Consider the following 144,179-nt stretch of genomic DNA (forward strand, 5'->3'; position numbering starts at 1 on the left):
ACCACAACATCTGTCTCACCATCACCTGCCTCCACTCAGTACAATTGCCTTGGACACACTGTGCATTCCTCTCTTCTTCCTCTTTCTCTGTCAGTTGAATTCAGTTATGCCATATTTGCATGAATGAGTGGCAGCCATTATTGCAAGAGCAACAATTAAACACTCAATAGAGGACAGACCTTTGCCAAGACCTATTCTCCCGGTTAGCTTTTGCTTTCACAGTCAATATCGCAGTGATGAGGAGGGAATAACAACAGTAAAACAATTAGTTGATTAATCAACAGATAATGACTGATAATGACAAAGCAGCTATGATTGTTTTTAGTTCTCTTATCACATGTCTTCTTGTATGTGAGGGGTCACTCATAGTGACAAACCCACAGAGATATTTTACCTAACTCTTCAGTTCGCCTCAGTTCTGTAGAGCCTCTTAGCAACTTTAAGCTATAGCGTCATTTTCAGGTACAGTAGTCAATTGACACTGTACACTACCTGCTTGGTAACAAAGAGCACGCAGACAACATTAGCTAATGGGGCATTTAGCAGCTAAAAAGCCACATAGTTCTCTCTAGAGTTAGTAGCAACCAAAAACAGTGTTAAAAAGAGAATCAGTGTTGGACTTACATTCACGAGATGGACAGAGATACCACTCCAAATGAATGCTAATTTTGCTTCGTCTTAGCGAGAGGTATCAACTTAAAAGGAGATAATATGTCAGTGTTTAAGTCATCTATCATGAAAGATCAACATTTGCTTGTTCCAGCTTGTGACGTTTTGCCACTTTTCTCTGTTTTGTTTCATTTGTCTTATAACTTTAATTTTTGGTCTGATAAAACAAGGTATGTGCTATTTTACCATGGGCTATGGAACAATATGGCATTTTACCAACTGAAAATTTAATCAGTTAACTGAAAAATAACCAACAGATTAACCAACATTAATTAAAAAATAAAAAAAAATCAGTATTTGCAGCTTTAATAACACTTTATAAGACAAACTGTGATCTAACACTGGTGTTTAACAACATTTCCCTGGACGTTTTACCTGATGGTGGTGCTAGGAGAAAGCTGACAGCATCACCAGGTGTTGGGAGCATGACTGTCTGCAGTAAATATTATGAAATTATGATTAACTAGTCTGGATATTTGACTATTTTAGGGTTGGTACCACTAGACAGAAGGTCATAAAGTCACTGAAATAAATAGGTTTCTCTCTGAAATCTGCTCAACAAATTTCATGCCAGTTTCTGAGTCAGTTTCAAGGTATGTTAGTCACAAACAGATGGAGGGAGGTGATAACAAACAGCCTTCAGCATTTTGTGGAGATAATTAAATGATATATTGTAACAATAACAGCATTACAATGAAAAATGAGAAGACAGACAAATCTGAAAATGACTGAGTGAAAAATAAATAAGAAGAACAAAACAGTCTGTTTGAAAGTCCTCACCTTTCATCCCCGTACAGTACAAATAATCCTGTCTCTCTTCCCCTCTCTCATCCATATGTGTCACAGCAAGTCCAGAATTAGATTAGGTTTCTGGATCACTCCTGTTCTTGTGTGTGTGTGTGTCTATGGATGTGTGTGAGTGTGTGTGAGGCATGTACTGTATGCACAGAAGAGGTCTGGGTCAGTTCCAGTAACAGCCTCAGCCCCTCACTCCCCCACCCCTCCTCAATTAGTCATCCTCACACCAGGCTAAGTCAGGGTCACTCTCACCCTCTTCAGATTGGATCACCCAGAGGTGCTTTGCCACCAGGTCCAGGCCCAGGTCAGATGCTCCGGCGGCCACACAATGCTCCGAGGCTCGTTTCAGACACGAGTTCTGGGTGTGGGATGTAACAGCAGATGATGTTTGGCAGTACATTCATGCGCTCTACTCCAAGCTATATTTGGGGATATTTTTAAAGTTAAAAACATTTAATATAGCCAAAACAAGTAATCCTCACACCCTGTCACTGACACGTACTGAGCAGTCACACCAGGCTTGTAAACATTTACCCCACCCGGAGGACGATCCGGCAGAATCCAGCAGAATCCGTCTCCTTGGCCCTCGTACCCTCAGTACCCCCTCCTCCCCTCCCCTCTCCCATCATCATCAGCTGGGCATAGAGACAGCAGGCCTGTAGGTGGTTCAGCTATGTGTCATACATTACATGCCAGTGCAGGGGAGGAGGACTGACACAGAGCATGTGTTACACTTGCTCAGTTTGATGTGCTCTGCCCTCGCACAGGCACCACTGTGGGTGGCATAGCTATGTGTCATAATCACCATCATCCTTTGCTTTGTAGGATTTCTCTTCATATGTGCGTGCCTCTATGTGTGTGTGCGTGTGTGTGTGATTGTTTTTTGCATCGCTATACTGTAGGTCCCTTTGTGGAGGTGCCGCGCAGTGGGCTCATTCATAGTGTGGGAGCTGCTGTTATACAGTAGCACTGATTCATTTTTTTTTGACCTGTGTGTGCCATTGTGTATTGTGGTGGTTTGACAGCTCATGTTTTACATCATGCAAGTTGTCAAATTAATTATCTGTGCTTTGCCTACTGATGGGATTTTTCAGTATTGTGTGCACGGTGTATGTGCAATGCAGCTCCTTTAGGACTCGGTACAATAGAATAAGACACATTTAAGAGGAGAAGATGCCACAAAACACTGTCAAAACGTGTAAAAGAAAAATGTTAACTCAAGATCACCTCACTAGATTTTTCCAGCACTTTTAACTGCATCTTATTGTATTTTTCAGTGGACTAGATAACTGCATTTGCTGGAGAAGAAAATGATGAGCCAAAACATTTTGATCAGCATGGCCACTCAGATCAGTCTGTGGCAATGCTGTAATGCACTGTGTGTTGTTACGCATTCCTCCCATAACCATCATTACAACTTTCTTTTAGGGATAGCACTATCAGACCACTTCTATGGTCCAAGTATCTCAGTGACTAGAGGATGGATTGCAATGAAATCTGGTTCTGATATCCATGATTTCAGGGTGATTCATTTAAAAAAACAGAAACACTGGTGATCCCCTGAAGTCTCTGCAGCACAATCAGCATACTATGTTTAATATTTTGGTTTATGACCTACAAAACTACTAACATTGCTGTGTGTATTACCGATTAGCAAATGTTTGCAAACAGGCTGAACTAAGTTAGTGAACATCCATTCATCCATTATCAATACCACGTATCCTTAAGGGTTGCGTGGGGGCTGGAGCCATTCCCAGCTGACACTGGGCGAGAGGTGGGGTACAAATTGCTGCACTATCACAGGGCCGACATATAGAGACAAACAACCATTCACACTCACATTCACACCTAGGAACACAGTAAATATTGTATCTGCTAAACATCATTGTCATTGTCAATGACAATGATGTTGGTATTGTGCTTAAGAGCAGAGAAGGAAATGATCTCACTTCCTGGTTCAGCTGTCTAATGAACATTTTCAAAGCTTTATTGAAAGTGATCTCTCAGAGCTGCTATAATCAACACCAGACAGGTGGAAACAAAAAGATCATCGTTAACTCACACCTAGATTAGCCTGCAGCTGGTGTTGTACATGCCGTTGGTAATTGAATACATTTTCAGGAATATTCCTGTTGTGTTTGTTTTTGTTCATGTGAACTTCATCTAATAGAAAATTTGTACATTTCTAGCATGATAACGTCCTGTAACAGTAATACTCAGGTATACACAATACTTAACTGGTTCATTGTTGAATGTGAAAGTTCGCACTTAACTCAAGTACACAAGGTTTTTTTTGTGGTCTCAGCAGGGTTCTTTTGTTTGTTTTAATGTTGACTCTGGATACCAATTTGTTGTCAGATCAACCTGATAATTAATAATAATTAGTCAAGGTGTTTAAAAACCAGTAAAGTCTTCATCTGTGAGGCTGTGGAGGAACTGCAGAGAGAGGAGGTGTGATTGTTATTGGAGGGTTTCTCTTCTGGGCAGTGGGAGCTCTGGGTGATGTGTCATTCAGGGGGCGGACGGCTTCCCTGCTGTGCCCAGTGTTTGTGTGCGTTCGTGTGAGCGTGTTTTTGAGTGACGTTCATTTCCCATAAAACAGTTGTGATGAAGGAATGGAGGAGGCACTTGTACTAAATGACTGTTACATCCTTATCTCTCCCATAGCGCTCTGATGTTAATTTCCGTGGAGTGTCGGCATCCTGCCTGCATTCAGGCTTTTGGCATTTTATTGACAAGGTGAAGGCAGAGGGAATGACATAGAAGATAAGAGCCGCTGGAACATACAACATATCTACAGTCTCACAGTGGTGTATTTATATGAAACTGATTACCCCTTTGTTCTAGATTTACCCTGAAGCACTAAATTGTAAACACTTCACTGGAATTGAATAGATGACAGGAAGTCAAGGAAAGCAGCAAAAAACAGAACAAGAAGAATAAAACCAGAGTTAATCAGACTTAAAGCTTTAGGAAGCAATGCCTCCTTTAAGCATTTGTTTCATTTTCCTTCATGTATTAAACCACACACTCCTTGAACTGACTATATAACTATAATACCACTGGCAGGACAAGGCCAAATCTACCTTCAGTCTACTCAAAGAAAACTGTTGGATGAATGGAAGAAATTTCATTCATGTGTTTTTAAAAAGATTTCTGCAGAAGTATTAAGAGATTTCTGGAGAAACAATGATCATCTGTAGTTATCTCAAAAATAAGGAAATCAAAAGTCAAGAGACTAAAAACAATAACATTATCCTAAAATCAACAGACATGTTTATTTATTTGTGCTACACACTAAAACTGCAAAATGTGGGGCATAAAAAAGCTTCTTGTGTGCTTGAGTGCATTCTTTTTTTTGACTACAAGGATTTTTAAAGAGCAACATAAGGCCGGGCTGTGTTTCACTGTTGGAGGTTTCAAACCCATTTCACCTCTGATCAAACTCAGCAGTCCTGGAGTACACATGTACGTCACAGTGGCCATGGTGTCATTAGAGGGGAGAGCATTAACCACTTTCAGGGGGAATTAAGTTTCTCTTTAAGTCTATCACTCTCACTGAGTTCATTTTTACTTCATGAAGATTAGATCCTGCTTTACTATTATGCATTTATTTCCACACTTCCACACTGATTTTTGTTTGATTGTCAATCAAAGAAAACAATTGAAAGACATTGCCTTGAGGTATGGGACATCATCATAGTAATTTTTCCATATTATCTGATATTCAAAAGATGCAGATCATCACAAGTTTAAGAAAATAATCTTCAGCAATAAATATTTCTGTACTTTTATGGACAATCCCTATAAAGAGCAGGTAGTTTTACTTGTTGACATGACAGATGTATTTCAAAAATATGAGAATTATCACCTGAATTATTTGCAAATCTTTTACCAGCATGAAGATTATTTGGCAAAAATGCAAAAAATCTTCCTTTTTTATTTATTTATTTTAAATTTTTTTACAGCTGATGATTGATGTTTAACACATGCACAACAGTTTTAGTAAAATACAGCAATACTGTCTCCATGAGTGGTTCTGTGAGAGGGCAGGAGGTCGACAGGTGAGGCAACAGGAGCTTACACAACAAAACATACACACCGCTGCTCAGGGGAGGGAAACCAGATCTGTCTAGTGGCACTTCACCGCTGGCACTGTCTCTCACTGGCACCAAACGCACACACGCAAAAACACAAACACACACACGTACACACCCTGGCAGCGTTCCTGGTTAAACTGACAGCTGGCATTCTGTCTTCTCGTACCACTGACACAGTGAGGCCTTATTCGTAGCCAGTTCCACCTTTACTGGGATTCTTCCAAACACAGGCCTGTTGCTGCTGTGTTAACTGACTCCTCATCTAACCAGATATGTCGCTCTCCAGTTACCCGCCTCATGCCTCCGTCTGCCTTTACAGTCACGGAGAGTAACTTTGTGATGTCAGACATTTAGTGCTCTAACAATGGCACGCAGAAAGTTATGATGCTCCTTGGTGCCACTGCAAATAATTAGCTCCCTCCCATAACAACTATCTAGAGATAGAATGACATTTTGACTCACTGCTGTTACATAGCAACAACATTTTATCTACGGAAAGTGTCAATGATTATCTAATTTTGGAGTAAAAAATAAATAAGATCTATTTGGAGAGCATGATGCATCTTATTCATAAGAAACTACTGACATGAATTAAAGTACTATTGAGTAAACCATTAAGGAAAAACTTCACCTAAGTTCCCATACTGATACACTACAATAATGCCAGCTGTCAATATAGTTTTAAGCAGATATAAATCTTTATTAATGTACTTCTCAACAAATAGAACTCCCCCTCCTGTCGACAGCCATTAATGAAGGCTGGTGTATAAACTGACAATGAATAACAATATAGTAAAACACAGTTGTGATATTATAAAATAGGTCCTCATAGGAGAAGAAAGAATTGTAGACTTATTTCCAAGGTCATTAATGAACCTTGGAGTTCGACCAGAGGAGAGTTCATGAATAAAAACGTATATTGTTTTTAAACTTGATGTTTTTAAAATCAAACATAAAATCTGAAAAAACATAAGCAAGGCAGTCTTTTGAGTCTATTAAAAGGCCTTAATTCAGATGGCTATTTCATGATGAAATTCATAAAATGGACACATACAAGCTGAGTGACAACCCATGGGTGTGACACTCTGAAGAAGGCCGCTGTTTTGTCAGAAGAGCGCCTTGGATTCTTTTTCTTTTTTGAACTTTTGTGTTCCCCACCAAAGAGCACCTTTATCATACTCCGTCTGAACACCTGAGCACTCTGGACCCTCTTTTTCCTTTACTTTCTGATGTGCCGTGGGGATAAGATTGAGGGTGGATTTGGGCTCATGACCTTGGTACTTCTAAAATCCTGACTACGGCCCTGCTCAGATCTTCTCTCTCCTTCAGTACTTAGTAAAAGTAAAAATACAAGTGTAAAAACACTCAATTAACAGCAAATGTTCTGCAGTCATAGGTTAAAGTACTCCAGCGGTGTTAACAGCTAAAAGTAAAACTACTCATTATACAGACCTCTGGCCCCATGAGTGTAATATTATTCTATATTATACTAATGGATTATTAATACTGATGCATTAATATTTCATTTTTATTTTACTGTAGCAGTGAGTTGATTTAGGGCTAACTTTAATTACTTTATATACTCAATCAGTCATGTAAATGTAGAGTAAAAAGAATAATGTTTTCCTCTGAAATGCAATAGAAGTGTAAAGTATCATTAAAAGGAAACACTCAAGTATAGTACAAGTAATGTATCTGAGTACAATACTCAGGTAAAAGTACTTGATTACATTTCATCATTGAGAATAAAAAGTATCATGAATGACATGAAAAACTTGAATCAAAGTCAGTTTGGATTTTACAGCTATCAGCATTAATTATTTCCAAGATGGCTTCAGTTTAGAAAAGAATAAATATTATATATCAGTGTGACAACACAGCAACACAGATCTACCCGAGTCACCCTGGTGATAGGATCACATGCTCACCGCCGCCGTCTGTGACTCAACTTGGAGGTGGGTGTCTGAAAGCTGTCACACTTACACACTCCAGCATCCTACCTAATCATCCACCTACTGTGCCACACAGCAGGGGAGAGCAGGAGAGAGGAAGAGGGAGACAGACTGAAGGAGAGTCAGTTAACAAGAGAGGGAGAGTTATGAGCCGGGAGAGGAGGAGGATGAGGAGGATGAGGAGTAGGAGGAGGAGAAGAGGAGGAATGTGGAGGAACACAGCAAAAGAGCCAGACAAGGAGACAACACACAGTAGCCTACACTTCTGGATGAGGAAAGGCGACGGGAGAAGGCCAAATGTGATGTGATGCTGTTCGTTAATTAGCAGATGTCCTCTGACTCAGCTGAGAGAAAATAAATGGAGGGAGAGATGAGGAGGATCTGACCCCCTCTCCCCTACGAGTCCCCTCCCTCCTGGGTGATAAGTTATCTCCACGGTATGAGGACACAGGATGAGACTGCCCTGACAAACATGAGTGCCTCTCACTCAAAGTGTGTCAGTCACTCTCAGAATCAGACATCAGACCCAGTAAAACAAGAAGCAGTACTGGGTTCACTTTATCCAGGACACAGAAGCAGAAAATTCACAGGTACTAAAGGTAACCCAGTATTGCATTTTTGACTACAAACTGGGTCAGTTTTCACGCTGTGGCTTTTATTTTACAGCTGCTTATCGCTGGTTATCTCAAGCACTTTCATCACAGCTTTTCATACCTGGATGTTGAACTGAGTATGGAGGACCAAATGTGCCATGTAAATAGTTATGAACACTTCATTAATTGATCGATTGATTAACTTGACTAAAAAGGCAAGGATTAATACCAAATTTTAGAAATAAATTCATTAATCCCTAAAAGACTTGATAAAATTACAATTACAATTTGAAAAGAAGATTTATTTAAAAAAAAAAAAAACATAAAATAAAAATGGAAATGGAAACAGGAGTTGCCCTTTCAATTAAAAAAAAATCTTTTAAAACTGCATTTTCTAATATATTTTTAAATTCCATCATTTATTTAGATATCTATTTTTACATTTATTGACTTTTTAAAAATAAATCCCTTTTATCAAATTGGCTGATTGAGGGTTTAGTATATTTATATGTAAATTATTTTAATTCTTCTTCTTTTCATGGCCATTTAAATGTCAATTATTGTTTAATATCTTATTAATTCCTGTTTTTATTGACCAATCAAAAATCACATGATGAATTATTTTGGTGGTCCTCCATACATGAGGGGGGTCAAAGAGCAACAGGAGGATCAGCAGAGAGCAGAGGTTTGATGTGGCCTCTGTTACGAAACATATTAAGTGTTACAGCACCCTCCTCTGGTTGAAAAGCAGCATGACAAGCTGAGGTACACTTCCTGTTTCAGAGATGAGATTTCAGCAAACCAAATGAAACCTGTGGTTCAACATGAAAACGTGTAAATATATACAGAACGGAGCTTGGCAGAAAAAGACTTAAGAAACAAGACAAAAGGCAGGGAGGAGCAGGGAGGAGGAGGAGGAGGAGGGGGTCCATCTGTACAGTTTTTGTCTCCTGTTTTATTTGGATGAATGAAACACTTTCAGTTACAAAAATGACTTAAAATGAACAACACTGTACAATGAACAAGCAGAGTTATTTTACTTTTTTTCTTTTTTTTGGTTTTCGAGATAAATACACTAAAAGGCTAACTTGCTACCACAAGGGAGAAGAAGGTGGGAGACAGAAAGGGAAGGGGCAGGAGGGGAGGGGAGAGAGGGAGCTGCTCAAAGGATGGGAGACACAAAGGGGGGAGTCATGGCAATACAATCATACCTGCACGCACACACACTCACACACACACACATATTGAGGAAACAAGGTGACTGTTGTGACGGGGAATTAAAGCTACATGTACTAGGAAGTTGGCAAACAGTACGTTACAGTTGACAGCGCAGGTCATGTGTCTTGGGGGCTTGTCGTTGTCCAAAGAACAAGGAATCTTTTTGTCTGTTTTTTGCAAATTGCTGCAGCGAACCACACCCTTCACATTTCCCAGCAACCCCCCCTCCACCCCTCCCCCACCCTGTCACACACACACACACACACACACACACACTACAGCACACACTTGCTCGCTCACAGGTGGGCATGCAATTGACTGAAGCCCTCCCCTCTTTAACAGAAACCACTTCCAGAGAAAATCTCAAACTTCCCCTTGTCAGTGTTTGCCAGTACCACTCTATCTCTCACACACAGAAAGGCATAGACAAACATTCGGGGGGGGGGGTCAGACAGTTAGACATTAGGACCAGACATCGGGGGTAAACCAAATGAACGGGGGGGAGGAGTGGGTGGAGGGGGGTGGGGGGGGGGTGGATGGGAGTTAAGCAGTACTCTGGCAGCACGAGCAGAAAGGACAAGAACTTAAGAAGGATCAGAACAGCTACAAAGATACCAAGAGAAACTTCATTACCATCATCATCATCATCATCATCATCATCTTCGTTGTTGTCATCGTCATCATCGTCATCATGATCATCATAATTATGAGAAGCTTTAAGATTATTTTTCCAATGGCAAATACTTAAAAATATACATTTCATCATCATCATCATCTTAATTATCATCATTATTATCATTATTATTATTTCCCTTTGGATAGCTGAGGTTAATGCTTTAAAGACTGGCTCGCTAGGTGACAGAGGAATTAAAGGAGAGCAGACAAGAAGAGTGGGAGAGGGAGAGGGAGAGAGAGAGAGAGAGGTGAAGGATGCAGTGGAGGCTTTGTGTTGAAGAGAAGGTCAAGTTAGAGCTCTTTGGTTTTATTCTTTAACATCTGACTCGCTTTGCTGTGTTGCTGGAGAACCTTTGGACTAAAGCTGTATTGTAGAGGAGAGAGAGAGAAAGAAAAGGGATGAGAAGAGAGAGGAAGAGTGTGTATGTGTGGATGAGAGTGGGTGGAGGAAGAAGTAGCAGCTTGTTGTTTTCTTTGCTCTGCTCGCTGTGACTCGTTCTCCAACGACAGTTACATCTCTCATGGCGTCAGTGTTCAGAGATATATGCTTATTCTCACATGATTTAAATCAAGTTCGGTTCCTGATTCTTGCATTTGAACATTTTCCTGCCAAAACTTAATTGAGAAGATTGATACAATTCTTGTATGAGGAAGCTACAGCAAGGAGTTGGTTACTTTAGCTTAACACAAAGGCTGGAAAAAAGCTAAACTTGCTCTGTCTATATGAGGTGGAAATTATGAATCACTTTGCTGATTCAAATCATTTTTTGTTCAGTTCAGAAATGTGTAGTCACTGACTGTGCAGTTTGCACTCGCATCGCTGCTCAAACACACTTCAGCGTGAGCAGCAGGAAGCGAACTCATTCCCATTCATACTGCTGCGATGCTCAGTGATAAGTTCAAGTCTGGTACTGGCTGCTCATACGCTTCCCAGCCACTTGCAACAGAATTATCACACCATAATTATCTTTCAATCAGCTTTTAACCAGGTGATAACAGAGTGTGTTTTAAGGCTGAGCTCATAGTGGTGCTTTCAGTCACCAGTGAGTGGAGCTCCAGGGTAAAAAGCTACTGACAATAATGATTCATTACAGTAGGTTGAACCTGAAGATTCATTCATTCATGTACTGAACACTACTCATGTCCAGAGCTAAAAAAAAATTAGCTTACCAACACCTCTAAAGCTCAGTGATTAAAATCTTACATCTTATTTGTTTAATTTGTACAAAAGACAAAGTGTTAAAATAACAATTTGTGGTTTTATGTTTAGTTAAAATGCGCTTGGCCAGCTGCAGTGATCTCTTGGAGTCAGGCTAGCTGTTTCCCTCTGATTCCAGTGTTTGTGCTAAGCTAAGCTAACTGGCTGCGAGCATAAGCTTCACATTTACCAAACAGATATGAGAATGGTATTTCCCATAAAGTTGAATGATTCCTTTAAAGCTACCTTTATGGTTTCTGTTGTAAAGATGTAATTGTGTGGAGAAAGACACACTCATGTATTTGCAGGCAGATCATCTGAACGGAGGAAGGTGGAGTTTCTGAACACTCAGGTGGATGTCAGGGTTCTAGGGAGTGTGTGCATTGCACTGGATCCCGAGGCAGGGCATTGACTTTGGTATCATTCACTAAGGGGGGTATCCCCACCACAGAGACCTGCGCTTGCCACCTGGTCCCTAAAAACCCTGAGGCTCCAATAAAAGTGCAACTCTGCTTCCTCCATTTTCCTCGGTTCAGTGCTGTGCACATCTCTCCCTCCGACTTCCACTCTCTCAACAAACACAGAGCAGTGAGAAGTTGTCTGGAGTCGTCACCTAGCAACCTCGGTCTCAGCCGTTCCCCCGTCACCTGCCCCTGCGGCGCTCCCTGATACACATGGAGATCGAGTGGTCAATATGGCCCCCCTCATCAGGCAATAAAGACCTCAAGGCGAGAGAGGGGCTTGGCGACCTCTGTGATAAAAGTTGCTCTGAGGCACAAAACTAAAAGCTTTTTTTTTTTTAAGCTGAAAATGGATCCAGATTTGATCCTAGATCTGTGGCAAAGAGCAGCTTTAAGCCCGCTGTCCATGTTTGACAGGGAGGAGGCAGCGAGGGTCAGATATGAGGAGAGGACTGTGTTCAAAGCTCAACACAGACAGCGGGGTGTGTTTTCCAGGGGGACAAGGTGTGAATGTGTATCTGTGTGTGTGTGTATGTGTGTGACCGGAGCATGAACTAGTGTGGCCTTTTTGACCTCAAATGACACCTTCTGAATCCAATGGAGAAAAGCTGCAGTCTATTCAATGATCTCTTAACTCCCAGATCAATCCCAACCCCTCTATGTTTACCTCCATTAGGACAATGACCTTTGACCTGGCCTCACTGTGTCTTGCTCGCGGGAGCCACACAAACACACACACACACACACACACCGTCCACATGTACCATCCCGGTGCCCTGATCCCCACTTGAACCCCACATTTTTAAAGCATTCATCTATTTGGTTTATCATCAAAGAATATGAGGTATATGATGAACTATCTCTCTTTTTACACACTACAGTGGATGAAGGGAAAAAAAGTTGAAACAAAACTTACAGAAAAGTGGAAACAAAAAGAGATACAGAAACATAAAAAAGAGACAAAGACAAAGTGAGAAGCTAGAGGGCGATTTACGGCTGGGAATCCAAAATCACCCTCTTTCTCTTTTGCCTCCTCCTTTCCTCTCTATCATGTAAAAAACTTAAGCCTCTGCCCCAGTTGATCTTCTTCTTTTGTGTTTTTTTTTTGGTTGTGTAGCTGTAAAGCTTTCAGTGTGTTCTCCCTGTGGAGAAAATATAGAGAACAGAAGCAGCACTGTGCATCAGAGAGCACCACACGCTGTTTTTTTCCCCACACATAAATCACGTTTATGCCTTGAAACAGGATTCCAACTCGCTTTTTTTTGTTTTGTCTCATTATCAGGAGATGCAAATTCATACGAAATTCATTTTTCCCCCTTCATTAAATCGCGAGGTGTCCATCTACACGGTGCTGCCTCTCACTACCACGAGCTTCCCCTCCCCTTTAAGAGGAGAGTCGTCTCAGTGAGGAAGAGAATATCTTCACACCATATTCTCTCATTAAGTCCCTACAGGACCCGTGGTTGCATTTCTGGTATTATTTGGTTTAAAGAGGTAAGAAAGAACTTCAGCAGGGGGCTAGAAAAAAAAATCCATCACAAATGCATCTCAGAATATGGAAAAAAGCACCTCTAGAAATAAATTAACAAATAAATAGCAAGATAAAAGAAGATAACAAGCAAATAAATCAACCCTACCCGAATAAATAGTACAATCAAAAGTCTAAATCATTGTTTATAAGGAGAAATAAAAAGTCCAAAGAGAGATAGTTAAAATTTTTGGTCTAAAATCAAGTTATTATCATCAATGTTTTTTTTAGGATCTTTTTTTTTCTCAAAGTCTTTTTTGTAAGTTTTTTCTTTTTAATACATTAGCGATAAGTAAGCAGTAGAACATAGATCTTTTTTCTACAAAATCTATAGAAGCACTAACAGATACATTCCGTCTAAGAGTCAATGTGGAGAAAAGGTTTCACCTTTAAGGTGCAAACCCCACATCTAAAGTTTGGTTCATGAAACGATTCTCGTGTGTCGACTGTGTTGGTTTTTTTTTTTTTTTTTTTTTTACTGGTGTGTGGACCAAACCAAATATTCTTTGGATACGTTTACGTCCAACTCTCAAACCATCAACTTGACTGAGGCTGTTTTTTCTTTGTGTATTATTCTGTATCTCAAAGCGTCATCACTGTGGTACCTGTTCATTTTCTTTTTTTTTTAACCATCCCATCAGCACTTTTATACAGAAAAACACACAGTTCCACCTCAGACAAACTGACACTAACCCCTTTCTTTGCCCTCATGCAGAGAGGGCAGTTCCTGTTCCTCTTCACTGTGTTTGGTTTAGATCAGTATTTGGTTTGGTATTTTTAAGGTTTGCTATTCAACTCTTTGTTTTTGGCTTTTTGTGTTGTCTTTTGTTTTTCTGCCGAGACAGTCTGTTTCTTTATCTAATAAAAATCTGGAAGCTAAATTTTCACAGTATTTTTTCCAACCACCTGATAAAAATCTCTAGCACGACTACGAAAAAAATAAGGAGCTCTTGTAGTAAGTAAGCGAGTACGTTATTCCAAATGAGTAATAAGCACTAAAGTACAGTACATAAAACGGCATCAAGAGACACAGCAGAGATTAAAACAATCAGAACCAACCAACAGAAAAATAAAAACAGATTTTTTTTTAGAAGATTTCAGTTCAGTGAGGTCATTTGCGTTTAGCTCCATCCAGGACCAGAGAGCTGAGCTGGAGAGAGGCAGAGGAGGGGAGGAATTGTCAGTCCTTCTTCTTCTATCTTCCTGTCTATCTGCCTGTCTTATTCATCTGTCTATCCATGCTACACAGTTTCAGAGTGGGGCGAGTGCTGCAGCCCTAAAGCTAACAGACAGACAGACAGAGAGATACGACGGCTTCGCTTCTTTTTAAACACCTGCACTTTGTCCTCCTCCCCTCCTCCCTCCAGCCACATTTGGTTAGGGTTCTTTTTGGTTTAGTTCTGTCATTCCTTGGGTTGTGTGTTTGGGTTTTTTTTTGGTTTGGTTTGGGTTTATTTTTGGTATCCTCTTACAAAAAAAGTGTGAAGCCTGCTCCCCTCACTACAGTGTGTCCCTCCTTTGCCTGTCCCAGCGTACCCCTCTTTCTGAGTAAGGGGGGGGGGGGTCAGTGTAAAGGATCAGTTCCCTAAATAAAGCTTCCCCCATGGGTTTTTTTTCCAACGGGCCAGGTGGAGGGGATTACACCAGAGGAGGGGTGGGGTGAGGGGGGGGGTGGGGCTTCCAGAGGTAACGTCCTGTTCTCAGACCCCACACCACCACCACCACCACCCCACCCATTGGTGTCTTTATTGTGTTCATATGTCTGAGGCTGAGGCTCTTTCTAACACAAGCCCAGCCTTGAAAATGCTTTGGTTTCCATTTTGAGAATTAATGGCAGTCTGAGGTGGAAAATGACAGTGAAATGTGATTGATGGAGTGATGATGGAAACAGACAAATATCAGTAAACATGTCTAGACAGACAGGTGTCGGGGGGGCTATGCTGATTGATGAGGCAGGAATGAGAGCCAGCTGTGACTAAACTTGGCTTTATTGACTTATTTAGCCTTCAGTCTCAACGGTTATTACTTCAAATCTCCAATCACAGCCCTATTTCATACTTTCAAAATGGTCGCCACTCTTAACAAACACCATTTTCTGTGTGTGAAGTTTCCAGGGCATGTTCATTTAGCCACGGAGTCACTGATAATGGGTTATCTTTAAGAGTGAGGAGAAGAGTGGTCTGATTAAGAGCACAAAATGTCACATGTTTTAGGTCTTAATAAATTCATTCACACCCTTGAAATCAACTCGCAGCGTGCCAACTCTTATTTTTGATCTATTGGCACTTGGTGAGGACTGAGACAAGCATCTTTTTTTTTACCTATGTCATTTCCAGAAAAGTCACGTTAAAAAACAAAATGCATGTCGATGACACAAAACATGATGAATACAAAGATGATGACAGTGATGATGATTCAAACCCCAAAAGCTAAAAAAAAAAAAAAGAGGCTGCAACAATAAATAGGAGCTGGATTGTAAAATAACACTAATAAATAATAAAAACAAAAATCCCAACTGTACTTCTTAAAGTGTAAAAAATAGATACTGAATAACAAGACTGTGTCAGGGAAATGTGAAATAAAAAAGTAGAGAAGAAAGCTTTTCTATGCTCTCAGAACCAGAGGTAGGTAAAGAGACTAAACGCGTGAAAAAACAGCAGTTACTGGCAATTATTCATATATGAGCTTTGGACTCAATAACAGCTTTTACAAAAAATATCCAAAATATCTAGCATGAAAACCTATAAGAGACACATGAGCTCATAAGCTAACACAGACAGGATGAATTGATGGCGGGATGGATTGGCTCTTGATGTGTGTGTGTTTGTGTGTGTGTGTAAGTAGCAGTAGCAGTAGAGTCCTGGTCCTGGATAGCTTCAGTATTTACACGTCCTTTGAATAAAGCTTTTCTCTCCGTATTTTTGGTATTTGGGATTTTGGTATGGTTGACGTTTTTTTTTTTCTTTTTCTTTTTTTTTGTCATTGTGTATTCCTCCTCCGCCTCCTCCTCAGGTAAATTTTTGGTTTAAACTTATCCTCCCTACTCCTCTTCCTTTAGACCCGCAGCTTTTTCGAAATAATAACCAAAAAAAAAAAGGAAAATGTAAGCGCTGTCCGCCATTTTTTTTGTCCTTGCCGCCATTCCTTTGTCATATAGTAAAGTTATCGTTTGTCATTTTTGGTTTATGCACTTCGACATGCGACTCTGCCGTCTCCTCCGTCTCTTTGTTAAAGCGTCATTGGTGTGTTTTCCCTCAGAGAGAAAGAGTGGAGAGGTGCCATGTCGATATCATGTTATTGACAAAAAGGTCCCACGTTGCCTCTTCTCCATCTGTTTGGATAGATAAAGATTTTTGGTTTCAATCTTTCCCCCCCTTCTCCCCTCTTTCATTTCTTTCCCTCCCTCTCTCTCTCATCTTTCATTCTGTGTATTTTTGGCATCGAAAGACTGGGAGAGAGAGAGGGAGAGAACCATTGCAAAAAAAAAAAATAAAATAAAATAACGGAAGAAGAGCGCAAAAGAGAGAGAAAGAGATAGCTTTGGTGTGAAAGGCGAGGTTCCTGTTTCCTCCTTCCTCCTCCTCTCTGATTGGCCCTTGGCGTGGTCACTCAATCTTGGCCCCGCCCAGGGAGGGCGGGCTGTGTGCCATTTCGCTGGAGGAGCAGGAAGAGGCGGGGCTGGAGCAAGGGGAGGGTGAGCAGGGGGTGGGGCTGATGCTGCTGGCCGAGGGGAAGGGGGAGGGCTGGGAGGCTTTGGCTACGGCGGCGCTGACCAGTCCAGCGCCGGGGTTCTGGCCCATGTGGAGGAGGGCCGGGTGGTTGAGGAAGAGGGAAGACGGGAGGCCCCCAGCCTGGCCCCCGGAGGCCCCCAGCATCACCTTACTACCCCCCTCAAGACTGGAAAGAGGCAGCTGGCCACCACTGGCTGCTAGGGCTGATGGAAAGAGAGAGGAGAAAATGATTAAAGGAATATTCCACCTTTTACTGTATCACAGAATCATTCTTATCCCTTATTTTATTTTTAGCTTTTGCCATGATTTTTTGAGCCTTGTGCATTCTTCTGCTGCCTCTTTCTCAGGTAAATTTTAGTTTTACTCAATCTCTTTAGACTCTTTAAAACTCTTTAGAAAGGGGGAGTGTGAGGACACTATTAATAGTTAATGTACAGCGATCTCAAGATCTTGTGTACAAAGTGTTTTAATTAAGTATTTTGCTGGCAACTTTCTGTCAACCATCCTCATAAATCTATTATTTCCTACAGCACAGAGCTGAGTGGTGCCCAAACCTGTTGTTTTCAGTAGAGGTAGGTGGAGAATAACTGTCACTGCTTACATGGAAAGCACAGGGAGTGGCCACAACTTGTGATTCTGTAAAAAAAAAGTTCTGCATGTACCTGTCTGTTTTTCTAGGAGAGAATCACTTGAGTGACACCTGTGAAACATCTGACCTTTCCCAAAAACATAAAAGTTGACATCCGACATACACAGTGCCAGAAGAGATAAAAGATTGTTGTAATGATTTAATGTTCCAATCTTGTGGAATCAGATACACAGCAAAAAGGTAAGCTGACATGAGTGGACTGTTGTTATGGAAACAAGGTTGATGACTGGCTGTTTTTCCACTTTATAAACACGCTCCATGCAGAGCTTCTTTCAGTATCAAAATGGTATGTGTGAATGCAGCTTGATAATCTTTGTGACTGCATAGCAACCGCAAAACAGTTTTTTTTTTTTCAGCAGAGAAAAAGCACTAGGCACCCATACTATTCAAAGTGCAAAACGTCTGGTGGGTGCATTATAGTCTGTTGAGGCTACTTTTGGTGGAGAAACTGTTATTTCTGCCTCCTCAGATCGATTTCTTGGTGTATGACTGCTGAGCAGCAAAGTGGTGTGAAATGGTGAGACCAAAATGCAGCTCTTGCTCTGTGATTCTGAAGGTCTGACACTAAAACCTGACATTTACTGTTAAAGGTTTGAAGGTTTCATGATATTAAATCCATTTTAGCTGCACATAATTACAGAAAACGTAAGATAACAGCTCAATGAACCACAAAGAACTTCTGCCAAAGCAGGTGTACAAATCTTTTAGTGACTTGTCCCTTTTTTGATAAACAACATATTTGACTAATGATGAAGAAATGAAAAGATGAGTGAGACAGCACAGACACAAAAACACAGCCCACACAACAACGTAACCGCTGTCACACGCACACACACACACACACACACACACACACACACACACACACACACACACACACTCACAGACACTTGATGGGATGGATTCATGGACGTCAATGGCGACATATATGAAATAAATCTATGGCCCCTCCGTCTCAGCTGCTTCATACTGTGGATGAGCAAACACGCTCAGCTGCCTATTCATCTGTGTCTCCAGTCAGCAAGTCTACCAGCGCGATTTGATTCACCTACCATGCGTAACTGTATTACTCACCATCACACTTCTCTTTTTAATACGTCTCTCTCCCCCCATCTCATCCTCACAGCACAAAGAATGGTCAAAAATGAGCTCTGCTGACGGTGGTCGGGACTGTTTGGTTGGTCACCTCTGAGGGACTGTACGCATTTTTTTTTTTTTTACTTGTGATATTCTTGTGCAGTTGTCAAGTGTAGGAAGGTGTGTGAGAGGGGATGTGTCATGTACAGTATATGTCTGAGTTTACGTATTTATATACATGTAGGAGTGTATGAGAGGCAAATGTCTGTGTAGGCGCATGAGAGGAGGAAAATGTTATTACCTGCCTGTACAACACAAAAACTCAGCTCTGGGTGTTTTTAATTCATCCTGTGACCCTACGTTTTTTTTCCTCACCCTTGACCTCTACATCACTGTGTATTCAGTTTGTCAGTGGTGCTGTTAAACCCATTTGCCTTTCAGTGTCTTTCTCTCTCACACACACCTTGGATAGTGGCCAGGGGATTGTTACCGAGGAGGGCTTGGTTCATCCCTGTGTTAACGCCCATCACAGTGTTCCTGTTGTGTCACACACACACACACACACACACACACACACACATATATACGCAGCACCATACATGTGCAAGCATATATACGAACACAGACAGGCAGAGGAGAAAAGGTGAGAAGAAAAAAGCAGCAGCAAAGACAAACAGAGGGCAAGTTCAGCCCTGCATAGATAAGGAGCAGTTTGCTGTACAGATGTAAACAATGTAATAAACAAAGAGGTTAGACATGCGGAAAGAAACAGATCATATTGAAAACCGTTATAAAACTCTCATCAAGTATGCATTCATAACACAAGATAGAAATGATTTAATACTGTTTATCTGAACGTGTGTGTCTCTGTCGTATTCACCTCAAGTTTGCAGCGAAATCGGTGATGTAGTTAGACACGTCACCGTTCTTTTTACCCATACGCCATAAGCTGTGAACAAAAGAACCACACACATACACAAACACACACAGGAGGGGGGGGGGTTAGAATACACTGCTGCACAGGGGAAGCAGTGACACCCAATGACATTGCTGGGATATCAGTGTGTGTGTGTATGTGCACAAATAATCTCTGTGTGTGTGTGTGCATATGTGTACAGTGACAACCATTTAACTACAAACTGCAGGTGAACCGAGCATGGCACAGCGCAGTATTCACGGTGAGCATGGTTATGGAAATGTGTGGTTGTGTATAGTGGAGTGTGTGTAATGTGTGTTTAGATGTTTTGCCTAAATTTATTCAATTGCGGTGGCTGCCAAGGATGAAGGAACTGAGATTGTTTTAAAATCAAAATATTGTAACTCAGACAAAACACAAACATAGTCCTAATACTTAAAAGGCCAGTTCACCCAAATTACAAAAAAACTACTTTTTCACATGTAGCGATACTGTTTGTTCAGGTTTTCCAGCATCTGTCTCTCGGTAACCATCAATCTGAGATTTGCTGCTAACTCAATACACTGGGGAAGAATGGTGGTGCCCACAACATTGAAACAGAAACTGTCTATGAGTTACTAATTTCTAGAACACAATGTTAAGTTTTAACATCAGTAGAAAGTAGTAGCACAGTAGTAAGTGAGTGGTAACACCTTCACTGTATTGAGGCAGAGAGCTCAGGGCCAGGTTATGCTTGATGCAGACAATTAGTTTGTATGGCATGTTGTCCGACTACATTGAAAGACTTGTGTGTGTTTAGTTGTTTCCATAAGGCCACACTTGAAAACAGTGTGAAAAGTCGGCCCTCAGAGGGAAGGGCAACAACGCTACATGTTTTCAGGCGTCCTCCCCTGGAGGGCGTTCGTACTGTTGTAGTTGTGTAAAGAATGGAGAAATAGGGCTTAAGGGAAAATTCAAAACCAGACATTTTTCTCACCTCCACACACCTGGCCATTAGCTGCACGAAGTGGGCGTGAGTGTCATACTGTTGTTTTTCGGAAAGTTACAGAAATTCAGCCACACCATTTCTGACGTCAGAAAAGTGCATATGGAGGGGGTTTCAGAAGCTGTCTGGCCATCTGACAAGCACTTCTGCTGAAGCTTATCGGCCCCTTCAGAGACATATATCTTAAACCCAGGCCACATAAACCCCCAGATATCAGAATGACTAGATATATCCAAAGGTGGTTTAATAATCTGGGTGAACCAGCGCTTTAAAAGCCTAAATTCGCCCTCACCGTCACAGCTGTGAAGTAACTGACTGAGGATTCCCAGGTGTCGTGTCGAGAATGTCTTACCCTGTGTTAAGATTGAGTGTGCTGTGGCTGGGAGTGGCTGGGCTGGCCGTGCTGCGGGGAGGAGGAGGAGGAGGGGTCACCGGGGAGGGTGCGGAGCTGAGAGAGGGGTGGGTTGAGCTGAGGGAGGGGTGGGTGGAGGTGAGGCTGGAAGTCAGGGGGCAGACGGAGGACATGGTAGACACTGTTGTGCTGCTGAGACTGGTCACGGCCTGCGACAGCTGGCTGGACATCTGGCAGAGAGACAGAGAGACCGAGAGACAGGTTTCTGAGAACTACACATGGCTGAAAACCACCACCGTTTTTATTCCCAGTGATTCATTAAAACACACACACAGAAGAGGCGATGTGGGGTGTGTAAGTGTATCATAAGGTTGGATATTCACCATGTGAGGGCTGTAGCAGGGCGGTTTGTGCGTTGGTGGGGCAGTGGGGGGCTGGTTGGGCAGGGGAGGGGTGGCACTGGTGGGATTGATGCGCTTCTCTTTCTGCCGGCGGTTGCAGAACCAGACCCGGATCACCTCCTTCTCCATGTTGAGCTGCTCGGCGATCAACAGGATCTCCTCTGAGGTAGGCTTCTGGTTCTGCAGGAGGAGAGGGAGACGGGAACTTAAGTTATGTCAGCAGTTTTATATTTCAGCTGCATGAGTCATTCATTCAATCATTTTTATTAACACAATGTGACATTTAAATTGTTTGCAGACAAATAATAATTCAACAAATTACTGTCAGGTATAATGAAACCTCAAGCATTTCCTGTTACTGAATAACTATAATGTTGGCAACTCAGTCATGTACAGTGCTGATAAGAATACACACACACTGGGTTTTATTTACATATAGTGACTCCATGAAAACTCTATCGCGCAGGTTCAGGGTCAGTTATTAAATGAATTCGCAAATAAGTTTTGTTCTTGGGGCCGGGTAAAAATCAATCAACTGAAGAAAGGAGGGATTACCCTTTCCAAAAAAAAAAAAAAACCCCAAACAATTTCTTAATTTTTAAAATCAAATTATAAGGTTAATTATTTTACCGTCATGAATGAGCGCTCCAGGGCCACGCGTACATTCGTCTCAATGCTGGTTCTCTTCTTTCTGCGGCGACCAGGGACCCCGTCGAAGCCCAGAGAGGGAGAGGACAAGGAGCTGGGGCTAGGCAGGGTACTGTCTATAGACATGGTCTCTGAAGGAGGAAAACAATGACAGACTAATTATAATTTTCATACTCCTTATTTAGGGACTTTAAACGCATACAATACTAGTCTAAATCTAGAGTGCTGTTGTTCTAATGAGAGCTCACCTGCATCATTGAGCCACTTCTCCAGCAGTGGCTTCAGCTTGCACATGTTCTTAAAGCTCAAATTGAGGGCCTCAAAGCGGGAGATGGTTGTCTGGCTGAAGTCATTGCCGTACAGCTTCCCCATGGCCAAGCCTACATCTCCCTGGTAGAGTGATAAGAGAATGAATGATTTAGACAAGACAAGTCAAAACCCATCAGTGACTAGGAAATCACCGATGCTGCAACCTGCGAGTGTCTCTCCGTACCTGTGTGAAGCCCAGTTTGATGCGTCTCTGTTTGAAAGTGCGGGCGAATTGCTCCAGCTCCTCCAGGTCACTGGGCTCCTCGGAGTGAGAGGTCACTGAGGGCATCGTGGTCACACCTCCGCCACCGCTCACCTCCACACTCTTGTCTCGCTGCAGCACGTAACAATGTTAGAGGAATGAAAGTGAGAATGAGAGTGGGAGAGGGAGGGAGAGAGAAAAGGGGCAGGAGAGAAGGAGGTGTTTTCTTATTACTAGTGTGGGGACGGGGTTGTCCTTTTCCACTGACTAAAGCTTGAAAGTTTCCTGATACCTGTGCTTGAAGTCCCATTCTGGTTGGAGCAGACAGCAGGCTCCCTTGGTTTTGCTGAGGTAGCGGAATAAGATTTGGTGTCGATAGGAGTCCTGAGCAAAAAAAAAAAAGAAAGGAAAAAAAAAGCACATTATAAATACATTTATGACATTTATGTTAATCTCTATGATTGACTTCTGCCAAAAACATAAAAAAATTACTCATGAATGAAGCGTCCCCACCTTGCTGGGACTGCTGCGCCTGTGGGAGAAGGAACTGGGCAGGAGATGGGAGCGGGTGGCCAGGCACCAACACCAACTGTTGAAGCTGCAGCAACTGCTGGATGTCCTGTGCAGTCAAGAGAGAATGTATGTGTTCATAACTCCAAATGAACTCTCAAGGACAGATAAAGTCACAAGTCACAAAAAAATGTGAAATGTCAGTATGTTATCTACCTCCACCTGAGGAGAGGAGCAGAAAATATAGTAGTAAGAGGAAAAACTATGTTATTGAACAACGTTGAAGAAGAAGAAGAAGAAGGGGAAAATGTGTTTCTTCATGCAAGGTGGAAACTGTGAATCATGACATGTATGACACATATGCAAGATGAATTGTTCCGTGGCTTGATACTGTTTCCTAAATCAACCCGCTCATCAGGAAGTGGCTTTGATTGGCAGTCAGTACCTGGGCGGTGAGCTGGATTGGCTGGGACAGGGTGAGCTGGGGCGGAGGAGGTGGGACAGGGACACTTTGGCCTGTCTGTTCCTGTGTGCTCTGTCCCTGGGACTGCGACTGAGCCTGCTGACCCGTTTGTCCCACCTGCTGCTGCTGCTGCTGCTGCTGCTGCTGCTGGGCTTGCTGATTTGCTGCTGCGGCTGCCTGAGCTTGCTGATTGGCTTGAGCAGCTGCGTGGGCAGCGTGAGCGGCGTGGGCTGCATTGGACTGCTGCACGGCCGCAGCAAGGAGCTGCGCCTGAGCCTGCTGCAGCAACAACTGCTGCTGTGCTGGCAACAGAGCTGTCAACTGGCGAGGAGAAAGAGAAAGAGGAAGAGGAAGAGGAGAGGAGAGGAGAGGTAACATAGGAGAAAAGAGAATAGACAGGAGGAAAACAAAGAAGGAGACAAAGTGTTCAGAAAGAGGCACAAAGAGAAGCAAGCAAGGTAAAAGCAAAGCAAAGTGTGTGTGTCTGTGCGCATACATCATAAATCTGTCTTACCCCTGCTAGTTGGGAGCCGGTCAGCATGAGCTGTGTATGTTGCAGGGCTGTCTGTGAGGGGGTCGGGCCATGAGAGGGAGGAAGGGCCGGGGACATCTCACCACACTCCTCCATCTTATTCTGTGAGGAAGACAGGAAAGAGAGGGGAAAATGTAGAAGATTATTAATTAAAAAAACCAAAACACCAACATGTATCCAAAACATAAATCCTAAATCAAACTTGACATGACTGCATTAAAAAGACAAATATCAGTAACATAAAACTTAAACCCATCCTTCCCAGAACTTAGAAGAGGTTAAAAGGGCCAGTTAGAGACATACAACTACACTGGCTTACCTGGCTGTTTAAGGCCATGATAGGCAGTGTTAGCTATTTAAATTATATGTGTAATTTCGAGTAATTCTCATAAGCTGATCAGACACATGTCTTGGGACGAGAGCCCTCTTGCCTCTCCTTCCCTTGCACAAAGGGATGATCTTTATTCCCAGGATCAGGCATGTTTGAACTGGCAGTGGGGGGTGGGGGCAGAGAGGGGACTCCTCCAGCTTACTGATTTGCCTATCTCCTGTGGTATGCAAATGAGGAGGATTTCACCTTTTGGTGAGTTGTAGCATTATAGATTTATTTCAACTCTGAATGTTCTTTGTGAAGGGGAGAGTGCCATCATATTCTCTGCTCTTAGTGAACGTGTTTACATTTGAGACTGGGTAGAGAGTCGACACATTATGAACCTCAACGTCGAACACGACAAAAGAGCAATTCAGTGCATAGAAATGAGCACAAAGCCTAGGCAGCTATACTGTCAATAAACCTACTGTGTGACGTTAAGACACAAAAGATGCACAAACATAGGCCCAGCCACACACACACACACACACACACACACACACACACACACACACACACACACACACACGCACACATACACACTCACCTTGCTGCTGCTCAGCGTTGGTGACAGGGGAAAGGGATTAACTTTCATTGACTGAGCCTGGGGGAGAAGAAACAGACATGACTTCACATCAGAAATTACTGCCAAACATGACTTTAAAGGCATTATCTTTTATTTGCTAATAAAAATAGATGATTTATCAACAAAAAATACTATAAAATAAAACTAAAAAAATATAACAATAAATACAACTATAAAATAATTTTGATAGTTTTGATCAATTACTTTACAGATTTTTTTAAAATAGAAAATGCTAAAAATTCACTGTCTCCAGCAGTTCAAATGTGAGGATTTACTGCTTTTCTCTGTTTGATCTCACTGCTAACTGCTAACTGAATTATCTTTGAGTTTTTGACAGTTTATTGGACAAAACAAGCTATCTGATGACGTTCCCTTGGTCTCTGGAAAATTGAGATTTTCATTTTCTCACGAATTTCTGAAATCGTTCAGACTGCAGCATTACTTCCAAAATAATTGACATCTGATTGTTATCAGATTGTTATGTAGGTGAAAGAGGTGGGAGATCAGCATAATAATCACAGGACTCAGATGTACCTGGTGATTTGATTCAGGTCCATTCCGCTCAGAATCTGCGTGGGAGGGAAAGGAAAAAATTAGAAATTGATCACGTGTCAGAGCACAAATGCACACACTATGACACATACAGCATCAGGCAAGGACATTTTTATATTACCCACGTGTGGATATGTTCATTTGCACCTTACCTGTGCCCTCCAACGGTGAGTCAGCCCCTACTTTCTCGACCTCTACTGGCTTTGACATCCTGATATCTGTAACAGGAAGACGCACAGATAAACAACAGTCAGATAGATTCTTAAATCTGTGTCAGACAAAGAAAAGAGCAGACCTAAACAGAATATTCAACATTTACCCAAGCAGGTGATCAGAATCTGAATGACGGGAGAGGAAAGAGGATGCCCAGGGTGTTGATCTTAGATAGGTTAAGTGTTTTCAGGTCACAGAGCCAGCCTACACACTGTACACCAAACAATGTGGCTGAATCATTCAGAGTTTGAATGCAGCCCACAGTCATTCACTCTTTCCAATTAGTGGTTTGACATAGAGTAGGTTGACCCAAGGTGTTTGCTTGTTCTAAATTTATCTCAAGGTGTTTACGTGGGAGTTCTGCACTAAAAATGTCTTGTATTGTGGCTCATGCTGTGTGTCATTCACTACAAAGACCACATCACTTCCTGGTTGATACTGTTTTGGGACAGTCCCTATGGCAACGGCAGTGAATGGAGGCAAGCAAGAAATTTAAGTCTTTAATTCTGTTTAACAATAAAGGTCTATTGTTTTGGCAGAGGAGAGTGTAGGAACGATGGGAATAAGAGTGATTTGAGAAGAGTTTTGCGAAACTGTGTGTATGTGTGTGTGGGTTGTGTATGTCTATATATTTGTGTGTGTGTAGTAGTTTTGTTTTTGTTAAGCACACACCAGTATTATCTCACTATATAAGCCTTTTTATTTGTCTGAAACCACAAACTGTAAGACAACTTTTTGTTGTGTCCATTTGAAACTTTTTTTCTCTCTTGTTCTCTCTCTCCCTGACAAACACACACGCACACACACACAGCTACTTCCCTTTTGTGAAAACATGCAAATCTCCCCAACGACCAACTAATTATATCTGCCACCTGCATAATAAACTCTCAGTCTCCCTCCTCCTTTTCCTCTCTCTCCCCTTTCACCCCCTCCTCTCCTCTTTGCTTGTCCTCTCTTCATCCTGTTGTTTCTCATGTTGCAGATGAGAGAGCGCTGTCAGCTGCTAATGTTTCCCATCACTTTATTGCTGCGCTTTTATCAATGTGACAAACTAAATATAGAAAATAAAATACTCTCGCCTGACTCTCAAATGCAAATGGTCAGACATGGTTTTCGCCATTGGGGGGCAGCAGTGATACATGGAGAAGACGACAAACCTGGTCCACTGACCGCCACTGACCTGATGCCAGTTTTAAATAACCAAACCATCAGTCCAGTGCGGCCTCTATAAAGACAGGAGTATATAGATAAAGTGAGCCACTCCCTGATGAGAGGCACATTCAGAGGCAGAGACACGTTTGTTTCAGCGAAACAGATGTGAGAACAATTCACTTTGGTACATACTGTGTCTTTAGGGGGAAGTGGCGATCAGCTCAAAAAGCTCCACTCTGTGTGTGTCTGTGTGTGTGTGTGTGCCCCAGCCCGGGGTTATAACACCCTGAGCTGGAGGAACACACACACTCACACTGACCGCAGGATTTCCCTCAAATAAATGGACTTCTGCAAAAAGCTAATTCGGTCACCCAACATGTGGATGCAAACATCTGGTCACATCTATTATTAGCTTCAATTTGTGGTTATTCCAACATAACTTACAGCTCCTGTGTTTTTTTTTAGTACCATATGAAATGTCTGTTAGTGAAACCTAAAAATTGTCCCATGTTGCTCAATTTCTGGTGAGAAACCACTGAGTCTGCACATGCATACATTAAGAACTTTAGTAGAAAACTGACACCTCATAACGCACCACACATTTAATAATATACTGGAAATGTCAGTTGTTTTTACTCTGGACTATCCTGTGCTCTGTACACGCACAGTACAACACTAAAGCCAAGTCCTCCATATAAAATGATTGTCCAGCTCATAAAACAAGCTGTAATGTAAAATTTGCTTGCACTGTACTGGCAGTTCATGAGAGAAGGTGTGATTTGATTCATGATTCAAAATGGCCTACAGACAGTAGCATGGTGGATAATGTGGTCAGTAATACAGTGGTGGGACAGTATATCAAGATGCTGCGTCTTTTTCTCACTTCCCCTCCCGACTTCCCCTTGTACCGGGTTGAACGCGGAGTGCTAAACCCAACACTTACTGTCAGTGAGGCTATTAATATTAGCTTGCTCTCTCTCTCTCTTTCTCTCACTCTCTTTCACTCTATCTTTTTTAAAACCTCCCTCTCTTTTACAACACATTGCTGCACACACACAAACACACAGCTAATTTTACTTGACACAGAGCAGAGTTACATTTCTAAATGTAAGAGCAAGAGAATAAGAGGCTCTATCTTCAACAGTAGCTCCTTGTTTTATCTTTTTACATGGTGTACAAACTACATTTACTATAGTGTTAGGAAACTTTTTTAAACAAGAAACAAAGTTTAATTACTACGTCTCTTTCATCCATCATTAAGCTGTTACAGCGTATGCTAATCTTACAGCAAAGCTCAGGGTTTATCTTTCACCCACTGAGAATAGTGAGTTACACCACTCTCACTGTATCTTAAACAGAGCAAATTTAATGCTGTATAATCCTGTGTCATGAATAAATGATGCAATAGAAAGGAACAAGGAACAACAGTGTCTGTGCTCAGTCTGGACTGTTTCTGTTATTCTCCTCTGGGTATTTCGGCTGAGATGAAACTCCAATGCAACCAACCCGAACCCCCCCACCCCACCACCCCCTCACCCCACTTCCTGATTCAGGACACAACCCCAGCGCCAAGGGGGGTGTCTGGGAACTGGAGTCATCGCAACCAACTAACTACAGGATTTCAAAAACCAAGCAGCACTGAGATGTGCCGATTTTTGATTGCAAAGAGATATTTTCCATTTAAAAACTGAGGCATCAAAGAGTCGACTGCACATCTCCATGAGGACAGAGTAATAAGCTGAAGTCAGAATTTGAGAATAAAGTAAAAAGCTGAACAAATGAAGCAAATCAAAAAATGAGAAGATGAAGGCAGGATTTCAGAACAATTCAGAGAACTGAAAGGGAAAATCTAACAATAAAGTGAGAAGCTAAAGGAAAATCTGAGATGTCACAGCAGCGGCAGGCTGACCATCAAGGCTGTGACATTTTATTACAGTCTGTGCCACTGATGTTGTTTTATTGAATATAAATTTTTGGCTCTCAGTTTTACCTACCACACACAAAAATGACTCATGACTTAAAATGCTAAATATTCATAAATATTTTCATACAACACATTATGAATAAAAGCAAATGTCGCTGACCACAAAGCAATTTAAAAGAATACATCACATGATTAGATTATGTGCTAATATACTAATCCCTCAAATATAAGTCTCTGCCAGTGAGAACCTCTCTAACAGTTTCAGCTATGTGCAGAAATATGTTAATTTTTCACTTATCGTTTTCACTTATTGCACTTGATGCACTTTGAGCAGATGAATACAATTGTTAGGATATGAGACCATTTTGATCATACCATTAATTAAAATTATGGAAATGCCACTCTGTAGACATAGCCAGCTCTTTATATTGTTCATTTAGTCTCTTTTAATTCTGGCATAAATTAATGAAACAGCTGAACTTTAAGACAGCTCAGACAGCAGCATGTAAAATTAAATGTTTCTACAAAGCAAAATTCATATTTTTAGTTTTCCTATTTTTGCATTAACAGCCTAAACTATTATGCTTTTAACTGCATTGTTATGCAATGTGGTGTGTTCTCCTTCGCTGCAGTTTATGATCAGATGTGTCACCCTGGTCAGAGTAACTCACAGAAGGTCACAGCGGTGACCACATCAAGTTAAGAAGTGACTCGCTGATTTTTGAGCCATGAATCACTCGTTGATAAACAACATATACTGTAACAGAGACTTGTAATTTTTTAGAAATCATATTAGACACAAATGCTGAGAGATGTGAGCTAACTGACATTTAAATTTTGAATTCTGGTAATTGGTGAGTCAGCTAACAGTGCTGTGCTTTTCTCTGAGACTTGTCGCCCATCACCTGAGACTGTGTCTGCCACTTCTCACAGCCTGAGCTGAGCTGACCATCAAAACAAGGCCGTGGGGCTTCTGCTGTGTTTTCATTTCGTTTTTTAAATTGTGAGAGTGACAATTATGTTTAGGCATTTCCCCTTTTAATCATCTGTCTTTTTCAAAAAAAAAGAGGCAATTGTCTGTATCTGATTGCTTTAAAATGTGTTTTAAATTCACTGACAGAAATTGAAATTTAAAAAACAGTACAACACCCACACCTCACACACGTACACACACACAGACGCAGAGATAGAGAGAGAGAGAGAGAGAGAGAGAGAGAGAGAGAAAGAGAGAGACACACACACAAACAGAAAGTTTACACAAGTTTCAAAGTTGCACCAGAAGAAACCTTATCAGCTTAATATCTATAAACTGAACACTAATGTGTCAGTGCGGCAGTGCTTGGCAATAAAAAGAAGGGGTGTTTTGTGATCTCAGAAAAATAATCACAGCACAGAAAAACACTGGTGAGACACACCAGCTGCAACACTGATTTCTCTTTACCGGTTTGTTTCAAAAAGACATTTCAAAAAACTTTTTCTTTCACTGTATTCCCTCAAGCTTTTTTTAGCATTCAGTATTCAGTATAAACACACACACACACACACACACACACACACACACACACACACACACACACACAGAGGCATGCGATGGGCTGGCGAGGTGTCTGACCTTTCCCTCTGCCTGCAACAGACGTCCACCCATCTATCCATCATCCCTCCATCCATCCCCATCTTTCTCTTCGCGCCACCTCTCGCTCTTTGATGTTCTCTAATTAGCTGAGCTTGTTAGACCCAGTGGCATTAATCAACAGCGTAGACACAGTTCTCTTCCTCTCTCACACACTCACACTCACACACACTCACACACACTCACACACAGTTCCCTCTGCCTCACGCAAAGCTTAATTGGTCTTGGTAAATGAAGGCCAGCAGAGAGAGAGGGCTGCACAGACAGTCACTCACCTGGCAACCACATACTGGAGAAGTCCTTTGATGCTATTGCTGCTGTCTTGGTCATATCTGTGTCTGTGTGTGAGAGTGTGTGTGCGCGCTACGTAAAGAAAAACTCTCACTCTCCCTCACTCTGACTGTCTAACCAAAAAGGAGGAGTGTATTAAATCATATGGTTGAGAGAATCACTCTCTCCCTCTCTCTCTCTCTCTCTCTCTCTCACATACATGACAGTCCACGCCCCTTGGCCCCACCCCCCCCCCCCTCCTCACCCCCCGCCACATCCTGCAACACAACAGGAAGTAAGCCTCAAAAGAGTAGGAACTCGGCACACAGGAGAGAGAAATAAAACACAAAAGAAAAAAAAAGAGAAAGAAAGAAAGGGGGACACGCATGAGGTTAAGAGAGTGGGAGAGAGTGAGTGAGCGAGGAGATCGAAGAGATACACGAGGTGAAAAAAGAGGGGGATGATGGGTACCGATGGAAAGTGATGGCGCGGCTGGAAACAGCCACTCACACACACGCTCACTCACTCACTCACGCAAGAGAAAAACAGCAGGCTTGACATTCTGACCGAAGAGCGTGTGATACACTTGTATGATATATGACCCAGTGTGCCTTCAAAACCTCTCCAAAGCACAACTGATCAGAGTTTTTCCTCAGTGCTAAGCTATTTTAACAGGTGCTTGTAGCCTTGTTTTAGTCTGTCATGAGTCATGGCCATCTCTCCTCGGTCATATCTGTGTATGTGGGGTAGCTACTAGAGAGTACATGAGTGGGCTTGTGGTGGTCTGTTGAGGAAGGAACGGCGCCAACAGGAGAAGATGTGACATCCTCAGCTACGTCTACCAGCCACAGCTCTGGTCTACCCCAAGCGGAAGGAAAAACTCTGTCACAATACTCACTGTACCACTGACCATCCCACACTGTGGGCTGCACACAGTGATAACACTGCAGAAACCCACATGAATCTCTACATGTGACGGATAAATGTGGCACGAAAGTGGAACATTGCAGATAAACTAGATATGACCCACTATCAGCACCACCCACCAGGATTAACAGACTAAGAAGCTGCAAATAAGTGAAAATCTAAAGTCGGCCAAATGACATCGAGGAAGCAAAACAGCATGTTTCAGCAGAAATAATGCCTGTATTTTCAAATCTTAACGTGTCGACGTTCTGCTGCGACAGTACGTTGAGATGACCACAAGGTGGCACTCTTGATTCTCTAATCTCTGGCTCTGTCCCTGGAAGAGAAGAGGACACAAGGCTGAACACCCCTCCCTCCCCCTTTCCTTCTCCCTTGGTCCGAGTTCACTAATTCAAAAGCTAACGGCAGCAGAGTTCCCAAGTTTAACCTTATAAATACTTTATGTGGTGATTTACAACAGCCCAATGTACTGCTGGATAGACGCTCACGAAGAAGTACATACGGCACTGTACTGGAGGTTCTCTCTATTATACAGAGACATCTTTTTTTTTTTTAAATCTGTCCTCAAACACACACAAATACTGATGTACTGACTCATACTAATAAATATTTACCATGAGGACAATATCAGGATAGAAACTTTCAGCTTAGAGCTTTCTCACAAACTAACATGTATAATGTATAAGGTTATTTTTTTTAATAAACAGCTGGATTTAGAGCTGAAACGATGACGTTGATTTATTGGTTAGTCAATCAAAAGAAAATTAATCAGCAACTATTTCAATAATCAATTAATCATTTCAGTAATTTTTCAAGCAAAAAGACCAGATGTCAGGATTTACTGCGTCTCTTGGTCATATATCATTGTAAACTAAATGTCTCTGGTTTTCAAACTAAAGAATTTGAGGATGCCACTGTAGACTCTGGAAATTCTGACGGGTGTTTTGCACTATTTCTGGACAAACTATAAAGACGAACTATTAACTGAGAAAATAATTGACAGATGAATCATTAAGGAAAATAATTATTGCAGCTGTAGCTGAATTTACTTCTCCAGTTCTTTCTTCATGATGCCAATCAAACAAGTAACTAATATCGCAGCTCCTTAAGCTGCAGGCTGCACACCAAACAGAGACAAATCTTCAGTTTTGTCAGTCTATATTTCCACATTATTTATGCAATGATGTCTTGGCCTTCATCGGGGTGTGAACAGACAGACTTGTTTGTTACCTGTTTAGTACTCAGTGGCAAATGAGAGAGCGTTCGTGGATGTGTGTAGGAGTGAACCGACCGGGCCAGGCCTGTCCAAGGACAGTGACAGACTGCGTGTTGGAGAGGGGGTGTTTCTCTGGGTCAGAGGTCGTATGGGCAGCCTGGCTTTGGCCATGACCTTTATTCAAACCCACGTAACTACCAAAGTGTGTATCTTTGTATGAGTGTGTGTGTTGCTACATGTGCATTTGTTTGGGAAGCTTCGATAGTTGGCTGGTGAATCTAAGCGTGCTCTGGATATGTGTGTGTGTTGTACAGTTCATGGCAATGGGGGGCCTTCCTGCCCCAAGGAGGTCTGAGCCTTGGTTACCATAGAGACCAGACCTAGCAACACTCCAGCCTCACCACTTAGATGATACTGGGCCAACGGCAAATGGTTTCAGCTGAAGTTGACATATTAATACGTACTACATTACAAACTCTGATATCATTAACTTGAAAAAAAAAATTTAATAATCATTTATCATTTATTATTATTTTTAGCATTTTTATTAGGGAATATCAGCTATGCTAGTGCAGAGTGTGTTTTGGCCACTGCTAGAAGTTACGTTCGTAAGATAATAAACACGCACACACACACACACACACACACACACACACATATATATATATATATATACACATACACACACACACACACACACACATACACAATCTGATAGTGGGACCCCAGGGAGGAGGATGGGGGGAGGCTGAGGCCTCTAGAGCGCCATCAATCACTCCACTGTCAGAGAGGGAGGGAGAGGCAGGGAGGGAGGATTGGGTGGGTTACTAAGAGAGAGAGAGAGAACGAAGAATAGCGAAGAAAAAAAAGGGAAGGGAGAAAGGAGAGAGTGATGGGGATGAAGGTGAGTGATAGAGAGACAAGAATAAAAAGACTGGAGAGAGGATGTTAGCTGGGGGTGAGGACGGCGGGAGGAAGACGGAGAGATGGAGAAAGTGTGTATAATGGGTCATTGCAGGGACAATTCGGAGGTCTCCAAACCTGCTCAGTATCCCTCCACAGCCCGGCCCTCCTATATCTAGTGCAGCCTCGGGCCCGGAGCACACTCTGGCTCTAATTCATATAATCCATCATATTCCTCTCTCATAGAGGGGACAGAGCACGGCTCAGTGATGGACCCACCAAGGCCTCTACACAGTCCACCAGCAAGAGTCTATTCTACAAGGTGAGAGATTTAAAATCCAGTCTAGTATATAGGTGTGTGTGTGTGTGTGTGAGTGTGTGCAGGTGTAGCCCCATGAGGAGTTGCAGGATTATAAACAGTAGGTCTAGCAGTGTGGAGACTACAGAGGTTGAGGTTTTGTATGAGAAGCAGCAGGGGCTAAAACACACTCACACTGTTGGCTACCATGGGACCTACGCCATCTCACACATACACACATACATTCCGCCTACACCTTTACAACACCTATTCCTCTCTCTGTCCTAACACCTCTCAATCGCTCCCTTCTCCTCTGGCCCCTCCGCCTGCCCCTCCATTCCTCTCTCACACCATTCCCCTCCTCTTCTATATCATCTCTGCGGCCCATAGGGAGCCAGGCTTGTCTAGACAGACACCGCTCTCTCCCACGGCGCTACCAAGGTTGAAGCTCAAATCTTTTTCTTCGCTGCTCTCACCCCCTCTTCTTCTTCCTCTTCTTCTCTTGGAGCGAGAGTGAAGGGTCTGCAGGGAGGGGTCTGGTGGCCTTCAACGCAAGCTCAAAGGGCACTGAACTGTTCACTTACACTGGCAAAGCAGGCTGTTGTGTTGAATTAGCCTTCCTATTCTCCATATCAATATACAGACAAGTGGGAGCACTGGAGTTATGGCAACCATCGTCTTTCTGCGCTCTTTCTGCCCATACCTTCCGCTGTTTCACCTTGGCCTGCTCTTCACCTGCTGTGCCTCTTTTCTTTCAAACCCTCTCATCATCATCCCAGTCTTTTTTTTTTTTTGCGACCTTCCCCCTTTTCTTTCTCCAGAGCAAACTTTCTCCTCTCCTCCTCCGTCTCTCTCTTTCTCTGTCTTCTCAGACCTGCTGGTCAGCAGTAGCTGTGACATCACTGGCCACTGTTCTCCACTCAGATTGGACATTCGGCCACGTTGCCAGGCAACAGCAGTGAAAGGTCTCAGTGTGAGCGTGTGTGCAGCGTGCGCATGTATGTGTGTGTTTATGTCTGTTTATAGCTACGTGAGTGAAAGGTGTGTGAGCGATTTTCCTCGCCTTGCCCTTTATCTGTGCATGAAGAATGATCAGAACAGATCTACTTCTATGCTTTATCTCAGATCAAAGCATGTAGATGATTAGGCTGCCTTACCACTCTCCTCCACCACAGAAGAAGAGGAATGTGTGTGCATTGCGTTAATGAAAAAGAAAGATGGTAAGAGTGTGCGTGCGTGTCAGTGTCTGCACTTGCGCCGAACTAAATAAATGTGTATCTTCATGTCGAATAAGGGTATGTGTTTGTATGTTGTGTGTGTGTCTAAGTGTGTGTGTGTGTGTGTGTGTGTGTGTGTGTGTGTGTGTGTGTATGTGTGTGTGTAAGCCCCCGGGAGTGGGTGGTTATTGTATCTGACACAGCGGCTCTTTCTCGCGCCTCATATTTCTGGGCCGATCGATTCCTCTGACTCCCGACAAGACAATAATCGCACCTCCCTCTCTCACTCCATCACTACCATTATTACTGACCTCCCCAGGGAACGGACAGGGTGGAGGGAGGGAGAGAGGGATGAGGAAGGAAGGAAGGATGAAAGGGAGGGAGGGTAGGGAGAGGAGGGTGAGGAATGAGAGGGGGACATGGAGTTGACAAAATGAGCCTATGATGATGAAAAAGCAAAGAGGGACAATGTTGAAAATGAGACAGGAAGAGCCCAGCCTGGAAAGACGACATCAGCGGGGTAGAGAGGAAAAGAGACAGATAGAGAGAGGAGAGAGGGCGAAAGCAAGGAAGTTGAGATAAGATGATGGAGGGATGAGGTCTGAGGGAGAAAAGAGAGCAGGAAAGATAGGGATGTGAGGTGATAGAGTGAAAGAAAGAATGAGAGAGAGAGCTAAAGCGTAACAGGAAAGGACAGGAAGGAGGCCGGGGCATGGGTTTAAGAAAGAAAAAAAAATAAAAGAAAAAGCGAGCAATATAGATCATGGCAAGAAAAGAAAAGAGGACACAAGTGAAGGAGTGCAGAGAAACGGAGGGCTGAACGGAGGGACAATAACGTAGAGAATTAGAGGAGGAGAGATGAAGGATTCTTCTTCTAATAAAGGAGAGAATGAGAGACAGGGACCGGGGGAGGGAAATGGAGAGGGAGGGAGGGGTGGGGGTTAGACTGAGGTGAAAGAGGGAGAGACAGAGAAATATATAGGAACACACTCACAGACAAAAACAGACATGCTCATGCTCACTCACTCACACACACACACACACACACACAGAAGCACTGTGGAGGTCAGCGCTCAGAAATATTATTAAATTGACAAGAGTACAATAGTTGATTGGCAGGCTGACTCCTGCACTGCCATTCAGTGGAGAAGAATGGACACACACACACACACACATACACACACACACACAGACACACACACGTAATACATGTACATCTGCAGTTTCACAGAACAATCAACACAGCATGTAGAGATGTACAGACGCACGCACTTGCTGTCTTTTGTCTGTTTTTGCGCAGGCATATGTGTGTGTGTGTGTGTGTGTGTGTGTGTGTGTGTGCGGTTGCCTGCATGAGCCCGTCACTGCTGTGTCTCTATGTTTCGATCCAGATTACAATTACAGTAACTGGCTCTCAATTCAAGGGATTTCTGTTTGACCTGCTCACCTCCTTCTTTCTCTCTTTTCACTCCCTATCGCTCGCTCCTTCACCCCACCTCCTCCTCCTCCTCATCAATATTCCTCCGCCTCCCCTCTACCTGTATCGCTACATCCATCTTTCTCTGGGTGCAGGGTTCTCTTATCCCTATTCTCCACCCCCACCCCTCCACACACACACTCAACACACTTTATCCCCAGCTATAACAATCTTTCCTTCCTGTTTTCCATCCATCCTACTCCCTGGCTGCTTTACTTTCTTTTCCTCCTCACACCACCATTTTTGCCACTTTTACTCCCTCAAACCCCCCCAACACCCCTCCTTTCTACTCTCAGATAGTTGGAGAATCTATTGTATACTTTATTCATGCTGTATTTATTATGGAGAGATAGCTGTTCAGTGATACAGTCGGGGGGATATATTGTGCATTTGGGGAAAGAGGTGAAAGAGCGATAGATAAAAAGAAGGAGGTAAGGAAAAGGGGTGATAGAGGTGGTGGTGATGGTGATGGTGTGATGGGGAGGTGGTGGTGAAGCAAGTGAGGAGGAGGGGTGGGGGGTTAGGAAATTGGTCTGGCTAGCGGAACAGCTTTTCACCTCTCTCTCTCTCTTTCTCTCTCTCTCTCTCTCTCTCTTTCTCTCTCCCTCTCTCTATTCTGCTTTGTATTCTGCAGAGATGACAGGGGGAAAGCTTTATTGCTCCGAGTTTGTATCGATCGGGGCCCCTCTGAGGGGGGAGGCCGGAGGACGCGCTGAGCAGGCCCTTTCTCAACGACTGTGGCTCCAACAACCACCAACCCCCCTCCCCTCTTCACCCCACCCCCCATCCTCTACCTCCTCCTCCTCCCTCCAAGCCCTCCTCTTGCTCGCTAGCTCGCTCTGAAATTCAAATTCAATGCTCTTATTCTCAAAGGTTAGGAGAGGGAGAGCACGGGAAAGCAAGAGAGAGAGAGAGAGAGATTGAATGAAAGAGAAACGAAGGCGTCTGGCTTCTTCCCCCGACTGAAGCCCTGAATGGAGCTGGGATCTGATAAGCAGAGGCCACAAACACAAACAAGGGAAGAAATAGAGAAATAAAGGAGCAAAAAAAAGCCAAGAGGAATATATCAGCTCCCATCCTCTTCGTTTTCTTCCTCATCTTTCCATCTCTTTTCTCTCTCTCACTAACTGTCCCCCCTGCCCTCCCCCCGTCCCCCCGCCCCCCTCCCTACTGTATCTCCATTTTTTTCCGAGGTGAGAATGATTTTGTTGACAGGTGAAGAATGAGCCGGGGTCCGAGCGTGCATAAGCCTCCCTGCTTCTGTCCTTGTTAGAGGGACACAAGGAGAGCTGAAATCCACGAGAGACAGAGAGGATCCCATGTGGAACACACTCTAGCTAAATCTTAACTATTTAAAGTTGTGCAAAATAAAAATATAAAAAGAAATCAGCCACTGCTTCAGGATTCTTTTTTTCTGCCTATTCTGTTTGACAAGAATTAAATAAAAAGGGGGCAAGGCCTGATGTCAAAGCCACAGCCAACTGACCAAATACTTGACTCATGCATGGAAGTGTCCATGTGCACACATCACACACACACACACACACACACACACACACACACACACACACAACCTATTTATCCGTTAATGGCATGCACAGCGCTGCAGTGAGGCTGGGGACAAGAACAGATTGTCCATCAGGGGGTTACAGGGTTCAAGTCCATGACCAGAGGGCTAGAGGAAGGTTAGGGGGTTGTAGGTTCAACTCCCAGGGGGGTGAGGAGGATCCCTGCTGTCCCCCCCTCCCCTCTCACAACCTCCTCCAGGACAATATGCCCCTCCCTTCACCCTTCTTTTCTCTTCTACATCCCACTGCTGGCCCTTTTAAGCCCTGCTTAGTCTGATCACACACGTGTAAACCTGAGCCTTTGCCTGCCGACTCTCTCTGTTTGTCTCAGATGTGTGCACGTATGCGCGCATGCTGAGCCGCTCATAAACAAACACACATCCACGTGCAATCATACAGATAACTCACCGACACACAAACATATTCATAAAACTCCGATACACTCTTACAATTCAAATACAAATGATATGCTCTTGCTATCTTCTGTTTTCCCATATTACAGCAAATCATTTCATTCTGACCTACATCATGATTGAAACTGTTTCTGGCTTTTCCAAATCCATCTCATTTACTCCTCTCGTGGAAAAGACCAAACAGAAACGCGGCATTGCCTTGGCTATCAGTCAGCAGCAGATGTGAGTGGATATGAGATATTTGTGTAAACATTGGACACATATACTGTATATATATTGTCACTGATATTGCTTGTGTGGTTTACGTGCAGCTCCAGATTGACTTCAGCGATAGAGTATACATCAGAGACTGGTGCTGGATGCTACACGTCTGATTCATAGAGGAATACACACACACAGTGGCATGCATGTGCACACACACACATGCACGCACACACACATAATGTACAATAACCTGCAGGCCTACAACCTGCCTTGTTGGCTGGATGGGTGGATGCATTATTAAACACACAGGATTTCATATGTAGAGACAGAATATGAATGCTGCACTGGGTTCTGCTGTGGATATTCGCTTGTTCACTCTGGTCTTAGCTCTTTTACATTTTCCTTGAAACTCTTTAACTTATTACTCTTTATATTTACCTAATACACTAGGTACATTATTTACTTAATATTGTCACCGTTTCTCTGTATTGTAATTCTAATACTGCGACCTTTGTTTACTCTGAATATACAACACGTATTGCGTGTCTGGCATCCTGGAAGAGGGATTCCTCCTCCATTGCTCCTCCTGGGGTTTCTCTCTTTTATGCTTTACCTGAATTCAGTGTCTGACGATAGAAGTTGTTGAATGCTATACAGATTTTAAAGCACATTAAGGAGCCTCATAAATAAACCCAACTCTATTTTCCTTGAGCTGCTTTGTTAAGGGCCACAACTCTTTGCGATATGTGTACAATTTTAATTGTAGAAAATTGATTTTGGCCTTCTACCGATCATGGATGTCTGTCCAAGTGAGAGTGATGAAACACCATATTTTGGTCATAACAGGCCACAGGTGAGATGGTGTCCATATGACGCACCCTCCTGGCAGTCATATGCTGGAGTCATCACAGAAAACCTGCCATAACAGGGGCGAAAACCCACTCCCACTGATTAACCAAAAGGCCCTCACACGAGGTGCGGTCGAACAACAACTAAACTACAACACGAGCGCTGTGTGTGTTTACATCTGTAGGGCGGGCGGGCCGGGCCCCGACTCTCACGGTAATCGATGAACGAGGGAGGAAAGGGAGGTAGTGGGCGAGGCAGGGATGTGTGTGTGTGTGTGGGGTGGGGGGTGGGAGAAAATCGGTAAAGAAAGCAGGTTATCTCCCGTCATTAGGGGAGGGGGAATCCCCGTCTGGAGGGGGTAAGGCGGGGCGGGTGAGGAGGGGTGAGGGAAGACCGGGGGTTCATTGATAAAAAGGGAGAGAGGGGAGAGGGGGAGACTATGTTTGGCATCGAGAGAGAGCAGACAATTATCTGTATTGATTAGAGCGGCCCAGTACTGTGAAGACTGAGAAAACTATGACTGGATCAATAGAGAGAGAGAGGGAGTGAGGGAGGGAGACAGAGAGAGAGAGAGAGTTAGAGGATAGACAGACCAATAGAGAGAAACAAACGACAGAGATAAAAGATACATATAATGACAAACATAAAGCGATAGAAACATCATTTATGGTGCAAAGCAAAGTCAAAGACCCGAGGTGGCATACACAGCAAAAGGGGAGTTTGGGGGGGGAGGGGGCAGGAGAGTCAATGAAAGCACAAGGAGAAACATTACATTGTTGATGTCATTACTCTTTATCATTGATTTGTCAGCACAACCACAGAGTTCATTCAACAAGCCCACCAGTGCCCTCCCATCACCACAACACACAGCTGAGAGAGAGAGAGACTGAAGAAGACATTAACTAAACACACACTGAGTGACCGCAACCGTTAGACTGGTGGACATGGATGAACCTGGCAACCCAGAGAAAACCGACTGTCAGTTCTGTCAGCAACAAAAGGTACAGACCACAGATTTATTAAGAGAAGTGAGTGCCTAGTTTCAAGCTGGTGCCCTGTTTATTCCAAATTAATTTATGGCAAAAGTTTCTTCAGACATAGCCGCAAGAACACGCACATTACATACTTCCTCTGGCTGAGTTTGGCTGACTTCCTGTTGGTTCCCTGAATGCATGAATGGCATGAAAATATTGTGTTTGTGTGTATCCAGTTGTGAATTTAAAAATGTATTTTTGGGGCCTACAACAGCAACTGTGGTCTCTTCACCAAAATCACCTCATAGTCCTTTGGGCTTTTATAGAGACATCATTACCCACTGCAGCCTGTATATCGACCTTTTTTTTCAAAGTAAAACTTCAATGTCAAATTCCGGGGAAAAGTTATATCTCATATGTATTCTTTTATCTATTTTTAATGGTTTCTTTGTGGTGATTTTTTTCTTTCTTTCATTATATACAATGTAGTATTATAATAGTATGGTTGTATGTATCAGTTTTCCAACGCCTTAAACCTTAGACAAAATACTATTTAACTCTATCCAGGCCAATAAAGCAATTTTGAATTAGAATTTAAGAGAAAGAGAGAGGTGAAAAGAGGAAGGATTTGAGGGGGGAGAGAGTGTGTTGTAGGAGCTTTGAAAAATATCAGGAGGGAGGCGGTGTTCAGGTAGGGGGCCTTGCTGTGGGGCCTCTTTTTGTGCGGGACAAAAACCAAAATGGTGGAATAGGGGGTGGAACAAAAGGCACACGGGGGGAAACAGGAGAGTGACAACCTGTGCTGAGTAAAAACATCCTGCTGGCACATGCACACACACCAGCACATGCACACGCATTAATCCCTAATCAGAACCTAGTGACACTACACTTCTGGTTGCAACTTATGTTTCTTGGAATCCTTAGCCCCATTACCCAGGCAACCCAGGCCCACACAACACACACACACACACACACACACACACACACACCAACACAGGGGACCACATCTGTCATTCCTTAGTTTATTGAACATTACAAGATGATAGAATTCAGCCTCCTACTCTCTTTATGTATTTTGACACAGAAGAGGAACGTATTGTCAGAAAAGGTTTATACAAAACCAAACAAATAGATGAAAAAACATAAACTCTGAATGGGGGAGCCAGGGCTGGATATTGAGGAAACCTTTGGTAAGGGCAGAAAATGTCAGGTTTGACAAATGACCTTTTAAACATGGAGCAGATGTAGAGAGTCATGTACACTGTGGACAGAGGGCTGCTCAACTGTCTGTCTCTTAACAGCTAGTGAAAAGATAAGCGTCACTATTCCATACTGTCGAAAATAAAACACTCACATTACCACGAGTTTAAATCAAAAATATGGAACAAACCAAAGTGATTCCTAAATCAAAAGTGAATTTTATTCTGGCGAGGAGAAAAGCAGTTTCAGGTGTGTAATAAAGCCACAGAGAGAGGAACAAAAAGAGATGAGGGAAGGGGTGTGTACAGAAGCATTTCAGATGGAGTGAAATAGGTGGAAGAAAAGACTAGTAAAGAAAAAAATGGAATCAGAGAAAAGGAAGAAAAATGTGACAAAGACAGAGAGGAGAGAAGGACATGAATTACAGGTGTAAAGTTATGCATGCATGACATCACTGGACCCCTCCTCCAGCCCTTGGGACTGGGCACCTTGGAAACGGTCGCTAAGGGAACAGAGTACAGACAGAGAGAGAGAGAGAGAGAGAGAGAGAAAGAGAAAGAGAGGAACAGAGAGGGGGGGGGGGTGGACAAGATGGTTGAAAAAAAAAGAGGTAGAAGATAGGCAGGTAATGAAACATTGAATTCAACTAAAGTCATGTGATCGGGGAAAAAATGTTCATCCTCTAACAAACCAGCGTTTTACTTTCCTCATGTCCCATTCAGCAAATGGGCCACCTCTGCTCATAAAGGGTGAAAAAGCAAGCTCCATCACAGCTAAAGCCTGCATTGTCCTCCTCCCCCATATACTGTGACCTCTCATCCACTCCAGTCATTTAGAGGAGGGAGATTTAGTGCAGCGCCGATGCAGCGTGATGGTAAAAAACCAGCACATGATAGAGAGGCAGAGATGGCCTCGGGTCTCCAGTTTAACACATGGAGAAATATTGATGGAAAAACATGTTGATGGACAAAGAGAAGCCTGCTATAGTGAAATGTTGGCTGTTAATGTATATGGGTGCTTGGAGGTCATTTCAACCAAGAAGCTAGAAGCTCAGTAAGTGGATTGAGAAATTGAAGTTAGCGCACAACACCTCTTTTGAAGGTGCCACAGTAACGAACACACACGCCCACGCCCACAGGAAAAGAACCACTGTGCCGCTCTGACCTCGGCAAACTCTCCTCATCCCTGCAGACAGCGCAATGTCCACACTCACGCGTGCGCGCAGCAGCTGAATGGATGCACTTTGACTGCCTCTCTCTTCTCCTTTGACCAGTAAACAAGTCATTCTCAGCTCCCAACTTCAACGTCTGATCAGAATTACCGTATACCATCACCAAAACAAATAACTGCAAAAAATAAAAATATATTTTGCATCATCAAAGTGTTGCAGAGTTTATGCACATAACAAACACCTACATTCTGCATGCAGCATATTTGCAAAGCAGCATCATATACATATCAAAGGATCAGATTTGGTATGCAATATAGATTTGGTATGCAATGTAGATTTGGTATGTATGCATAATATGTGATCAATATCTGTTGCTGAATAAAACATGCTGCTGGCTTTTGACAGGCTGATTTGAAATGGAGATGCTATGCTAATACAAAAGGCTTTGGCGAGATTGGCCGTGAACCCTCCACATACCAGCAGTTCACATTTAGACGCTCTCACCTGCACTCTCCATAATGCATGAGCTGCCTGAATATATATCACCCCCTGCACAGCTCACTCACACACACACAAATCCACATGCACGACAATGCAGGAACACACCAGTGCATGCACGTTGACTTGGGCACATATGCACAAGACTGCCATGCACACCTGCATGCTGGCACATATGCACACACACACACGCTCATGCGGTCCACCACTGCTGAACACAAAACAACCTGAAGACACAGACTTCATGGTGAGAGTCTGATATCATACATGTAGAAAAGAAAGAAGCACAGCAAGGAGAAGAAAAAGAACCTTTTTTCTGAGAAAAAAAGGGAAAAAAAACAGGAAAAACAAAACTATGCTGTAATTTAGAAGTGTTTGGTAACCCTAAATGGTCCATTTTCTATTTACTGACAGAATTTTTTTGTTGGCAGAAAAACAACATAACTGTTTTAAAAGCTTTGATTACTATAAAACATGTAGGGGCCACATACAGTAAAAACTAAGAAAACAACATACTGTTTTTCTTCTTTGATCAAGTAGTGTGAGACACACAGGCAGTGCTTAATCAAAACACTGGTAAGCCATCCTGAACTTCTAGGCTTTCAGCAGCAGGAAACAGGGTCAGGGTTGCTGAACAACTCAGTGTGAACTGGTCTGGAGATTGTGTGTGCTTGTGTGTGATGGCTTTTGTGTGTGTGTGTGTGTGTGTGTGTGTGTGTTTGTGAGTATGGGTCGGCTGTTTGTGAGAGGCCATGTCGGTGGTGTTTGTGGGCTGCCAATTAACAAATACACACAAACATACACACACACACACACACACAGTTTTTGAAAGGTAGAGTCAGCTGAGGCGAGGAATGAGGAATGGAAAGTCAGAAAAGTAAAGACAGTTGAACAGTGGATATTACTGCAGGGAGCATTAAAGCTGGGCAGATTAAGATTTACATTACATTACACTCTTATGATAGCCAATAGTAAATATGCATTTATAGGGTAGTATGTCTGTTTTAGAAGACAACTGAATTTACTTGGTGCTTCTGTCTCTCTCTGCCTCTCTGCCCCTGCTGGTCTTTAACCTTGGCCTCTGGTGCTTCTGTCTATCGCAATAAAGTCCCCCCTCCTCCTCTTTACCTCTCTCCTTCTCTCTTCTCTTCCTCCTCCTCCTCCTCCTCCTCTCTGTCTCTCTCTGTCCCCCCGGCACCACTGTTGTCCACTGTTCCACTCATTCATAGTAAACACTATTGATTTTCAGCAGGGAAAATAAAAAAAAAAGCCATGAATTTTAATGCCCCTATCTGTCCCCTTCTCCATCTCTTCCTATCCCCCCCCTCAATGCCTCTCCCTTCCCCTCACCCCTCTCAAACACCAACACCACCTCCACCTCCACCCCTTCTTTCCTGAGGGGAGGATAAAGAGATGGGGATCGTGTGTGTGTGTGTGTGTGTGTGTGTGTATGCCGTATGTGTGAGTGTAAGTTGGTGGTACGGGGAGGGGGGGTTGCATTTCTCATTTCCCAGCTGTGCCTCTCTCACACAACTGCCCCTCCTTCTCCCCAACTCACCCCCTTACACGTCTCCTTCTCCCCATTCTATCCTTCTCTCCTCCTCCGTCCTGTTCCTCATCCCTCTGTTGCTCCCCTCTCCTCCTCACACACACACACACACACGCAGGATTCGACTCTGGGGAGTGGAAGCAAACGATGCTCCACACACACACACACACACACACACACACACACACACACACACACACACACACAGTGCTGATCATCACACACAGATAGGGGCTGTCCATTCTGCTCATGTACACACATGCAATCACATGCACCCACACCACAAGTGATACAACAGCCCTTTGGTCAAGGCCACGCACAGGCAAGACAAACACATACATATAAAAGACCTGATTTACACACACAATAAACACACACAAAGCCACTATGAGTGACAGAAGCCATTCACCATTACTACATCTCAGCAGCAACAAAGTCAAGTATCTAACGCTATTGCTGTTACTTTCTTCCATCTCGCTAACTTCCCTTTTCTTCCCTGTGACTTCCTGCTTTATCCTTGCTCTCATTGCATTTATCTACCTTCGAACAATCCACCCAGACGCCCCCTTCTTTCTTTCTCTCTACCTCAGTTGCCCAGCCTCTCTCTCGCTTTCTCTCTCTCTCTCTCTCTCCCTTCTACTCTGTGTATTGATTTTGCTATAAGCGGTGTCCCGGTTGCGACAGGTTAGCGCAGACAGACAAAGGCAGACTTCATCAACCAGCGTTAAACACAGGAGCCATGTCCTCAATAATCACTCCATCACACAAAAGACGACGAGGGAGAGAACGAGAGAGGAGAGAGAGAGAGGAGAGAAGCGTGTAGAGAGTATTGACGAATTGTGAGGAGAAGAAGGAGAAAAATGTGTTGGAGTATTTTCAAGGTTGTCTTTTTGTTGTCTCTTGTCTTTTGATTTCTTTAATTTGTAGGAGATGCAAGGAGATACCTCACCACCTGGATTAGACACTGGGAAATTCATGAATACAGACATGACATGAACAAACTCTTGTGATTCTGTTCCACTTCTCTTTGTTACATTTGTCCTTTTCTCTGTTAAGCACTCTCACATTTAAACTGCTTTTCTGAACAAAATTTTGTTCACTACTATTCTTGGCACACGGCATACATGTGAGAGATGTTCAGTGCAACACTGGCTCCAAACAGTGTCTTTAAAAATTTTAGTCGGTGCCAACGGAGGAATTCTCCTCTGTTAACCTCATTATATCAGCGAGTCTGTGTGGACTTTGCTTTTTTATGTGTCTGTGTGTGCATGCATGCTAGCTCTGTGTATGTGTGTGTGTGTGTGTGTGCATGCAGACAGTTTTCATCTCCACTTAATCTCCCGCTTCTAATTCAGAGTGTACATTGAGCCGCCTAATAGGATGTGACTGGAGCGCCTGCTGCAGCGTTAGCTAGCTAGCCGCTAATGAGAGGGCCACCACAGCCAGAGAATCAAAGCGCTTCATCAGCACTCCTAATTACTGTAAACCTTGTTAGCTGGCTGGATAGCTAACATCTGCTCTCGCTAACAAAGTATATCCAAATATAACACAGACCTGGCCTGGTGTGTCCAAATGAGAATCAAAGACCATGCTCCTACCACACCCTGTGATTTCATTGTTCTACTGTGTTGCAATTGTAATTAGAGCAGAGGAGGTTTGCTGCTATTCATTTTAGAATGAATAGCAGAGAAAATGATGCAGGTCCAAGTCCAAGTTCATTTACATTCAAACAACAATCAATACACCTTTTGCTCATTAACTGTAGGGCCGTTGGAAATCTTGTCTGTGATGTTTAATAGCACACTGGGGTCTGATGGTGCTAATGTTGCCCATCTATGAAGCAGCAGGTGTGTGGACAGCAGGTTTCCATGTAGCTCTGTCTGTTTGCCCGCTCACCCCCTCTCTACCTCTGATCAAAGCACTTCCTTTCAACCCCCCCACACCCTCACCCTCAACCCCACGCCCCCTCCAACCACCACCACCACCTTCTGCTGTTCCTCTTTTCCTCCTCCACCTTCTCCCCCGATCATAATTTGACTGATGATTACACTTGTCACTCAAGGCAGCATGTGGCCAATTAGGCAGAGGGGTGATGGTGGGGAGGAGGACGGGCGAGCAGGTTTGCGATGATGGGGGTGGGCGGCAGGAAATTTGGGTTGTCATCGCTCTCAACGCTCATTCCACTCAGGTAGCCTTCTTAGCGCTGAGCTGTGGGAGAAACAAATATTCGTTTCTGTTCAATTTTCCCTAAGAGACTCAAGAAACATCCAAGGGCCACTCTTTCTTTCCCCTTTTTCTGACGCTCTGGCCTTGTCTCACACTCTCTTGGCCACTTCAGTATCTCTCCATGTTCCGGGGTAATCACAGACTCATTTAAAGTCACTTTTGTACACTACCTCTGACTGGTGGTTAAGAGTGCGACCGCAGACTAGGCTTTTATGGGCCTTAATGTGTCCTACAGACACTTTGGCAACCAGGCTGCTGCTGTCGAAGATGCGAAGAGAGAGAGGGAAACAGAGGGGAGGGCAGGGGAGGAGAGAGAGAGAGAAAGAGAGAGAGAGAGAGAGCAGGACAGATGAGGCCAATAGCCATGGCAACTTAACTAGGCTGAAAAAAGGGGGAACGAAAGAGGATGAAAGAGGAGGGAGGGAGAGGGATGTGCACAACAAAATGGACAGGACATGGGAGCGTCAAAAGAAGGGGGAGAGAGAGGTCACTTAGTCACTCCTTTGGCACCCCCCGCTCTGTGCCTCCTCCCTTGTCCCCTTTACAAGCAGACAAAGGGACAGAGGGGTGCAGTCCTTGTACAGAAAAAGGAGGGGGTTACGCCTCCCTCTGCCCCCCACCCCTCCACCCCCCTTAATATTTACAGAGACAGCAACTGAATATGGTTGGTATGGATAAATGGAGGTAAAAAGGGAGCCCAGCTGGAGCAATTAGCAACACATTGGAGGCAAATCAGCCACTAATTGCTTTGTTTAAAATGCTAATTTAGACAGAAAGAAAAATCTGTTTGAATATATATATTTTTAGTATAAAATCAGCTTTAAAAAATTCCATGTCAACATTTTTTTTAATATGCTGGCACTTGCTTTCATGAGCAATAAGAAAAAGAGTGGGACTATGCGCTTATAAAGGAAAGGCAGAGTGAGAGAGATTGCACCAGGGAATGAGAAGGAGAAGAGGTGGTGGAGTACAACAGATTAATTTCAGAACAGAGTGCTCCTGCCGAGAGAAGGATGGAGAGCAGGAAGGATAGAGGGGATAAAGAAAAGGGAAAATGTGGAGAAGAGAAAGAGAGGAGGGAGATTAAACATGCATTCAACTCTCTCAAAGAGCTGAGCTGCTTTTGAAGAGTCTTCATTTTATGTGTATGTGTGTGTGAGAGCACTCCGGAGGGTGCATGTGCGATGATGTGACATTGTTTATAGCAGGCATGTACGCTGCCTCTGCCTCAAACCCCGATCAGTAAGCACTCTCATCCACCCTCACTCTGAAGGACAGTGGTGGAACCCTAAAGGTTAATAGGACTCCTTCATTACCATAAATCTTATCAGCTAAATGAAATGGAGAGACGGACCCCTGATTTAGTCATCTGCTCTTGCTGGGCTAAGGGGAGACACCCAATCAAACCTCTGGATTTTATTGGTCTTTTTTATTATCTAAATGTACTAGCACATGAGCGGGGTGGCAGAGGTGACAGCCTTCGGCAATCAACAACAAAAAAGACAACCGGCTGGCGAAAAGGCATTGTTGGGTCTGTTTATGAGACCGCAGTCATCTCAGCAAATAGGCTATCCAGACCTCGCACGATTTGCTCCAAAGAAATTCATGAAGGCTCCCTCCGACCAGGGGAATGTAGGGCGCCTACCAACATGAGCCTTCGCGCCGATGTTTGAACAAATCAGGCAATCTTGGATGAAAAAAAGCACTAAAATCAGCTAATCAAGTGTTCAATATGGTCAGCGGGAGTTCAAAGACTTGTTTTGACTGCCTAGTTTGATGTGGGTGATTGGTGGCCTGTGGCGAACCCTGATCACAGCCAGGCCACCACTGACCGAGCGTCCACACACACATGTATATAAAAACACTCAGAGTATAACAGGATGTCCCCCATGCAGAGGTCAAGAATACTTGAGTTCTTTGTATGTACATCATCATCATGTTGAAGGAGGGAGAGAGAGAGAGGGAGGGGTGACGAGAGACACAGAAAGAGGTATGAATCAATAGCCGGGATGGAGTCAGGTGGTTTGTAGGTGTTTATTCCCCCTGATATGTTGATTAACTGCCCACACACACACACAAGCACACACACAAGCACACACCCACACTCCATCTCTCCCTCTCCGTGTGTGTTCTCCAGGTGATAGGTCTGATTAAGTGGCCTGCTCACCCGGCCTCTGATTAGGACTAATGCTGGGCTGTATTTCACTGGACACAGCGACCAACCACACAAAATAATTCCTCCAAGTGTGAGTCTGTGAACGTGCCTGTGCCAATCCAATGACACAGAGTGCAAAGAACACATTCACAGAGTAATGGATGGCCTGTAGATGCAGATGTGTGCATGCTTTTCTTGCTGTTTCCTGCTGTGTATGCTTCAAAGTGTCTTTGTTGGGAGTATGCATATTTAAAAGCATTTGTGTAAAGGTCATTGTTTGGTGAGAAGGCGTGTATGTGAGTGTGTATATAGGTGTGTGATTATGGTTATTAATACCCTAATGTCTGATGAGGATGTGTGTGTGTGTGTGTGTGTGTGTGTGTGTGCACGTCCTGGTCTGTCCTGTTCCCTGGGAGAAACGCAATACCACTCACGGCTGCTAATGAGCTGTGGGATCTCATCAGCATTAATACTACATTAGCCTCAACCAACACACACATCAGTGCACACACACACACACACACACACACACACACACACACACACACACACACACACACTATATATATATATATATATATATATACACAACCTACTGGTGCATATGCACACCTGTGCAAATCCATAAAAAGGTAAACAGTTAATAGGATTAAAAGGAATTTTCAAACCCTGCTGCAACAAATAACACGTTATCATTACACACTTAGAGACTGGATTTGTTTGCTTTAATCCAAAACCATGTAACAGGCTTAATTCCCAGCTGCTATATATCAATTTTAAGAGAACATTGTCACCTGAAACACATAATTATAAAAACAGCTGTCATTACGAGCTCACAAATTATGATATATATTGTAACAAGCCTTTTCTGTTCCATGATGATCTCCTATGATGAATTTTAATTAAGTTCTGATATTTTGTCAGTCTCGTTATATAAATGCATCCATTAAACATAAGACGTCACTGCTTGTGGCTCCTTCAGGCCCCGTCAAAGTGTGTCCGGGGGGGGCATCTACGAGAGCCTAATATACGTAAATAGACGAACCGATAGCCCATTAGCTCCTGAAGCATTCTGCCATCAGCCCTGCTGCATTCAGAACCCTGTGGCTGCCTCATATACTGCAATCTAATTCTACTACCACAGGGAGAGGAGAGGAGGGAGAGAGAATTGTATTGTGACAGAGAGCAGGAGGGAGTGGGAGGGAAAGGGAAAAGAAGAGGAGAGAGAGGGCTACAGAGAAGGAGAGAGGTAGCTTAATGCAATAAAGCATGTAGTATTGACATCTTTCTCGTGTCTATTGATTCTCCATTATGTTGCTAACAAACCCAGGTTGACATTTTGTCATTTGCAATCATGTTAACACTGCGACTTGCACGCTACCCTCCACAAACCGATCTATACCTACACACACTAGTTTGCACGTGTGCTCATGCTTGTGCACACACATACACAAACATACACAGACACACTCCTTCTCTCTCTTTCTCACACACAGAGCAAATGGGTGAGCACATGCATGGCCTCACATCATGTGGCAATCGAAGACATGTGCCAGCGCCCCGCACACGTAGAAATGTCTTGACAGTAGCCAGAAAGCACAGACACAGTACTCTAGACGTGGTGATTAATGGACTACAGCTGAGCGTTTTATTGGAATACACTGCGCGAAATAAAAACATAAGATTGGCCCTTCAAGATCAGGAAATGTGATGAGGAACACAAATATCAATAACTGTATTGTTAAATGTTACTCTGTCTGAAATCCAGAGACAGAAATAGAGCCCCCCCTGTGAGAGTCTAAAATCAGAGGAGTGTGTGTGAGTATAAGGGAGTGTGTATGTGAAAGAGAGTGTTAGACAGTATATGGTAGGAGATGGTGGTTAATGGTGTGTGACAGAGGCTGCATAGCTGAGTTGAACTGAATCTAGGTGTTTGTGTAAGTGTGTGTGAGAGAGAGACGAAGAGAGAGAGACAGAGATAGAAAAAAGCAGTCTCCAGTCTCCTTGATGTCCCATCATATCATATCATATCAAACCCTGCACTGTGTGGGAAACCTGCGGTTTCTCCTCTATGTCCCATTAAACTTTCATACACCAGTTAATGCTGATGGCTTCACAAACCACTTTACTACACATACACACACACACACACACACACAAATAGTTCACATAGCAGTGGCCCTGACCTGTACCTTCACAGACACAATGCCATTAAAAATAGAACAAAACCTGGATCAGTTAAAGCGGTCTGCTATCCAGGTGGAAAACGGTCTAACATGCTTGTTTTATGCTATATGATGGTTCGTCTGTTTCATGACCGTGTGTGTGTGTGTGTGTGTGAGCCCCCACAGGGGTTGTGCATGAGTGCTCGAGGCCTGTTGTAACATGAAAGAGAATGAAAACACAGGGGGCAGAGAAGGGTCAGGTGGGGCTGAGTCAAACACTCCTGCTGTGACCTCTGACCCTGCACAGAGCTCAAACTCAAAGGAGTCAAAGAGCTGCCACTGGTCAAAGAGACAAGTTAACTGAGAGCTCGAGTCAAGAGCCCTACAACTCCCCACAAAAGTAGCGTGTGTGTGTGGGGGGGGGGTATTAAAATGTCCAGTGTGAACTACCAGTGGAGGCTGGGAGAGTCAGATTAGAGCTCAAGGGCACGTCACAGGTTAGTGAAGACATCCAGTGCACATTTCTTGTCTAAATTTCTGTTTCAGTCCTTGGATATTGAACTGACCCTGCACCGTTTTAGCGACAAACTCTCTAAGGTTTGAAAAGGATGGCACCTTGTACTGTGTTATCAAAATGGAATAAAATCAGCATTGCATTGTGAATCTCTGTTATCCCACCATCTAAGGAATCCTGCAGCCTGTGTACACATCCCATCAGTTTGCCTGCTTATTCAGATGCTGGCCCTGGCCTGGGACACTGCAACATAATGGCTCATCCGCGGTTTACTCTCACCTCTCAAGCTCAAACTAGGTTTTCCTCTCCCTCCTCGTTTTTCACTCTGTCATCCACTCTTACTTTCACCCGCTTCTCTCTCTCTCTCCCCGCTCTCTCTTTCCACATTTTTTTATCTCATTCTGACATTCGCCATTTTTCAATGTGCGGGAGCGCGAAAACTCCTCCTCCCCGGTCCCCGCTCCTTGGCATGGTCCCCCACCAGCACCCCACCCCCCACCTCCCTACCCCTCTCTTCTGTGTGTATATCTCTAGAGATATGGTGGGTAACAGGTCCCTCTCATACTCTGCTCTCTTTTCTCTCCCGCTCTATCACCTATCCCTTCACTGTCACACGCTGTGCACTGTTGACTGAGTATGTGGAGTAAGGGTGAAGCCTGGCATTTCTGAAATCAAATGGGCTTGAACTGATCTGGAAATGAGAGGGGACCTGTGCGCCGGGGGGGGGGGGGGTATTGTTGGTGCCTGGCCCTTTAAGAGCCCATCCACAGGCTGAGGTGCACACCAGCCACATTTACGCACCATTACGCACTGATACGCAAGTTACGGTATGCATATGCATTAGTGAATAACTTTAATACGGAATACGTCGGAAACAAAAGATGACTGATCTCATATAGTAGGCTGTTTTCCATCACTTCTCTATTCTCTGCAGTCCCTCAGTGTACACACACAGGACAGAAAACACATTAGAGCCAGCGCATCCTTCCCTCTCCAAAGATTTCGTGGGGGGGAAAGGGCTGAGCAGCTGTTGCATGTCTGAGAAACAGTCGAAGCCGGACTGAGCTGGAGCTCTCTCGCAACGACACACTGAAGCCGGCCTGGCTGCTCCCACCATGCGTCCTTTTTATTCCGCTTCATCGCAGATGAAACGCAGACGGCGCCCCAGTCCCGGCCAGCCACCCCCCCCCCCCCACCACCACCACCACCACCTCACTGACTCCACAATCCCTCCGCTTTCAACCGTGCAGCAGCCAAGCAGCAACGGGACAGAGAAATGTAGTCGCTGAAAGTCTATTTCCAGTGGTGTTTACAAAAAGATGCGAGTCTTGCCCCCCCCGACTGACATACAAGTCAGAGCAAGCAGTCATCAGAGATGTTCGGTACGTTCAAAGCCGAGCCACAAACAAATTATCTACACGAATAAAGCACAATGACAGAACGGTATGAAATAAAAAATAGAAAATAACGGCGTTTTCTCTCTCTCCTCTCGTCCCTTCGTACTCCTCCGTGCACCTACTCTCTCCTTCTATCTCCCTCTCTCCCTGCTTCCACCGGCCCAGGAATCGATCTCCGCAGGATCGATAAGTTGGCATGAATATTCCCTGCCTGCCGAGAGTCTAGTTGGGGAGAGACGGAGGCTGGGGCTCAGGCGCAGGCAGTGGAGGAGAGGGGAAGGATGGGAGCGGAGACGAGAGAGGAAAAACAGTCGGAAAAAGGAGCACATATAGGCGGCGTGGAAACTAAGAAACACATGGGTGGAACGGTGGCGTATCGCTCCACAGAATGGACAACCAAAAAAGGGACATTTTACGCAGATAATTTTCAATCAGCCTGGACGCTCCGGCGCTCTCGGGGAAAGCTTATTTTATTTTAACAATCGGTCTCGCAAGTGTAAAGGACTCTAAGCCTTCAAAAAGGAGCCGGAGGAGTGCGTGTGTGCGTGTGTAAGTGGGTGTGTGTGAGCGCCGACAGCTCTCTCCCCCGCTTCGCCAGTGCATCGGCACCGAGCGAGGCGGGGCGGGTCTGCATGGCTGACCGACATGGAGGAGGTGTAGCAGGGGGAGAGAAGAGAGAGGCTGAAAAAAAATGTCTTACCGGAGTTGGAGCGGAGAGCCAGAGGGGACTTGAGACGCCAGGCGTTGAGGTCAGGGGCAGTTCTCTGAAACACGAACGGCACCGGCAAGGGAACAAACATGATCTTCCTCCGGCTTCTTGTTTTGATGCAAATAATCTGACAGCAGAAGTACTGTAATAACGAGCTCTGTCCTCTTGTGAAGCTTCTGTATCTTCGTCCGTTTCTCTGGTAGACAGCTTTGGGGGAATATTTGGCGTGGAGAGCTCACAACGTTCGCCGTTAGGTGTGTACACATGTAGCCCAGCTGCGCACTTTTATTTACATTTGTAGATGTCGACTGGTGGCCGGCATTAGTTTTGGTGTAAATGTGCATAGAACATATTATGTAGGATGGTCCCTTGAGTGCAGCAGTTTAGCTTACAGCCCAGACTAACACACAGACGGATAGAGAGGAGATCGGACCTCACTTCTACAGGCTACAGGAAAAAAGTTGTGTTACAATTACAGGCCTATTGTAGTAGCTTTATAATAAAAGGCGGTGTGTCACCTGTCTGTCGTTGATGCACCTGCGTCTCTCTGTTACCTTTGCACTGCTAAAGCGTTCTCCTTGAGTAAACATAGAGGCCCGGGAGCTTATTTAATCCTCTCGCTCCTCACCAGTAATGTTTCCTATAGGTGTGAAAAAGGCATGAGAACAGTCGCTAGCCTACTCCTGTAGCATCACCGGCCGGGCTTAGCTTTGGTATTTGCTTTGCAATTTAAAACACCACGAGAAATAATGACACATAGAAAGATACAAGTGTAAAAGGCCAGCGGAGTTATATAAAGTCTTATTTGGATTTCTGTAATATTTGGTTTGATCTATTGTATTTGGTCTCTAGCTGCACGCGCTCTCTCTCCTCTCTCCTTTGCATGAAGGCTACATATAAGACATTCGTCCGCTCGCGCAAAGCAGCGGATCGCGTCGCGAGCACATTTAAAACAGCTTCATTTAAGAGGCAATCATTAACTAAATAAATGAACAAGTGGGAAGAGAGAGGGGGGGAACGGCTATACGCTCGCACACACACGCGCGCGCACACACACTCACACAAACACAACGCGCGCGCTTGGCCCTGACGCTCCTCCTCCCTCGCTCTCTGTCACAAGGCAGTAATTAAAACGCAATCAATCGATAAATAAATAAATAAATAAATAAATACAGCGAATAAATAACTATTTTAAAAAAAGATACGGAAACACAAAACAACCGAAACAAGAAGGCGTATAGAATCCGGTTATGGTGTCGCGTGTTATCGGAACACTTGCCTATCTCCGTCCATCCGTCTGTGTGTCTTTTTTGTCTGTCTGTTTGTCCCCGTTATTATTTGGGAACCCCAATAGCTCATTCGACCCGGCTCCCTCCAGGATTGTAGCGATCTGCCACTAGGCTGGCCGCAACATTGAGGCGAGAGAGGACCCGCTACTACTCACACATCACCACCCCACCCCCGCACCTCCCTCCCTCCATCCCCTCCTTCCTCCCACCCACCCCCCTCACATCTCCCTCGTTTTCACTACCGCTGCAAAAGGTATCCTGTATTGATTTCTGGATCCCCCCCCCCCCCTTAATAATACGGGCTATAATGATGCCAATGGTGATCAGTGCATTACTGCCGGCCTGTTTGAGAAGGGATGTGGACGCGATAAGAGAATCCATGGATACCTATAGGTGCTTAACGCTAATACCTGGATACCCAGCAAGCACGCAATTAAGTTATCTCATCACTGCTACTTTTAATAAGCCCTCCTGTGCGGACGAGGGTGCATCATTAGGTTATTCTTACATAGGAAGACAAGAGCGACCACTGCTGTTCCAAGCACGAGAAATATGAAGCTGGTTCACGAGCTGAAAATGCACATGAGTGATTGTTTTTTTTAGTCTGTGTAAACTAAGTGACATACATGCACCATATGCACGCCCAACTGTTCTGCTTGCATTCTATGTATGTACTACATACAATAAAACTACAGAAGAGAGCCTGGAAGTGTCAGGGGATGAGCTCCTCTGTGACAGAGGTGATCACCACCGTCCTCTTCCTCTTCCTCCCCTGCTGCTCCCGGATCTAGTTCTCCTCCGTCCCGACAACGCATGCCGGCCTGACCCGGCACGCAGCTCCTCGCCTTCTGCCCTCTCCCCACCCCGGCAATGACATGTTACACGCTGTCAATTACAGGCCAGCATCAGTCAACGCCGGGCGCTTACACACCAGATTATCGTCGATATAGATTTTTAAATAGAAAAATCTATACCTTAAACATCGCAGTCAATACGGGCAAATCAATAGGAATGAGCGAGCTCTCGCTCCTGTAGGGCCCGAGAGCCTCATCCCGCAAGACTGTTGATACCTGCGCACTTCTTGCTGCGGGTGATTAGGCCTGTTTTAATGGAAACTGCGCTTAAAATAAATGGCTTTCCTATCATCACCAGACCTGTCATCAACAGACGACCGTACTGACAGGAAATGTGTGCTGCACACTAAACTGGCATATTCTTAATTATGAAAAATGTGTCATCTCGTGTAGTAGACAACCAGGTTTTATTGTCCTTCTCCCTCCGCTTCACGTATGACAGATGACATCCGCAGGTCCAGTGAGGGAGAGGAGAGGGGAAGGGAGCAGGAGGAGGAGAGAAGAAGAGAGAGGAGAGAAGGAAGGGAGGCAAGGGAGAGTGATGAGGAGCAAGGGAAGGGAGGAAAAAGAGAAGAGGAGAAAAACTGATAGAGAGGAGCAAGGTGGAGAAGCAGGGGGAGAGAAGGGGGGGAGGGAGGTGAGGCAAGAAGAGGAGAGAGGAGAAAGAAGGAAGGAAGGGAGAAGTGACTGGTTGTCCTTCAAAGACCCCCTTCTCTCTACAGAGGGAGCCATGCGCGCCCCCTTTCCCTCCTCCCTACACTCCTTCCAGACAAAAGCAATTATTTCTTGTAGAATGTAGTGTGGTTGTGCGCGTCTGTGGAAGAGAGGGATGGAGGGAGGGTGTGTAAGATTGAAGGAGGGGAAAATAAGATGGTGTTGGAGGGGTAGAGGAGGATGGGGAGGTGGGGGGGGGATGCTAACACCTAAAGCATCCACCCCTTCATCGTCCACACACACACACACACACTCTTCTGGCCAAACTCTTCTTTTTCCTCTATCTGACACGACCGCAAAGACAACATAACAGAAAACCATCAGCTGGGAACTCACACGTGTGAGAACACACTCCTGTCAACACACCTGAACACGGATTTCAGATGTATTCACAAACACACAGATGATGCTTGAGTCTCATTAACCTACAGCAGGTGTTTGAACTAAAAAACTTTTAAAGGCAGAAAGAAACTTTCTTGTTCTTTCTCCAGCTGTCTTTGTCTCGCTCGCACAAATGTGGGCTTGTGCTGAATTTTGATTTTCACCCAATTAAGTATATTCTCCCTCATCATGTTCCTCAAAGGTTTGTACTGTTTGACAAGTAAAATACACGCACTCAAACACGCGGAGTACAAAGGCCGTGACACCTGGCGATGACATCTATCCCCTTTATCTTTGTGTCTGTCCTTCTGTCTGTCTGCGACCGACCACCCTAAATTCAGCGGACTGCCCCCCTCAGTGTGTCTCTCACTTTGTGCCTATAGGGCCCCTGCAGCGAGTTGGTCTCTACAGTTTCACTCCCCAAGGACTTAGAGAGACCCACGGGTCCGAAGAGAGAGAGGGTGAGAGGGAGAGAGAGGGAGAGAGAGAGAGAGAGATCTCCCTTGGGGGGCCGCTCCAGCCAATAACCCCTGCTGGACCAGACGCATTGGGGGCCCATACGGTCCTGATTGTCCACCTCCCTCCCTATCAAGCCTCCCAATCCATACAGAGATATATAGCTAGTTCCATTGTTTTCTAGGCTGTATCTTCCCCCTGCTGTATTGAAAAATGCTCTTCTAAAATTGTCTCTCTCTCTCTTTGCCTCTATTTTTTCAGATAGAGAAATACTGTAATGGATGTAATACTGGATACTGGAAAGTAGCAGCAAAGTTCAAGAATTAAGGATTTTATTATTGTATATTATTATTACAATATATACTTTTAATATTCACAGAAAATTAGAAAATCTTTTTCTGTGGGAGTGCTCTTTCTAAATCTCTAATCATGTCTGGTTTATTGAAACTAATGAAATGAATAAGGCTTTATCTAATGATATAAAACATTGTATTTCTTGCTCTTTCTACACTCCATCTTTGCTGCACTTTTACCATTTAATGCTACTTTTACAACAAATTATTAACAGGTCACAATTATCAATGTTTATCTCCAGCAAAATTCAGAAACTTTTGTTAGGGTATGGAATATGCTATTTATGAATTTCTCCATTGTGACAAATGCACTTTTTAAAATCTGTTTTTCATTTGCTTTACCCTGTGTATTAGCAGGTCATTTATTACCCTTCTCCTCTTTCACCAGATTATAATATGAAATGCAAATAAATAAATAAAAAGTGAATGCAACCTATCTGGAATATGGGAGAAATCATTAACAACTCTATTTCTTTCATACACATAATTGTAATTCAAGAATGTTCAGATATAATTAGACTTCCCAAAAAAAGACACAGTATTAAATTTAATAGTTTAAATTAGGGCTATTGAAATAAAGTTATGTTAGCCTGCTCTGAATTTTTGGTAGATACAAAAGAAATGTATACATATATTTCTGTTCTTTTTTTCCCCCACTTGTTATAAAGTACTTCATTTACAGATGGAGGATTGGTGGTTTTCCTCCCCTATGCAAACAAATATATTCATAGGAGGCAATTTGTTCAATTCCTCACTACAGCATGTTTTCCATGTCATGTGCTGAGGGTCAGTATGTGGCATGAAATATTTATCCAATCAGAAAGAGCCAGAAGCATCCTCAGGCTATACATTAGTCATAACATGGGCCACGCATTAGTCATATAGTTTATTGCACTCTTGGTAATTGCCTGTTATTCATTCTGAATGATTGATTTGACCGGTTGAAAACACAATGTTTGAATATTGAGCAACATCGTTTTCATTGTAACAGATGAAGAACAAGGCAATGGCAACCACAAGCTTCAACCTAACAGACAGCATGTGTGTATGTGGAAAATGTGTGTGTGTGTGTGCTCATGCACCTTTGTGTGTGTGACCCAGCTCATCTGCGGGTGTTCGCTTCCATGTCATGGTCATAGTTAAATGGTGATGTCATGTTGACAAACGAGCTGGTTAAATTAAATTCTCACTCATCAATAACGGCGTCGGTCGGGAATCAATAGCAGCCAACAGTGGCGTTACTGACTCTGTCAGCGGCCTAACAAGGCCCTATTAGAATGGACAACGCTCTCTCACTGTCGCCCTGTCCCATCTCAACCCAGCAGCACTGAGCGCCAACGCACTCTTCTCATATCCTCTCTACACACACACCAATAACACACAGCAAAATGCAATATTCACATAAAGCCATGCTCTGACATGATGTATAGATTTGTCAAGATAATATGGATATGATGCATGGGCTTTTATGAGGTTTGTTTGTTGGTGTCTTTGTCAGTGTACGTATGTGTGTGTGTGTGTGTGTGTGTGTGTGTGGGGGTGAGTGGGTAAGTATTGTTAGTGCGTCTTGGTTAGTGCCAACGTGTGGGAAGGCGCAAGGTTGTGCAGGCTTTGGATCCCAACCGCAGAGTTCAGATTCAAGCAAGATTCAATCAATCCAAGAAGACACACATGAGGAGAAAAGAAAAAGTGAGCTGTGTGTGTATGTGTGTGTAGATGTCAACGCCAATTCACAGTCACACAAAAAAAGTCCCACATGCACACCAGGAGTGATAAAACTTAAATTCAGATACTCACTCACACACACAGATACACACACGGAAATGGGAAAGACAACAAGGCAGACACACACATACACACACATCATGACTGTACACCACTATCTCCATCCTTTCACTCCCTGCATCCCTCCACCACCTTCCCTTCTCTCTTTCCCTCAGCGAACAAGCAGCTGATCCAGCTAAAGCCCTTGTTCTTTCTGTATTCCTTGTCTTTTTTATTAGTTTTTATTAACTTTGCCTCCCTCTCTCTGTCAGCCCTCTCAATAATCAATGCTGATATATTGCCAATATCCAGCTCAGTCCCTCGTGCCATCTTTCACTGAGGCTCTGTTATTGGGGGAGATTGGCCCAATAATAATGATATTTATTATAGATATTTATTATCTGGGTTTGTGGCAGTGCGGGCGCACCCTGCTGAAGACTCACATGCCGCCAAACTCACCGAACAGACACTAAAATGTACACACACACTGGAGCGCGCGAGAACACACACATACACACAGTCTCTCTGGGGCTCTTTAATTTACACTGGTAATATCAGGCGATTATTCCCCATACAGATAGTGTAGGGTTATCAGCAGAGTTAGCACACTGTGGCCGTAACCATCTATGTATTCACTCAACATTATAGAGTCCACTGCACCTGTGTGTGAGTGTGTGTGTGTACCTATGGCAGCCTACCGGCGCTGAGCAGTGTTTAGAAGCCAAGGGAGGGTTGATGGGAGGGGTCAAGATTCAAACAGCGCTTGGTCAGGGGAGGGGATGCAGGAGAGAGGGGACTGGACAATCTGGCCTCTCGCCCCTCCACACACACACACCCCACCCTCCTCCTCTCCTCCCTCCTCCTTCACACACACACACACACACACACACACACACACACACACACACACACACACACTCTCCAACCCCCCCAGGCCTCATCTACACCCCCTCCATCCCTCCAGTAGCCAGGGCCCCAGACGGTAATCCACCCCAGTGCTCCTCATCCTTTCATGTATTGATTTCCTCTCCTGCGCCACGGTTACATGTCGCACCCACGTCATTGGGTCCCGGCTGCTTCTGCTACCACCTCCTCCCCTCTCCTCCACCCCAACCCCCCCACCCCCCAAAACACACACACACACATACACACACACACACATACACACACACACATGCACACACCATCTTCAACAACAACAACAACAACTAAAAGAGGAGGGGTGGAGGGTGTGGAGGGGGTGGGTGGGTTGTACACCCAACCCATCCAGGGGAGAGAAAGACAGAGAGGGGAGGAAAAAGAGTGAGAGGGGGACTGAAGGGAGGAAAAAGAGGGCAGATAAAGCACTGCAGTATTTCAGCAAAGCAACCAGCATTTTACAGGGATAGAAACAAACAGGGTAGGATGGAGAGAGAAATAACAGGAGGAAAAAAAAAATCTGCCCCTGGGGGTTGCAGAGGATATTGTGGAAATTATCAGAGTGCGACACACGCTGGAAGTCCATGGCGAGAGATTTATTTCGAATTTGTCTTTGACAGTGAAATTCATCACTGAGTAGGCCCCTATCTGCTCTAATTTCATAGACACGTTTGGATGAATACAAGGAGCCGCGGCTCCATTTTGTGACACAAGAAAATTTGAAATTCCTTATTAGAGCTGCGACGATCGGTCAATTAATTGATCAGTCAGTGTACAGAAAAATAATCTGCAATAATTCTGATCAGTGACTAATTGTCATTTTTCTGAGAAAATATGCCAAAATTCTCTGGTTCCGGCTTCTCAAGTGACTGAATATCTTTGAATTTTGGACTCAGATAAAACTTGATGTTTGAAGGTGTCACGTTGTCCAAGGCGTCAGAAATCCTGATTAATCAAGAAAATACTAAGGATATTAATCTATCATAAAAACATATGAAGTAATCTTAAAATACACATGATCCAGTCATCTTAAAAGCAGAAATGATCCTTTTGATAATTTGTGTAATAGGCACCACCTTTTTTCTCTCAAATTTATCCCATCACTTACTTTACAAGTGTCTTTTTCAAATCTCTCACCTTTGGACAAAACTCTGAATATGAATGCGTGTTTTGTGATTAAAATATATGATCAATATGTGGTCAAAAGTGTATCTCAGTGTGTGTGACACCCATGAGTGAATGGATGAAGTATGTATGAGACTGCAGGCTGAGAATACGACAGGTCAAGGTTATGTTTTAAGTGTGTATTGGACCAAGTATGCGTCTGTCTCTGTGAGTGTGTGAGAGGTATCTGTGAGCCCAAGGACAGTGTGTGGGTGAGTGTGTCGTCATCATGCTGTTGTGTGTGTGTGTGTGTGTGTGTGTGTGTGTGTGTGTGTGTGTGTGTGTGTGTGTGTGTGTGTCTTGATCATATGTGTATATGTGCATGAGCTCAGAGGGGACGTAGTTGTGTGTGTGTGTGTGTGTGTGTGTGTGCTGAGTCCGCAGGTTCCTTCTTCTCATCTTAAAAAAAAAAAGCGGTCAGTAAGAGTGACCATCAGGCAGTTTGAGCCTCATTGTCTGCGGGCGCCTGCATGTGAGTGTGTGTTTGTACATGTGTAATCTCACATGAGCAAAGACACATATTCTCCATCTATCCACACCTTTTCAAAACTAGCATGTGCGTGTGTGTATGTGCACGTGTGACAGTGTGTGCTGTAAGGCCGTCCCTATCACCAGAGCAAACACAGGCCCCATCACTTCAAAGCAAACAGCGGCTCAGCCCAACGTATGCATTTTAAACACTTTATCTCTCATTGTCCTGCCAACACACACACTACTATGAAATAATATGTTATTTTACATTTTCTGTAGATGCAAACTGTCGGCTGAAAGTGTAAACACTGAAAGCTTGAGTAAAACAGTCTCCTCTGCCAGCGTCATCATCACCACTGTCATTGCCAGCTGCACCATCACCATAATCATGCAGCTATTAAAGAGCAATCTTTAAAACATCATACATTTAATGTCACCACAGCAGCATTACATCATCTCTGAGGACGACAGTGATATTGAAGGTTTTTTTCCCATGTTGCTGACAATAGTTGCTTTGCCTTACTTGCCATTTGAAAGCACTTATCTTAAGTGGATCTAGGGAGAGTAAATTGTAATTGCAACACAGTAATGCTACATATGGTCCATATATTGTGTGTTGCACAAGGCACTCAACTGCACACTGAGACAGAAAAGCAGTAAATGACTTTAGAAAAGGTTAGCACAATTTGGTCAAGTATGGAGGCTATAAAAAGAAAATGCTATCAACTGAATGTCTGAACTTGAGCCTTGACACTCATGAAGAGCAACAAGGAAAGGTCAAACACACGCAGATGTAAAAACATGTTCCTCTGCGCACACTTAGGAAGACGTAGTTTCGTAGTTTAGTTCACATGCGGTTTACCTCACAGTCAAGCGTGCACGGAGACACGCACGCACACACGCACACACAGACTCGGATACAGCCAATTAGGTCCACCACCTTCTGAGAAACACCAGTGGGCATGTAAGATTCGGAGTCCAGAGGGCCTCTAAAGCCTAACACAGTCATAAGCCAGAAATAACACACACACGTCTCCAGTAGGCTCTGCAGACCATGTGAAATAGCAAGGCAAAGACAAAACACTCCATTCCATCTCTGACATTTCCAATATCTGTCTATCCCTCGTAAACCTCTGTACAACCGTAAAGTGACTCGTTCTTCACAGATGGACATGTTCCATCTGGGTGACTAGCAGGCCGGCAACTCACTGCCAGTCCCTCCTCATGCTTGTTATAATTACAAAATTATTGATTCTCTTTACATTTTACAGCTTCTTGGCCGCAGATCCAGTCGGACGTGTTAAAGATTAAAAGGCTTAAATCACAACAATATATTTTAGATTTGATGTAGTGCTTTAAAAATACTTTAAATGTGAATCTATCAGTGCTGTTTGCCGTTTTGTTTCTTCACGGCATGCATCTACCTGCACTGTGCTGGGAAGCTTTTTCAGTCAGCCTCCCCCTTACAGCTCATAACTCTGTTTTCCTGCCTCACCTCCTGCTCTTCTTCTTCCTCTTCTCTCACTCTGTTAATTCACTACACTGTCACCGGTCAGTGTATTTACCTAACACCAATCTTTCCCCTCTTCCTCTCTTTCCTCTCTCCTCGCAATCCTTTTCTCCATCTCTGCCCCTGCAACGGTGAGACTGTGTGAGTGAGTGTGCAGGAGATTTAGAGCGGGGATCAATAAGAAATTTAAAAATCAATGCACTTAGCGCCAGGAAATCAATGGGCCTAATCGGGATGCCAATCGGCCCAGTCAAAACAATTAAGAGGGAAGAAAAATGTTTAACAACCTCCTCTCTCTTGCTTACATAGACACAGGGGAGAGAGGGGAGAGAGTGACGGAGGGAAGGAGGCCTAAAGAGGAATATCAGAGGCAGACAGAGAGGGATGAGATGGAGTGATATATGGGAAGGAAAGGCTCAGGAGAAAAAGCTCAAAGCTTAGACCCAAGGAAAGAGGGACTGGAAGGAGGGGCGGAGAAAGGCAGGGAGCTGGGGACAGGAATGGAGATAAAGAACAGTAAAAAAGGAGGAATATGATGCAGTGTGGTGACAGTCATGAAGGACAACAGAGGAGAAAGGGAAAAGTTTGAAGGGTTTGGAAGGCAAGAAACAGCCACATTTCTCATCTGTTTTTGTGAGAATATTCTGCCGTTTGTTCCAGAAACAAAACGTGACAAGTAACAGAGCCGAGGGTTACAAATAAGGTTACAGTTTGTGATCAGAAACACAAAAGTAATACCCTCCCTCTGGAAGCGGTGCTATTTGGTTCATCAAAGGCATCCAAACCAGCTGCTCCCTATGGTCAAACGCAGTACAGTGCAGCACTCATCCTTGCCAGACGGCCAATCAACTGACAGCAGAATCACAAACAACACACAACACTTCCAAATCAGCGACATCAAAAAGGAGACTTTTTGCTCCCCCGTCGAAGCGTCCAATCATACCAAATGTTTGTCAGCGCAGGCACCCAATGAGGAAGCTGCGGCTGAGTGCGGGAACGGCAGAACAGGTTGGTGGGTGGTGGTGGTGGTGGGGCTAATTTGGGGTCAATCAATAGATCTCCCCTCTCTCTATCTTCTGCCTGCTCACCACGCTAAAATCAATGGGAAAGCCAATAGTTCCCCGCCCCAGTGTGGATTAGTGAACACACAACTAATCAGCCAGTCACTGAAACTGACATCTCAGCTATTAACCTATTGATACGGGAGACACGTGTTGAACACACACACACACACATGCACACACACACAGAGGCACATTCCAATACAAACATCTTTACTGCTGTGATGACGGGGAAAATTCCTTAAGATCTGAGCACACACAAATGCTGAAAAGCTCTTTGAAGGGTTAGGCTGTGTCTAAGTAGCAGAAACATTCACTGTAAATCTTACAGAATATCTCACGTATAATTATAAATATTCACAAAACCACACAGTCTTTGTGTTTTATAAATACACGTCTGGCTTTGCAGTGTGATTAAGAAAGCATCCGTCTGAGCGGCTGCATTAAGGTGTTTAACAATTAGACTGACCGATGACTTCGACAGTGTCCCCTGATTCAGTCACAGCCATTTAGATTTTTTTTTCCCCAGCTTCTCTATCACATCACATCTCATTGCATCATGTGCCTCATCTTTTCTGTGGGATTCCTGGCTTTAAGGGTCAAAGGGGGGACTCAAAATGACTCTGTGTGGACGCCAGCTTCACTCTAATTCAGGTTTCAGCCACTGGCCAGCCAGCACCAGCCTCCATTAAGAAAAGGGGGGGTGTGTGTTAGAGAAAGGGAGAGTGTGTGTTTGCCTGTAACACGGTGGCATTCTGCTTTTTCAGACTGATGTATAAATTGAACATATAAAAGGAGGATTTTTGAATAGCTGGTTGTCAAAATGTTGTGATAATAAACAGCAGAAGCTGAAATTTGAGGATTTCTAAAGTTACTTCTTAATATAATGCACACAGCTGATTAGAGGAACATTTCACAGGAGAAGCTGATGAGTGATTTAAAAATACGACTGTCAAAAATCACATTAAAGGCAATAAATAGCTTATAAGAAACCAGTGGTGAGTTTCTTTTGTGCCAAAACACCTCGCTCCTCAGGAAGATAAAATAATATGTACCTGGCTCTTAAGAGGAGCACTACACAAGGATCATTTTTCAAAAATAACAGCCTGACTAGCTTTCATCCCTTACTTTTGAAAGCCCTCTTGTTTTCTGAGATTGCCTCTCCTTCCTCTGTTCCTCCTCCCTTCCCCTCCCTCCCCCATCCTCCCCTCCCCTCTCTGTCATGTTTTAGTTTTCATATGTTGGTTTTGTTCTTCCTCATTTTCCCCTTGTGTAAAAAATGAAAGGCTGAAAATAGGATGAGTGAGGGGGGAAAAAAGGCAGGAGGCAAAAGCAGCAACTGTACATCGGTGAAATCACTGTCTGCAGTGCTGAGGCTGTTCTCTTCTCTGCACTGACAGTTACAGACCAACAATACAGAGCCCCAAACCCCATCCATATACATCATACTTGGCAAAAACCAAACCTTATCCACAGAAAATGCAAAATGCTCCCCACGCCTGGTGCTGAATTACTGTATACCAATGTGATATTCTCACAGCATGACAAGAAGAACAGCACTGATCAGCCATAGGCAGCTGCATACAAAGCATCCCTTTAAATCACATTCAGATGTACAAGTTATTTGAAAAGCTAAACCCAGCCCATGCATGTTTTTTGAATTAGTTATCAGCCATGCACATTGTAGTGTGACAGGCGAGGCAAAGCAAGGATAACTGTCTGTCTTTTCCCATCTCTTTCTTCTTGTTTCTTGACATCCTTTCAGCAATCCTTTTTCACACGTTAAACGCACAAAGAGAATGGAAGTGAGAGGCGTATGAAGTGGAATGGATTTTTTTTTTTTTTTTTTTTTGGCTTCCTTTCTCTTCACAGACTTTATTTCCATGATGGACCCAGCGTGAGAGGCAGGCAGTCATGGCTTGACCGACATGATTCTACATTTAGGCCTAATCCACACTTCTTCCTCCACACTGTTGTTGGTTATGATGGAGTTGGAGAGCGAGAAACTTATTGAGGGGGAGAGAGACATAGAGGAAACAGAGAGGGAGAGGGAGAAAGTGTGGAGGGGTATTGTTGAGATGTCCAGGCAAGTCTGGATGCATTGGTTCCGTATAACATTCCTATTCCACCTCAACAGGCGGATGCTGCCATTCTGAGAGAACGCAATCCTGATTTCTCGCTTGAGACCCAATATCTGCACCATACAAATAGGAGGATATGGAGGGTATGCGATACAGACTTGGAATATGGCTCTTTCTTCTTATCCTGCTCAGCCATATTGATGTTTTTGAGCCTTTCATTGCTCAGCCAAAATGAAGTCTTTCAGGGGCCGGAGCCATTGACAGATTAAGAAAACATATCCTATTTTGTAGGACATGACAGAGGCTCTCTTGTTATCTGAATAATATGAGCAGTGCTGAGGTGGCACGGAAACACTATTTGTGAAACATTGTGTGGTTAAACTCAGGGGTGAAATTACAGCCTGCTCTCACAACAAAAAAGTCAAACTGTGGAAGTGAAAGTGGTTTTTCACTACGGTTGTCACATCAATTTTGTATTTTTTTTTTCTCCTTTATAATGATCATCTTGCAAGGGAAAGAAGTTCATTTTGTTATATATAATTGAAAATCAGTTTATGATTATGCTCCAAACAACCAAAAAGGAGGAAAGGGCTGAAAACATGGAGCTATACATGGCAACACCGCTGAACCCTCACACAACAGAGAACCTGACGGGCTGCAAATCACTGAGGCCAAATCACAGAAAATTGATCACATCCAACAAAATGGCCGCAGTGACTAAAATTGGTGTGAGCTTGAGCTTGCTCGGGACAGGGAGAAAAAAAAATCAGTAGCGAGCGCATTGTGACAGCTGCGTGGTGATTGTTCCTACATAGAAAAATGATTTTGCCAAAAGCTCTAATCAATCTATTTTGACATTAATTGTGATGGTGACAATAGTGACATTTAAATCAGACAGTGGAGTGAACAGCGAGCACCATAATGAGGAGAGATGCTGGGCAGAGGTGCGGTGGCAAGAACAGGATGTGTGGATGATAACAAAGAAAACAACAGGGGGAAAAAAACTGAAAAAAGGTTGAAGAGATGAAGAAGAGAAAATAAGGTGTGCTGCAGTCATCTGGAGTGTGTAAAAGGGTTATGCTGAGAGGTGGCATGTTCAGATGCGATAGACAGAAAGGAGAAGAGGGAGGAGGTGGGTAACAGAGAGGTACAGGGAGAACAATTGAAAAAAGGCTGGTAGGGAGGGAAGAAGAGATTTAGGATTAAGGAATGAGTGTGGGGTAAAAGGAGGAGGATTAGGGGTTTGGGTGAGAGAAGGACAAAGTGATAGGCAGGCGGGATAGAGGAGGAGAAAACAGGAGAGGAAGAGACACAGAAAGAGAAACTGCACAGGGCTTTTGACGGCAAGAGCAGGGATAAAAAGATGTATTTTTCCTGCTTCCTCTGTTGTCCTCCCTCTCCTCTGGGCAACTTCCCGCTGCTCTCCCCCTCTCTGCTGCCTTCCTCCTCTGTCTGACACAGTGGGAAGATAGGTAGGAAACCTAATCGAGCCAGACACACCGGCTGCTCTCTGCTGACACTCACAGGCGGAGGGTGGCCACTACAAATTCTGCTGACCAGCCCAGCCGAGATCACCCTCACCTATCGGCCGGAGCGGCCATCAATCCGGCACAATAGCCTGGGGGAGGCTGGGGGAGGCTCCTGCGATGCTCAATGTGTAACACACGCCTCTAACACTGTCAAGAATTAGGAGTTTGATTCATGCTGGGGGTGGAAGAAATGAACGGGATGCTGTGAGTGCTTTGTGACCATGACCATCAGGGTAGAGAATCCCTTAAAAATGTGGTAATATTGTTAGAAACAGAGCTCAAATGATGAATAATCATACCATGAATGGTCAAGTACTTTGCACTGATTCACTCTGACAACCTTCATCACTACAATAGTGCTGAGGAACTGATTAGTTGATTAAAGAGACTACTTCTAGTCATGAAAATAAATAGTAATCATTTGTAAATGTAATGTATTATTTGCAATCAGTTTAATAATTTAACAATACCAATCACTTGCTGATTGTACCTTTATAAAGGCTAAAAATTTATCTCAGCTCTGTCTCATATTTAGTGAAAATAATGTGTGGATTTTGGAGTTTATCTTAATAAACCAACTGTAATGTCACTCTAGAGTCTGGCAAATTGTGAAGGGTATTTGTCATTATTTTTGACATTTTAAAGACTGGACTGAGTTGTGAAAAAAAAAACTTCATAAAGAAAGTGAACATTAATGGCAAATTGGCAAAGATGAAAAGTAGAGAAATTAATTTGCAAAATGAGTGGCACTGTGGCAGATTTGGAACTGATGTTGCTGTGATATTAAATCTGTCCCATGACTTGATGTGAACTGGTACATTTGCTTATTTTTTGTCAGCTAGTAATTTTTTTTTCAGTGTAGCTGGTAAATATTGGTAAGTTTTAATTTTTGCTGTTTTACACCTATAGCATGGTTAAATCGACACAGATCATGACTATAGTTTCCATTTATATGAAAGGTAAGTTCACACCATCGCTGTGTACAGCCATATAAACCAGTGGTTCCACTAAATGATATAGTTTACAGTGATTTTATGGGGTTTTTTTTGGTTGTTTTTTTTTTTTTTTGTGAATCTGCAAACACTGTCCGAACAGGCCTCCTCTGACACATCAAATCAAACTAACTTAAAAGAAGAGAGAACATCCTTTAATTTGTTTCCCGGCACTAGCATGCTTGCGGCGTGATTTCATTTGAAGGAGTGAGAAGTAAAAAGAGGCTGAGGTGTAAACGGGTACGGACAAAAGTGAGGTCATGGGTGTGGCAGGGTGCCAGGGTGGGTCCATTTCCAGAGTCCAGAGCTGTGGCAGTGGGGCAGAAGCTGGACTATGTCCTGCAGGTAAAATGGATGAGGGTCAGTGTGTGTGTGTGTGTGTGGGGGGGGTAAGAGTCTGCCTCCCTGGTCATTGTGTGGGGGGAGGTAGTCATTACAGACTGACCGTTATGGTGACAAGCAGTGACACGCTGAGGCTTCACTCTGGGGAATTAGATGGTGGACAGACGATGGGATGTGCAAAGGTTGTGTGGACAAAGTACACGGGGTTGCATTGTTCTTTTTTTACTCTCTATACATTAAGTAGCTATGTGTGTACATGTGTGATTGTGGTTCTGTGTTGCCGTGCATGTGTGGGTTGTATGAGTGTGTGTCCAGGCTAGATAGCACATATTTGCTAATCTGGAGGGGGTAGCAGGAGGAAGGGGGTAGGGTCATAAGCCGGGGTCAGGTGTTAATTCACTGCTTCAAACCAGAGCCAAGCACCAAAACCAGGGGAGACCGCAGCAGAACAGATAGACAAAAACCACAAGGATGTATTCAAGGTCCTCTGTGGTGTTTCTCCTCCTGCCAATTTCCTCTTTAGATTTCCCCTTCACTCTTTCTCATCCTCCCTTCTGTCCTAAATTTCACCTCCTCTGATTCTCATCTTTCCCCCTTTCTCCATCCTCTCTCCTTTCCCTGGCTGGTCCACTGTGCTGCCTCCTCCCCCAGCTGTTAGACCCCCAAAGGTCAGTCCGTCTGCAGGGTCATCAGTCTGGGATGAAGCTGAACTTTGACACCGAGCCCTTGATGTATTCCAACCACAAACCCGCAGACACGCTCACATAATGGACATGTGTGGCCTCACAAGAGGGCCCGTTTTATTGTGGTCATTTTTGATCAATTTATCACTTCTCTTTTGTCACTTATTGAAGTCCGGGTCTGTGCTGGTGAAGCCTCAGTCTGACCGGCTGCCGTATTGGCCAAGTGGTCAGGCTGAGAGAGACAGCACCTTCGACGACAGGATCTTTGCGGATGATTAATCCAACCACCATTTATCAGCTAATCGATGCGGCAATGATTGTGAATTGCTCATTGATAATATTCAATAACCACAATTGATACATGACTATGTGGGGAAAACACACTCTGCAATGAAACAAACAGATAGGACAAGAAACCTGAAAACACACACGTGCACAAAAAAACACCCTAAATTAAGGATTTTTTTACTCCTGATTTTCCTCTGACTTTGGACATATTTCTGATCATTCAGGGCTACAGTAAAAATTTATTTGACTTGTGGTTGTTCTTCATATTTTCTCTGTAGCAATGTGCCTTTAAAATATGCCTGTGAAATCCAATAAGTTAGATTAAAATAAAACTTCACAACAGCCACACCAACCATAAACAAAGGTTATATATCTAAAATGTAATTTTGCTACTCATTTTTTCAGAGTGGTGTTCAGTACACAGACAATAAAAGTTTTCAATTCAGGCAAAGCCTGTATTAATATATTCTGTATATACCGGTCACTGCTGGCCCTTTCTTATCACAAAAACGATGCATCGTGCAACTGCAATCTTTCCGCCTTAATTGAGGAACTGGCCAAGCGACCTTTGACCTGCTGGTCATTACCGCATTGTGCACCGGGCCGCGGAGAGCTGCCACACCATTTGGGAAGGGAGTCGTGTGCAGAAAATGGATTAATTTTGTATGGCCTGTGGTGCTTGATACCGACTGGAAGTGGCCAGTAACAAAAAAATGTATAGAAAAACCTACATCAAAGCCTGCAGCGATCCGGCTGTATAACACCAAAACTGAGCCAATAAACCGTTTATGGAATGAGCTGCATAGACTTTAACATAAACCATAAAATTGAATGTATCGGTTGTGTGGTCTGTTTCAAGTTGATAAGGTGCAGGACAGGGTGTCAGGGTGCCAGTTCTGCAAAAAAAACCCATCTCCAGTTCATCTGCAGACTTTATATTCTAACAGTCGCTTCAATCCTATTTGGATAATCTATAAAATATTAACAATAATTTCCCCGGAACACACCGCTGTTAAAAACCCATGCTGAATTATGAAAAGATTATTTTATAGAGATTGGTGAATATCAGATCTACAGTTTTATGCAGCCTTTCACTATGCTGTGTATTTCGTTTGACCACCTGATTATTATAAAAAAAGTTTGTAAAATTGCAAGTTTTACTAAAACAAATCTCCTCCTTACTGAAGATACATTTATAAGCGAGTAAATTAGCACTTTACATTTTTTACCTCCTGACTTTTCCAATTTTTGCCGAAAAAAGAAAATCAAACGTTTTTCGCACACCTGCATATTTTTCAAATATAGCATGGACTATATCACAAAAACTGTCTATTATCTAATATTGTTCTAATATGCACACGTCCGTACGAGTTTCTGTTCTCTTCTAAGGTGATAAACTGCACCACTTTCTCTGCTGTCTGCTCCTCCAGTTCTGTTTTATATTTGCATGAAGGCGAAATTTTAAGTAATTATTCCGGTAAATAATAACCCTACAATTTGTGTTAGCTAAAGCACCAAAAACGAATTTAGATGCAGATGAAATAGGGGGCCTGCTGTTGTTGAAATATTTCTTAACTTTCTAGTGAAGAATTTTAAATAACTTTGACATTAAAATCTTATTTTAAACTTCCCCAAACTGTAGAGTGTAGATTATGATCTCAATTTAGCTAAATACCGATTGAAATGCTGCAGAATCAAATAATAAGCAGTGCTTTTAAAATTTGAATAATATGCATACGACATTCATGAGGGGATATTTTAGATTATCTGCAGGATGAGCAGCGGTGTTCAAAACGATCGTGAAAAAACTCCGAATCGTGTTAAAATATTCATATGCAAAACAATCTGCATTATATTTAGATATTCTCTGACAAAGCCTAAACATTAACACCTGTAGACTTATCGATTAAAACTGCGAAATGAGGTAAAACGTGTTCAGTGAGATCAATAACTTTGAGTCGAGCGATGGATGTTTCCAGTAAACAACCAATAACGGAGCAATTTGAAGATTTTGGCTTTTTATGCAACAATTAACAGTGTGGACAGATCACAGCTGCACCACAATTCAAATTCACTGCGCTGTTAATTTCATTTAATTTAATTTCAAGCAGTATTTTAAGCCACTTGCAGATGACAAATTAAAAGGTATTTACTGTCAAATTACGAAGATGATTTGGAGGAGCTTATTAACACACACACTCATTCATACACACACACACACACACACACACTTTGGTATACTGATATTAAAATTACACCGTTGGTTATAAGACGGTAGAGAATGGAATATAAAGGTAAGATAAAGAGACTGGAACTCAAAACACACAAATACTGACGATGATTAAAATGAGTCTTATTATTTGAGGTCACGAGCCGCAAAGACAGAGCATCAAATGAAGCATTTTCATCTAACCCACATTAAAAAAACGACTGGATATGTGAAACAAAATAATATGCGTGTATTATCAATATTATTATTATTATAGATAAATTTAGGGCTTACGCCTGAACACTGTGGAAAGTAACTTCATGTGTTTCTCAGTTATGAATATGCAACAAAGTAGTGACTTTTAATGCAACAACATTTGCCAAATAAGAGACGTGCAATAAATGGAAACTGGGGAAAAAATAAATTATCCAAATGCAAGACTGGTAAATAAAACAAAACAAAAATTGTCTGTTTTAGAGCTGCAGTCGTAACGAGAGCTGCCTGCTGACCTAAACGTCTCATGGGGTTCAAGTCCTATGTTCACTGTGGCTCACACTGCACACGTTTCACTGTTGAATATGATGACTTTAAACTCTTCACACTTAAGGCTGCGTGTGTTTTTCATATACAAGATGACTCCTAAATTCATCTACATAAGAACGAGATGAAACTGACTCTCACATTAACACACACAGCTTCAAATTATCCTACAAACTTGGACAAGCTCTCTCGGTGCCGTGCAACAATCCTGTGCTAAAATCGTCTGTATAACCTCCCTCTACATTATGTATTTACCTCCCAAAAGCAAAGATGCAATACTGGGACACTAAGGCCTTGTGACAGTGTTATCAGAGATTAAAAAGAAACAAAAACAAAAAAACCAAAATGTCACTCATCAACACGTTTAGTTGTAAACGTGTGTGAGGGTCTACGTGCACGTTAAAGTAAGGCGAGGCACTAATGAGTCTAAATATGACCCAGTAGTGTGTATCGTTTTAATGGAGAGCAAAGGTCAAGCAGAAATGGACAGAAATGTGTTTGGAAGCCACATTTGAACCAAACCAAAGCAGTGATAATTCAGGACCAGTGCACCCACTGTGAGGTGTGTGTGTGTGTGTGTGTGTGTGTGTGTGTCTATCAGTGCGCAAACATAAACGTGAACAAATGCTATCGCAGATATTAAGCCACGGGTGTTTAAGTGAGATTTAGGTGGCAAATGAGAGGATGCATGGGGCTTCGCAATGCGTTTGGTCAGTGCTGTAAGGCACCAGTTTGTTCCATGGCCATCGGGGCGCCGTGAAGGCAGCGCAGCGGCCAGGCACAGAGAGGCAAGCCTCGGCTGGAAGGTGTCCACTGGCCCGCTCTCCTCCTTTCCTCCTCTCCTCTGCCGGTGCGAGCTCTCTGCTCGGCCTTATAAAGCCCACAGATCCCCTCCTTTTAATTGATTTTCTCATAATTAACTCAGTCTGTCCATCGATTTCCCTTCGGCGGCAGATCAACCCTCACCGAGCCGAGGTGTTATTGTGCTATCTGCGGGCATCTGGATACCGACGAGCAAATATTGACCACATTGATTAAAAACCTTCACACCGCGGGTGAATATGGCCGTAAACCACCGTCTTTACAGGCTACATTATGCACAAATTAAGACACAGGTTGCCTATTAATGCACCGGCCTGCGCACCCACCCACCTGTGAGTAAAGAGCTCTGAAATCAGCCATTGGCCTTTCACAATTAGGAATCAAACAACAAAGAGGATAACGACTGAAGAGGAATCAGCGGAACAATAGAGTCTAAATAGTGTAAATGGCTGTCTCTGTTTCCACATCACTCCTCCCCAATGCTCCACGCTGCCAGATGTGCATGAATTCAAATGTGAGCGGCATCACGCGCAAACATAAAACCACTGCATTCAGCAACACTGACAACAACAGCCACATCATTCACTCACGTCGTTCATATGAGGCAAATAATGTGCATGACATTCGCAGGCGATGAGAGAAAAAGCATTACAGGTCGCAGAGCCGCAGCGAGACTTCCGCATATGCATAACACAGAGTATATTCCGAATCAAATATTCCCGCGGTAATACAACATGCAGAGCAGGCAAAGGAGGCACAACGCTATTCGTCCACGGTGCAAAGGAGCAAGGGAGGATAGGAGAGAGGGGGAGAGAGGTAGAGAGAGAGTAGGAGAGAGGGAGCGAGAGTCAGAACACGAGGGTTGCCCCCGTGAATTAATTTCTTTCTAATCAATAAAAAAAGCCCAGCCCCGCACAAAAAAATCATTAGGACCGATATTTCTCTACCCCTCTCCCTTTCTCTGCTCTGCCTTTCCCCAGGACGCTGCCACGAGGAGAAGTCTGGCTCCCCAGCAAGTGGACTAAAATCTTTCTTTCCTTTTTCTTTTTTTTTTTTTTTTGAACTGACAGAGAAACAGAAAGATTGTGATTTGAGAGGGGGAAAGGGGAGTGTGGAGTACAGCTGAGCAGAGGAAAGGTGGAAAGACACATGGAGGAAAAGAAGTTAAGTCTGCAGGATGCATAAGATCTGAGTCACCCCCACTACCCACCCAGGCACCTACCCACCCACCCCGCCCCTTAGAATCATTCTCTTGCTTTTTTGTTTGTTTTTTTGCGGATGTGAAAATTTACCAGTGCTTCCATCGGTGAACGTCTCCATCCCCGCCATGCGAGCAGCCTGTCTGGACAAGAGAGGGATGGAGAGCAAAAAGATGGGGGAGAGGGTACGGGGGAGGCAGAGGTGCATGTAAGGGGGGCCTGTGTGTGTGTGTGTGTGTGTGTGTGTGTGTGGCTGGTTGGGGGGGGGGGGGGGGGGGGGGGGGGCGGTTGATCTGGGCTGGGGGCTCAGCATTAAACTGAGGGGAGGTGGGGGGGTTAGAGGTGAGGGGGCGGTAGGGATGTTTGTGGGGCATATGGTTACACCCTAACCTTTCATGTCCCCCATTTCTCCCTCTCCCTCTCCCTCTCTCTCTCTCTCTCTCTCTCTCGCTTTCTCTGTCCCTCGTTGTCCCTCTTTCTCTCTCCATCTCTCACCCTCGACGTGTGTCTCTCAGTGGTTTCCATGGCGACCCGGTGGCTGTGGTGCTGCGGCTGCTGAGGAGAAAGAGGCGCGTGCATGAGTGAGGGAAGGAGGGAGGAAGGCAAGACGGTCGTTTGAAAGAGTGCAAGCAGGAGATCAAGACACATCTGAGGTAACGAGCAATCAACAGCATTTCCGGGAGTAAATATCACTGCACAGACCTCACGTTATGTTCTCTTAAAAACGCCAGTTTGCCAGTGAGATGTTTATGGCGCTGATTTACTTCATAGGTGCAAGATGTTTAAAGGGCCCGGTGAGACACAGATGCTGAGTGGCCTGCATTATAATACCATTAAGTATGTATGAACAAAGCAGAAAGTTATTCAAGTTTACATTTTAAATCAGCCCGTGTTCTGGGAGGTTTTCCTCTAACTTCTGTGACTTTCTGACGTGACAGAAACCCCTGACATGACACAGTGGATATTCAGCAGGAGATCTGCTGTTTTGAATATGAGGCCTCCTAAAATTGGCGATTCATCTATATGCTGCCACCTGCAGGCCACAGAAAACACAGTCCTCCCTGGTCAGCATGAACAGAGAAACCAGCAGCTCAGGCTGCTGACTCTCTAAAACAAACAGTGACTCCTTTATAAACTTGGTTTGCATTTTGTATTTGATTTACCAATACAAATAGTCTGACTCAACTTAATTAAGCAAATTACAGCAGATTTTGTGCAAAGTAAAATTACATTTTATTTTATAATATCCTAAATAACTAAATAATGAAACATCTGAATAAACAAATAATTAGGATAAGGGCCTCACAAACTCCTCAAATTTCTGCATTTGGAAAAATGTGCTCATATCATGTCTTTTAAAAACCATGTTTGAAATCTGCTGTGACTGCCTACTAGCTAAAAAACCACACACAGTGCAGAGGTAAACCAAGGAAGGCCAAGAAGCCAAGAAGGCTTTCGAGAAGATCACCTAATCTAATTTTCTTCTCCTCAATAAAAGCTGTAGAATTTCCTCCCATCAGAGAGATGTACCATATGCTGCAGGGTATACATACAATAACGGCAGCCCCAGTGGGCCAGCAGAAAGGCTATAGTGTCTATCAGCTTTAGATGACACGTTTTGATAGGAGACTGATTTAGGCCTGAGCTGCTGCAAGATGACTTGAGTCTCCATCCAATCAAGGAGGTGCGAAGAACACCTGCGGACAGTGGAATAAAGTCTGCGGGAGGATGAGGACCGGTGTCCTGCTGCACAACCCAGCATTACATTAGCTTTTTCACCACAATACAATTTGCACCATGGAACACAAAACCGCCTCTGATGCCTCCATGAAGTGTTTTAGGCAATAAACTGAACATTCACCGCACCAAATGTTCACAGTGTGCTATCTTGTTAAAAAAAAAAAAAAAAAAAGGTTCACTTGATATATTTCACTCCATGTTATTTCCTGCTGCAGGTAATAGAAAGTGAAAACACATGTTGAGACTGAAACATGTTGATTCATTTTTGAAAAATTATGTTTTTTTCCAATATTGGTTCCATCATTGTTTCCCTCTCGCCACGGCTTTCCTTGGTCTTTTGGTCCTCAGTCTATACTCCATCACAGGACGGTCACTGTCCTGCCCCGGCTCTGTCACCATAGCAACGGGATCTTTGACCTCAGTCTGTGGAATCCTTGACCTGGATGTAGATCAGTGAGGCATCAAGAGAGCTCATTGGCTGAAAGCTGCTGCTGCTGTGCTGAAGCCGCAGAGGAGGGGGTGATTGTGGTGGTGGTGATGGGGATGTGGATCTGGGAAGACTGGGAAGATGGCGGGACCCTGGGTCTGCTACGACTGACACACTTAAATTCTGTCCTCAGACTCAGCTGTGGCTTGTTTTACCTTGATTGGTGCAGCCTTGGATGGTGAGGGTGTTCTTTAACACAAGTGTTTGACAGTTTTGGAAAAACACTTGGTCATTTTCTTGCCAAGGGTTAGATGAGGTTTGGTAACACTCTTCTCATGTGTCTGTGAAACAGTTGGAGCGAGCAGCTGGTTAGCCTAGCTTAGCATAAAAACTGGAAGCAGAGGTACCAGCACATCTACAGCTCAGTAATTAAGAAAGTCACTGTGCCTGGCCAAGAAATAGTCTTGCACATAATGACGTATAAAACCAGAAACTGTTGTTTTTTCCGCTTCAGTTTTTTATGGATAAAACAAACTAAAAAGATCATGTTATTTCGCAGGCTTTAGAAATGCTAGTAATTAAAGCTAACTGGCTGTTTGATCGGTATGAGAGTGGTATCAATCTTCTCAACTCGAAGCAAATCAGCAGAGTTCCCAAAATGTCAAAATATGTCAAATTATTCCTTTAAGCATCCAGACTTAAGTGGAGATTGAATGGAAAACTTGGTGACCTCTACACAGATCTGTTTTGGGAGACACATTTTCAGAAGGACAGAGGAGGTCCAGCCATACCAACTGGTGCAGTAGGCCCTGCCTTTTTTTGTTAGGATTCACAGCAAGATGAAATAAGAGGGTTGGAGAGACATCAGTAGGTGTAGAAATTGGTCTAGGACATAGCTGTTCAAGCATTTTTTTTTGCATGATGGAGACACCTCAGTGAAGACCTGATTCCTCTGGGAAACGGCAGCCTGACAAGAAGGGCGGGACTTTTTGATGATGCTTTGCCTGTGTCTTGTCCTTGGATATTTGTGAGCATAATGTTCCTGAGCGCTCTAGATATGCGTCCCAATTTCTTTGACAAACAAATCTCTCAAAGTGGCAGGGTCATCCAAGAGGGAGTCATTGTTCAGAGGAGGAACATGGCCGCATCTTTTGAGTTGGATCTCTATAGTTTTGCAGACTTCTCAGAAAGAGTGCCTAGGTCTCCCTGAGGGCATCACATCGCTGGTCTTGCTTTAAGGCTGGGTGTGGTGAGAACTGGGCTTTAAAAAATCCAGCTTTCCCTAAGGCTGGCCTGGGGCAGTTTAGCTGGCCATCAAACAAGGCATTCTCTGAAAGGGGCAGAAAACGGCCCTATCACGTTTTTCCCCAAGGGATGGTCCTGCTTACTGATCTCCATGATGGCCAGTAAATGATAAAACTTCATTTATACACTGACCAGCATTTTAAAAGGGCAGTTGTGGTCAGATAATGACGGCTTCTTTAAGTGAGCAATGACAAGGAAGCAACAGAGCACTAAATCTTTAAAATAAATACGATGAGAGCAATCTGGTGGCAGAACTAAATAAAGAAGAATGGGCCCTGAAATGCCAATAAAAATTACAATCAGCTTAGCTTTGTTACACAGCATCAATAACTACACTAACTACACTGTTTGTGTGCACAATGGATTCAATAAAAAATATATTACAATATTCAGAAACAACTCATAAATTAATTCATTCCTGTATGTCTTTGAGCATTAAATCATGTATTAGTGATGATCCTTAACCGGTCTTAAAATGCCATTATGAACTTATTATGAAGTCAGCCTAAGAAGTGTTTCTGATCAAATGGCATTGTTAAGTGTGTATGTGAACAGGCTAAATTCAGATTACAACTGATCTAAACAGACAAAAGGTTGAATAAAAAAGCTTAATTATCTAACATACTATCCATCTTTTGATGGATTTTTGCTGAGGTACTTATAACATCTCTTAATTACATATCACTACACACTGCATGGCCTAACCTTGAACCACAGCATGCCTAAAACCCATCACAGTGCCAGTACAAAGCTCTTCCTTAGATTTCCGTGTGAAAATGAGGTGGCTTTTAAAAGTGCCCTTTAGCCGACATTTACGTTATTTATTCATGTGCTCGAGGACTGTGTTGGTCTACATCAGAGGACTTAATTATGTCCAGGGAGGCCCAGTGATAAGTCAAAGACCTAATTTACTCTCATAAACTCTCAACACTTGTGTATACATATCGCCCTACTTACTTGTCTCTGCTATTCCTTATTAACAACCTTATTGACAAAGCATCCTCAAAACAAGTTTACACAAATAAATAAAGTGCTACTTATTTATTGTTGCCCACGAGTATATTCTGAGGAGTCTGCCATAATCTTTCTACTACAGAGCTAAATGAATAAGAAGTATAATATCATACAGAAAAGCGAAATATACATTTTCTTTTAAAACCTGAAAGAGAAGCACAAAATCTCCAATCTACAGGAGGCTACTGATCTAAGCTGAAGCAAGTGTATGAAAGTATAATTAGAAGCACCTTAACATCTATTTTACAACTTGTAGCTACCTATTAAATCGTTTTTTAATATAGTATTAAAAGGCACGAATTTTGGTGTGGAATCCTTCCCATTATCAGTCCCAAGGACCAGAACCATGATGGAGTTTTATGTTCTTACACTGTTATTTTGTGGGTACAAATAGCAAAAATATATCTACATTTCTGTTTGTTAAATGTTCAGTTTGCTAAGCTTTGAGATTTATGATTTTTAAAAATAACATTTTGGGTACCATCTATTGGAAAATCTTTCGCAGAGAGAAAACGTTTTTTTGATGCTTCTTTTATAAACGATCTTAAAAAATGTGTTAGATATTGTTTGCAAAAATTTAAAGTGTAAATGTTTAGCTTTTGAAATTCAGTAAAAGGCACATTTTCTGTGCATTGTTTTACATCAGCAACTCAATGTGAAAATCAGCAGTGCAGTGTCATTATGTCAGCTGTAATTACACCTTCAAGGAAGTGAACAGTACAAGGAGGAGAAAAAATAGGACAAGAGTAGGTAGTTTGATAAGATGTTCGAAGCACACACACCGTTCTTGGGTTTCATCATGCTGACAGCTTAGAGCAGGGAGAAATAATTAAGGATCTGATCCACGGTGACCTGCATTCGATGGACCTCTTCAGACCATTTGGGGGCAGGGAGAGGGCACGTTCCCACTAATACAGGTACGGAGGCTCTAGGACTGGGAAAAATGACAATTCAGAAAAATGTTCAAAATGACAGAGATAACGACTACTTTAAAACAAAATGTGACATAAAGACATTTAAAGTAAGATAGAAGGATTTCAGAACATGTCAGATAAAGGCTAATTTCAAAAATTTCCTATGAGAAAAACAGGTGAAAAACACTTGCATATATACTGTGCTACTCATAATAAATCTTTTTATGTCTTGATTAGTTAAAAAAAATTGTAACATTTTAAAACTTAAACTTAACATCATATACAAGTATTAGGCTGTTGAGCGTTTTAACAAGTATTTTAGTTTTACAACAGCTTGCCTATAAAATGTTTCCTATTGGACATAGACAACTTTGAGTAAATCTTGGACATTTTTCATGAGGCAAAAACCAGTGTGTTTCCAGAATGTTCCTCCTCTTGCATGATATTGGCAGTAAAGATTAACACTGTGGAAATGTAATTGTAATGAAGTAACTGACGCAATAAAGGTTGTTACAAAAAAGTGTACACCAATAGCTTTAGGCTGTCCAACCTTTATTCATCACCAGAAATAATTTCTAATATACAAAGATTTCCACAAAGAGCTGCTGTACCAAAAGGAAATTTTCTTAACAAATAATCTCCTGAATTATGTTATTTTTTCCTGTTATTAACAATGCAAACATACATTAATAACAATTCATTTACAAAAAACACAAAAGTAAACATGGAAATATATCCCTTGTCGCTCCCTCTGCCCAGCCCAGCAGTGCTCTGCACTTCAGACAGTAGCAAGTCTGCCTGCTTAAGTCGTGCCTGTATGAAGGGACTTAGAGTGAGGGGCCTTATTGATCGTCTTCTATGAGTGAAGTCCAGGCATTAGTTCCAGCAGGGTGAGTAGACAGCTGTCCGTGAGCCACTCTACTGGGCCTACATAGCAGGGCTGAGTGGAGCTGGGATGTGCACTTTTGATTTTGATCTCCCCAACATCAGTTCTATTGACCGACGCACTGTCCTGTGCTTTACTTGCCAAGAGAAGCACTTGCCGCGGCCTCGCTGGAAGCCCGGACACAAGCCACCACTGCATTATCCGAGTTGCTGTTGACAAGCTTGTGATGATGAATCCTCCATGGTCTGCTGAGGCCTAGCCCTAATCACTGCTGTCATCTACTGGCAACTGCTGTATCCACTGACCACGGCAATCACAACTTGAGTTATCATGGCCTACAGAGCTGAGAAGCGTTTGTTATCTAGGTGTGTATATGTGGACTACACTCTCCAAAGTTAGACCAAAGGTCAACTTGTGCTGAGTGCAGTCCACTTTTCCATTCGAGGTCAATTCTCTCACACATTTTTCAAAGATGAGAAACTTCTCCCGGCAGGTTATTTTCGGCTTTAAATTAGTATTGATTAGGCTGGTGTCAGTGCAAGTTAACATTATTACATGACGTCATTAAAGTGCAATTTGTTGGGTATAGTGGGTCAGTTTGAGAGAGCCATGTTGGAATTTTGATGTCCATTGTCTAAAAATAATACAAACAAAATGTGCAATAAATACTTGGTACAATTGTGGCCCATTAAGTCTGTGTTTGTGTGTAGTCTCAACCTTGACCATGAACACATAAATGCGTCAAAATAAAGCAATATTTGTTATCATTCGTGGCAGCCCAGGTGTCTTAACTTTATTTATAATCATATTTATTATGTTATGAGGGGCTTACCACTTGATCTTGTGGCACAGGCGTGCTTGCTCCTGTTCTCACTGAGACTAAGAAGAAAAATCTTGATATATCCTGTTTCATCCTGGTGTCCTACAAAGTAGCACCTGTGCATGAATCCAAAGGAAAAGCACATTGATCCATTATTATTCATTTTTCTCTCACAAGTAACGGTCATGTTTCAACTTAAAACTGACCGACTACTCTGAAAAAGGAGGGGCCTGTTATTAAACACAAACAACCAATGGTAAGTGCTGCCATCTAGTGGTTATTACATTAATTGCAACTACAAAAGAAGGCCTTAAAATGCTTCCAAATTTGGCTGTCTCTGTAACGTTCAATGGCATTCCTTACAATTCCATCCCTCAAAAGTCAATATAATACAGCCCAAAGAGTCTTATCAGCCTACACAGCCCAGTGAGTCTCTGTGCGCCCACCATTACTGGATGACAGCATCCTTCTGGCCCTCAGCAGCCTTCTGCCCTCCTCATAGTCGTCCTGGTCCACACTGATCAGCAGGCGGACGCCTTCCGTGCCAGCTGCCATCCTCAGGGAGTCAGTGATGAAGACTCCCTTCAGGGCCTCCAACAGAGCTCCACTTAGATAGTCACCCCAGAAGGCCTCAAGGTTGTCCAGCTCTGTGAACTTGATGTCGCAGACAATGGAACCCAGGTCCCTGGCTCGTAGCAGCGAAGTGGCCTGGCTGAACAGCTCAAACTGCCTCTCGAGTGGCTGCCGCTTGTCTGAGGACACGCCGCTGCGGAGTGCCGACTCATGCTCCAGGTATTCAGCCCGGACACGAAGGCGGATATCTGATAATGGAAGAGGGAAGACGAAGCAGTGGTAGAAAAAGGGGGTGGGTGGAGGTGGAGGGGAGTGAGGGGTGAAATAATGGTAGGAAGAGTAGAGGGGACAAAGTGAATAATGAGGGCAAGGCAAACATACAGTAAGTAAAGGGGGGAGGAAAAAGGAAAAAAGAGAGAAGGGTGAGGAAAGGGAGGAAAAGTTACAGAAGAAGAGAGAAGTGAACAGTGGAAGTCAAATTGGATAGGTCCAGATAAAGGGAGGGGGTCAGGAAGTCAAAATAAAGGGTAGAGAAACAGGAACAAGACAAAATCATTAAATGACAACTCATTTAGATTATCTACACTGGAGCAATACATTAAGCAGGAATTGAAAATAGGGGTTCGAGAGCAAAGAGTTCCCAAAAGGAGACTGTGACCAAATAGGCTGACTAGTGACTGGACTGGAAATCGTGCAGCAAAATACTTCAGGATGTTTCTTTTGATAATAGCCTGTTAGAAGAGCAAATACAATGGTGTAGCAGAGAAGTGCAAACTTAATAATGTAGGGCTCTGGAGCTATACAAATATAGCTATGCCAACTGTGTGCATTCTGGTGCTAAAAACTGCTGCAAGCCCTTCAGAATTTGTTGTGGTGAAAATAAATTTGACATTTTGGAGCATTGAGAGAAATACTCTGCAAATGAACCAGCTGTGTAGTTCATTTTCTTCTCAGGCAATTCCATAATTTCAAGTATTAATGTCAGCTGTAAACTGGCTGGCTATCAGGGATCAGAGGAAACTGATGGATGAGAATTTTTACCCTACACGGTTTACATAAATCATGGCTGTAGAGTTCATGTAATGAATTCATTCAAATTAACTTGCAACCTCCAGCAAATATCATGGTAGGCGTAAGGAAAGCAACTTAGCAGTGTCAAGCCCTGGAGTGGGTTTTTTGTTCCAGCCTGGTGTTTAAACACGTCAGATTCATTCTGATCAACATGTTTAATGCTGACAACAGATAGCTCCCGCAGTTCTGTAGTAACAGGATTGGTGGTCATGCAACAGCACAGCGAGAAAGATCAGAGGATACATACTGTGCTGAGCAAGAGCACCGCTGAGACCGTCCCCCATGTCATTATTCCAGAACTTCGAGTGGAAACCAGCTGCTGACGACTTTTGCTGCAACAAAAATCCACCTCTCGCACTCAAACCCCTTTTAGCAGAGGTAAACAGTATTTACTACTAATCACATCCATTTCTCTAGGAACATTTTCATCAATGTCTCATTGTAAAGCTGTGCAGAAACCTTTTTTCAAACAGTTTTTAAGCCATAATTGCATCTCCTAGTACGCAAAACCCAACCCATCCAAAGCCCCTTTGCTCCTCTCCATCTAACTTTTAAGAAGAGATTTATTAGGTGAAATCATAAGGAGAAAATTAATCAGTAAATATAAAATAGACTTTAAATGTTAAAATAAATGGAAACAATTATTTTTGGAGGAGTGAGAGGCATTATGTCACATAACAGAACTTGTTTTCACGTCATGGAGTTGAACACTTATCAAGGCATGTACCTGGTCAAGTATACAGATTCCACAGATAAATGGCACTTGTTTCAACTCATGAGCTGAGGCTACCCTCCATCCATTCATATTTTGTCTGGGGCTATGGGGAGTGGCGCAAGACTCAAGAGGGATAAGTTTGGAAAATGCCAACATTAGAAATGCAAATGTTGAATTAAGGCATTGATTTTGCATCTCTTAACATTTGTAGGAGAGCGATAACCAAACACCAGCTTTTGCATTCATGCTTCATAAGCCTGTAATTAGATTACTGTGTAAACAGAGGACTGGATCAAAGGGGACGCTTAATCAATAAGATTTAACAAATGCTTAAAATATGCAGGGTTGGAAATAAGATCCAATTGAAAACGTACTTGGAGAAGGAGATCAATCAATTTACACTTCAGTTTGATCGTACAAAAAAATTGATGGCAAAATGTTTTTCTTCATAAGGGCATTAAGGTAAAAGAACATGAGACACTGGAAGTTTACAGGAGTTTCAGACATGTGATGGTGATTTGACAAATTATTAAACCCTGTTTCTATTACAATGGCTTAGGTATTGATCTTAGTCTGTAATAATGTTTCTTCAGGTTCAGGTCCATTGACAATACATCATACAGATACAAGTTTGATACATTATGTTAAAGAAAACCTTGTCATACCACAGATCATGACTGTCCTTGATGGACTTTAAGTGTCTATACCAATAATTCATCCCCCCTTTTCATGTTTGTTTGTTTGTTTTTTTTACAGCATTGATTAATAGTGGACTGCCAACATCTGGTTAAACTAGATCACAAAGACAAAGGAACATTGCAAACAAACCCAAGTATTATTCATTTGTTAGTGCTAGTTATTGGATGGGGAAGTGTACAAAAAAAGGTCCAGTGCAACAATTCCCTGCAGTGCACAATCATGACAAATATGTGCTAATATGTCTAGAGCAGGTCTTAGTTAAATATTGAATGTTGGTGCAACAACTCATAAGGAAGGCAATCAAGAGGCCTCTGGAAAGTGCAGGCCAGAGTAAGAAAAACAATGACAAAACATCTCTTAATCAAACAGGAGAGAAGTTTTATGGCCTAAAAACACCAAAACTGAGGATTCTGCCCTCTATGTTTGACTGCTCATCTCTAGAAATACACTCCCCACTATGAAATGCAGAGGTGGCAGTCTCATGCTGTGGGATGCGTCTCTGCAGCAGGCCCTGTATCGCTTGAGAAGGTAGAGGCTAAATTGAATGCAGCAAAATACAGAAAAATCCTTGAGGAGAACCCACTGTAGTCTGCAAGAGAACTGTGGCTCGGATTTATTTTTTCAGCACAATAACCTATAAATTTGTATGGGTTTTGTTTTCACTTGGACTAAATCCTTGTCTGCGTCAAAAATGCATCCACCGTGACTCAATGTTGTAAAAGAAAAAAAACATAAAAGTGTCTAAGAAGGGGGACATTGAAAACATTTAGCCATTGTACATATCTGGTCTTTGCAAGCATATTGACAAATCATCAGTGACAGGATGTGTTTAAGCAGAATGTCAAATAAGCCATCTATCTCAAAAGGGGGACAAAATCCTGGAGATTAATTACTTGCTTTTACACCCTTTACAATATTCAGAATGGACTTAAATATTAAGTTAACTGCACTTTAACAGTTCGACCTTCTGGATCATTACACTGTGTCAGGGCCATGGCTATGATAAACACCTGCCCTTCATGCAATTACTGTATTTATGGATGGCGTCCATTTCTGCCTTCCCATTTCATACTGAGCAGGATGGAGGTAGAGATAGAGGTACTGAGGGCCATTTAAAATCACAGGAACACAGTGATAGTCATTTTGTTAGGGTTACAGAGCACTTCACGCTTCATCAGACACAGAGACATCCACTTAGACAGGACATTAGGAAGCACAGCTTTCATTTTCTCACTTTAAACACCAAGCCCGTTTGGCTTCCTCCATCTCACCCCACCAGAAAGAAAGAAAAAAAAAGTTTAAGTACCCATTTACGAGGAGTCACTTGGCACGGAGAGCTTCAACTCTTTATCGATCCGTTTTTCTGCTGAACGACTGACCGAGAGAGTGGAGGGTTAGGGGAGTATTGAGAGACAGGCAGACAGAACTTGCTCTTTTCCCCATAGACAAAAATCACTCTCTGAACCATTTTGCGTAGTTTGAGCATTTTGTGTTCGTTCTCTCCCTCTCATTGTGTGTAAGGATACTGTTTTCCTGACACACAGGTTGGTCTGTTTAGAACTGCAAACACAGAGAAAGGAGAGAAAGAGAGAAAGAGACAAGCACAAGTTGGATATCTGTCGACTGGGTTGTTTTTTTCAACATCAAGCAGGCATGGCACAGCACTCACTTCTCTTAGTTGTAATGAGGTTTGTGTCAGGGTCAGAGTCATCAATAGTTGATACTGGCAAGTTAATCAGCTCAGAAATGCCTTTACTGTAGTTCTACAATATAACATGGTCGTGTCTAAGTGGGATGCTTGGGACTAGTCTTACCTTGACCAATCCCCTTACCCTCACCAACCCATTATTAAAGCCCTGACTGTAACATTAATCAACAGTGTCCATTAACCCAAGTAAGGGCCCTCACAAGCACCCCATTTAGATAGAACAAAACTGCTACTGAGCTGAAGGTACAAACACCTTATGGGCATTTGTAACAGCAGTTGTCATTGTCAGAATGAAATTGAGACACTTCACTGAAAATGATCTGAGAGATGAATCATGACAAGAGAGTATTTGAAGTCTGTTTAAATGCTAGGGGCCAGCATTGGACTGAACCGCCCTATCTATCTCTGCTCCCTCTTGACAAACGCACACCCAGGGCTCACACAGGGCACAGAGATAAGATACAGCAGGAGCTTCCTTCAGCAGAGCACTGTTGGGTTATTTTCCTCAGAACTGCTTGAGTAAAAGGTTACATGGGCCCTTTTTAAAAAAAAAAAAAAACAGCTGGCAGCCATTTTAGATTCTCTGAAATGGAACACGGGGCCAGTCGTTACAAAAGGAAGGGTACCTGCGCCAAATTAGCATTTTTATAATTCAAGACTCCAGAGATGGCTTACATGAAGTTTTAGTTAGCCAGTACGATTTGAGTTGACTGAATCTCGAGGCAGACGTTTACAACCAGTTCTATGAAGACTGTGTGAGTGGAAAGAATGGCCCCAAAAGGTTTCCCACATGAGGTGATAACTGGCACTTTCACAAACATGTCCAACATATTTCTGTTTTGTCTGGGCTGGGCTTTACCGCTCCAAGTTAAGCCCATCAGTTTCCTTCACTAAACCCTAACCATACAGCTAATTCAAAACCTAACCCAAGATAACTAACTAAAACAAAACAAAACCATTTGATTACCATAACTTTTTGTTTTTGTTGATGGTATCAGGACCAATTCTAAGTACAACTTAGAAAAAAATTACTAATGTGACTTTGAAAACAGCCAAAGCTTGTGTTGACTTTCTGTGTAATAGAACCATGATTGTATCTGGTGTCAACATCCACCCTCTAACCTGGGCAGACCTCAGGTCTAAGTGTGTATACTGGTATTTGGCCTCTGTATTTTATAGTATTTGAGAATATGCAACATGTAACATTTAAATTGGAAAATAGCACAGTGGAGCATTGAGTGCCTAGCTGCTCAGTTTTAGTCTGCTCAGTCCTTTAACCTGGGTGGTAAATACTAGTTCTCATTAAAATCAGCCTTGTCCTTAAGTTATAACATCAGACACATTTAAGATAAGGTATATTCTATTTTAGCATAGTATCCAACACAATACAAATAATGTCATTAACTTTTGTGTTCCTGTTGTAGTATGCTTACACAGCTACAAACCTGTCTAGGCTGTAAACTGGATGACGAGGGCTTACAATTACTGCTAGGCTTTCATCAAATTGCTTTACTGCAACATAGTTTTATTCTGCAGTGCATCTTCAATGTAATATCTGAATGACAATAAAGAATCAGAGAATCTGAATTTATGATCATGTACTTGTCCAACAAAATAAACACATGCATTGGCCATATTTGTGAAAATGTATCATGTTCACCAGGGTTATTGCCTGCAGAGAATATCAGGAAACTCACAATAGAATTTCACTACATTTATCACCATTGGTATGGTTTTGTGAGATCAGATTATCTTTGAGTTTTCCAGAGATTTTTGCTCTTTGGCATCTTTGCCTTCATCACTGGCTGAAGAAATATTCGGGGCTTACTGCTGAGGACTCTGTCAGTTCTGTGAAACACTGACGCCAACAACCCTTGTCAGAAACAGATAAAGAATCTCAAACAGAATATTTTCTCATCCACAGTGCACAACACCAAACAACAGAACAGGATGATCGTTTTGAGAGCACATTACGTTTTCTGAGGGGGACGGGGTAGGGGGCAGCTACATTATGATACACAAGCATCGAATACAGAGCAAAGTGGCAGCACCAACCCCTGTTGTAACAAGGGGGGGGAGCCTCTTTTACCTTAGGCATCGGCCCAGACTTGTGAGAGCGCGCATGACTGAGCTGATCACACACACTGCAGTGTGTGTGGACAGAGTAGAGTGACAGACTTTTTTGTTTTGTTCCTCAGTCTCCCCCTCTGTCTCCATGATCCACTGTGTCTTAGGTTACTCGATCTGAGTCACAATCCTGAGTCAACCTGGTGGAATCAAATGTGGAGTCAAGACAGCAACATGTTTATAGTCACAGGCACATCACTCATCCTGAATAGCTAAGAGGGGCTGTCTTCATTGTTAGATATTTTTTCAATTGATTCTGAATGATCAGGCCCTTGTTGTATTAAGTATTTCTGACCAACAGGCAATGATGGATGTTCAAAAAATGTTTGAGAAAGTCGGCATGAATGATAAGCAAACTGCACACAAAGAGCAACTGATGTTAGTGTTATCTGAATCTTATAGTGCTTGGTGAAACTAGCATTGACTGATTAAAAGGCAGGCAACAGCTGAAACACGGAACAGGACACAGATAACGGATAATAAAGAGCAGCTTTCCAGAGGAGTAAGACTGTTTTGAACGACTGCTCAAAATCATTGCTCAGGAAGATGCGTGAGGTTTGACAGTTGACTCTTGTGACATCTTTGTATCAAGCTTGGCAATAAAGCAGAAGGGTTGCGTCTAGTGGTGAGTGAACAGCTTCTTTCAGTATAGATTTGACAAAAGGACAGGAGACAACCTACCAGTCCACGCTTTATCAACAGCAGCAGCTGAACACAGTCCAGTGGGTTAGAGAAAAGGTGAAATGAGGGGAAAGGAATGTAACAGAAGGACCAGATGGAGGAGATAGCAGATATGTCAACAAAATTTCCCTGATGTTGATGTTGCAGTTAAGGAGACATCAAAAATTTAAACATAGCCAGAGCATGACAATCAAAAAGAAGATGCCGGTCTGAATGGGAAGTGTGGGCAATTTCATGTTTCATGTCTTACTTGTGTGTCAGACAGTTGAATCACTTGGTGTGAACCTGTGCAATTCAAGGGCCTTGGGACAGTCAAAGTGTGTTGACATTTTACAGGCAAATTCTCTCCACTATGTATTTGTCTGGTACGAACATTTTTGTGTGGCCCGTAGGATCAGTTAGATTGCAGTATGTGGTCTGATTCTTCTGTGTTAGTAAAGTGTCAACCTTTCCAGCTGCTCTTCACACATTTCTCTCTCCTCAGAAGTGTAAGAATAAATACAGCTGAATTTTTGTTTTGTGCTAATTTTCACAAGGAATTGAAAAACACTAGACTCAGTATGCAAGGTTTCAGTGCTGTAAGATCTTTTTCAGATAATTGTTAAAAAAAAAAGAAAGAAAGAAAAGAAAAGAAAAAACTCATACTTGGCAATGCAAACTCCTTAACTCAAGCCATGGTTCAGCATAGACACACAACATCAGAATTAAGGAGACAAAACAGGAAATGTGTTGATGCTGGAGGAGACGTTAAAATATTGAAATTTATATGGTTAACAACAGAAGGAGAAATGGAGAAATGATCTGTATGAGAAAATGGGGGGATGGAGGCAGCATTGAAGGCAAGAGGTGACAAGCTAAAAGAGTGACAGGTTAAGAATGCAGGGACGACACTTACCACAGGACACTTTATGTGATGGTAATGGTAATGGCACTGAAGGCAGTGGCTGGCCCTGTCTGCTTGTTTTCTTGGGCCTACGGCTCCAGCCATTTCCCCTCTTTTTCCTCCTCCTTCTAGTGGATGGCCCAGGCACAGGAGGGTAAATACCTGACAGAACAGGTAGCATTAGTTTGTGGAATTAGGGCAATAAGATAAGAGCAAGGTCAGGGTATCTTTGTGTGAGATTGCTATTGTGTTTGTTTTGTTTTTTTTCTGTTCCTTTTGACCAGAGGGGAACCACTTCGATTTAAACAAAGCACATAGTACACATAGTACACAGAGTACAACACAAGAATGGAGAGGAGGCTGGTGTGTGGTGTAATGTAAAAATGTTACACTGTAAGGAATGATAAACACTGATTTTGGACAGTCAGCCTCCTTTACTAAAAGGTTTGTGGAAACACTGTAGCCTATAATTCAAGTCAGCTAAATACTATACTACAGTGCACTTACCGGCTCTCAACTGCTGTGTGAAAGATGGAAGAGGTATTTCTGTCTGTCTACAGCTGTGTTGCATTCCAGAGACACACACAAACTGTCTGTTCTCTGTTCCATACCTCCGTCCAGTTCTCTCTGGAGATACTGAAAAACATGAATTATAAGTATAGGACTATTAAAACAGGAATGCAGTTATGACGTACACATATAGCAGGCCATTATAGAGAGAGGCAGCAGGCACATCACTCAACATAAGCTCGAAATCTGATCATAAGCACTACTGTGATTCATCCTCACCTGTCCTCCTTTTCTTGTGGGACACTAAAGGCAGCAGATCATGACGGGTGAGGACTCTTAGCAGTTGCAGAAGTGGCTCCAAGTTACCATCACTGAGGTATCCTCGCCTCTCAAGCTCTAGCAACAGCTCAAGGCCACTCTTGGGCTTGTATGAGGCCACTAAGGGACGATGCGAGGCCTGAGGCTTTAAACGCCTCCAGGCCCTCAGCAGCTCAGGGCTTGGGGACACTCCGAGGTCATCTGAATCACCCTCACAGGGCTCAACTGTCCAGCCTGCTGGATCAAGAGGGTGTGGTGCAGTACAGGTTTCATTTAGAAGGAATGACAGCACTTCAATGTCAGTCTCGGTCAGATGAGAACCAACTACTTCAAAGATTTCATGAAGAGACAGCATCCCATAGTAGTTTAGGCACTCTGTTTCATCCCAGTGAAGTGAGTTTGTAAGAGGGTGCCCCTGGTGATGGACTGCGGCCATGATCAGGGCCTGCCTTTGGCCTCTCTTCTCCACCTTTCCACCTGTGTCAACACGGTTCAGAATTATAAATAAATAAAAACAGACACAAACACTACATTAGCAGACATATAAAGCTCTAACCCTCCATCTATGAGGATTGAAAATAACAGCACAGTGTTATTTCTAGTGTTCAATAGCTTGGCCTTACGAGGCTTACAACCCACCAATAAAAATAAAATGCTGTGCTCTACTGCAGTGTAAGATGGTAAATTAAAATTAAAATTTAGTTGCTTTTTCATGAGAATACCACGTACTGATGTAAACTAGGCTTGATCTCCATTTCCTGTCATGCTCTGTATACCTATATTTCCTCGGTGAATTTTGCGAGAATGAAAATGTATCTATTTAGTTGTTTAAAAGGGATGTTCCCTCGACGGCTGATAATACCAGGGTAAGCTACATTCCTTGTAAACTAGCTAACCAAATCCAACAGAGAGCCGCCTGTGCTCTAGCATAAAGCTAACGTTTTCTCTCTGTGTTTCAAGGCCTGTTTTTGCAAGCTCAGCAGTCCTACCTATTGTCGCCGTCAGCTCGACGCTGTCTTGAAACATGCAGTGCAAAGTGTCAGCTGTGAATGTGATATGCCGTCGTCTTTTCCAAAAAACAGCTACAAAAGAAACTGTTTAGTTGCTCCTCGGACGCCTAGCAGCAGCAGCAACAACCGGTGGAGCAAATTACACGTTACGACATGTTACGTAACCAGTCACGTTTCTCTGAGGAAAAAAAAGAAGGAAAAAAAACACACTTCAAACAGCTGTTTAGCTAAATAAATAGGCTCAAATTAACAACTAGCGCCACGCTTGGAGTGTTCTGACATATATAACAGTAATGTTTACCAAGAACAAAAGTTTGTCTTACATTTATTAACTGACATTAACAGACATTTTCTTTCAAGCTAATACCGTTGTTAGCTTACGTTAGCTATAAACGGGCCTTGATAGAGACGGACCCCGTGTCATATCGCTGTTAACACAAAAGGAAACGGGTGTCAAAGTGTTCAATGCATTCTTAAATTGATATTTCAAAATATCAATCAAAAAGACTAACCTTCTTGGTTGTTAGCGTCGGAGTGAGCTGGGAACTCCCACTGGGCCACACAACACTGACAACAGCACAATAACGCAGACGAATGAACCAATCACAGCCCTCGCCTGCACGATGACGTAAGGTCACGTTTTACTGCCACTGATCTGCGGTCAGATTTTTTCTAAGAGCTCCTTATTAAGGGGGCACAACTGAAACAATAGAGCCGATTCCAAGTCGGCTGTTTTAATACTTTTGTCTTAGCTGTATCGCCAAAAAAATAAAAAATAAAATGCATTTTTCTTCCCAAAACATGTCACTTTCCATTCTCCCATTCACTGAAAACATTTAATTGATAGAAACAGTATGCATTAGTGCAAACTCCACACTGCTATTAGTCACATCTGAGAAGCTGTAATCTTGAAAAAAGAAGCAATGTGGCATTTTTCGGTGAAATCCGACCTCGACGACTATCAAAATAGTATATATTGTTTGTCAGTCAATCGACAAACCACTTCAGCTTTACTTGTATATACTATTGGGTAGTTTATACTCTCTTCATGTGTTTGAATGCAGTTTTAACTTGTGAAGTATCTAAAGCAGTCAGATAAATGTACTGCACTACTGAATTGGAGTAGAAGTGGCATAAAATGGCAATGCTCTAGTATCTAAATTTTGTATTTAAGTACAAAACTTCAGTAAATGTCCTTTGCACTGACGTCTTATGTGGCAGAGGATGGCAGTTCTGTGTGCGGTCAATAGGTGGCGGTGTTCTGCGTCTAGATAGCAGGAAGTTAAATAATATCCACATCACATCCGTGAACCAGAACAGCAACAGAAGACCCCAGGCAGTCCTACTAAACTTCTACCGTGAGTATATCTGGTTAAACGAGTACGGATTTGATGGTTCAGACAGGTCTGGTCTTCTTTCTGTTTCTTTTAAACATCGGTTCGTGCAGCACGGCGATGAAAAAATGATCTGTCTGGACCTGGACATCAGTATTAGCACTGAAGCTAGCTAAGACAGCCTTTTAAGCAAACAAAGTTGTCTTAGGTACACACATTTTCTATGTATCAACACATATGGAGAGAATTAAGAAACGTTAGCTAAGTTACTTTATAAATGAATAACTACATGGTCGTACGCTGGTATTGGTTCCTTGTATATCCTGCTTGTGTAGTGATGTGGCAGTGACCAAGCCCTGGCTTTGTTGTTGACTAAATGTTTCCACTACTCAAATTTGCGCTGCTGCAAGGCTAACTAAATGTCTCTCTAGTGTTGTGTTAAAAACCTGTTATTACTAACAGAACGGTTACCAGCTTCTTACACTAGCATATTGATTTAGCTTTCACGTTTTATCTACTTATTTAACTCCCCCTGACAAACATTCAAAGCTGATTACTGTATTTTTGACAAAAACAGATGGTTTTCCAGACAAAGTAAAATACAGAGAGGAAATCAGTCATTTTTAGTGGCATGTCTCAGAAAAAACTACTTCTATCAATTCAGGGGTTTGTTGGAGACCTTTACTCAGCTGTTTCCTGGTTATTGTTTTTTTCCCCCCACTTCCCCAGTATTTGCAATAAATATTTGTCCTGCTTTTTCAGGCCAGTTGGCACATTTCCAAAACTGATTACTCCGTGAGTCTAGTCAGGATGATAAATATTTGTTTACTTTGTTGTTTTCTTGTTAGAAGCATCTGTTACATGCTGACCTATTCCTGCAGACAACTTTGTAAAGAAAAAATGAATAGCTAACGAAAATGCTGTACTCGTTTTTATGTTTGTTCACTCGCTGTTGCCTTGCAGCAGACAGTCTGTAGATGCCATCTGGAGCTCCAAAGGGAGAGAACTGTCTTGCAGACATGGACAGCAAGGCTGCAGATCTGTTCAGTGCTGAGGATGCTCATCCAACTGGCACAGGTGGCACTGGAATCTTGGCAAAGTAAGGATTCATATCTTCTTTATTTTTGTTGTGAATTCATCAGACAATAGTAATTACAATGCTGTTAGCAAGAGGATTGTGATTCTATGTTGCTTAAATGTTTTCCCTTCCACAAAATGGAAATATACTGAAGGATCTGCTGCCATCGTTTACTAATCTACTGTGCAGACAAGTTGTACTAAATAGTCCATCCCCACATAGATACGTAAGGGATACTTTTGGTCTATAGCAAGCATAATCAATAAAAGAGCAATTTGTCTCTGTAGGTCTGTAAATGCATGAAATTCTTAATACTTCTTTGCGTATTTATTTATTAATGTCCTTGTCCTACTTCACAGACTCTGGCTCCCTAAAGGCCTCTCAGTGGGCATGGCTAAAGAGTGGATCGACAGGCGTCGAGTGTCCATTCGACCATGGGCCAGCTTCGTGGACCAGCGCAAGTTCTCAAAACCCCGCAATTTTGGAGAGCTGTGTCAGAGAGTGGTGAAAAACGTGGAGGTTTACAACAGCAACTACACCTTCATCTTCCTGGGTCTCATCCTCTACTGCATGTAAGACCAAATACAAGTTTGTAATGTGTTGCTGTGTCACTGGGATTATTTTCACCTTCTGCTGCCCAGCTCTTACTCACACAGCCTGTTATGTATATATATGTTTAAAGCAACTTTTTTTTTTTAAATGTTTGGAAGGTTTTCACAGATCTATTTTGGCCATTGGGTGTTTAATTAACACCTTGATTTGACTGTCGATGTTTCTCCTCCTCAGTATCAGCTCTCCTATGCTACTGATTGCCTTGGCTGTGTTCGCCGGTGCCTTCTACATAATCCACCTCAAGTCCCTGGAATCGAAACTGGTTGTCCTTGGTGAGTTAAGCAACAGGGAAATATGCCTCACAACCCACTCAATGGCGTGAATCTTAAAATCACCAGGAGTACTTGAAATTAATTAGATATCAGTCTTTGTATGTAAGTGGCGTATGTTCTCAAATCTGCAATTTCTTTGTCAACCAGGCAAGGAGCTGACTGTTCCTCACCAGATGAGCCTGGCGGGAGCTGTCTCTCTTCCTGTGTTCTGGTTGGCTGGAGCTGGAGCTGCAGTCTTTTGGGTGCTGGGTGAGCCAAACAACATTAGTTGTCCTTCATTATTTATTCTAGACATGCAGGAGTTTTCTGTAAAGCTGGTCAGGGCTCTGTAGCTCCTGTGTTTTTGTGATATTATTAATGTATTAAATCATATTCTGCCATTACATTTAATGAAAATCTCTGTGTGAGAGCACTGGCTAAATTGCATTCATGTACGGACACTGAGAAAAACCTCCTTCCTCTTCATTGCTCTCTCCCCTCACATTCCCCTTTTGTCATTTGTCATGTCTCCCGTCAGGAGCGACGCTGTTTGTGATTGGCTCTCACGCTGCGTTCCGTGAACTGGAGGGATCCGACATGGAAGAGCTCTTGATGGAGCCAGTGTGAGAAGCTGAGGCTGAACTCTCAACTGGTGCTGGTCGACGATCAGTCTTCACTTTGACCCTGTGATTGCGTTAGCCCGGAGGGGATTGAGGAAAAACTACCCCTAGATCTGTTCCTTAGCTACATGTGCATCCCGTATTCCCTGTGTTTTACCTATGCCAGTGTATCAAGAATGCACCTTGTCTTGCCTCTGAAATAGTTGTTGTTACAGACTGTACAGCTTTTTTCAGACTCAGTCGTACACATAATTTGCCATATGCACAAAATGATTTGTTAATGAGTATTTAAGCACATTATCATGCAGATTGTATGCCTTTCTCAACATACTTTAAACCTTGGATGCCTCTGGTTTGTGTCAAATAGCCTCTTGTTCCCTGCAACATCCCTTATATCGTGACATATCTTTCATCTTATTAATCTCTGCGGTAGATGTCTTGGGGAAATCAGAAATGCCAATTTTCTTATGTATACATGTAACAGTCACACCTCTAAACTGCTAAAAAAAACAATTAGTTTTCCAAAGAAAAAGTGCCATTTAAAGCTTTAAAAATATGCATCTTATGATGATCATGCACAAATATAACAAAATGCTTTATTCAAGAGAAAGCAGGAACAATTTTGGTATTTCTGATGTATTTCTGATGGGCTACTTAACATAGATAGGTTGAAGAGAGGACATCTTAAAAGGTCAGTACATAGTAATGGTGTTTTTATATTGGGGATAATGTGGTACTTTGCTGATAGTATGCATATTTATCAGCTCTGCTTACAAGATTCAGATCATTCTATAAACCTGAAATATTTCTTTTTTGTTTTTATTCATTACTCACTTGTTTACATTTCAATGTAAGTTTTTGTATTTAAATGACATTTTGGAAGTGCAATAAACCCCTGATGTAAAGATGGCTTGGTACTGGTTTCTTAATAACTTTATTTGTTATTTTCTTCTTGGTAGTTTTTTAACATTCAGTCCAAACTACAGCTGACTCATGTTTGTGCATGCACAACAGGAGTTGCAGTGAACTCAGTGGCCCTCAGCACTTGGTTTGTGCATTTCTTCATAATTCTGGTCTGCTCTGAATACACAGAGGAACAGGACAGTTCCAGTCCTCCTGGCTCCTCTTCTCTATCTGTAGCACGCTGAACACTGCAGCGCTCACCAACCCCCTCTTGTCCCCCCTCTTGTCCCCCTTTTCACGTGACCCCTGTGACCTGTGCTCTGTGACAGCGCAGAGAGAGCACCCCATGCTCAGGTTGCCATGGCGATGACCTTGGAGGGCCCCAGTCAGACACACACACACACAGGCTTACACACTGCGGCAAAAGGCGAACGATCGATATTCTATTATACGGAGGGTGGCGAGGAGGGAGAGAGGAGAGTCGCACTGCAGTGAGCTCACTGCAGAGACACGGGGGAAATTAGAGAGAGGGGTGAGAGTGACAGGAAAGTGGGCGTGCATGTGTGCTAGTGTGTGTATGTATGAGCAGCAGATGCTGTATTTGTCATTGGATGGTGGCAGAGCAGCACCAGAAAAGTTTTTGTGTCACTTACTCAAAGGGGCATGTCCTAAATTTTTACTGGAGGTAGCAAAGTGACCTCTCACAACATCCAGTTCTTATCTAGAGCAGTATATTGTGTATTTTTAATTTATTTGATTTGTGTGGGCAATAACAATAAGAGTTTCATTTAAAATAGATGACCCCTGTGGCACAGAGAGTTAGCAAAGTTACAATCTGTTCCCTAAAGATAAAAGATATACTACCTATTCCATTTCCATTTCCTGCACACAATGTAACCTTTTGGAAATAACAAAATCTGCCATTTCCTGAACATATAATTCAAGTACTATTTCAGATTTTTTTATATATAGTTTTGGGAAAGAGTAGGACATTGTTCCCTCTGTGAGACTCTTCTGCTGACAGTGATTCATCCTGAAGTTCAGCTGCGTTGATGTTGCAGACAAGGCTAACACTTTTACAGAGTGGTTTGGTGCATTACCCTGGGCTGCTGCCAACTCTTCCTCCTATGGCAGTTTAACATTATGCAGTTTGCAGGTTGAAGAGCATATTAACTCATAACACTAGGTGGCATCCAATCCTCATTTTTTTGCCTGTATTTTCTCACTGTCGTCTCAGACTGGTATCAAAAAAGTTGCATCACTAATATGCGTCAATTCACATCACATTAAGCTCATAATGTGATGAAATATTAGAATATTAGAATACATGTGTTGGAAGGAACAGGGTTTGCTAGTTGCAAATATTACTCAGTGAGGCGATTCATTTATGTAAAAAGATTTTTCCAGTTTACATGGAGGCAGAGTATTCATTAATGTAGTCAGTTAAGCAAAGCCAAAATATTACCATGGAGGTGAATCTTTCACTTGCACTAACTGAACATTATTAGCTTCAAAAAGTAGGTTTTCTTACAGAGCTAGGGCAATAGATGGCATTAGATTCATTTTAAGTAAGGGTCAAAAAAGACGAATGAGGATATAATATGAGGAAGAAATAAGAGTAAAGCTTATTGTGCTTCATAAGTCAAAAACAGAGACAGAAAGACACACAGACGAGTCTAACTTGTATTAAATGTTCTAGATGTTTTATTGGTGTTGGTTTCATTTATTTGACACACACGTTCTACTAGTTGTATTTTTTTTTCTTTGAATTTCAATCCTTTCAGCCATCTGAGATAGACCCAGCCTGAGAGACCGCTGGCCCTTCACTGGTCTCCAACACATACATACACACAGACCCAGGGGCCAGACTGAGCCACACCAGGACCTGGAGCGAACCAGACCTGGATCTGGCGAATCCCGTAAGACCCCGGGCACATGGACTCATCATCACCACTCACCACAGCACAGCACACTGCACCACATCATACCGACACACCTGCAGTGACAGGAACCTGAAAGCCTTGGTTGGTGTCTTGTGTCTTTTGGTAAAAACACAAACCTAAAACCCTGCTCTGCTAGTACCTTTTTTTGGAATAGCCTCCTGAAAAACCAGCAAAAATAACTGAAACCAAACAAAAAACAAAATGAGAGACACACATCTCTCACTTTTTCCTATCTCACCAATATTGTTAATGCTCTTCCTCATGAGTGTCTCTCTTGAGCTGTTTTTCAGCGTGTGTTTTTTTATTGTTCCATTTAAATTCAGTATAGAATTATATAGATTTCCTAGAGCACACAGAAAGATTGAGTTGTATTTACCAACTTGGGGGGGGAGGGGTGTACTGTAATAGTTATTAACAAGGACAATGGTTCACACAGTGCACACAAACAGAGACAAACGGGGCAGGAGGGGAAGGGAGGGGAGGGTTGTGAGAGACAGAGAGGGGAGAGAGGAGGGACAGGACGCCATGGGGTGTGCTTTGTTAGGCCAAAATGAGGAAAAGCAGCTCTCACACACACCCCCCTCCCATTTCAAAAATAAAAAAAGGACAAGTAAAATCATCGAAACCCCCCCCTACCCCCACATATTAAAAAACAACAACACTGTGGCCGTCGGGAACGGAAGAGAAGGAAAAATGGACGCAGCGAGAACAACAGGGAGATGACCACTCCGCTGGTCCTCCACAGACAGGAGACGGAGGCGAGAGGTGGCAGTCGAAGTGGTGTCGGTGGTGGGATCTCACTGTGTGATCTTTATATCTGTTTGTGACTGGAGGACAAGCAAAGGGTTGGCGAGGAGGGAAAAGAGAGAGGAACGAAGGTACAGAGGAAGACGAGGGTGGAAGAGCAGGGGAAAGAACTGGGAGGGAGGAGCTGGATGGCCCTTTTTGCAGAGCATAGACACTCCCTTTGTATCCTTAGCTCATTCAAATCTACATACACAATATGCAGCTGCCGTTTGGTAGATATATTTGTTTATGTACACAGCAGTGAGAGAACACATGCAAAGAGTATCATAGGAGATGGGGAGAAAGGGGGCAGGTCAATGTAGAAAGTTGTAAAGGTGCTTTTGCTGTTTTTAATCTTTGGGGCAGTTGTGATGAAAATTGCTTCAAAGCGGTTTTTGTCTTTAAGAGGGGCAGGGCATCTGGAGGTGTGTCTTGCCAGGGATGGAGTGACAGGAGGGAGAAATAAGTGGAAGATGAAGGGGAATTGAGCAAAGATGCTCCATTGATCAATAGTATGTCTCCTTTTCCACCCAACCTGGTGAAAATGAGAGAAAGAAAAACACAGAGGAAAAGTTAATTTAACAACATTTTCAAATCATATTTTATTAAGATGTCCATTTTATCAGCATTAATTAAAGGACTAGTTCAACATTTTGAGAAATATGCCTTCTTGCCAATAGTTAGATGTAAATTTGAGTCCACTCTCATGTCTCTAAAGTAAACAAAAAAGCCAAAAAAAGTCTAGGACATGGTCCAAACACAACATGTTGATGTCAAACTACTCCCTTTAAGAAGCTTTGGTTTAAGGTGTAAATCACATATTGAGAGAAACAACACTCACCTCCAGGGTTCCGACGGAGGAGAAGTTTTCGGACTTCATCATAAACAAAGATAAGAAAACTATAGGGAAATGCACAAAACCACCAGGTAGGCCTGTGGGAAAAGGACAAGAGAACCATAATGATTTAAAAAAGTAAACAGATACATGTCTACTCTACAACTCTACATATCTTAATATCAGAGCGACTGCACACGTATCCATGTGATACATATGGCAATGGTGCTCACTTTAGAGGATACATCCTGAGTGCCACATCCATGCCTGGGCAATAGGACAGGAAGGCAGCCAGGGCTGTCTCTTCAAACAGGCCGAAGATCAAGATTTTGTTCCTGGGTAGAGAAACACGACAAATATTAAAGAGGAGAAATGGTTATACAGATATTGAAACACCTGTCAGCCCAGTTTAAATCATATTATGCTGAAGACTACTAGTAGAAAGATAAATTTAATGAAAGGACACGTTTAAGTATATTGGTATCAGAGTAAAGTTGCTGGACTCACTTCATGCCCTGCTGGAACACAGAGTTACGTCTGGTCTTGCAGATGATGACATCAGCCCACTGCACTACTACGATACTGACAAAGAAGGCTGTGTGGCATGTGAACTCCACAATCTTCCTCTGCTCGTACGTCTGAGGGCAGAGACAGACAGAAATACAGTAAGGTTAAGTAACCAAACCTGAAAACACACACAAATTTTCACAGAAACTACACACTTACCCACTGCTGTCCATAGCTGTCTTCCAGGTCATTGACAGCACGGTCATCCCAGTTGAGCCTGATGCCTACTAGACGAGTGGGCAGGAAACCATTTTCAGCCAGGATGACAAAGTAGGAGAAGAAGCCTCCCAGAGCCTGGATCATACCTGGAGAAAAACATACACACAAAGAGATTAAGTGACAGATTTTTATGTTTTCTTACTTCCTTAATTTAGTTTTCCCAAAAACACTGCAGACGGGTGAAAAAGGTAATCCAAGTGTTGTTTGTGAACAATGAGGGAGGATAAAGTTGATTTTAAGACAAAATTACTGTCAGGCAACCAAGATCATACCAGATCAAAGACAATTCACAGCCTGGATCAACAGTCCCATCTTCAGTTCACCTACCAATTTGTCCATAGGCAATGCTGATAAGCCTTTCATTCACCAGCTTGTCCCTGAATGGGTTCCTGGGCTGACGCTTCATGATGTCGCTCTCAGCTGCTTCATAAGCCAGGGAGATGGCTGGCACCTGAGGGAGGAGGAAGAAATGTGAACTTTTAGCACTGTATGGCATGAGTGTGAAGCTGTTAAGTGTCACATCAAACAGTGAGTCAGTGTTTGATCAACTCTCACCATGTCAGTTCCCAGGTCAATACACAGGATGGTGATGGTTCCCAGTGGCAGGGGAATGTTGACAATGATGAACAAAAGGAAGGGTGTGATTTCTGGGATGTTGCTGGTCAGTGTGTAGGCAATGGACTTTTTAAGGTTATCAAAGATCAAGCGGCCTAAAGAGAGAGAAACAGAGAAGTAAGTGTTTGTTTCAATAACTCTGCAGAAAAACCATTAACGCCTCTATTTTTACTTGAATTTCTTGTTTTCCATCCTCCTCTTTTTACAAAACTTTCAGATTCTCTCACTGAAAACTATTTTTTTGAAGTCTGTCTGTCTTCTAGTTCTGACTCTGGCATCTTCTCCTCACCTTCTTCCACTCCTGTGACAATAGATGCAAAGTTGTCATCCAATAAGATCATGTCTGCAGCCTGTTTGGACACATCAGAGCCTGAGATTCCCATGGCAACACCAATGTCGGCCTTTTTCAGTGCAGGAGAGTCATTCACACCATCGCCTGTCACAGCTACAATGGCACCCTGGGAGAGACAAAAAAGGGAAAATGGGAAATCAGTATGTTACATAACATAATTGCATATGTGTATCTTCATTTTAAGACCAAAGAATTGTTTTGTCTATTCAAGAGCCAAATATTAAGACTTTTTTTAAAATTCATATCGATACAAGATTATGAAATAAATGAGTCAAAATAAATAATGTGTCAAAAAAAATAAAGCACTGGCTTTTAGGGGGAAAAAAATTGGGGAAAACAAAACATAGTTTTTATACTAGACATAATTTCATTTGGTGAGCACAGGTTGAACAAATAATTAAAAGACTGATATACTTTCTCCATCTTTTAAATAAAATTGTCAAATTTAAATGACAACAGAATGTACTGCAATTTCAATATGAATCTGTTTTTTTTTTATGGGAACTAATGCTAACTAAAGTTTTGGTATCTCAAAAGCAATCTAACATCTCACAGTGAAAAAAACCCATTCTTTATCAGTAAGGGAACCTTCATTCAACAGATAACTAGCGCCATCTGCTGTTGTAAAAGTGTAATTATATTTAAGAGCCTAGTCCCCACACTTATACAATGTGATCTCCAATAAAACTAAGAAAATAAGGTACAGTGGTATCTATTATTTAGAATTTATCATTGAAAAAAAATCTTAAAGTCTTCCAACCTGTCTCTGACAGCCCTCTACAATGATGAGTTTCTGTTGTGGGGAGGTCCTGGCAAACACAATCTCTGTGTGATTCCTCAGGATGTCGTCCATCTGATCCTGAGACAGGTCTTTTAGGTCAGTACCGTGGATCACACAGGCCTTGGCATCCCTGAACACACATTGACATTGAAATGTTCATTTAGGTCTCATAATTTATCATCACTCATATGACTGTATGTGTTTTCCTGTAAACATTCTTTACCTGGGGTTGACCTGGCTGACGGGTATGTTGAGACGAGCTGCAATGTCCTCCACTGTCTCATTGCCCTCTGAGATAATGCCCACTCCCTTGGCAATGGCCTTGGCTGTGATTGGATGATCTCCAGTGACCATAATGACCTACAACAACAAGGACGGCAAAGATGAAGTTTCCTTGTGTGATTTCAAAGGGACTGTGACACAGAACCTGTTTAATACAAAACTGTGATGAATAAATACATCATAAATTAGGCCCACCTTGATACCAGCAGATCGGCATTTTCCAACAGCATCAGGCACGGCAGCACGGGGAGGATCGATCATGGACATGAGGCCAACAAAGCAAAGATTGTCTGTCTGGAAGTTGACATCATCTGTGTCAAAGGCAAAGCCCTTGGGATACTGGTCTTCTGGAAGCAGCAAGTGGCAGAAACCTGGGAGAAATAGAGATGTGTGATTTAGTGTTTCATTTGTGACGTGACATCTCTGAGTGTCTGAGAACCACCACAGATCTTCTCTCCTTGTCCCTACATCACCTCTGACAGAACTTCTAATATCTACTCCTTATGAAATTGCATTTAAAAAGTGCCTGTCACAGATTTTGGATTTGTTAAAATACCTCATCGTACCAAATATCTTTTTAATATTTTGTTATTTTGTTATATGAATGATGTTATATGTATGAAGACCTACCATGCAATGTAGAATAGACTAAGTCAAATTAACTGTGACTAAATAAAATCCCTATGTTGTCCTCTCGAACTTCATTCTCATCCCTCCCTCTGTGTCCTTGACCCCATCCATCTTTACCACTCTCCACTTCAATCTATCCTTACCCAGTACTCTCTCTCCCAGTCCTCCCAGCTCCATGTAGGCATTCTGGAAAGCTTCCTTCATCTCCTCATCCATAGGCTGCTCCTTGCCCTGCAGCATGATGGTGGAGCAACGGTCTAGGATCCTCTCAGGGGCTCCCTTCATCACCAGCAGGTAGCGGTTGTCATTGGGATCCTCTGTCTCATGCACTGAGAGCTAAAGGAGGAGAACAGAGATGAAAATTAAGCTAAAACCCTCTAATATATTTCGGTATTTGTATCTGCAGTATTGTTGCTGTCATTTGTACATACACAGCTACAGTATTTTCAGCCATGACCTACCTGGTATTTGTTGGTTGAGTTGAAGGGGATCTCAGCCACCTTCTTGTTCTTGTCCCTCATCATTCTGACTGAGCCACAGGACAGCTCGATACACTTCAGCAGGGCCGACTCTGAGGCATCGCCAGCAACATCACGTTTCAGGATGGCCACTGAGTCCTGTCCTGCTTTGAACTGAGCACGGTTACACAGAGCGGCGATACGAGCCAGAGACAGCCATGTCACTGAGCTCTTGTCAAATGAGGCACCTGGCCAAGGAACAGAACGGTGGGCATTAATCATTCCAGCAGTAATTGTTTATCCTTTTACAGTAGACACATACAGTTCTTCAAACACCTGTGTATGTGTATGTGTGTGTGTGTGTATGCCCTCTCCTCACTAACCAGACTGGTCCTCAGTGGTGTCAGCCTCATGGATCTGGTTGTCAAACCACATGTGGGCCACAGTCATCCTGTTCTGGGTCAGGGTGCCTGTCTTGTCAGAGCAGATGGTGGAGGTGGAGCCCAGGGTTTCCACAGCTTCCAAGTTCTTCACCAGGCAGTTCTTCTTAGCCATACGTTTGGCAGTCAGGGTCAGACATACCTGCAGACAAATACATTTATGATGTTAAGGATTACTGAATGTATTATTTGGATGAAGCTGTAAGTGAGAATTTCTCTTAATAAAGTAAACTCATGGTACAATTAAATAAGAGGAAACAAAGTAAATAAATATTTTTATGGCATCAAAACTATGTAATACTTAAAACGCTTAACTAAATTTAAGATATTAGAACAAAACTGAAAATAAAAAAGTTTAGATATAGTAGGTGCTAAAACCAGCATACAAAAGTTAAGAAATGAAATCTTATGTGTCAAAAAAAACCAAAAACGAATGAGCAACAACAAATTGCTTAAAAAAAAAAAAAAAGATATCATATGATACTACAGTGTGATAATTCAGGAAGGAGTATCAAGAGTCACAGCAGCATCTATTGACTGGTCCACTTACAGTGACTGTGGCCAGCAGACCTTCAGGCACGTTTGCCACAATGATACCGATGAGGAAGATGACAGCCTCCAGCCAAGTGTAACCCAGGATGAGGGCCAGGATGAAAAAGGTGACACCCAAGAAGACGGCCACACCTGTGATGATGTGGATGAAGTGCTCGATCTCCTTGGCGATGGGGGTTTTTCCAGTCTCCAGGCCAGAGGTCAGAGTAGCAATGCGACCCATGACTGTGCGGTCTCCAGTGCAGATGACAATGCCACGCGCTGTGCCTGGTTGAGGAAAAGAACAGAAATATAATGTAAAATATAAATCCTAGCATCAGTGTGAGATAAAACTACAATGGTTACATCTTCAAGAGCACAGTGTAAACTTTATCACTTGGCTCAATTTGGTGGGTTTAAATCCAACCACTGGCACACGAGTTAATAATAGAATGTAACACTATTGCCATGGTGACAATACCTTCCACACAGTTGGTGGAAAAGAAAGCAACGTTTCGGGTCTCCAGGGGGTTGTCATGGGTACAGTCAGGTGACCTGCTCTGAGGTTCTGACTCGCCTGTCAGCGAGGAGTTATCCACCTATTAAGGTACAGAGAAAATAAAATGTGTTGTATACAACAAGAAGCAAGAATTTGAATGTGTGTGTATATGTATTTGAGTTGTGTGTGTGTGTATGTGTGTGTGTGTGTGTGTGTGTGTACCTTGCAGCCATGAGCAGAAACCACCCTGATGTCAGCAGGGATCCTGTCTCCTCCCTTCACTTCAATCAGATCTCCAGCCACCACTTCTTCAGCGTTGATCTGTACCTTCTCACCCTCGCGGATCACTAACGCTTGCTGCAGGGAGTTATGATATCAGCGATTAAAATACACACACACATAGTGGACCACTATTTAGGGAAACATGGTCTCTGGCAGCAGCAAAGGACTTTTCTATCCCTTCATGAGAAAGGAGCTCTCTATGTGCATGATTGATTGTACATACAGCAAGTAAAGAATTCATCAAATTTAATGCATCTGCAGTCAAAACACACAGTATGCATAACTATCAGCAGACCAAGAGTGGCAGCCACTAGCTGTTCCATCTCCTTTTGCAATATGAAGTATTTGCCCTCCATCTTTTTAGCAAGTTAAGTAATGGCTGTGCAACTGACAAGCAGTTGATGTAGACCTTTACTGACATGTTAAATGTTACTGTAACAGGAGTTCTAGTGTGTTTTTCAATCATTTAAGTCATAAAAAACAATAAAATTATAACGGCTGGGAGGGAAATAGTGTTACAATAATGGAATTCAAATACGTTTCCACACACAAGTTGGTTTCCTTTGAGCAAACACACACCTGAGGCACCATGTTCTTGAAAGACTCCATGATTTTGGAGCTCTTGGCCTCTTGGAAGTATGAGAAACAACCAGTGATGATGACGACAGCTGTGAGCACAATACCTAGGTACAACTGGAGAGAGAAAGAGAGAGAGAGAGAAAGAGGAAGAGAGATAACATATGTGAGTGTGGGCTGTGGGAAGGCACAGGGTACAGTATGTGTGACAGTCAAATCAGTTTACCAAGGTGTTATTTATGTCCGTATTTCGGAGTGTGACGGATGTGTTAATGAGGTGTAGATGGACCAGATGTGAATATGTGAGGGCAAAATCTGTGTGACTGTGTGAGTATGTGTGTGTGTGTGTGTGTGTGTGTGTGTGTGTGTGTGTGTGTGTGTGTGTGTGTGTGGCACTCACGTTATCTCCTGCGGGATCTTCCTCAGTGGCTGCCTGGATGGCGTAGGCCAGGAAGCAGAGGATGGCGCCGGTCCACAGCAGGATAGAGAATCCACCAAACAGCTGGCGACAGAACTTGACCCACTCTGGGGTGGTGGGAGGAGGGGTGAGAGCATTGGGTCCATCCCTGATCAGAAACTCTGCTGCCTTGGCATTGGTCAGTCCCTGAAGAAAACAGAGAGGAGGTGAGATGAAGAGGTAGCAGAGAAGGGCAAGTTTGGACTGATGCAAAGTCAAAGAAAACATGTGTTTCACTTTCTTAGAATTCTTACTTTTTCAGACATGACTGTTGGGCTGAACTGTCAAAAACTGTAATAAACCAATAAAGGTACCCTCATGCCACCTAGTGGGCAACTAGGAAAACAGTCTCGCACCACAGATGTACATGCTGAGAGAACCTGATATCATCAACTCACCTGGACAATGTCAGTCTGATATTTCCTGCATACTTCCTCTACAGACATCTTGTGTTCCGTCTGAAAAGAATAATACAGGGATAATCAGTTCTCTGCATAGTTCAGTATGTTTAGTTGGCATTTTTTGCATGCAGGAAAAATTTGTAGAGAGTAGTCCAGATTAAAATAAGAGGTATGCTAACGTAAAGAAAAATAGTTTTAAGCTTTGTAGCATTTTTAGAATATCCAGTAACTTAATAGCAAACAAGGTGATTAGAAATTTACTCCATGCATGCAGTTCACCTGAAGGATAAGAGTATCAGGGCAGCCACGTATGGCGACCCTGGTGTCTGTTTCTTGCGCTGAGATGTGGGATCAAAGTGATGACCTCCTGACAAGAAGTCACCCCTCTTACCAGCAACAATACATTAATTTAGCCTGCATGAGAAAGATTTTCCTTCTCTCCCGACAAAAACTGGTGTCAGTTCACTCTCATTTACTCTATCCTGCAATTGAAAATCATTTTCTCGCATCCTAAAATAAGGAAATTAATCACCTTTTTTTTTTTTAACATCAAACATATTTTAAACCAACAGTCAGTTCCACAAGTATTCAGAAATAAGAGAAGGTTATACTTACAATGGGCACTTCCTTCTTCAGGTCATCCATGTCCTTGACTCCCCCCTTCTTCTTCTTGGGGGATCGGTCATCTTTGTCCTGTGTGGTGGCAACTCTGTAACTGTCTGACCGCCCATACTACAGACACACACACATGTTTTATACATGCTTTTGGACTAGATTAAGGAGATAGAGGCCTGTGCGCCTTTATGCATAATCTTAGCAGTTATCTGGGCTTGTACATGAACACTGTATTAACTACAAACCATACTTTGTCTCTGAAAAAGCATTACATACCCTCTTTGTTCAGAGAGCTGTCTTACCTGGCACTCTAACAGTATTTACCAGTCACTGAGTACAACAGAAATAAATCCAGTGGGCTTTATTGAATTGCCCTTGAGATACCTCTCTGTCAATGTACAGTAAATAGCATTGTATCCTTGTGAAGTGGCCTTGTGAGGTCGCCTGCATTTCTCAGAGGATAATAATGTCAATTATTCTGAGCTTATGAGGAAAATATTAGATGAAATGCATTAACATAAAAACCTACTATCATAACATGACGGGAAATGAAAATGCATCACCCTGGTAGGTCTGTTTTGCTTAAGCAATACAATCACCACACATCACATAACGACTGCGCCTGCAGTCTACTCTCATATCTATTTGATCAAATAATTCTTACTCTGATGTCCACAACAGCCTGATGGACACATCAAAACATAATCAAGTGTAAATGGTTTAACCTGTAGGTTTTAACTAATCACTTCCTGCTGCTTTTCTTTTTTTCATCTAGCAGCAAGCATTAAAGACATGAGAGAGAGAGAGAGAGAGAGAGGGAGCAGACAAACTGAGTTTATGGACTCATCAAAGGCCTTCTGATTAGATTCTATGTTCTATGCTATTAGACCAGATACATCAGAGACACTTTGATGCCAAGATTACTAAAAAACACACAAATGCACGCACACGCAGACACTTCAAACATCCCCGTCTTCTTCTGCCTCCTCCTCTACTGCACTGCTTGTTGTTCCTGGTACACTCCTTACTATAGCTGTCCCCTCAGAAATTGGCTTATGTTGTTAAACTAGACGTGAGTGGCCTATTGATAACCACAATTTTCTCCAGCACTGCACATTATAGTCCTTCTAGGACTGTAAGTGTAACCCTAGCTTGTCGTCCGGAAGGAGAGCAGCCTGACCGCTGGGCCACATCAATACAAATGTCCCTCATCAAAGGTCAGAGGTGACATGGAGAGGTAAGAATCTCTCCCAGGAGGTGTGAGTGGGTCCTTGTGGGCGAGCCCTTCATTGACACAACCAAGTCATCAAGGAAACTACCCTTGGTGGTGGATCAATGTAGTCAGATATAAACTGATGACTCAAAGCAGGGGTTTGCAAGCATGACAGAGTAGCAGAGTCCAGCTGATGTGGCACATAATTTACCTTAGATCAGACATAAACATCAATACCTATCAAGTGATAATCAATGACAACAATTATCTCCACATAAGATTAAGGTATCTCTATCAAAAGATCAGTAGATGAGGTTAAAGGTTAAACTTTCTTTGGTAAGTTGTATTAAATCAGAGGTGCTGACTATAAGTCCTTTCACAGGAAATTAAAAACCTTCCCACACTGTGACTTTCAGTGAGACCGACAACTGCTGTCTGCTCTGTCTCCTACTCTCCACTCTTAAAATGATACATATCTTTTATATAGACTGAAGGAGATTGAAGTGCAAATGAAAATCTAAACTGGAAGTCTTCTACCTTCAGTGGCACGAGCATGCACTGAATTTCAAGTCTGTGCTGTCTCTCATATTTCTCTCATTTAATCGGTAACAATCAAAAACATCTCTTAGCTGCTTGCCTATTCTGCAGAACCAGTTAAGTATCATGTTGAATCCTTGATAGTCCAAGAAGATAGTTTTGAGACTACATATAAGGTCTCTTGACAATTATCAAGCAATGTCTACCCATCCATTCTTTAAAATAAAAAGTTATGCCTCAGCAGCTTTCCAGCCCACATATATAACGGTCATCTTTTTGAACCTTTACAAACTCCTTTCAGGGCCTGTCACTCCACTGAAACTGAACTTGCTAAAGTGGTAAAATGATCCTCTGCTTATTATAGATTCAGATTCCACTTTTGTGCTTCTCACAGTCAATCTCAGTGCAGCTTTTGAGTCCATAGATCACTGCACTGCACCAATTTGGCCTTGCTCTCATATGGTTAAAGTCTTACTTTTCTGAAAGAACACAGTGTGTTTCCTACAATAATACTACATCATGGTGGAGGAGTTGTGTGGCTTAGATTAGATCGGATTAGTTGGCAGCACCTGAATGTTGCTCAGTATCTTCCCAGATCATATTCTTCATTAATGTTTATAATCTATAACATTGTCTACTCTGTTGCTCTGCGCTGCACACATGACATCTATTGCATGTCTGTCCGCCATGAAAGAGAGATCCCTCTTTTGTTGCTCTTCCTAGGGTTTATTCCATTTTTCCTGTTAAAGAGTGTTTTAGGGGAGGTTTTGCTTGTCTAAGGACAAAGTCTGTCATAAAGCTGTACAGATTGTTGAGCCCCTTGGGGCAAGTTTGTGATTTGTGATACTGGGTTATGGAAACAACATATAACTTGACTTGAGCTGTAAACAATTAAACACCCTCTAGTGGTAAAATACAGTAGTTACATTTTTAAATTGTACAAAAATGTACAACTAACTGCTGCTTGATTACTTTGAACATAATACTTAAAAGTGTTTGCTTTAAAAAAAGAGGGTTCCTTGTTCAAATTCACTTATCAAACTAGTATATTTAGAAAAACACCAGTGAGGAAGTATGAATCAGGATCCTGAAGTTTCTGTTTGAATGCTGACTGACAAACACACCCCCAAAACACACACACCTGCAGTGGGACAAAATGTTGCTAACAAAGAGCAACTTGCCACAGCATTTCCCATTTGAGCTGTAATTGTGTTGCTCTTGTGTAATCATGTCTCTAAACCTGTCTTTCTGGTTTGTCATGATAAAAAGGCTTCATGGAGCGAGGGCTAATCAACGACCACTTCTGAATCCTAAGCAAACAATGAAACCATTCTTTCAAGCATGTAAGGCAGATTTGTATGTCAGCCAGAGGGAACTGTTTGACCCTGACTGTAGATGCACACACACACATACATGAATGCAAACACACACGCAGAGTTCTGCAACAAAAGAGCAGGTGAGCAAATCTCTCACTGCAGCAAGACCAGGCAGGCCTGGTGAGGCAGAGATGCACAGAGCAGAGACTGATGCAGTGGAAAAGTACTGCTGCTCATCCCCACTGAGACAGACCCTGGATACCTGTGTGTGCGTGCTTGGGGGGTGGGGGGTGGGAGGTGTTGACACATATATGTATGCGTTATATGCATGTGTTAGTCACTGGAAATTTAATGAATGAAGGATGGCTCTGTATCTCTATTTAGAGATCAAAGGTGTTGAATAACATGCAAAGTGTCAGTTGAGCACCATAATCTCAAAGATGACAGACTGGCAGGTGTGTTAATGTGGATATATAGATACAATATTGTAGCTAGTTTTTCTACACACAATAAATGATCAGCACAAAAAGACATTTAGGGAGCATTGTCAGCTCAGCATACGCAAACGTAAACTGAGAACAGAAATATGGAAGTACATAATTCTTGTTGATGTACTCAACCCATGCACACACACACACACACACACACACACACACACACACACACACACACACACACACACATGCCTGGACAATAGAAGTGGTTGGTAGGGAGGTGAAAAGGAGTGCCAAACAAAACAGTATGTGGTGAAAAGTAAAGACACAGAGAGGTGGATGTGAAGGTGGGGGTGGGGGTGACAGATGCGAGTGGGCACATGGAAAGGGAGACATCAGTGGGAGGTGAGAAGTGGGGACAGGTAAAGAGTGAGAAAGGGACCTAGAATGAGTGAGTGAGTGAGTGAGAGAGGAAGAGTGGGTGAGAGAGGAGAGCTGCTGTTGTCACCCTTCTCTCATGCTTCTAATTAGATATTGACCACCAGTCTTTGTCTGCTGGCTCTGTATCACTGTTTGACCCGCAGTGACCCCACTCTAATAAATTACACAACCTCACTTATGGTATGTGTGTGTCACTGTGAGTCTGTGTTCTCATACACTAATAGATTACACACTACTCCAGGTGTCTCCATGTGTCCTTAAGTGAATGTACGTTTCCGGATATGAATGAGTAGTTGTCAGTATGACTCACTGAAAAAAGAGAGGGTGCTGATTTATTGTCGGTGTGTGTTTACAGTGTGCATGTTGAGTATGTCATGCGCATACCTGTTTTAGCCTTGTGTGTGTGTGTTTGCCACTTGCCACTCAATCATTATTGACTGAAGGGACGGCCTACCAAGCCACTCCTTTCACCCTCTAAGTACACACCTGGCTACCTGATAACACTTTACTTTAAGTTCCCCTATTTAGTATTCATAAGCAGTATATGAACATTTAATGGAAAGTTTATGGCATATTACATAGTCGTGGTAATCACATTTAAATGTTGTTGTCGTTAGCCATGAGTGGAGTCTGGTTTTCAAACAGATAATGAATGACAAAATGGCAAAATAACTTAATAATATAAAATATGTCTTAACAGGAGAAGTCATAATTGTTGACAAATACTGTACCTTAATAAAGATTAACAAATACTCATGACTGCTAATTATTATATTGTAGTGTTCATATACTTCTGTTTAATGCTAAGTAGAGGGACGTAAAGTGTTACCATGTCTTCCTATTGTGCCTCTCTTGCTAACATTTTGCGTCAGTTACAACAAAAAAACATAAAGCATATATTTCTCTAATCATTAAGTAGAGAATGATCATGTCTAAATTTCGTGCACATATACAGTCCGAGTTTCTTTTCACACGTGTCTGTGTCAGTGTCCAGCTGTCTCTCACAGTTCTGGGTAATGAAATGAGCCCCCTCTGTACTAAGAAAGGAAACAGAGACTCGTGGCTGGAATTACAGACGCTCGCTCTCCCATGAGCACACAGCCGAACAGACTGATGCACAGACACATCTCTGACATCATCAGGAAATGGAAAAATCGCATGCTCCCCCATGGATTACATGGTGAAATCGCTCACATCCAGTTACATATCAACTCATTAAAATGTGCTTAAAATGTCAATAATTCAATTAAGCCAGTGCTTCACGTATCTGGTCGTGTGTTTGATTGGATCATGAATTATTCTGCTGGCCTGCTCTGGCTAACCAAACTAAACCTTGCATTTTGTCCTCATGTGAATAACTCCAATGAGTGAGTGTGTTTGGAGAGCAAGTAACCATGGTGACCAGCACGGCCATTGGCATGGTGACGAAGCTCAGCAGTGGCCTAGTACTCCTAGGATCCCCTGATGTGATCCGTGACGAGTAATAATTAATGCATCTGTAACTGGACTCTGTATTCACTGATGTTTAACACAGACAGCCAAGTGACTCAAGAACTTGGTGTATGTTTTTGTGTGCATGTGTCTGTGTGAGCAGAGGTGAGTCATTGTGTTGGCTACAGTCCGTATGTACTGCGTCTACACGCATTGCGGCAGAGAGAGTGAGGGAGATGTAGAGTAAATGAGAGAGAGAGACCTAGTGATTGTGAAATAATATAATAAGACACAAAGATAAGACAGAGCTCAAAACATGTAATCAAAGAGACCCGAGAAGGAAAGAGCTTGTCAAAATTTTGTGTGGCAGTTAACAGTGTACTCTCTGACTTGAACGAGCGCTGGGCATGTTAAAGGCAAATGTGGATTTTTTATGAAACATAAAACTACAAAGATGTAATTTAATTCTGTCAACTGAATTTGAAGTTAGTAAAATCAAGTGAAACTATTCTTATTATATTGTTTACATCATATAACCACTAAATGACATGTTAAATTTAGGAGTGGCACCTGAGAGAGTCAACATCAGTCATGCCAAGGACAACGGGTTGGGGCATGCCCACGGATGGTGGGTATGCCTGGGAGTGGGATGTGTCATGTTCCTTCCCATTTAACAGCACACACAGGTGTGGGAAGACACAAGAGGCTGTTGCTGAGCCATTTTGTTTCTCTTCACATGTAAGTCACATGAGGAAGTGGCTTGCAAGTGGAAGAAATACCCCCCTGCCCCACATTTTGTTGTTCTTATTTTATCACTCCGCAACCACCACAGCATTCGTCATAGCTACATAAGTGTCCACTTCCTCTTTGTGCAGAGCAGCCACATAACAGGATCACATCAGCTTCCCTCCACTGACCATATGAGATCTGCATCATGGCCTTATTCTGTATTTTTCATCCTGACTAATATGGTAGAACACAGATTATACAGCTGCTGCATATTATATGGGTAAAAAAGAGGAAAGATGACATAAATTAGGGGATCTCCAACAGAAAAAAGTACATAAATACATATGGGTTTTACATGCAAATTCATTTTATACGTTTTCTGTGTCTGACATATGCTGATATCCTGCTTCTTCTGAACTTTCTTTAAAAGGAAAAATAAGAAGATTCTGTAGATTTCTTTCTATATAAGTGGGTATAGGCATAGCAGCATAGGTCTGTCTATAAGCGAGACGTTGATTATAAATGGTAGTGCGTAACATGTTTTGCTTTCATGTTGTTGAGTCCCTGAGGCTCAGTTTATTCTCCACCACACTGTTCCTATCTGTGCTTTATATGAATCATCCAATGTAGCCAACATGACCTTTATGAAAAAAAAGTATTGCACAATCCTTCCCTGAAAAATTAAACTTGAAAGAGGAAGTAATTAAAATGCATTCATTTCAATTAATATTTAATTTAAAAAATTGCACATCTGTAGAGAGGCAGCAGTATGTGAAGTGTGTGTTTATGTGTTATTGCATGCATATGTGTTTGTGTGTGACCTTGCAAGGTCATTGGGCCATCTGCTGCTTCTTGCAGCAGGGTGGCAGGGCTCTGGCCACAGTAGGGGGCTCAGGCCAGGGACCAAGGGACACGGCTGGATTAGCTAGTCTGATTACTCTACTGGATTAACCCATTCTGCTCTTTGTCTCTATATCACTCTTCTTCTTCTGCCGTCCTCTCCCTCAGCAAAAGCAAATACAAAAATGCAATCGTCACATTTATCATTAAGTCCTCGTGCCAAATAATTTGCTGAACGGCTTCTAACAGTACTGGGGTAGGGAAAGATTAGATGGTTACTTTTAACAATGATAACAATTTGAATTCCTTGTAAATGAGACTGTAAAGATATTTGTTTCACTTATCCATATCAGCCTTGAGAGTGATGGCTTCTTATCTTCCCATTTAACAGTGCACAGCCATCAAAAAGAGGAGATCCAAGATATCAGACATGAAGAAGAAAGGGAAAAAATGGAGTAAAACAGACAGTGACTACAACAGTCAGAGGGGAAATTGTCTTACTGCTGTGTGGTTGTTAAAATTAACCACTATATGTACAAGCACATGTAATGAATTGATCCGATTAAGCGGTATACGTAAATAGATAAAGGTACAATAAAAAGATTGGGGCTGCTTGAGAGCACTGAGAAGAATCTTAATCTTAAAACATAAAAATAAGAAACAGAGCGCGATTAACTCTCAAATCATCTGTGTTGAGCTCTCTCCAAAATCTAAAAATAAAAAAAAAGGAAGAAACAAAACCAAATACAGCCCAAACTGAAAATCCCAACTTAAGTTGTAACCCCTCTGCCCCCCCTCCACTCTGTTCCCTCCTGTCCATCTGTCCATCTCATCATCATCCTCAGCTGTTCATCCCTCAGAGACAATTGTGTAACTGTGTAACTGTTAGTTCTATACAATATACTGCCCATCCCTCCCGGGGTCTAAAGGATATACTCATACAGTAGTTTGTGAGTCTTGGCGTCTGTGTAAAAGTAGCCCTGGCCTAGATTAGCATTGTAAATCTTGGTTCATTGGCGCATGAAGTGAACGTGGCATCTCGCTATGGTGTGAGAAAGGGCACCTTAGGATTCCTCAGCGGGCAGCTGGTCACATAGAGTAGTGCAGATGTGTGTGCATACACATCCATAGACACAACAGCTGAATGCAGAGCTCCTGAAAAACCCATTAATACATTAAGCTTTCAGCATGTATGTGTTGTTTTGTGATTTTAAAACCAGGATCTGTTGTGTCTGGTGTACCTAAATCAATGGGAAATCATTCACCATTCATCTGGAATATAATCACTGTTAACTGTAAAACTACTTAAAGAATGCTGTTATTTTGTGCTGAATGGGAGAACCACAGGGTAACAAAACAGAAATCGAATACAGCAAGATCTTTTGATTTTAATAGGCCTTTGTCCATTGTGGCTGCCCAGTGCTGCACTGTGCTGTGGTGTATTCAGGAAGGAACACACACACACACACACACACACACACACACACACACACACACACACACACACACACACACACACACACACTTCACAAACATACACACATCTCCAGGACAACACCCTAAAGTAGTCAGGCAACCTAACTCTTCTGAATCATTCTCATTATGGGAGCCCATCAACACGTTATTGTTGTAACTGCCTTATCAATCACAGTGCCTACTGTAATCTTGTTTTAAAGTAATGTATGAAGGAGACAGCACTGACCTTTACATTTTATTAGCATTACACAATCTGCTACTGAGCTCACAGCTCACGCCTCGTCCTGTTAATCTAACACTAGCAAGGAGACAAACTGCAGTTTTTTTGCTGAGGCACTAGAGAAGTCTGGACTCTGTCCTTCAGCAGTACTCTCACTAAGGACATTGTCCTCATTACAGTGGCTATCTATTGATCAGAGACCCTCAAGAGGCTTGAAGGAGACAAAAGAGGAGCATTTCAAAGAGTCACCATATTGACCTTAATTGACCCCTAGGCCACAAGGCCACAATATCCCAGCTGGCTGTGCAGTTAGAAAGACAATGCGGTTGATCAAACCCTGTGTGGACATGTAATCTTATTGGTACCTGAAATGTGCGGGACAGATCAGACGTGGTACATCTCAGCCTATCAGCATCAGGCAGCAGGTGCAGTGGGGAGGGATGTGCAGCACTCTGCACCAAACTGAGGGCTGGGCCTCTGCAGAGGCCACACACATCCAACTCCTGAACTACCTTCCACTAACACCTTCTGACTTCTCTTTCGCTGCACACGCCTCACTGGTGCCAATATGAAAGTACACGCTGTTCTAGAAACCTTTATATCAGGACATGAGGGAATTAGTAAGTCTAATCAAAGTCTTAGTGGGAACTCAACACTAACAGGAGCTTCTCCTCAGACATGCTGCATTCAGAGCAGCTCAACCACACCCGTCGTCACCTGTCTCCATGACCTTCTAGTAAAGCCTCAGTGTTACTACTACACCTTCATCTTTCTTTAATCCCCTATCTCTCCTGGGACATTAGCCCACCTACACTGTACCTTTCCAACCTCTCCACCACTACCACCACACTTACCCTTCAGTCAATGTCCTATGAAGATCATCCACCCAACCCCATCCCTCCTCTCCCTATCCCATCTGTCTCCTGTCCCCCTGATAACCAATCCCACAAAGCGCTGTGAGAGGAAACAGGAGCCATGGTAATATGAGCCTCGGGTCATTATCCTGTAACAGGATATACAGCCAGGCTGCCCTCCCCCTCCATACGCCTCCTCCCTCACTTTAAATCCCTCTCTCTTTCTGTCTCTCTACACCTGCAGACCAGTCACTACTTATCTGCCCTTCCTCTCTCTCTCTCTCTCTCTCTCTCTCCCTCTTGCTCTCTCAGCAGTAGCACCCCCCACACACACTGTCACGTGTCTGAAGGTGAAAACCAGCAAACCATGCATGTGTGCAGCCCTTCATCAAGATCTCTCCTTACGTCCTTCCTATAGCCTCATCATCAACAGCCTCTGCAACCAAGAGCGGCATCAATGAAGAGAGCAAAAGGATGAGCAACAAGAAAACACACACCAGACACTTCTTTTCAGATGTTCAGTTTTAGAGTGTCTGTCTCTAGCAGAGACTGTGGCATCTTCTAGTATTCCTGACACATGCCAAGGCTTTGCTTCATAGCATCACTATTGTCCCTTAACCGGGTCCTTTCTGCGTGGCTCCTCGTGCCAACCTATCACAGCTCTTTACAGGGAATTTCCACACCGGAGGCTCCGCCCCCGCTTTGACGCAGAGAGCACGTCGCAAGCGGTGCCCACTGCGGCCTTGGGAAAGGACAGCTGGCAGTGTCATCGCACAGTGCGCCAGTGCGAAATTCGCGGAAGAAACACAGACAGACAGAGAGAGAGAGAGAGAAAGATAGAGAAAGAGAAAGAGAAAGAAAGAACAAGATACTCGGTACACTCATCCATCCACCTCTCCATCCTTTCATCCATCCCCTTTTCCCCCTTCAGGGTCACCTCGGAGCGCACAGAGTCAAAGGCAAGGAAACACCCTTAACAGGTCGTCAGGGACGCTCATATTCTTATTTTTATAATGCCAATCTCTGGAGAGCTGTGGCATCTTCCGAGATGACACATCACTCTCATGTCCAACGTCTCTTCCTCGCATTGTTTAAGCAAACTTCCACACAACAGCAGTACATGCGTAAGCACTTTTTTTGCAACCCCATCCCTTTTGACGCAGTGCCCACTAATGTTGCCGGTTTGGCTTTCACATCTAAATGAATACCCCGACACGGACTCTCTTCATCCCTGAAACCTAAATCTTCTTCAACGTCTCTCCCAGCGGAGAAATGTCAGATGCTGCAGGGGCCACATCTGCCGGTGTCACTGCTGCGATGACACCGTTTTGCGCTGCCGATGTTTCTCAGCGCCGCATGGTCCTCTTGTCTGCAGCGTCATGCCACCGCATCACTCAGCAGACAGACCGAGAGAGGGAGAGAGATTAAAAATTACAACTCCCTCCGCAGGATTGGAGATGGAACAGAAATTGCGCAATAGCTCACACCGGCAGTTGCATCTGCACCTTGGCATTTTCCAGCGGCGCTGTTTTTTTCCACCAGCCTCCACTTGATTCATTTGCATAGCTAATAAGTTTATCTTGATAGCCGGAAATGGATCAGATGATTTTAACGGTTTAACAGCGCGCGCAGCAGATGAGAACTCACAGAAGTCATACTGTCATATAAACTTAATTCTAACGAGCACATCGTCGTGCTCCTGCTGCACTGGACGCATCGTTTATTTAATCTGTAGTGTGTGTGTGTGTGTGTGTGTGTGTGTGTGTGTGTGTGTGTAAATGTGTTCACTGCTGGCGATTATCGAGTCCCTGTTATGTCACAAATTAAAGGGGGAAATAAGCTGGTGAGGCGCTTATTCCCGGTAACCGCATTATGACGCATGGGTCATCGAGGGTGCCGAGGATGAGACTCCTCCGCCGATAGCGTCCACTTTAAGGACGCGATGCTCTCAGTATCTCCCCTATGCCCGCCGTCAGATGCTTCTCCTGTGTGGCACCACACCGGAGAGAGAGAGAGATAGAGGGCAGTGCCAGCGGGGTTTAAAGCCGGACAGGACAGGAGAGAGGGGGTGGGGGGCAGGGGGCAACGAGGGCATGAAGGAGGTCACAGTACACTGCGTTCATTCACCACTGAGAAAGTCATAGCAATAATCATCTTCTACCTTCAAATAGAAGAAAACTCATTTTTAAAACCACAGGTTAATGATGGGTGAACATAGGTTTCGAACATGTACACCCCTCCCCTCTCTGTCCCTCTCTCCCACACGAGAGCTCTCTCTAAGAATAAACCGATTAGGCCTACCATGGCTGGCAAGGTTATAGTCAAAGTAAGGCCTGTCAGAGACCCGAAATACATATGACATACTGACAGCTTTTAAACCGCACAGACATACCCTACTTTACAGACTTTGACATCAGTTTTCATTCATATTTCATCTCGGGATCTATTGAAGTTAAATGAGTAAATTAGAGCAAAAGACACGAGTCAGTTATACGCTGTTCAAACAAAGAGCAGGCTAAAGTCAAATCAAAGTGAGCAGTTAAATGCCTCTGCTTTCTATGGCTGCATGACACAGGAGCTACTGGCTACATCAATTTGTCGCAGTCTAGGAGAGCAGGGTAAAACACGGTTCCGCATTAGAGTCAATGTCACTCAGACAAACGGGATTTCCATAAAGGAAAAAAAAAATAACATCACGGCTCCATTTAAAACCATTTCCACGTCAGGAGCGGGAGTCAGGCTATACCTCTCACTTCTCAGGCCACTTCAGGTGGGCTACAATGCAGTTAAAAAAAGTTGGAATCGTCAGTCTTACCCCCATGTTGGCGCAGTCACTCTTTTCCTCTCAGGTGATGCACGGCTTGAGAGGTGTCAGCCCCTCGCGTTGAATTATATCAAAATGCCTTGCCTTGGAAAACAAAAGAGGATATTACTCAGGGTTGCTAAAATGGAAAAAAATGAGCAAGGAAAAAGACGTCAGGGAAGTTGTTTATAGGTCTGACAAAATAGTTTTCTTGGGCTTAAATAAATTCTCTCAAACCTTCAAAAAGGTTAGGCTGCAATCTTTCTCCCCCGTGAGACGTCTTTCAAATGAAATGTTGCGGTCTCAAGCGGAGCATCACGCGGGGATGCGCTTCCTTCCTTTGCTCTCTGATACTTGCGGTGAAAGACCGAAACTAACGAGCCGCACCGCTACCTTTTCAGGACTTGTTCTCCCTCCGCGCTTCTGCCGGCTGCCGCAGTACTCCGTTCTTCTAACCGCACCACTCCGCCGGTGGAAGAAGCGCCGCCTCAAGCGAATGACTGAACCGAGGGGGATATTACACCCGCCCACCGCACAGGCAGATAGCCAATCATAATTCGGAGCGTCTCATCGGTGATGGGATCGCTGACCAATTGGTTTAATCTCAGTCCTGAAGCGGGCCAATAGAACGCCCGTTCTGCCCCTCCTGCATTACTGCAGATTTCCGAGGCTTGCAGCCAGCAGCGTCGCGAGTCTCTAGGCTGAAATTTTGTATAAATGGACGCACAAGGTTAGATTCTAGTTGTCGTGATTGTGTTTGTTCATCATGTAATGTATTCATGTAACAAAAATAGTGGATTTGTGTGCATTATTGCATGTGATAAGCACCCATGGATGTCTCATTGGTCGTGTTGGTCCTGTCATGAGCATGTTGTGCACCTCAATATGTCACTTCACCAGTGGGCCTGGGCGCAGCAGACAGAGGAGACAGTCATAGTGTGTATGCGCGTGTGTGTGTCTCTGGGTGGGTGGGTGTACTAGAGTGTGTGTCTGTGTGTGAGAGAGAAATGCAAAGAAGTGGAGTGAAGCCAGAATCATATGTGATCCCATTCTCTCACACTTCAGCCATAACTGCACATCAGGGGCACGGCCAGCTGCATAAAGCAGCCCGCAACATGACTGCCTGTATCAGCAGGTGTACAGTTTTGACAGTGCAGAGTCAGCATTTTAGCTGATGTGGAGAGACTTACACTCCACACCAAAGGTGAAATTGGGTGTACCTCAGTTGAAGTAAAATAAGGAATCAAACCTGGCTTGTTTCAGTACTATAATTATGTTCTCAGCAAATGCCCAGAGGTCTGTGGGGCTGTAACTTTGCTTGACATTTACAGAAACAGTTGTTATCCAATGCTGACATGTAGAAGTGACAGCTGTATCCAGACTGGGAGAGGAATGAACTTGTCTAACAAATCAGGCTGCATTCTTTAAACACTGGACAGACAGAGAGAAAGAAAGGGGGGGGGGCAGAAATGACAGAAAAGAGACAGAGAGGGAGGTTTGCCAAGGGCAAGGACTGTATGGTTAGAGTGAACAAAGTATGAGAACAGGAAAGAAAAGGAGTAGATGGACAGATTGTGTATTTTTCTGTGACCGCGCCAAAGACCAACAGCATGAAAGAGACACAGACAGAGGACATGAGAGTGCGAGAGAGGAAGCTGGCCCATATGCAGCAGTGAGTTGCCATTGCAGGCCTTTGGTCACGTTTTATCCTCTGTGGTTTTTCACTGAAGGGACGATGCAGCAGTGAGAGCACACACGCGCACAGAGTCACTGACTTGGATACGAACATACACATTCACGCATGTAAAGCCATGCCTGATTTGCAAGGGAAAGCTGAGAGTCATGCGTGCTGTCCCTGCAGCAGATTGTGGCCATGCCTCACTGCCTTCCTCGCTGTGGGCCCAGACGATGACCACGCAACACTATGAAACCCCAGAGCATCAGAGTGGGGTTCGCTCAGGGTTAGAGGATAGTCAACTACAACACTCTCCAAACAGGCTCTTATTGTGCAGTTGGTTTTATTATTTTAACAAACTGAAATAAGAAAAATGACTAATCATTTTATTTGTGGTCATTTGGAGTTTTTGTAACCTTCTTGAATTACCAGATGGGCAGGGTAAAGTTTCAAGTACACATTCTGTTGCCAGTGTGGCAAATCCCACTCATACAACACCCACAGGATGTTAAATGTTGACAGTTACTTACATTACTGTTTGACCCAAGTCTGGTTTTAAAAATCATTTTGTACAGTTTATATAAATAGCAAGCGACTGCAAATAAAGTCAAATTAATATTGGTTGTTAACCTTTCTCTAAACACTGTTTTGCCAGTGGGAGGCTAGAAATTTCACTGCTGTTACTATGTAGTAATATGACTATGCACACACACAGTGATAATACAGTGTATGCATCAAGAGTTTAGTCCTTGTGGCCATTTTCAAAAACAATAAAGAGTGACTTGTAAAATTACAGTAAACAGCTGAAGCATTGAAAATATTCTCTAAATTCAAAGCACTTTGGCAGCACAACAATGCAAATAAACTTTTTCCAGATTCATTGTAAGGTTCTAACAATACATAATAATCTTTTTTTTTTTTTAAATTATGTGAACCAACCACACAAGATTTGAGGATGGATGTTAGAATTATAGGTTTACTATATATAAAACAGAAACACCAAAGAAAGTCTGGAGCCTTTAAGAAAAAAAAGCTCATGGCAGGGTTTTTGTGACCATAAGAGGTCTTGGTTTAGTCCATTTTAAGCCTGAAACATAATCAAATATCCCACTGAATCTCTTTAAAAGATTGCTGTACTGCATAAGTGTTGAGACATGTATACCATACAGGTAATGGACAGTGAGGACTAAAAGAGAATTTGATCCTGAAGCCCAAAGCACTGTTCATGAGGGTGACTTTGTCACTGTGCTGCTGCTAATAAAGCTATTTTCAATCTCATTTCAACCAAAATGGCTGCCACTAGTATCCTTTCTTAACCTCTGTCATACCTTCATGTTTTTCACTCCTTCCTACCCCCTCCCCTCCACCACCCCACGCCTCCCTGCCTTGCAGCACAAGAACGGAGGGGAGGGAGGGAAAAATCCCCCCAATTCTCGGTCTCCACAGCAACAGCAGTCAGATGACCTTGTCTCCGACTTGTTCTGCTGAGTCAGAAATTGAGGGATGGGTGAGGGGGATGCAGGGAGGAAAGAACAGGAGGGAGAAAGAAAGAGATGACACAGAAAGAAAGCCAGTAACTATTGTTATTCTAACTGATTCTGTCTCTGTGGATGCCGCTCATGTAGACGGTGCTGTGTCATACTAATTTACATGAAGCTGATTAGTGTGTCTTGAAGAGTAGCCGACCACACAGCCAAAAGAGTGTCCTGTACGATGGTATGCGTGGTCAGTGATTTTGGAAAGTGTGACGTGAAGATGTTCTGTGTGAGTCAGAGCTGCAGATGAATATCGTATGTCATGTGGTTTTAGTGTCACAGGCCATGTGTGTAGGATTTCGGAAAATATGTGTGAGTCAGACTAAAATAGCACGTGTATGTGTTAGTGTATCTATGGGTCCAGTCAGGAGTGTGTGGACACCCAAACACATTCATATGTGATTGCTGGACATCTAATTCCAAAACCATGGTCATTAATATGCTGCTATAACAGTCTCTACTCCTCTTAGAAGGCTTTTCGCAAGAGTTTGGAACCTGGCTGCAGGGATTGGCTCCCATTCAGCCTCAAAAGCACTTGTGAGGTTGGGTACTAATGATGGGCGATAAGGCCTGGCTTGCGGCCAGCATTTTAGGTCCTCCAAAAGTTGTTGGATGAGGTTAGAGTCAGGGCTCTGTGCATACAAATAAAGGTATTTTGACAAACTCGAAAGAAACAATTTCTTTATGGACCTCATGGCATGAGGGCACTGCCCTGTCTTAAACTGGGAGATACAGTCCCAAACCAGACGTCTGCAAAAGTATTGAGGTGTCCACATACTTTTGGCTATGTAGTGTATCTTTGGACTGTTAGAATGAGGCTTTGTGTGGGAAGTCATTTGTATTTGTGTGAGTGTGTACATGTGTATGTGTGTGTGTGTGAAGGTGATCCTAGCTAATCCAGTTTTATAAATGACATAATCTGTGTTCCACGCACAGTGTCCAAAACAGGGAGAAGGGAGGAAAAGAGAGAGAAAGAGAGTGACAGGAACAAAAAGAGGAGGGGGCTGAGATTGCAGGGTATACATGGTGGAGAGACACGTGAGGTTAAGGAGGATGACAGAAATGACATGTAGGAAGGAGGGAGGGAAGGAAGGGGATGAAGAAGACAAGAAATAAGTAAGACAGAGATGAAGAAGAAAAGAGCCAGGTGGGTGGTGGAAAATTCCTCTGGGATTCAGTGTGGAAAGAGTGACACAGGACTATCAATGAGGGTTCAGTTATCATGAAATGGCAGATGTGTGGTAAAGGGCAGGGGAGTAGAAAGGAGAGACAGGGGTGCAGCAGAGTCTGTAATCAGAAATGTGATAAAGAATGCAGAAAAAGCAGGGGAGAAAACAGGAATCTGTCAATATAATGGACTGCAGGTTTGTCTGAAAACATAATCCATTCATGTGTGCAGAGTAAGTGAAAACACATGATTGGCAACTAGAAAAGAGAGAGAGATAAAGAGATTTCTAGTCATCAGTTATATCAATATTTACTTGGAGGAAAAGCAGACAGTTATGTCAGGTATGTCAGGAACCTGTCGCAGCTTGAAGAAAAACATGTGGGACAGCACATGATAGTCTGCTGAGCACAATCAAAATATGCCTCCTCTATTTGATTTGGATTTCACCATTACTATTACATTCAGTTATTAAACTACTGTATATTTCTTACTGTACTGTATATTTTTCCTTCCACTATAGTACAGTATAATACAACATACTATAGTATACTGAATTGTAGAGTGCATAATGTTTGTTATCTTTGGTTTCCTAAAAATAAAAAAACACTGTATTTAATGATAGTCATGCCAATACAATAAAATTCCAACAGGGCTGTAGCTGTCATTAAGGACACTGAGGTTTTGTCTGATATGGATTTTTTCTGGGAATCTGTGGGTTTTATAAACCAGGGGGAGTTCATGTTCTAAATTAAAAATATGCACATGGTGAGTTTTTTAATATGCTTTTATGATTCCAGTATTTTCATGATTCCAGTGTTTTGGACACCGTATGTTCAAATTTGACTTGTCTAAGGCCAACCAAAAATTTAAAAAAATGAAAATAAAAAAACTAATCAAGTAAGAAAACAGAGTACAGTCTGTACACGCCCACACAGTGCTGAGAGAGGACATCAAATCAACCAAAATAATTGAAATCACCTGTGTGGGTATAACCATGGGTATACAGAGCTTTTGAGGACTCAGTGTTTCTCCCCCACAATTTTATTCCTGGCAGCGTAGCGACAGCTTGGAAATAGCAATTATTATTACTTAATGCTGGGGAATAAAACTTACAAAAAATATACACGCAGACTTTCTTTTTGGTGTCTTCGTGGGTTACATTAAGAAAAAGTATTTTAAAACCCTGGCAATATCCCTGAATTCGAATGGACCCTCTTCACAGCAGACATCTGAACTCATCATAACAGGAGTTACTAATAACATTAACGATGGCTGTATGCCATTTGAGTGTCCTAGTAATCCATGCCAGCAGGCCAGCATGCACAACACAGGAGCCCTGGACTTGGGACACCTAATGTAGTCATTTATCATGTTATTAATTACACCTGTGTTTTTCTTGCTATGACATGTCAAGATATCATCCCTGAAAAAGGATCTGTGTTTGAATTTGACAGACAGAAAGAGAGATTAAACTTAAGTTGTAGAGAAAAAGAGAACATTTTGTCCGTAAAATCTCACAAAATGAATATAGTGCTCTTGATAAATCCAGAACAGACATACTGTACATACATGGTATATTAGAATCATTTCAGTCACCTCCTCTCTCACTTTCTAGCATTTCCTCTCTTTCCTCCATCCTCCCTGACCCCTCCCCCTCTGGTAGCTGTCCTTTCAACACCAAAACCACTGCAGCAAAACTCTGCTCCACTCTACCTTTAACAGCATGTTTTCTTTTTTCTCCCTCTGTCTTTTTTTCAATACTCCACCTACATCTTAGCCAAAGAGTACCACTTAGGAGCCAGTCTGAGTAATCTCTGCAAACAGCAAACAAAGAATTGGGAACACCATGTTTCTAATGTGAAGTTGCAGCTGGTCTGAACTCTTTCAGCAATGTTTTCTGATTTAAATGGATTTGATTGTTGAAATATTCATAGCTTTCAGGTGGTTTTAGTAATGCATTTCCCTGAAAGATCGTCAGCTACTAATTTCTCGAACTCAAGTCAGTGGTTTCAATATAACATCTTTTTATAAACACAGAGTAATGATTGAAAGACTTATGAGTGAAACTAAAGAGCATTTAATGAAGTCTCCCAGTCTGCAAGGCCATTAGACAGAAAACATCCATCCACTTGTTATCCATTTTATGCAACTGCCTTTTAGTAGGTATTTATTCTCAGTATGCACTTAAAGCACACTAAAACTTCCATTAAGACTTCATGAACACTAATATGCTAATATCCTTCCATTAAAACTTGAAATGGTACCCATTTCATTCTTTGTGAGTCATACAAATACTTGGGAATCTGCAGCATGACAGCAAACTGTCATTCAACATTTACATTCAACATTTAACTCAGAAATTAAGAGTCAAACTAGGGTAACTAAGCTGTTTTTTCTGTACCATAAAACAATTGTTCTGTCAGCTTTAATGTCTGCAATCAGTTACAGAGACATTCTGTATTGTCATGCTACCCCATCATTACTTCAGCAGCTAAACCCTGTTTACCTGATGACAAATTTCGTACCCATCACTGTTCCTTGTATCACAAACTTGGATGCAATTCTTTTACTGATAAGAAAAAAAAATTATCTCATGATACCACTGATATTCCATATGTACAGACTAATCTTGGCAGAACTCGTTTCTGGTAGTATGCATCTTTTTACATCTTTTACTTGGTAACTGTTGATTGTGGTTGTGGCCTTTTTATTTCCACCAAGGAGGTTATGTTTTCACCCCTGTCTGTTTGTTGGTTTACTTGTGTGTTTGTTTGTTTGTTTGAGCCATGGAAAAACCCATTAAATGTTATGGATGGATATGACAAATAAATCATTTATGTTATCAGATTACATGTTTTTTTCCTTTTATTTTTCTATCATAAGAGCTAGACAGACATGTGTAGGATTGTATGGCCTTGGTGGAGGTATGCCCTCTACTGAGTGCTGTTTTAGTTTGTGCTGTTTTTCTCTCTTCTTTTAAAATTCTGGTTGTGTGCAACACTGTTACCTCATTACATAAAGTTTAGCATTCCTATCTTGTAAGATGTTAAATTCTTGATATTCTAGATTATGCTTACAAAGGGTGAAATTCCTTGTTTTGACAGAAATAAAGAAACTACAAGGCTCTGTTTTTGCTGAAGCCTCTCAGCCAGGGAATGAACATTTGAGAAAATCCTTAATGTTATTTAGCAAAATATTAGTTGTTCATTGTTTTCTAATTAGCTGACATGTACTGTTCTATAGTAATGTGAAAATATTTGTCTTTTATTTATATATTTATATCTTTTCAACACCTTACTCCTCACAGTAAAATGCTTTGATTATTTTACTAAAGCTGGGTGCTTTCAATAATCAGGGCTGATTAGGGTTTTCATTCCATTATTACATTTATTACATGATGTCACCAAACTCTAAGGAGTAATTACCACGCAACATAACTAAGAGCAGTGAGGAAGATGTCAATCAAGTGAAGTTAACACACACACACACACACACACACACACACACACCACCAGGTATAATTGACCCTTCGCTAAGCCCCGCCCCTCGAACGCAGACTAACCAATCATAGCTTAGCATCGGCTACTTCCAGCCAGGGTCCGACAACTAGGCAGCTAAACTCTATTCTTAAATGTTTTCGTGGGTGATTTTCGTCACTTTTAGGCTCGTTTCGTGGATTTCGAGCTATTTGTGGTTAAAGTTGGGCCTGGGGGTTGTGTAACCGCGATACTCGTTTGAAGGAGATATACATTTCTGTCCATTTCAAAAAGCAACATCACATCAAGCACAGCAAAAATTACCTAGCACTTCTATGTTATGCTAGCCACTGAAGATATACTGAACATATACACATGCTGCTTTTGCTTTTTAAATAATTAAACAGTGAATAAAGACCTACCCGGCTTTACAGGAACAGTGTTGCGACCTCAAAGTCTTCTGCCAGGTGGTGTGGTGGTCCCACTTTTAACATGGTGATCTGTAGCTTTGGCGTCAATCCTCATCTTTTTATCGTATTTTTGCTGCTTAGTCAGTTTGACATCCTGGATACGTCCCTCAAACTCGTACTGTATACTTTTCTGTCCACTTCTCTGGAACTGTTTTCCCGTTTTTCCAAATAATTAAATAGTATTTCCTCAGGTAGAGCAGTTGGTGACAGAGTGGACGCCATGTTAGCTCCGACAGTTTGAAGGAGCTGTAACGGCCAACAACAAAGGGGCGGGGCTTAACGAAGGCCCAATTAAGCGCCATAGTTGAAAACGCACAATCAGCGTTCAGGGGTATGGCCTTGGAAATACACTTATTTCCTTTCTTGCGTAGAGTTAAATGAGGATATTGACACCACTCTCATAATTGTATATGAAATATGAAGCTATAGCCAGCAGCTGGTTAGCTTACATACAAAAACTGAAGTGAAGACTGGTTTTGTTTGGAAGTATAATAAATGGGCTAAAAAATTTATTAGCCCATCCTGCTTGAATTTTCTGGTGCTTACAAACTTATGGGCATGACAAAACCTCACAAAGTTGCAGCTCCCAGCCAAGAAGTAGTCGTGACATGTAATCCCCTGTAACACAATGTAGTATTTTTACACAAAGGTTTTTCTACAGATTATTCAAACAAGATATGACATGTTAACAAGTGAGTTTTAGAGGTGTTGATAGTTTAATTTTGTTTTGTTTGGAAAGAGCTGTTTTCACATGTTTCTAGTCTTTGTACTAAGCTAAGCTCTCTTGGCTCCGGCTTCATATTTAATGTTTAGACATGAGAGCAGTAGTCTATTCATTTTGTTATCTAACAGGAAGAAAGCAAATAGTGTATTTTCCAACATGTCAAATCATTTCCATTAAACTAATAGTTCCAGTGATACAGTAGCATGTATTAAAGACTTAAAAGGTTGCAAACAAATAGCGCAAACAGGTCAAAACTTGAGATTCATTTTTTATTATCAGTGGTGTGACTTCAGAGGTCATTTGACTGTATGTTCTATAGTTGGTCTTTTTTTCTCATATAAAAATGTTTGTAATGAGATTAAAGTTGAAGTATGTAACAAAGCACAGTCATTTGTATCTAATGCCCAGATGTCACATTACTTTATAAAGGAGGTCACTGGGATGAGGGAAAATGGCTTTTGAGTGCTATGATTATTCAGCAGATTAGCAGGTGAGCCTTTCATCTAAGATGGGGACTGATGGACTCTGTAAAACCTGCTAAGTGGTGCACTCATTTTAGGAATTTTTGAGAATTGTACCCTTGTTATGTTTTAACAACCAACCCCTAAATCCTCTTTTGGTTCTAGGCAGCGCATTTGGCTAAATTAGTTCACAGTGGTGGCCATTTTGCTGACTGTCTATGTACTCTAGCTGCTTTGAAGCTGTCTGCTTTGTGTTTTTCAGGTCTGCTGAGCCTGTAGTATGTCACGCTCACTTATCATAAGGGAAAAGGTTTCCTTGGTTCAAACAGTGCTGCTGTCTGTAAGCATGGGTCAAGAGGTTTTTTTTCTCACTGCATGTGTACGTTTGCATATTTGCCAGCAAGCATCTTTTGTCACTCTGATAAGTGACCTGTCATGTAGAGTACAGCAAGCATCCCCAACCTGATTTAAGAGACAGGATAGTCAATGAATGTGAGTACGTTAGATATTTTGTCAGCATCTTATGTTAGCTGAGTGTGTCTTTGGATTTACTGCTGCATGTACATGTGAGCCAGTAAGTGTGTGTGTGTGTATGTCTGTGTTAAGCAAGTGAACTCCCTCAGGAGTGATGGGAATGATGACAGTGTTGTAGCGGAGCTAAGCCGGAGTCAAGCCATGTACTCCACGGGAGAACCGGCCCTTTAATACCTATCAGCCAATCAGGCAGGGGATGCTGGGAGCAGACCGTCCTTGGGAACGACCTTGCAGGGGGGCCGAGGGATGGAGAGGGTAGAGAGGGAAGAGCACACAAAAGGGGCAGATAAAGGATAGGACAAGAGGGAATGGTACAGAGAGTGCTGGGATGATGAAGGAAATCTGGGGGATGAGAGAAAATTCACAGAATGAAAGACGTAAAATGTATTAATATGTACCACAAAGGTAATTTACCACTTCATGAAACAGATAGATAGATAGATAGATAGATAGATAGATAGATAGATAGATAGATAGATAGATAGATAGATAGATAGAAGTTGAGGACACTAAGAGGATTAAAAGTTCAGCTGTGTAGTTCTGCCTCACTCCACCTCTCTGTCTCTTCCTCTCTCCGTCTGTGACAGACATGCAGACGTCATCCCGTCCAGATTAAATTGACAGCATGCCACACTCTTACACTGCATAAGAATTTCTCTGAAAGGGATGAAAGAGAGGAATAAGAATAGGGCTCAGATTTAAAGGTACTTGTAATGTGGGCACTAAAAAATGTGGCAGAAGAAGATAAGAGTCTCAGTTTTCTTGAGATTCTTTTGCCATGAAAACAGGAGACTTGTCATAGAGAGATTGTTAATCATAAATATGCTTATTGTCCATATTCACTGTACAGACATGACAGTGCTATCACTCTTCCCATGTAATTTTTGGCATGAAAGTGAATAAATGTCTCCAAAATGTCCAACTCTACCTTCAAAAATAAAATTTAGACTGAACTTTTTAAACAAAAGTGAGATATGAAGTGACAGTGCTTAACTCCCATTAATTATAACCTACATAATCTGAACAATGTCCTAATGATGCATTCACATGCAGACTGCCAAGTAAGGTTTTCAGGCTTCCTCCATATGTGGTGTCAGCAGCAGGCACAGCAGTGCTGTGGCCCCACCAGATGTGTTGCCTTGTGTGTGGCCCCATTCTGTTCCAGATGATAGAGTGAGAGTATATTTATGTGAGTTTATATTTTATGTGTGTATGTCTGCCTTTGTGTATGTAAGAGGAAGATGGTAACAAATAAACAAAGACCCTAGTGTGTCTTAATATGTCACTTGCCTGTGCGTGAGTGTCAGCATATCTATGCATGCGCTGTGTGCATCAGTATGTGCTCTCTAGGCATGGGACTATCAGTGTGTGTGTGTGCACATGTGTGTGTGTGTGTGTGTGTGTATGTGTGTGTGACTGGGGGCCTGCTGCTGTTGTGCCCAATGAGTCATTGTGATGGAGTGCTAGCCCGACGCTATGCTAGCAAGGCAACCTCAGCAATATTTTCATTATTGCTGCACCCAGTCACCCCAGACATGGGACTCTACCCCGTCCCAGAGTCCCTCTCTACTGGACCACAAGTGACAAGCACATAATATACACACACACACACACACACACATACATAACCAAAAGGTAAAGTTTGCAGAAAAAGAAAAAAGAAATATGCCTCTGCTCTGCGTGCTAATTTTGGTTGTTCATTTGTCTTCTGAGTGTGTGTCAGCTGTGTGAGCATAAGTAGCTGTGTGTGTGTGTGTGTGTGTGTGTCCATGTGTGTATTTGTCTTCTGTCCCCAAGGCTTGTCCGCTGGTTGTGTATTCATGCCCTTATCCTGAGCTCTGCTCTGACAGAAAGAGGCTGCTGTGTGCTTGTTACTGTAAGACTCTCACAGACATGGTTCCCTCAGTGGGAGTGTGGAGTGTGTGCGAGTGTGTAAAAGTGACTAGATAATTGGCTCTCCACTGGCCACAGCTTTGTCCCCTTTGTGTGCACTCACACGTACAGTCAGGGGCTGCAGTCCAAATGTAAGATGATGGTCTGTGAGAGCCACGTCGTCTGTGTGACAGGTACTGTACATACATCGATCATGACCGAGACACTTGCCATTCAACAGAAGAAGAGGCTGTAGTATTGAATAGTAAAGGGAATGTGGGCTGTCAGGGTCACCCCCTGTCAAAGACCCTGGTTAGACTGGAGGAGGTCACCCTGGCAACTACCAGCCCTCCTCCTTCCCATCCCCCTTTCATTTCACTTGTCATCACATTACTCATCTGTCACGCATGCAGCACATATACACATCCACATAAGATGTCCTGCACAGGGGCATATATAAAATGCACATAGGTCAGTGCAACTGCTGTGTCAGTGCCTGATAACTCTACTTTGAAAGGGAAAAAAGAAGGAAAGTAGGAGAAGGTGATGATGCATGCACATCAAGCGTTTCCGTAAAACCTTCCTCTATCATCTCAAGAACATTGTCAAGCTAAATTCCATTTAATACCTCCCTGATTCCTAGAAGCTGGTCCATTCATCTCCCCAAGGCTGGACTACTGCAGTGTACTATACCTTTGGATTCCTGCCAGGAGCTTCCAGCCTGCTGCTGGGATACTAATGAGAGTGTGTTTATACCACACACTACACTGGTTACCTGTCTCCTTCAGGAGATGAGTTTGTAATGTACTATGTATAAAAATGCACCTGCTTACCAGTCTCCCAGAAATGGTGTTTCTGTAATAACAATCTGTATTGCCAAAAACGGGGGAAGGATTAATTTGCTGACCTCTTATCAAGTGACCTTTTGACACTTTGCACCCCTTGATTAAGCTTTATATTATTTATATTATAAGAAATCAGGCCTTACGCCCATCCTCTGAAAAGCACTTTGTGTTTGTTCTCTAAAGAAAAAGATGTCTCTATGCCTAACATGCTCTTAAATTATAGTACTTTGATATATACATATATCTTTTGATTATTATTATTATCATAACTAAGACACATTGACAGTAGAAATTACAACTGGGCAGAAATGGTGCACAGACTACAAGTGGTAATGGCAGAAAAAAGCTTAAATTGCAGCCTTGCAGTTTTCTCCTTTGTATGTCACCTTGTCTTATGTCCCCTACAGATTTCTATTTGTTCCCTCCTTCCTCACCCCTCTCCCACACTTCACTCCCTCTCATTCTTTTCATCTTTCTCTCTTGCGAATGGACTCAGGAGGGGTCTGAATTTAGCTGCAACACGTCCGTTACAATCAACTTTTATTGCCCTAGATATTCGCGTCTCACATATGCATTTTCATGTCAAACATCTTGTGTGTGTGTGTGTGTGTGTTTGTGCAGCATGTGTAAACAGATGAGTAATGTGATGAGGAGTGAGATGAAAGAGGGAGGAGGAAAAGGGTGGAGGGAGTGGAGGGGGATATGGCAGGCCATGAGTCTCTTGGGGCATTTGACTGGGGTGACCCTAATGGCTGATTGGCTAATTCCCTGTCCTCTGAGCCATCCCATGATGCTTAGAGGAAGGATAGCTCCCAAGGTTATGCATGCCAACACATGGGGGGAACATGCAGCATGCAACACACACACACACACACATGCACAGACAAGTGAAGCAGAACCTTATCCTTGGCAAAGCCTGGGGGACTGTCACATTTCCATTTAAACTGCTGCAGACATGTTATAGCGGTAAATCACAGGTCATTCACATCCTCAGAAGAGCAAGGTGAGAGACAGACAGAGGATAGCATGGCTAAACTATAAACAGATGCTGTTGGAAGGAAGCCTGTTGAAAAAAAAACTGCTATTTTGTACTGAACAAAAAAAGTACTGAGATGATGAGTTGGTAAGTAGAAAATGTATTTTCTAAAAAAATAATAAGCTAATAAAAAAATCATCAAAATATATATTTTTTAAAAGTTTGATTTTTTTTTTCAGATTAACACAGTAGACACATAAAACACATTTTTGGGGATAGCAGTCTGACAAGAAATTAAAATAAAAATCTTAACTCAAGTTTCACTTGCTTTTTTTTCCTGGAGCTTTCAACCATTTTTTAAATGGTGTTCAGTTTGCTCTAAAGCCATGGAGAAAGCTCCTCTGTTATCACATCACATCTGGGAACAGCTGACAACATCCACTGATGAAGACCCAATGGAGACACAGTAAAAAGGTCCAGGAAAGTTATAATGAATATTTTTCCATTTACTTAAACACTATAACCATCAGATGATATTTTCAAGGATGGATCTATGCATGCAGCCCATGTTAAATGCCTGGCAACACTTACTTGAGCCAGATAACCCACCATGCGGCACAAGCTGTGTCCAGCTGTTTAACTAATGCCAATGTATTAGCCACATTATTTAGCCTGAGGACGCTGGCAGTGGCAGAGGTCGATTAGGATTAAGTTCTGCCATATTACATAGACCTACAGTCGACCGTTAATGTTAAGAGGTTAAACTAAATCTGGTAGAGAATAGAACTGTAATTAGGACAGACGTCTTTGTCTCCTTTTTGACATCTGCTCAGTCTGCTTATAGATTTCATTGATAAATTCAAATCTTGGCAAGCTGTTTCCCAGAGGATTATGGAGAACTGTGGGTGTGGTTGGAGGCTTGATCAAATTGAAACGAACATCTGGACACACCCTGGCAGGCTAACACACAGGGCCACACGCACACATACACACACATATACCTCATTAAATTGAGTAGCTCTAACCTACAAATAAGTCATGATTCATTAGATTATGCCATGTTCGCTAGCACATGCTAACGTGTTGTGCTACTAAATCAAGGCTTGTTTACTCTGACTGAATGATTGGTTGAGCCATTCATCACTCTGTGAAAACATGTTGTTACTCAAGTGTTCCCCTGGCAGCCATTTGAATTTAATAATGCGTCTGTGTCAGTGTGTACGTTTGTGTGTGAGACGGCAAGGTTGCACGTGTGCCCAGAAATGTGATTTCGGGTTGAATGAAATGGGGGATGATGGAGAAGAGGGAGTTTGGATGAATACCCAAGAGGCACTCAGTCGTTCAAATGTTGTGTCATCACTGGGGAATGAAACATCTGGCACTGTTTTGGTATGGTGGCCTTGACTGGCTGGTCTCTACTCATTTACTCACTCTATCACAGAGACACATAATCAAGTGCAGAGTAACCCGGCTGATTGCGCTCTGTTAGCGCAGGGATAGCACTATTGTATGTGGTCCTGATTAAACAAATGCTCAGCTATTTTGAGTCATTTCATTTGAATAAACAGCTCTTATTTATTCATATAAACAAGGGGTGTACAAGTTGATTTGGGTCTGACTCAAGTGGCATTTCTTTTGATTATTTGCTTATCTACAGACAGGTGATAAATTAAAGGGTGAATAAATGAGTGCAGGAACATAATGAATACAAATGCTCCTCTACACTGAATGAGGAAGTGATATGAATAGTTTTCTGAATATGAAAATTATGTAAATAGTACTGGATACTACACCCTTCATAGTCACCATCTCTATCCAAATGTACATCTATGGGAGATACTGTAGATCACCTATGGCATATAGCACTTGATAGACAACACATTCCCAAGTGAGGGAATATCCTTTGGAAGAATGGTGTTCCTACCTCCAGTACAGCCCAAGAGGCTTAGAGAAATAGAGCTGTTTTAGTGGCTCATGGTCACCAAACACCTTTCATTCATCTTCCATCTATAGGTTGCTTACCCTTATAACCTACTACTATTGTTCACACACAAAATGGCCAACAAACACAAGAACAAAAGTTTAGCTGATTGAACATGCAGATAACTAAAATAACTGATCAAATACTGTAAGTTAAAAGTCATCACTTAAAACAATCTCCAATGTAAGTATCACTTTTCTAAGAATGCTACGTTTATGGCATTTCTAAATTGTAACCAGTGGCTTTATTGATGTTAGTGCATCAGTTACTTATGTTTTATAGATCAGTTACAGGCGAAAATTAGAGTCTTTGAGTTGCCAGGCTGTGCTTTGTCTTTTAAATTAGATCTTAATTTAATCAGGAAATGTATGTGGCAGCCTGGCCTCTTACCCTCTGGAAAACAACTGCAAAGCATCTTGTGCTGTTCCAAAATCCATTTATCAACAAGTTTCCAGCATTTACAACTGGATACTTAACTTTTAATTAACGACTTAGCATTTGTTACTGCAGACTTGATGGCTTGTGAGAAAGGGAGAAATCAATGGACATTTAGGTGCTGGACACTGCAGTTATCTTGTATGCGCCTTGGCCCTGGATTACTGACATCTCTAACTATATTATTGCCAAACAGAAAAGACTTCACAAAAAATTCACTTCACACATTCACTTAAGGAAGCTGAAAAAGCCCCTGCAGTGAGTGAACCTTGACTTTAGAGTATTTTATCACAGGTATCTGGTCCCAAGGTCAATAATATACACAAAGCAAAATAATGAGTAACCATTAATAAAAGCCATTAGTTACAACTTTTAAAACCTTCATAAAGGGTTCCTCATAACAAAGTTGTATTATTTCACTCCACCAGTTAATCTGGACAACATTTACATTCCCATCTTATGATTTAAATCCTCTGATTCATGCTAAATTTGCGCTGTGTTTATGGCTTCATCACACATCTGTGGATGTTTTTATTGCACATAACTAATCATCACCATACAAGGATGAATTATCACCCAGTAAATGAAAACTTGAAGGCTAGTTTTATGACACCATCATTTGCCAACTCATGCTGATTGAAGCATATTTCTCCTTCGCTGTAGCATATTCATACTTGTCCTAAGTGGCTATTCTTAGTCACAACTAAAGGTGATTAAACTCTCTCTCCTCTCTGTCTTCCTGCCTCATCTTGCCCAGGTGGAGTACCTGCTCAACAAGGTAATGAAAACATCTGCCTCCGTGCACACCACCCCACCACCTGCATCTGCAGTGCAGGCCCAATGTCTGTGATTGGAGGAGAGAGAAAACACACCCTGGTTTGATTGGACAAAAGCTGAGACTCAGCACAACGTGACTGGAGTAAGGGGACTCTCATGTTGCTGGGCTTGTTTGAAAATGTCCATTGTTTCGGTTAAGACACGCTTAAAGAATAAAAATAAAGATAAAAAGAAAAGGGAGAGCAGTGTGGGAAAAAAACTGAGAGGTGTTACGAGGAAGTAGGTACAGGACATTGCAGATCAGCAGAGGAGTGAGTCAAAGACTGTGTAATATAACAGCCACCTCTCTCTGTCTCTCTGTCTCTGTCACACTATCCTCTCACACACTTACATTTCAACACAGGAAGGATGCTGTTCTGCACAAGTCAACAGCCCATAGCTGATACTAAATGAGTGAGTAGCTAAGATTATGGATAACATAATTTGTGGGTGGTTGTGCTTCGAGCACAGAGAGATTTGAGCTCAGCCAGGAAGGCATTTAAAGGGCAAGTTGGACATCTCATCCCTTTAAATTAGAAAATGTGGAGACACTTAAAGGGAGTCACTCAGCAGGTACAGAAGAATGATGCAACCTGAGCTGACAGCATTAAATATTAACCATCATTTTAAACCAACTAGCATCACGACTGCCCCAGGGAAACAAGCTGCAAATGTCACAAACACACACACACAGCTGCACACATACAAACATACTCACCATTCACTTATGTTAGGATGAGTACCAATGCTTTTTTAAAATTACTATATGTAACACGTGTTTAGGTCTTAGCTCTAATACTGCTCTTTATTCAGCATTGTAGGAAATACATTTATTTGTTTTAAAGCAGAGAATTAGATGAGAAGATCAATGTAATATTCATATTTGTCCATTAAATATAAGACTGTAGTAAGGAACCAGTTAGCTTAGCTTAGCATAAAGCCTGGAAACACAGGGAAACGCCTAGCCGGCCTCTGTCTGAAGGAAACAATATTAGTCTACCAGCACCAAAACGAACTCTAGATCATTCAAAATGTATTGTCAAATGAATTAAATAAAAGAAAAAAAAACACACTCTTGTTCAATGAAAAACACTCTAGGGTTTTTCTGCTATAGCCTGACTTGGTCTGGTATGACCAGTGTCTTGTGTTAGTATGTCAGTTCATTGACTTTATGACTCTTCTATACTTGAACCATTGTTACACTTCATTTTAGCACTTACCATTGTCCTGTAATTACCACTTGAGGCCACAGAAGTGCTGATCAACTAAAGTTGCATAGGCTCACTGTAACCTTATTTTAATTACAAAATGTTTGTTTTAATGCAGTAAACCCAGTCATTATAGCTGTGTTGACAATTCATCAATGAGACTGAACATTATGCTTTCATGACAGCACTCATCTCATAATCACAGCTTTTCCAGCTGTGACACAGATATTTTATTTTGGATGAATTCAGCTTAGGACAAAAGTCCAAAACCTTCTCTTCATTCACAAATTTGATCGAACTATAAACTGTTACATCAGCATGTTGAGCGAAACAGACCATAGTGACACTGCATTCACTATTAGCCTGCCTGCCCTAGGCATATAGAGAGCAAAGTGCTACAATATTGAACACCTCTGTAGGTCCATTATCACATCAGCCTGTCTGCTGCATGACACTGTTTGTTCTGGTTGTTTATTTTGGTCATAGTCTGTAAAAATGATTACAACTGTGTCAAAGTTTAATATAAAGCAACTGCCTCAAGCTGTCACATGAAGAAGGCTGTTGTTTATGCAGATACAAGGCATGTGTAGAACAGCAGCACCGGCCAATCAGATAGTTTGGTCTCTTAACATTGCAGCACTTACAGTCCTTTGATAGATATTTATAGCCTGACTTCATCCGACATGGAAATGTGTTAATATGCACTGTTTATGTTTGGGCTAATAAATTTCTTAAGGACATAACATTGTCACAGATTGCTTGTTTAATTCATTTCTGTTCTCATAACATGCACATGTGTTACTAACCACTCCCAATGTGTAAGTTTTCAAAGTAAGAACATTGAGTAGTTTCAAATTTGAACCAATCTGCACTGAACCAGGCCTCTCCCAGCTGTCCACTGGCCTTGTTTGCCCTCCACCTTCAGCTCATCTTTAATCCCCAAAGCTCCTCTCTCTCTCCATCTCTCTCTCTCTCTTCCTCTTTCACGACCCGTTCCCCTTATCTACTCCACCCGCTCTATCAGTTTCTCCCTCTTTCCATTCCTCTCCAGACTCGCATGCTTTCCCCATTGCGGGGGCGTATCGACAGTGTCACTCACCATGGTGCCGGTGTTTGTGCCTCCCTCATCCTCTTGCTCTCCTCTTGTACAGTGTGTCCTTCTGGCCTGGTGTTTACAGAATTAGCCCCGTTGAGAGACGATGGCAGAAGGAATGAAAAAAAAAACAAAAAAGAAATAAATAAAAGATAGGGAGAGAGAGAGAAAAAATGATATTGAGAACAAATGAGGGGCTTTTGGAAGTTGGAGACTTTCTGGAAAACCAATGAAAAGTTACAATCACGTATAACTAAATTATCTATTTAAAGAATTTCCTTACTCAGCCTTTATTTTTTACTCTCAGCACCCGAAAACCTATAGACACACACATGCTGTCTCTGTAGGGTCATGTGTTCACTTCATCCTCTTACAGGTTTCAGGTCTACATGTACAGTACAGAGTGCTGCAACACTGAACTACACCTCTTTATACTCTTTTGAGAGAATATGATCCAACTTTGTCAAACTGCTGCTTAAATATTACACTTTAATCTGTATTTATATCCAGCTCTTAAAATAGATATTCAAGGTCATTCAAGGTTTCCTCAGTCTTGTCAGGCTTGAACAGGCCTGCATTCACTAATGTGTGTGTGTGTGTGTGTGTGTGTGTATCTACTCACCAACCAAGCCAACACCATGCAGCCAAACATGCTCATCACTGTCATACACATGATGAGCCTAGGCAGAGATTGTCCATCAGGGCAGGCTGCACTCAAAAATCATCATGGATGTATGAGTGTTTCTTTGTGTGTCCTTAACATGTTGCCACACATTTTGTTCTACCTGCAAGTCAAGGTCACTTGGTAAATCCCTCCTTGCCTACTTTGCTGGGAGTCAAATCAGTCGTTTCCTCCATCCCCCATCTATTCTGTCCACCCCGATTCTCTCAATCCCTCTCTTCTGCCTCTATTTTTAACCAGCTTAGCAGCATTGGAGGCATGAGAGGTTTATTCTCTGCCTTCTCCCTCACTCATTACCTGGCTGCCGATTCACAAAGTCTGTTAATCCCATAATGCAGCCACTGCACATATCACTGCTGGTTTATAGAAAAAGTAACACAGTGAAACCACGAAGAACAGTCTCCCTTGAAGAATTTGAGCCTTTGTGTTAAATATACTAACTAATGCTAACTTATTGAATCTTGATGTCTTTTTTTCTGCTATCTGTACATTGAGTACTCCACTGTGCATTCCCATCATACCAATGTAACACTCCCTCAATCAATACTCACAGAACCATTAGAGAGACTTACAACTCCTGCTCAATTTCCAGATCTTATTTATTGATCCAGATGTTTATATAGTAGGCGCCTTAATGTACAAGTCAGCATAGGGTATTGTAGCTCAACTAAAATTAGAAAGAATGCATTAATAACTAATCATGTTCACAGAAATCATCTTAATCTGTGTTTAAAACACAGAGTTACAACCATATAGGCTAAGACAGTGAGAGTTTTCACTGCCCCTGTAGAGTGAACTGACCTTTATGTTAAGTTGTGAATGGCCTTAAAGCTGCATAATACATTAAGTCAGCAATAAACCCCTTACACATTCAGTACTTCTTAGAAATCCCTGTGTACCTGTGTGTGATCAGAATACAGGCAGGGAACAGACTGCAGAGTCATGGTGGGCTGCTAGACAGGCCTCACCTTCATCTGCAGTACCACAGGGCTAATCTTCACTGAGGCCCTTGCTCACTCAGGACACAGCTGCACCACATACCAATTAATATGGATAAGCTGCATGGGCACAAGTGGTTTATACATGTGAGTCAGTGGTGCAGGAAGGTGATGTATGTAATCCTTATATTCTGCGTCTCCTTTGGTGCAGTCTCTACCAGGAAATGAATCACGCTGATCTAAAAAAGCGTCCTGCTCTTTGTGCCAGCAGACTTTTTTCGTGGACTGTGCGTACAGGATTGGAGGAAATGCAGCTTAAGATAGAAACAGATGAGTCAGGCAGGAGAAGAGGAAGCAGAGAACAAGTGCCTGCCGCTGTATCAGGTGTGCCAGAGCCTCTCGCAGTTTCAGCCTTTAAAATCTAGAGCCCTCACATGGGCATGTGTGGTCACTGCAGCTGCAGTCTGACTGCAATTTTGTGCCTCTGTGCTCTGTTATAATTTACTGATAAATTTTTACAAAAGGACAATATTCACTCATGGCTAAAGCATTCATTCCCCACAATATTCTGTATTTTCTGCAGTAGACATTAGAAGATGCTAGTAAGGGCGATAACTCTCTCTTGTGCTAAACCCTCATGTACTTTCAGTCTACACTGCAACCACATGGTGAAATGCTGGAATTACAACTGAGGTTAAAAATATAAGTTGTTGCAGTGAATACAGAAATGTCAAGTTAATTTATTTAATGAGGATCACAGTTTAAATGTTTATTGAATCAACAACTCTCACGATAACTATGATACAATTAAAAAACAATTTAAAACAGATTAAAGGCAACATCATTCATTGAAAGAGAAAACTGATTCTTGTTTTTATTCTCATAACGCAATTTGATAAAATAAACACCTGGTTGGCACTAAACACGCATAGAGACACCATTGGGTTCATGATGGAGAAGGACCATTTCTGACCTGTTTAACCCTTGGCCTTGATAATGGACGGATATATCAGTCTACTAGCAGGCTCTGTGTCAACCCCTGTTTGAACTCCATAAAGAACTATTTAATCCTCCAGTAAAGAGATGAATTGCAACAGATTTCATGGACATAATCCAGATTTATCCTAATCCATCTAAGCACACTGAGTCAATAATAAAAAAAAGAGGCGCAAAAAGTTTACAGTATTTTAAAGTAACAGATATCCTGAAAAATACAGCACTGTGGCTACTCACAGTTTGAGCAGCTGAATGTTGTTTTACTATGGCTTTAAGGAGGGATGGATGCAAGTAAAAAAAAAAGAAGAAAAGGTCTAATGTTACAGCTAGAGGAGTATAGGCCAGCACCATCAGGTTCAATCACTCACCAACTCTTTTGTTTTATGTGCTTCCTCCTGATCTGAGTGAGTACAAGGAAGGCAAAGGCCAGACACAGAAAAAATCTGAAACTATTCAAATCCAAATAAGAAACCAAAAAAAAAAAAAAACAATCAATATATTATTGCCTCAGCATTTAACGCGCCCACCACTCGCTGCATTTTAAACCCTGAAGTCATCATAGTCTGCGAGTCTCGCATTGGTGCTGCCTGATTAACTGCAGCTAATAGCTTCTCCACA

The 144,179-nt window shown here is 42.6% G+C and overlaps 5 protein-coding genes across 16 annotated transcripts in view; 1 reads left to right on the forward strand and 4 right to left on the reverse strand.

Annotated features, from left to right (window-relative positions):
* Positions 1-9,047: 9,047 nt before the first annotated feature.
* On the reverse strand, positions 9,048-76,138 carry pou2f2a (POU class 2 homeobox 2a). Of its 8 annotated transcripts, none has more exons than XM_018672302.2 (15): positions 76,008-76,136; positions 25,628-25,693; positions 25,458-25,492; positions 24,885-24,941; positions 23,950-24,069; positions 23,418-23,756; positions 22,955-23,081; positions 22,755-22,846; positions 22,445-22,594; positions 22,200-22,341; positions 21,934-22,082; positions 21,286-21,483; positions 20,903-21,132; positions 19,530-19,598; positions 9,048-17,126 (listed from the first exon to the last, which is right to left on the reverse strand). In XM_018672302.2, the coding sequence occupies exons 1-15, from the start codon at positions 76,120-76,122 to the stop codon at positions 17,084-17,086; spliced, it is 1,932 nt and encodes a 643-aa protein (XP_018527818.1). In that variant the 5' UTR covers positions 76,123-76,136; the 3' UTR covers positions 9,048-17,083. The 8 variants fall into 8 exon arrangements, with proteins under 8 accessions (XP_018527818.1, XP_050932004.1, XP_050932005.1 ...); XM_051076047.1 differs by having other exon boundaries at positions 22,976-23,081; positions 76,008-76,135; XM_051076048.1 differs by lacking the exon at positions 76,008-76,136 and adding an exon at positions 30,670-30,827.
* A 4,274-nt stretch (positions 76,139-80,412) lies between these two features.
* Positions 80,413-93,925, reverse strand: dedd1 (death effector domain-containing 1). 3 transcript variants are annotated; one of them, XR_007814626.1, is made up of 8 exons: positions 93,828-93,925; positions 93,295-93,493; positions 92,267-92,782; positions 91,985-92,113; positions 91,490-91,639; positions 83,467-83,841; positions 83,033-83,136; positions 80,413-81,334 (listed from the first exon to the last, which is right to left on the reverse strand). XR_007814626.1 is itself a non-coding variant. In XM_018672338.1 (7 exons), the coding sequence occupies exons 2-7, from the start codon at positions 93,329-93,331 to the stop codon at positions 83,123-83,125; spliced, it is 1,221 nt and encodes a 406-aa protein (XP_018527854.1). In that variant the 5' UTR covers positions 93,332-93,493; positions 93,828-93,925; the 3' UTR covers positions 81,850-83,122. The 3 variants fall into 3 exon arrangements, 2 of the variants coding, with proteins under 2 accessions (XP_018527854.1, XP_018527852.1); XM_018672338.1 differs by lacking the exon at positions 80,413-81,334 and having other exon boundaries at positions 81,850-83,136; XM_018672336.1 differs by lacking the exon at positions 80,413-81,334 and having other exon boundaries at positions 81,850-83,841.
* Positions 93,926-94,550: 625 nt separating this feature from the next.
* rabac1 (Rab acceptor 1 (prenylated)) lies at positions 94,551-98,119 on the forward strand. 2 transcript variants are annotated; one of them, XM_018672358.2, is made up of 6 exons: positions 94,551-94,673; positions 95,613-95,748; positions 96,087-96,299; positions 96,514-96,611; positions 96,759-96,860; positions 97,129-98,119. In XM_018672358.2, exons 2-6 carry the CDS (start codon positions 95,627-95,629, stop codon positions 97,215-97,217), a joined length of 624 nt encoding a protein of 207 aa, XP_018527874.1. In that variant the 5' UTR covers positions 94,551-94,673; positions 95,613-95,626; the 3' UTR covers positions 97,218-98,119. The 2 variants fall into 2 exon arrangements, with proteins under 2 accessions (XP_018527874.1, XP_018527875.1); XM_018672359.2 differs by having other exon boundaries at positions 94,570-94,673; positions 95,616-95,748.
* A 1,675-nt stretch (positions 98,120-99,794) lies between these two features.
* atp1a3b (ATPase Na+/K+ transporting subunit alpha 3b) lies at positions 99,795-122,115 on the reverse strand. Of its 2 annotated transcripts, none has more exons than XM_018672285.2 (23): positions 121,914-122,115; positions 121,689-121,781; positions 109,383-109,499; positions 108,765-108,824; positions 108,310-108,513; positions 107,913-108,026; positions 107,274-107,408; positions 107,034-107,151; positions 106,572-106,840; positions 105,965-106,163; positions 105,585-105,829; positions 105,267-105,459; positions 104,689-104,864; positions 104,435-104,571; positions 104,191-104,341; positions 103,368-103,536; positions 103,019-103,173; positions 102,791-102,914; positions 102,404-102,549; positions 102,185-102,315; positions 101,911-102,012; positions 101,684-101,775; positions 99,795-101,377 (listed from the first exon to the last, which is right to left on the reverse strand). In XM_018672285.2, the coding sequence occupies exons 2-23, from the start codon at positions 121,692-121,694 to the stop codon at positions 101,349-101,351; spliced, it is 3,072 nt and encodes a 1,023-aa protein (XP_018527801.1). In that variant the 5' UTR covers positions 121,695-121,781; positions 121,914-122,115; the 3' UTR covers positions 99,795-101,348. The 2 variants fall into 2 exon arrangements, with proteins under 2 accessions (XP_018527801.1, XP_018527804.1); XM_018672288.2 differs by having other exon boundaries at positions 109,383-109,460; positions 121,914-122,114.
* Positions 122,116-143,295: 21,180 nt separating this feature from the next.
* Positions 143,296-144,179, reverse strand: part of LOC108880692 (nectin-2) — a 74,149-nt gene continuing 73,265 nt past the window's right edge. Inside the window, exon 10 of the mRNA XM_018672330.2 lies at positions 143,296-144,179. This exon is cut by the window's right edge and continues 905 nt beyond it. The gene's annotated coding sequence lies outside the window, so the exon portion shown is untranslated.

Source organism: Lates calcarifer, linkage group LG15 (genome assembly GCF_001640805.2).
Source record: "Lates calcarifer isolate ASB-BC8 linkage group LG15, TLL_Latcal_v3, whole genome shotgun sequence".
NCBI lineage: Eukaryota > Metazoa > Chordata > Actinopteri > Centropomidae > Lates > Lates calcarifer.

Excerpts from the sequence above, each read along its gene's own strand:
- atp1a3b (XM_018672285.2), bottom strand. Across the intron at positions 103,537-104,190 it reads TAGAGGGCTGTCAGAGACAG|GGTGCCATTGTAGCTGTGAC; the intron begins GTTGGAAGACTT and ends TGTCTCTCCCAG. Across the intron at positions 102,550-102,790 it reads CATTGCCTATGGACAAATTG|GTATGATCCAGGCTCTGGGA; the intron begins GTAGGTGAACTG and ends GTTTTTCTCCAG.
- dedd1 (XM_018672336.1), bottom strand. The coding sequence starts at position 93,331 with ATGTTTCAAGACAGCGTCGAGCTGACGGCGACAATAG. Across the intron at positions 92,114-92,266 it reads CCACAAGAAAAGGAGGACAG|TATCTCCAGAGAGAACTGGA; the intron begins GTGAGGATGAAT and ends CATGTTTTTCAG. Across the intron at positions 91,640-91,984 it reads CACACAGCAGTTGAGAGCCG|GTATTTACCCTCCTGTGCCT; the intron begins GTAAGTGCACTG and ends CTGTTCTGTCAG.
- rabac1 (XM_018672358.2), top strand. The coding sequence starts at position 95,627 with ATGCCATCTGGAGCTCCAAAGGGAGAGAACTGTCTTGCAGACATGGAC. Across the intron at positions 96,300-96,513 it reads GGTCTCATCCTCTACTGCAT|TATCAGCTCTCCTATGCTAC; the intron begins GTAAGACCAAAT and ends TCTCCTCCTCAG. Across the intron at positions 96,861-97,128 it reads TGCAGTCTTTTGGGTGCTGG|GAGCGACGCTGTTTGTGATT; the intron begins GTGAGCCAAACA and ends GTCTCCCGTCAG.
- pou2f2a (XM_018672302.2), bottom strand. The coding sequence starts at position 76,122 with ATGCACCTCTGCCTCCCCCGTACCCTCTCCCCCATCTTTTTGCTCTCC. Across the intron at positions 21,133-21,285 it reads CCTGCTACAGCCCTCACATG|ATGTCCAGCCAGCTGTCGCA; the intron begins GTGAATATCCAA and ends TCTCTCTGCCAG. Across the intron at positions 17,127-19,529 it reads GATTTCGCTGCAAACTTGAG|CCCTAGCAGCCAGTGGTGGC; the intron begins GTGAATACGACA and ends TCTTTCCATCAG.